At 42.1% G+C, this 144179-nt stretch overlaps 1 protein-coding gene, 1 long non-coding RNA gene and 1 pseudogene across 2 annotated transcripts; 2 read left to right on the forward strand and 1 right to left on the reverse strand.

Moving 5' to 3' along the window:
• Positions 1–12503: 12503 nt before the first annotated feature.
• On the reverse strand, positions 12504–26397 carry LOC132228499 (uncharacterized). Its single transcript, XR_009451358.1, has 3 exons — positions 25824–26397; positions 15725–16007; positions 12504–15077 (listed from the first exon to the last, which is right to left on the reverse strand). It is a non-coding gene; the product is annotated as an uncharacterized LOC132228499 (long non-coding RNA).
• Positions 26398–30263: 3866 nt separating this feature from the next.
• IPO5 (importin 5) lies at positions 30264–94575 on the forward strand. Its single transcript, XM_059684988.1, has 26 exons — positions 30264–30422; positions 38445–38525; positions 42343–42535; positions 47007–47109; positions 48603–48699; positions 49326–49430; positions 51605–51727; positions 51813–51933; positions 56657–56744; positions 58705–58811; positions 62387–62511; positions 62604–62693; positions 62778–62951; positions 65949–66167; positions 67391–67474; positions 71261–71393; positions 71478–71599; positions 76795–76891; positions 77978–78150; positions 79295–79406; positions 79493–79548; positions 80777–80899; positions 81784–82003; positions 90320–90548; positions 93060–93201; positions 93818–94575. Exons 1-26 carry the CDS (start codon positions 30333–30335, stop codon positions 93902–93904), a joined length of 3294 nt encoding a protein of 1097 aa, XP_059540971.1. The 5' UTR covers positions 30264–30332; the 3' UTR covers positions 93905–94575.
• Positions 94576–122453: 27878 nt separating this feature from the next.
• Positions 122454–123438, forward strand: LOC132226770 (E3 ubiquitin-protein ligase RING2-like; annotated as a pseudogene).
• Positions 123439–144179: the final 20741 nt, after the last annotated feature.

Genomic DNA, 144179 nt, shown 5'->3' on the forward strand with positions numbered 1-144179 from the left:
TTCTGCACATCCTTTCCAGCACTTGTCGCTTGTTGATTTGTTGATGATAGCCATTCTGACAGGTATGAGATGATACCTCATTGTTGTTTTGATTTGCATCTCTCAGATGATGAATGACTTTAGCATGTTTTCATATGTCTTTGGCTTTCTGAATGTCCTCTTTTGAAAAGTGTCTACTTAGGTCCTTTGCCCGTTTTTTGATTGGATTGTTTATCTTCCTTTTGTTAAGTTGTATGAGTTCCCTATAAATGTTGAAGATTATGAAAATGTTTCTCAAATATATCTTTAAATATTTTTCCAGTTCCATTATTTTAATTATCTTTTTTTATGTAATCAGTTATGCATATGTTAACTATCCTTTGTCTTCCATAGCTCTCAATTTCTCACTAATCCTTCTTAAATTTGTTCACTTATATTACACTAGAGCCCCAGGGCATGACATTTGCACCCTCTCGCAGTCCCGGACCCCTTGGGCGATGTCTGCCTGCCACAGGAGCCGCTGTACTCGCCAGCCATGAGCCTGGCTTCTGGCTGAGCGGCGCTCCCATAGGAGCACACTGACCACCAGGGGACAGTTCCTGCATTGAGCATCTGCCCCCTGGTGGTCAGTGCACATCATAGCGACCACTCATTCCCCTGTTCGGTCAATTTCCATATTACACTTTTATTATATAGGATTTTATTTGCTTTTCTCAATGTTATCCATATGCTCCTTTGAGCTACTTTTATTAAGACTTTTATTTCTATAATAGTAAATATTCAGTTTCCTCTTCTTCCCTAAAGTGTGTTAGTCTATGCTGCCTATTAGTTTACAAAAATTTATTTGAGCCAAACAGACGCTACACCTGTAAGTAAGATCTCAACAGATTGAGATAAATGCTTCAGAGACTAACAATTTGTATTTTCTTTTAAGCATCTGGAAATGAAACAGGACCACACGTGGGTCTGGGCTGCCTGTCACTACTTGAGCCAATTAAGCAGAGACAGGGTTGAATTGTGTATGAGCATTTATTCCAATACTGCTAGAAGGATTTTATGCCTGTGGTAAACTTGCACCAAGAGCTATGCATCATGCCCGGCCAGCGTTGCTCAGTGGTTGAACATCAACCTATGAACTAGGAGGTCATAGTTTGATTCCCAGTCAGGGCATATGCCCAGGCTGTGGGTTCCATCCCCAGTGTGGAGGGTGCAGGAGGCAGCCAATCAATGATTCTCTCTCATTATTTTGTTTCTATCTCTCTCTCTCTTTTCCTTCCTCTCTGAAATATAAACAAATATATATTGTGGAGAGTTGCTACAGTGTTTGGACAGGTTCAAGCCTCGGACTAATGAGAGGGCACAGTCCTCTCATGGCCACGTGCAAGTCCCAGCTTGGAGGACAAAGCCCTCCCAGCACAATTATAGCCAACAGCTATAGTTGTAAACTTAAACCTACGGTCCCAAAACGTGGCCCCACGTGCCTGAGTGATGTGGGCTTGATAGAGTTCAGGTGCATGTAATTGAGTAGATTCAAAACCCACAAGAACGTTGTAACCACGCCCTTACTTTGCCTTGTGGAATCTGGCTATAAAGACACGGCTTGAAGGCTGTGGCACTGTCTCTCTTCATCAGAGAGGGCAGTGTCCCACCCAGACCCAGCTTTCTTCTCTTGTCTGTCTTTTCTAAATCCTTCACCGGCCCCACTCAGGTTCATCTTTGGCCATGCTGGCGTGGCACAATATATTTTTTAAAGAGCTATGTATGTTATTTTTGGAGCCATAACAACCCATATGAAAACTGTTTAAAAACAACTATTTTGCTGTTGCTATTCATGATTCTGTAGGCGAATACTTTCGATGACTAAGCCAATCAGGTTTTCTGCTAGGGCCACTCAGGTGGCTGCAGTTACCTAGCAGCTCAAGTAGGGTCAAGTGGGGTAAATGTCCTCACTTATGTCTTGCCTGAAACACATGTCTCAGCAGGCCAATTTTGGCTTTCCACACAGGGCAGCTTTCGAAAAGGGATGAGAGCTGAAGCTGTAATAGTGCCTGAGTCTTAGGCCAAGCAAATCACAAGGCCAGTTTACATTCAAGAGGGGAACAATATACTCCACTTCTTTATGGGAAAGCCAGTAAAATATTATCCCCATTTTTTTTCACGCTACCATTCATTCATTAACTTCCACCTGCCCACAATTATTTATTTTCCTCTCACATGCAAAATATGGTCACGCCCATCGCAGAAACCCCACATGTCTCATCCATTTATGGCATCATGTTCAAAATCTAAGGTCTCATCATCTGTAGCAGGTCCAAATGAGGCTCTCCGGGTACCTGTCCTTAGGTGCAGTTCCTCTCAATCTGGACACCTACACAATAAAAGGCAACTTTTCCACCCCTTACACACCCGAAATACACTAGTAAGGCAGGTTAACCACAGTAGATACTCCTATTCCACAGGAGAGGTTGGGAGTGACATAGAGGTTGAGTGTTCCATGGCTATTGTGAAATGCAGTTGGGTTCATGTTGCCATGTCCCCCTAAACCAGAAGCAGGGAAGATTTCTTGATTGGGGTCCATTGCTGCTCCCTGGCTAAGCCAAATTAATTTCTCTAGGAGGCTCTTGGCTCTGCACTCAGGGTTCTTGGCTCAGGCCTCTGAGACAACCTTTCCTTTCCATCAGAAATGGCCCGTTGTGCAGCTGTGTAGTTTTCTCCTACCTATACAGAGCTGGCAATGCTTTTCCCAGCAACACTCTCTTTAAAATGTTATGGATTTCCTTTGACTCTGGTACTGGTCTACTCAATGGGACAAAAGTTACATTTACAATTCTTTTTTGAGAAAGGTCTCTTTCTATCTTGGGTCATAAGTGAGGCAGCAGTGGGCCAGTGCGATTTTGTCTACCGAGAGAGCCTAGGTGGCACTGCTTTAAATCTTTCAATGAACTTAGGCATAATGTGATAACCATACACTTAATGTGGACTGTGGCCCTTGGCCTCATTTCATTTTGAGAATCTTTTATTGGCTGTGGACACTGGGGATAATGAACAATTTTATTTTCCAGCCCAGCACATCTTTGATCCTTTATGTTTTCTCTAACTACTGCTTGCACATTAAACAGTTGAATTTTGACCTTATCTGTCTCTTCCTATACCTTATCATATGCATTTGGGACCAACAAACTGACACTTTGAACATTCTGCCTGGTGATTTCTTTAGCCAGATCCAAAAGTTTATTAGTAGCATTTCCTTCCTTCCTAGAAAACAGTTTTGCAAATTGTTATGCCAGTACTCAGTGCTGCTCACCATTTGCCCACATTTCCTCACTGCTTTTTCCGATCTCCACTCACAGCTGGTTTGACACTAATCCAGACTTTACGAAAAGTTTTCTCATCACTGTCTGCTCTTTTTCTGGGCCAGGGTTGTTTACTCAGCTGGTAACCTTGAGAGATGAGGTAATATCTCCTGGAGGACAAGGAGCAGGTTTGCTTACTGCTTGCTCTAAAAGAGGTGGAGTCCCCAAGCTCAGTGTTTCTCAGCTGCGTCTCAAACCTACTGCATGGATGGCAGTCAACTGGGCCACATCACATTATCCCAATAGGACTCCGGGCAAAGAAGACTGAAGCAAACATGCTGATGCTCATGCTGCTTGCTCTGCAGTGAATAACAGAGTCCTTTATCTCAGCCCAGGAATCGTTGCCTATTGCCAGCACTCATGAAACATTAACAGGCTCACTTATTAGTTTGTAAGTCGGGAAAAATTAAATCCCAGATCTGGCAGTCTCCATCTCCAGAAGGCAATCTCAGTGTAATTTTTAATAAAACATCAATTAAAATGAACAAAATCTTGCCATGAGCTGGAAAAAAAATCTCACTTTCAAAAGATTAATGGGAGGAGGGGCAAATTTTTTCCCCCCAAAATTCAAAACTATATCAGAAATTGAAGCAATTCTATTGACATTCCTATGCTCATATTACGGCAATCTCCAGAGTTGGTCTGCCCTCAGATCAAGTGAAATATTGCAATGTTGTTGAAAATTGTGTATTTTCTTTAAGAAAATTTTATCTTTGGGACATTTATCAATCTAGCAAGAGAAAAATTTCAACAACTGGCCAACTTCAATGGTTTACATAATTTCTAAACAAATACAGTAATCTTTAACTCTGTGATTCCCAAATATGTTTGTCTTGGAAAATAATAAGAACAGGAATGTTAAGAGGTTTTTTTAAAAAGGATAAATAACACTCATACAAGTAAGACAAATACTGTATGATCTCAATTATATGTGGAATCTAAAAAACTTGAATTCCTGGAAACAGAGTAAATTGATGGTGCCAAGAGCTTGGGAGGTTGGGGGTAAAGGGGAGATGTCGATCAAAGGCTACAAACTCTAGTTATAAGATGAATAAGTTCTGGGAATCTAATGTATAACTTGATGATTAAAGTTAACAATTCTGTATTGTCTACTTGAAAGCTGCTAAGAGAATAGATCTTAAGTGTTCTCACCAAAAGAAAAAGATGTTAACTATGTGAGGTGATGGACATGTTAACTAACCTCATTGTGATAATCATTTCTTACTATATACATATAGCAAGTCATCACATTGCACACCTTAAACTTATGCAATGTTGTCAATTATATATCAATAAAACTGGAAGTGGGGAGAATACATTCTTACAGCTGCTGCCATATGCCAAGGAACTGTAAAAAGTACTTTGCTGACATTTATGGGAAGCCTTATTATAACTGTTGTTGTTGTTTTAATTATCTAAGAAATAGTACCTAAGTGCTATTTAGTGCCTAAGAACATGGGCTCTGGAACCAGACCACCTGGATTCACAGCTTAGCTTGCTGGTAATTAGCTCTGAAACTGTGGTAGGCAGTTAGACCTAAGCAGAGCAAGGACGATGGGCCAGGTATAGAAAGTCTACAGGATGACCTTTCCTCCCTTAGCATATCACTGGTCATGCGGTTTGGACTGCCTGGCCTTTCCTCCCTAGAGATAACATCAAGGCCTCAGTTGTGTTTCAGCTCCAGGCCTAGAAAAGTAGCAAAATCAGATGTCACAGGTGACCACAGGACCATGTTCCTTGGATAATGACTCCCTGCCCTGGTGCTGGCCAGCCAATCAGTGGAGACCTAGACCCTGAAAGAACAACCCTGGAAAGTTACTAAGTATTATATTGAGATCTTCCCCTGGGACCCCCCCCCCCCCCAAACTCTCCACCTTTAAAACCCTTAGCACAGAGGACCCAGTGCCTCTCCCTCCAGGAACCCTCAACTTTCCCTTCCTTCTCCCTTCCTCTCACCATCCCCCCAGGTGTTTTACCATTACCTTCCTCACTTCTAAGCTCCAAGGGCCCCTCCTTTACCTCTACAACTTGTTTCCTAAACCCTTTTCTTCTACGAATTACTTCTTCTGCCTCTGTGATTTTTCAAATAAATGTTCTTTTATAGTTTGAGTCTTGGCTCTGAATTCTCCCCTAGCCCAGAACTCAAGTACTGAGGTTGCTGAACCCAGATGGGGTCTGGCCCCACCAGTCTAACACCTGGTGCTATTCTCACCGCCTACAGCAAAACGAGGGGTAAGTTACCCAGCCCCTCCATGCCTTGGTTCCTCACCTGTAAAATGGGAATATTGGCTCCCACTTCATTGGGCTGTTGTGTGATTTGAGTTAAAAGGGTTAACCCATGTAAAGTGCTTATGACCGTGCTGTTTAATTTCAATGGGTAGTATCTAGGTCAAAGACAGTAGGTGAGTGAAGAGGATAAAAGAAAAAACGGTTTAAAAAAACTACAGGAGAAAGAATGACCATGTTCAGTTCACTCTTAAAATTCGAGGAGACTGGAATGAGGAAGTAACATACCTTGAATGCCTGAGTTTGTGGGTAATTATAAATTGACTCCAAAAACATTTTGTTTGTTTGTTTTAACCTCTTTCTAAAATATAGGAATCTAATTTCTTTGATCTTGGACTTCTAGCCTACAGAACTGTGAGTCAATACATTTCCATTATGTCAGCTGCTCAGTCTGTGGTACGTTGTTACGGCAGCTCTAGAAAACGAATACGAGAGGCTATGCCAAATTTCCTCTCTTTCCTGTCCTTTCCTTTTCTGATCAAAGGAAGACATAGTACCAAAGAGCTTATAATGACAAATAACAACTTCCTGCCTCATCCCTCCCCTCTCCTAATCACACCCTAAAGAGCCTTTTAAAGGACATTAATTTCCACTTCAAAGCCCTTCCCAATTACCTGAAAACGAGGTGCTAGTCTCTCCTTTTTTACTCAAATTATTCTGATATGAATGTTCCTCTTTGCAGTACATGAAACTCCTAGGGCCTAGGATCTAGGCCATGCACATGCATAATAACATTTTTTCCTGTGTTTGAACGACTCCATGTCAGTCTGCTTTGGAAGGGAGTTTGTTTTTTGGAAGCCTGTTTAACACAGAGGTCAGTTGAAAATAGCACAGGATTTCCACTTGGGAACACCTGGTTCCCTATCTTGCCTACCACTGGTCAGGTTACCTCAGTGCCTTACTCTTGGTCGCCCTATTTTTAAAAAATGGGTGAAGGAAAATAATACCTTAAAATATTAAACTCAGCTCTTCCTTTCTTCTTTTTTTCTTAATTGTTGTCTTGTGAAATATGAAACAACCACAGAGCTGGGTATTAAGGATATATGCCATTCCAAAGTAACCACTCCCTAAGTCAGACGAAACAACATCTCCCGGTCAGTGATGTTCATTATCACTAGCCACTAAGGGTATGCAAATCAAGACCCTGGCAATCTAACATCGCACACCTGTGAGCACAGCTCATCTTAAAAATAGTGGCAATACCAAGCGCCAGCAAGGATGCAGAGAAACTGGATTCTCGCACATTGTTGGTGGGAATGTAAAATGGTATAGCCACTCTGGAAAATACTTGGTAGCTTCTCATGAACCTACAATTACCATGCAAGCCAGCAATCACACTCCTAGGCATTATCACAGAGAAGTGAAAACTTACGCACATGCGCGCGCGCGCACACACACACACACACACACACACACACACACAATGTCCTTGAATAGGTGAATGGTCAAACAAACTGTGGTACATCCTAAAGTAAAATACTACTAAGCAATAAAAAGGCACAAACTATATTTTTTTAATCCTCACCCGAAGATACTTTTTCCTTTGATTTGTAGAGAATGGAAGGGATGGGGTGGAGGGGGAAGGGAGAAAGAGAGAGATACATCCATTGGTCGCCTCCCTCACATGCCCCAACCGGGGCCAGGGATTGAGCCTGCAACCGAGGTACGTGCCCTTGACCAGAAATCTAACCCAAGACCCTTTGGTCCATGGGCCAATGCTCTAATCACAGCCTAGGGCAAACAAACTATTGATACGCAAACCTGAGTAGATCTCAAGGGCATTATTCTTGAATAAAGCTGATCTCAAAATGTCACATATTGCACAATTCCATTTATGTGAATTTTTTAAATGATGAAAGTATAGAGGTGGAAAATAAATTTATGGTTGCCAGGGGCTTTGATGGTAGAAGAGGATATAGGTGGTGACTACAAATGGGTACCACAAAGATCTTTGTAGTGATAGATTTCATTCTGTGTGAAGTTGTAAGTGATGGATATGCCAAACTACACATGTGATAAAATGACAGAGAACTATAGACATATGTGTACCAACTCAATATTTACTATAATTATGGAAGATGTAACTATTAAGAGAAACATGGTAGCCCGGCCATGGTGTCTCAGGGGTTGAGCATCAACCCATGCACCAAGAGGTCACCAGTTCCAATCCTGAACAGGACACATGCCTGGGTTTCGGGCTTGATCCCCGGCAGGAGGCAGCCTATCAATGTTTATGTTTCTCCCCCATCAATGTTTCTAGCTCTTTCTCTAAAAATCAATAAAAGCATTTTTTTAAAATAGAAACATAGTAAAGGGAATCCAGGACCTTCTGCATTCCATACTATCTTTGCATTTCCTGTGAATCTATAATTGTTTTGAAATAATCTTTTAAATTCTAAAGTATTCATCACCTATCATAAGATAGGACAGTGCTCCCACTCCAGAAGCCCCCAACCCTACACACTCTTCTCCACTCATAACATCCACATTGATCTTGTGGTAGGCAATTCTGGCTTTTGCTTATATATTTGCCATTTATACATGCTTCCTGAAAAATATAGTATATTTTTACCTAACTTATATGTTATGCAAATGGAAGCAATTATATGACATCTTTTGAATCTGGCTTTTTTCACTGAACATCAAGTTTTAAGTTTCATCCATAATGTGTGTGGCTGTACTCCTGTACTTCATCAAACAATGTGCCACATTTTATTTGCCCATTTTATTGCAGATGACTTTTGGGGGTTGTTTCTAGTTTGCGGCTATGTAAGCAAGGCTGTCATGAACATTACTGTACCCGGGAGCACATGGGCATGCATTGTTCTAGAGAATACACACAGGAAAGGAACTTCTAGATAATAGGTATGTTTATTTTCAACTTTGTAAGATAATGGTAAACTATTTTCCAAAGGGTTGTATCACTCTTCACTTTCATCAGCTGTATGAGTTCTTGTTGCTCTTTTTGAGTTTTAAAAGGTAGACTTTAGGAGCAAAGTCAGCCTCAGAACTGCCTGACCCCTGTCCAGGTGGACACCTTAGTGAGCCAAAGCTAGCAACCACCACTGCTGTTCGTGAGCAGTTCTAATTGTTGTGTTAAGAAAGAAGCTGTTGCTGTGTCCCCGGAGGGCCTCCCAGTAACAGCAAACAATGTGCCAAGTGATCCCCAGCAGGAGGAACACCTGTCAGCAGCTTCAGACTTTGCACAGCCCACTGGAACTTGTCCAGGGCCCAGGACACATGTATATGTTCCTGAATCAACAACCCTGATTCTTCAGCAAAGAACCACCTATCACTAAGGGCTGTTTTAAGGATGCAATAACACACTGAAAGCATCCAGAACAATGTCAGTCTCCGTTCAATGGATGTTCATTTTCCTTCTTAGGGAGGCCCATCTCTAACTCCAATTATTCAGTAATTGGCTCAGTACTGGAGTCACAAAACATCCTATGTGCTGATAATTCAATAGCTCCCAAGAGAGAAAAAAGAGACACCATTAGCCACATTGTGTGACTGTAAGTAATGAGGTTGATTCTCCTGAAAGATAACAGTTGGGCCTGGCCAACGTGGCTCAGTGGTTGAGCCTCAACCTATGAACCAGGAGGTCACAGTTTGATTCCTGGTCAGGGCACATGCCTGAGTTGCGGGTTCGATCCTCAGTGCAGGAGGCAGCCGATCAATGATTCTCTCTCATCACTGATGTTTCTATCTCTCTCTCCCTCTCCCTTCCTCTCTGAAATCAATAAAAAAATATTTTTAAAGAGAAAAGAAAAGAAAGGTGACAATCAGACTTTCCACAGAATTCCCAATACAGGAATTTCCATACCATTTTGAGCAGTGGTGTGGTGCTGTCATTGGAAAAAGCAGTCTCCCTACTTTAATGATCAGTACTCATTTACGTGTGTAAATTCTTATGTCTGTTGTTCAGTTTCCTATCTCCTTATTATGTATTTGACCTCATGAATATCATGTGATATTATGTAATTGACCTCATAAATATCATGAGATATTTGCCCAAGATGCTTTTAATTAGTTTCATGGTTCTCATGAATCATTAGGCCCATATAAAATATCTATCTGGATGGCAAAATTTTCACTGTCATGTTTACATTTAGCACTTTAACCTCTTCCATTACCAGGCAACAAGTAACATCAGTGTTTACAGAGTAATACCAGGTACATTCATTGTTATAGGCATTGAGGCATTACAAAGGAGAATTGGATATGGTCCCTTGACTTCTGGTTTCTGAGAGCTGACCAGAAAGATAAGACAAGTTAACAGTGAAATCAGTAAAAATGTAAGGGAAGGGTCAGATAGAAATATGCTTAACAGTTTTACAATTAACATAGGCTTTACAAGGCCAAATTTGAAAGGAATCTATTTTTTAATATATTTTTATTGATTTCAGAGAGGAAGAGAGCAGGATAGAGAGAAAGAAACATCAATGATGGGAGAATCGTTGATCAGCTGCCTCCTGCACGCCCCACACTGGGGATGGAGCCCGCAACCCAGGCATGTGCCCTTGACCATATCAAACCCGGGACCCTTCAGTCTGTAGGCCAACACTCTCTCCACTGAGCCAAACCAGCTAGGGCAGAAATCTGTTTTATTAATTTTTTTAAATATATTTTTTATTGATTTCAGAGAGGAAGGGAGAGGGAGAGAGAAATAGAAACATCAATGATGAGAGAGAATCATTGATCGGCTACCTCCTGCACACCCCCTACTGGGGATCAAGCCTGCAACCCAGGCATGTGCCCTTGACTGGAATTGAACCTGGGACCCTCAGTCCTCAGGCCAACGTTTCGTCAACTGAGCCAAACCAGCTGGGGCAGTTTTATTAATTTTTTTATGTTCTTAGCTTTGTTCACATTTATCATGATTTCATTAAGCTTTTCTTTTCATGTTTGCTTTAAATTTTACTGTCATATTCATTTTTTAAAAGAATATGTTTTTATTGATTTTAAAGAGGAAGGGAGGGGGAGAGAGAGAGATAGAAACATCAATGATGAGAGAGAATTATTGACCGGCTGCCTCCTGCATGACCCCTACTGGGGATTAAGCCTGCAACCCCAGGCATGTGCCCTTGACCAGAATCAAACCTGGGACCCTTCAGTCCGCAGGCTGATGTTCTATCCATTGAGCCAAACCGGCTAGGGCTCATATTCATTTTTAAAGAGATGATAAGATCAAAGTGAAATGGCTAAAAAAGAAATTAGGTGATTTGAGTTTTCTTCTCTAAGAAAAGAAGCCTTTCAACAACAGAGTTTTTATTTTGAATTATATGTAAACCATTGTTAAAATCTTTGCTTTACAATATTTTCTTCTCTAGTCATTTAATGGAAGCACTTCTTAGAGAAAGGTAGGCAGATTATATGATGTCCATTTTACATCAATGAAGATGTACACATGAGAGGTCATGTGACTTCTCCAAAATCTCACCTTGAGTCATAAAAGGAGAAATCAAGTCTCCTCAGCCTTTTGCTATGTCCACTTCATGCTGTGTTCACTGATTGGATTGGATTTTTTTAACGTTTTTATTGATTTTAGAGAGAGGGAGAAAGAGATAAAACACTGATGAGAAAAATATCAATCAGCTGCCTCCTGCATGCCCCTGACTGGGGAATGGCTGCCACCTCTTGATGCATGGATCAACACTCAACCACTGAGGCACACCAGCCAGGATCCATTCTTTTAATATGTTCTTCATACATCTTATAATCATTCAATCACTGATTCTTAACCTGCATAAGCAAAGAGCCACGAGGACACCTCACTGCCATCACCCCTGCCCATGAGCCAAAACATCAGAACAAACTACACCGAAGTGAGGATAAAGAAGCAAGGAATGGTGTTGAAGGAAGAGCTTTCAAGCTGATGCTGAAAGTGCTTAGACTAGGCATTTTACCAAGAAAAAAAAATGTAACCCATCCAAAGGGACCTGTACACGTCTTCTGAAACAATTCTTTTTTCTTTTCTTTTTTACTTTTTGGTTTGAAAATTTTCTTTTTTTTCAGCTTTTTTTATTTCAAGAAAAAAAATTTTAAATATCATAATGTTACATGCAACACCAATTATTCAAGAAAAATGATCTTACATATAATAATATTGCATGCAATATACATTAATATTTCAAGAATAAAAAGTATAATAATATTACCAAAACTGTACTAACATAGTATCATATCACAAAAGTTGTAGGAAATATTAAAAATCTGCAAATAACAGGACTGGCTCTATTAGTTTCTAGAATATTTTACCCCCCTCTGGCTCTATTTTTGTTCATCAGTTTATGTTGTTCATTATATTCCACAAATGCGTGAGATCATATGATATTTATCTTTCTCCCACCTACTTATTTCACTTAGCATGATGCTTTTAAAGTCTATTTTGTTGGCTATGAGTACAGTATTGCTACTCCAGCTTTCTTCTTTCTATTTGCATGGAAGATTTTCTCTAATCCCTTCACTTTCATCCTGTGTATGTCTTTTGTTTTGAGGTGGGTCTCTTGTAGACAGCATATAGTTGGGTCATGTTTTTGTATCCATTCAGATACCCTACACCAGTGGTCGGCAAACTCATTAGTCAACAGAGCCAAATATCAACAGTACAACGATTGAAATTTCATTTGAGAGCCAAATTTTTTAAACTTAAACTATATAGGTAGGTACATTGTTATTAACTTAATTAGCGTACTCCTAAGGCTTAGGAAGAGCCACACTCAAGGGGCCAAAGGGCCGCATGTGGCTTGCGAGCCGCTGTTTGCCAACCACAGCCCTACACCTTTTGATTGAAGCATTTAATCCATTTACATTTAGGGTTATTATTGAGAGGTACTTATTTATAGCCATTTTAATTCTGTATGGCTAGGTTTCTCTCTCTGTTTCATTTTCTCAGCAATCCCTGACAGCAATCTCTTTAGCATTTCTTGTAATGCTGGCTTGGTGGTGATGAACTCCTTTAGCCTTTTTTTGTCTGAAAAGCTCTTTATTTGACCATCTATTTTGAATGATAGCCTTGCTGGATATAGCAATCTTGGTCTCAGATCCTTGCTTTCCATTACCTTGAGTACTTTTTTTTTTTTTCATAGTCCAGGGTTCCTGTCATCAAAGAAATTCCTACAGAGAAACTCCCAGGACTGTTGACAGGCTTGGTAAAGGGAATGGACTGGGCAGATAGTTTGCAGGCTCCCTCGACACACTGGCATTGAGGGGAGCTGGTGCCTGGTGCCTTGGGCCAGTTAATTGTAGTTAGCCTGCACGCAGCTGTGCCCACCGTGGCATCAGTGTTAAAGACACGCTTCTGCCTGTCACACACCACTGCCAATCCCAAATACCTATGTTCATAAAGTTAACACATGTAGTGAAGTTTCCTTAGCCAGTCAAATGGTACTTGGTGGGGGTAAGTCAACACAATTCACCATCTTTCTTGTAAGTAATAAAATAAGTGTTGGGGTAAGTCAGTTTATTGATGTGCTGTAACCACCACAGACACATTAACCTTCTGGCCTGTAGAGTTTCTGATGTGAAATCAGGTGTCAGTCTTATGGGATTTCCTTTGTAGGTGACAGTTTTCTTTTCTCTTGCTGCCTTTAAGGTTCTCTCTTTGTCTTTAATTTTTGGCATTTTAATTATGGTGTATCTGGGCATGGATCTGTTTGGGTTCTTCTTGTTTGGGGTCCCCTGTGCCTCCTGAACTTGTGTGACTTTTTCCTTTACCAGGTTAGGGAAGTTTTCTACCATTATCTCTTCAAATACCTTCTCTACTCCTTTATCCCTTTCTGCCTCTTCTGGCACACCTACTATTCTAATATTGTTACATTTCACATTGTCCCACAGCTCCCTTAAGCTGTCCTCTGTTTTTTAATTGTTTTTTCTTTTTGGTTCTCTAATTGAGTGTTATTTTCAACTGGCTTCTAATTCACTGATTCGATCCTCAGCTTCCCCTAATCTGCTGTGTATTCCTTCCAATGTGTTCTTTATTTGTGTTATGTCATTCTTTATCTCATCCCTTTACTTTTTTCCATCCCTTCACTTTCATCCTGTATATGTCTTTTGTTTTGAGGTGGGTCTCTTGTAGACAGCATATAGTTGGGTCATGTTTTTGTATCCATTCAGATACTCAGACTGTTCTTTTTTCATAGTTACTATATCTTTTTTCATACTGTTGAGTATTTTTAACATCATTACTCTGAACTCTCTGTTTCATATAAATTTCTTATCTCTGCTTCATTTATCTCCTCTTCTGGAGAATTCTCTAGTTCTTTCATTTGGGAGTTGTTTCTTTGTTTCCTCATTTTGTTGTCTGTTTGGGTTTGTGACTATGTTTTAAGTAGATCCTCTATAGTATATACCTCTCAATCTCTAGTGCAGGACAGTGTTAAAGGCTGTTTCTGACTAATTGGATCAGGCAAAGAATCAAAGCCTCCAGAGTCCGCCTCTGTCTACAGCAGCGGTTCTCAACCTGTGGGTCGCGAACCCTTTGGGGGTAAAACGACCCTTTCACAGGGGTCGCCTAAGACCATCAGAAAACACAAATACAATTACATATTGTTTTTGTGATTAATCACTATGCTTTAATTATGTTCAATTTGTAACAATGAAATTGGGGGTCACCACAACATGAGGAACTGTATTAAAGGGTCACAGCATTAGGAAGGTTGAGAACCACTGGTCTACAGACTAATAGGATTCCCCCAGGCAATCGTCCTCAGGTGTGATGAGAGTTTTTTCAATAGGGTGGGGCAGTTGCTTCTGCCTGGAGGCTAATTGTTACCTTTAATCTCATCAGTGGCCTCAGGGCAAGGTATTTTTCAATAGGGTGTGTTGACTGTCTTCCCCCCCCCCCCCCCCCCAGGCAAGGCAGATGTCTATGTGGAAAAGATGTCCTCCACTGTGTGAGGGAATGACTCAGTGCAGGAAACTTGGGGTGTCTGCCTTCTGAGCTCTATCCTCCAAATCCCCAGTCCTGGGTTCTGCTCTCACAGCTCCAGTCTACTTCACCCTCCCTCTGCCAGAGCACAAGGTGGGTGGCTCCACAGGGAATTTCTGTGTGTTGACCCTGTAAGAGGGTGCCCAAACTTTCAGCTGCCCCTCCCTGGCAGACAGCACTCCTCTGCTTTTCACAGCTAGATGTTATGTGGCTACCCTCCTCAGTTTGGTGCTCTCTGCTGAGGAGCCCAGCTTCAGGATTAGATCCCAGAGTTCTCAGTGGCACCCCCCACAGCTGAGATATCTCTCCGGGACTTCAGTTGCTGTCTGTGGGTGCCTGGCCAGCCCTTTGGTGCCTCCGCCCCTCCTACCAGTCTCTATGTGGTCTCCATCTTCAGTCCTTGGGTATCAGGGTTCTCTCCTGTGAGTTTTCCATTGATTATTCAGGAAGCCTTTCCATATTTCAGTCATTATTCCATCTTGTGTCTGGGAGCATGTCCGTGCAGCATCCTCCTACTCTGCCACCATCTGAAAATTTTCAAGGCTATAGTTAGTTGAATTTGTGTCTGATCCTGTGTATTGACTTGTTAGTACACTTCTCCTGGTAGGTATAGGTAGGAAGTATTCTGAAATGATCCCCGAGTTTCTGAAATGATTCCTCTGAAACAATTTTAAAAACCAAGAAGTTTGGTTTTAATTCATTATCTACGAAAATTAATAAATAGAATGATGGAATTCTACATGTAGTGAAACTAGGTTATCGAGGACTAGGACAAACTAGGACAAATCTGCTAAGGTAATATGTCACATAAAAATTAAACTACAAAATGCCATAAACTCATTTAATAGGGAATTTTCTTTTGCTCCCATACAAATTTTTCTTTGTCTCTATGAGAGATCAGTTTCTCTTTTCAGTATTGAGTTGGAGAACAGAACTGAAATCCATAGGTAAAGAAACTACTGTTTCAAACTGATGTTGTTGATATATTTGTTTCCAATCTGAGCAGCCCTCAACATCATGAGGTTTGTTTTGAGTTCTCAAAGGCCAGAGCTCCCTTTCGCTCCCATGGCTTTGGGGACAGTTAGGTTAGCCCATACTATCTGAGTGCCTGAATGGCCCATACAAGTTGTCTGGTGGGCAAACTGAAATGAGCCAACAGTGCAGCACTGCTCACCTGCAGCGGGTCACAATTGCAGTCAGACGTCTCCATGGTGACGTCTCTGAGCCAGGAGGCCGGACAGTGGGCTTCATGACATGCCACGACTGGAGCGACCATAGTGCCAAGAACAGCTTTGACTACTGTAAGCCATCCCCAAACCTCAAATTCAGATGAAAAAGTTTAAGAACTTAATCCATACTGAGGGATCATTGAGGGTGATTCTGGAGGAAAGTCTCTCTGTGGGAGATCCAGGGGACCCTTTCAACCCTGTCACTCTCTGGAGTCCCCACAGTGGTACCTAAGAAGAAGGCAAGGCCAGAAAAAAGGATTCTGAGTACTTACTAGACAGAAACCAAGAATGAAAGAATGAGAATTTCACGATTGCTCATTATTATTGGATACTGTGTCTTAAAGGGCCTGGTGACTATCTCCATGTACTTAAGAACGTAGCACTTTTTATTAGAGTTGCCCAGAAGAATATAAACTATTGTCCTAATTACTTGTGTAACCATATTGAAACAGTAAAAATGAGTTTTTATTTCATTTAGGTGGTTCCGGGGAGAATCCTTTCCAGGACCCATGTATGGGCAGAGCTGTTTTCCCTGATCAGGATCCTTGCAGCACCCAAGTAAGACTGTAATTATCAAATGTATTTTTGTTCTGTCTCTGGCCACTACTAATTGTGTTCTTTATTTCCTTTCTAACAGAAAGCTCTTACTATTTTCTCCTACAATTGTGATATTTACTTCTTTTCATTTAATTTTTATATACTGATGGGGGAATGGGGGGATGGGGAAGAGAGTGAGAGAAAAACATCGATTTTTGTTGTTCTACTTATTTATGCATTAATTGGTTGATTCTCATATCTTCCCTGACGGAGGATCAAACCTGCAACCCAGCATATTGGGATGATGTTCTAATCAATTGAGCTACACAGCCAGAGCATGTTATTTATTTCTTGATCATTGTACCTTCTATTCACCAATTAAACAAAATCCAATACACCAGGATATTTTACCTAACTTTCCTATAGAAAAAAGTACTTACAAGCAGTCTGACACTTAGGGGCTTAAATTTCTCAAGTGTTTCAAAGTAAGTTCTGTTTAAAATGTTTGGAGAACCCATCTTGGGCCTCTATACATTATGGTTCTGTCCTCTCAGAGGCTGAGTACATTTTATCTTAATGTACTCGTAAATGAGAAAAAACATAATTCATTTTCATTGTAGAAATTAAATCAATCACTAAGATGTCAAAAGACTACTTACTTAACAGACTACTTTATTGTATGTATTTATGTATGTATGTATGTTAATCCTCACCTGAAGATATTTTTCCCATTGATTTTTAAAGACAGTGAAAAGGAGGGAGATAGGGAGGGAGGGAGGGAGAGAGGGAGGGAGAAAGAGAGAAAGTGCTCAAGTGAGACATCAGTTGATCAGTTGCCTTCCGCTTTGACCAGGCCAGGAATTGAACATGCAACCCAGGTACGTGCCCTCGACCAGGAATCAAATCTGTGACCCTTTAGTGCTCTAATCACTGAGACACACTGGCCAGGGCTGAACTACCTTATTTAACTGCTTCTCCTAGAATGTAATCACCTAACTAAGTATAACAAAGCCAAAATGTCATCTCACAAAGAAAATTAGATAGAGAGGACTTGTCAAATGGTAATATCTTTTTTGAAATAAATATTTTTTTATTGTTTTTTAAAGAGAGAGGAAGGGAGAGAGAGAGGGGAACACCAATGTGAGAGTGAAACATTGATCAGCTGCCTCCTGCAGGCCCCTAATGGGGATCAAGCCCCAACCCAGGCATTGTCCTGACTAGGAATTGAACAGGCAACCTTTCAGTGGATGGGAGGATGCCCAGGCACTGAGCCACTCTGGCCAGTGTGGCAATGTCTTTATTATATAACTAGAGGCCAAGTGCACAAAATTCGTGCACTAGGGGTCCCTCAGCCCAGCCTGCACCCTCTCGCAGTCTGGGAGCCCTCAGGGGATGTAAGCCATCAGTCAGGCATCCTTAACTCTGTTGCAGTGGTGGGAGAGGCTCCTGCCACTGCTGCTGCGTTCACCAGCAGTGAGCCCAACTCAGGGCTTCTGGCTGAGCAGTGCTCTCCCTGTGGGAGCACACTGACCACCAAGGGTCAGCTCCTGCATCGGCCCCCTGGTGGTCAGTGTGCATCATAGCGGCTGGTCATTCCGCCATTCAGTCGATTTGCATATTACCCTTTTATTATATAGGAAGTTTAATTTATACCTCCCTAAGCAGTTCTGCTCTCTTGTCCTGTCACTTTTGTGTTTGTGTGTATGAAATATATATATTCATAATACCAGTAGTGAGAGGTTTGTGTTAGCATTCTAGAAGAATTACACCTATACAACAAAGTTATGAACCCCAAAATAAAAAATACCTGAGTGGCCAAATAATTGTCAAGCTCATGCATGGTACTCTACGTGAAATAGACCCAACTCTCTACTTTGTGCCTGTTTCATATTCCATCTAATGCATTCAGGTACCTGGCTTCCAAGGCACGCAGCAAACCAGATGATAAGACCAGCTGACAAGGAGAGACAGCTGTCATTTTATGTTGTCAGCTACAGTACGTGGCAGCTGGCTGACAGGGAAAATGGGGGGAGAAAAATCTTCCAAAATGCAAGCAGAGATATAAGACCTCAGGTCCCAGAGATCCAGAGCAATTTGGTTTCTGGAAGAGCAGGGCTAAGTGGCCTCTGTAATCATCACTCTATTTCAACACAGTGAGATAATTGATTTAATGATGCTCAAATGTTGTAGCTGAAAAAAGATACCCTGGGGATCTAGTCCAGCTCTCCCAATTTACCGATGAGGAAATGGAGGCCTAGGGGAGCATTGAGAGCCCAGTTCAGGGTCAGAGTGAGTTAGTAGTGAAGCTGCGAATGGAGCCAGGATCTCCTGACCCCAATAAATGTTTTCATGACAAAATGGTTGAAGCCTTGTTGGTTAAATGTGAGGATTCATTGAGATAAAGTATAGAAAGTTAGCACTTACAGAAAATGATGAAAACTTGTTAGGTTTTATTATGAATTAAAACCTGCTATATAAAAAAAAGATTGAGTATTTTTAATATTAATTTATTAAATAACTTTGCTTTTCCACAAAATTAAGTTCCAAGAAGCAATCCATTCTCAGATGCTAAAATATCACCTCTTCAGAAAGGTTTCCCCTGACTACCCTATTAAAAACAGTACCTCTTAGCCCTGGCCCAGTACCTCAGTTGGCTAGAATAGTGTCCCCATACACACAGGTGGGGTTTTTTGTTTGTTTGTTTGTTTTCACAGATGGGGTTTCAATCCCAGGTCAGGGCACATAGAAGAATCAACCAATGAATGCATAAATAAATGGAACAACAATGGATGTTTCTCTTTCTCTCTCTCTTCTTTCTTTCTCCCTCTCTAAATTCAATACATTAAAAAAAAAGTACCTCTTTAACTTTCTCTACATTGATTTCATGCTTTGTAACCTATCAACAGATGAAATTGGATACATATATATTTTACCCATAAAGCTTCTTCTAAAGTTAATAGCTTAAGTATTATGACTTCCTTCTAGTTTTTAAATAGAATAGTCCTCTTCTCTCCTTAGAAAAGATTTAGCCCTTATTCTCAATCTCATAACCACGAAATGATCCATTCAGAAGGGCAGAGCCCTGGAAGAGCAGGAGTCTGAAAACTGAGTCTAACCAGCCTGATTAATAGTGTAACGAGATCCCTTTAAAATGATGGTACTTAGCTATAAGGATGCATATTCCATTTTTAAGCTGCATTCTGTCAATATTTTCTACATGTAGTTATGTTTTAAGAGAAAATATTTGGCCTGTGGTATAGCTGAATTCCTACAACGCAAGCATTTTTATAGCATGGCTCCAAGATTATTCTTATTTTACATACCAGACAGAACTTAAAACACATACCTTCCTTTCCCATCCCTTTTTTGCATTCTTTATAATATTAGGTATAGCCCAGCCAGGTGTGGCTCAGTGGATTAGAGTTGATGTATGTACCAGGAGGTCATGGCTCGATTCCCAGTCAGGGTACATGCCTGGGTTGTGGGCTCAATCCCCAGGAAGGGGTGTGCAGAAGGCAGCCCATCAATGATTCTCTCTCGTCATTAATGTTTCTATCTCTCTCCCTCTGCCTTCCTCTCTGAAATCAATAAAAAAATTTAAATAAATAAATAAAATTTTATATATATATATGGCAGGTATCTTGTGAGTATGTTGTTTAAAGCTGCGAACAGTGAAACAAGGAAGGGCGTAGGACAGAAGAAACTGGAGGAGAGAGCCTAGGTGGGAGCTTTGGCTTACTGAGAAATTAGTCACAGCAACAGAAATGAGCTTACTGAGAAGTCAGAGAAAAGGGAGCCTTGGAGATAGGTTCAGGGGGTCAGCCGAGGAGGAGCTATTGCTGCCACCGCTCCCCTGGCCACAAGTCTCCTGGGGCCCTTAGAGTTTAAGAGATGCACGCATGTGGAGGAAGAAGAAGGGGCAGGGAAAGCAGGCATGCTCCTGGGAGAGAGGGTGCACCTAAAATAGCAGGTATATTATTTCTGATAATCAAGCACAAACTTAAGCGTAAATAAAACTAATTAGCCATGTCTTAGATTGAGGTGGGAGGACAGCATTTGACATCTCAGTATTAGTTTGATCTAATTTCTTTGTAAAGCATTCTTTCTAAATAAGAGGTGGAGAAGTAGATTAGATGGTTGAAGAAAACTTAGAGGAGCACCAAGAAAATACCACTTCTCCCGAAGCATCAAACAATAAAAGTAATCCCTTAAAAGAAAGTGTTGTGTAATTTACTTTTCTTTAACATTTGTGCCGACTTGGCATTCCAACGATCTTTACATTTTAGTGGACTCTTAGGTGTTAAAGAAACCCTTGCAATCAGTGATCAAAAGGGAATTAGAATTTAAGGAGACATATTCAATGTACTGCCACTAGCTCCCTCTTATGATATCTGTATTATGAATTAAAAACCTCCTCTGCCTGACCTCTAAGTGTTGTGATGTCTGAGGGCTGAGTCCTTCATGCTCTTTTCTCTTCCCCAGGTGATGTCATCTACCTCCAGAGCTTTAGATGCCATAAATATGACACATTAAGTTGACATTTCCAACTCTGCCCTCTTCCGGAGCTCCTGGTTCCTCTGTCCAACTGCTTCCTGGACATCACCTCTTGTTTGTCTATGAGGCATCTCAAACTTCCCATGAAGGAAACCTGACTCTTATTTTCTCCTTTCTAGACCGTACCCCAAACACATTCTCATCTTAATGGCATCACCACTGCTAAGCCTCAAAACCTAGGCATCCTTGCTACATCCATCTCATCCCTGACAGAGGTGGAGCCCCCACGAAGCTCATGAAGTTTGAGCTGCAGGCCCTTCAACTTGCACAGAACCCTTCCAAGACACCTCATTTTGTGTTCAGTTTACTTTTCTTATAGAGGTCCCTCAAATTATATATGTTTCAGGTCCCACAAAACTTGGAGCTGCCTCTGCACCCTATATCCGGCTCTATTTCCAAAAGAAAAGTATCTAAATCTGACCACTTTGGACACGGTGGGTGGCTGTAGTCCAGGCCACTATCTTCTCTGACCTGGAGTCCTATAATGACCTCCCAATACTGTCTTAGCTTCCCCACTCCCTCCTACAGTGCATTTCCTATGTAGCAGCCAGAATGATCTTTTAAAGCTGATTTCCAGGTCATACCTCTTACTTAACCATCAAATAAATGGTTTCTCGTTCCACTTGGAAAGTCATAGAACTAAACTATCACAATGTCCTAGGTGATCTGGCCAATGCCTACCCCCCAGCCCCTTCCCTCAGTGCTTACTCCCCTCTCGCTATAGTCTTTCTTTGTTGGAATACACCAGACTCATTTTTGTCTTAGGGTTTTTGTACCCCTGTCTCCTTTGTTTGGGGGAATTTCCCTCATTTCTTGTCTCCCCGTCTTTCAAGTCTCAGCTCAAATATCACCTCCCCTCAAAAGACTATGTCCCTAAAGTAGTACCCAACTCTGTCCCAGTCATTCTTGACCTCATTTTCCTTTCCTTCAGTGGTCACTATATAAAATTATCTTTTCTACCCAATTTACTTGTTCATTGCCTGATATCTTTGAAAAGATTATGAGCTCCATGGAGGTGGGAACCCAGTCTACTTGCTCACTACTGAATCACAACAGCCTATGAGTGCCTACTGCAGAGAAGGTGCCCAATAAATATTTGCTAAAAAATTGTTTGTTGAATAAATACTAACAATAAAATGTGGCATGAAATACTACTACACAGAGTGGGTAGAACTGAAGAATATGAACTATTATAAAGTTCCTTTTGTTTCTTCCTCATGAACTTTAGACCATTAGAAAATCTATCCTGCCAGGGGATACTAATTTGAGATGTGGATTGATGTCACAATTAATATTCCACTATGTATGCCATCATAATGCATGAGGTAAAATATGTATGTCATTGTGTCTAAACTGTAAGATACTTGCTATAAATAGCAAATAGATGGAGAGGAAAATATCCTAAATCATATCCCCCCTCACCCCCAATACTGGTTTAGGAATGTCCAGAAGGTTTGAGGGTTATGAATGTTATCATCCATGTATTTTGAACTGAGTTAAAAATATTGTGAAAATAGAAAAACAGTAATTGAGATCTGGATCCATTTCCTTCAGATCTCTAAGGGAAAACATTCTTAAAAATAATAGCTTTCTTGAGATATAATTCACATTCCATAAAGTTCATCTTTTATTTTTTTTAGAGAAAGTTTATTTAGGAAGTCACAGAGGTAGAAGAAGTGAGCCATAGAAGAAATGGGTTCAGGAAACAAGTTACAGCTAAAAAGTTCCCTTGGATCTTAGGGGGGAGGGGGAGGGACAGGGAGGGAGGGAGGGAGGGAGGGATAGAGAGAGAGAGAGAGAGAGAGAGAGAGAGAGAGAGAGACTCCTTGAGAGACAAAAGAGGAAAGAGAGGTTCCAGCAGTGTGCTTGGGGTGGAATGTCCTGGGGAAAGAAGGAGGTGGGGAAAGGCACCTCGAGCTCCAAGCCACACGGTTCACCCTTTTAAAGTATACAATAGTGTTTCATATATTCAGAGTTGTGATCCATCACCACTATCAGATTCCAGAACATTTTTATCACCTCAAAAAGAATCTCCATATCCATTAGCAGTCACTCCACATTACCTCCTCTCTTGCTCCCTCCACTTCTCCCCACCCCCGCCCCCATCCCCTGGCTCCTGACAACCACTATTCTACTCTCTGTCTCTATGGATTTGCTGATTCTAGACATTTCATATAAATGGAACCATTTTTTATGTCTGGTTTCTTTAACTTACCATGTTTTGTTTTGTTTTTTGTTTTTTTCCAGTTGATCAGCATAGCCAGGTTCTGTCTTTATTGTCCTGTTACATCTGTATTTATACCATTTGATCCTATAAGCATGCCTCTATAATCACATCATGGCATGTTTTGGGTAACCTTCTACAGTTCCTTGTTTTATTTCCATAGTTTCTTATCAGACCTTTGCCAAAAATCCTCTCTCTATCTAGTTCTGTTGATTTTAATCTTGTCAAGGTTAATCTCTGTGTTCCATTATAAGGGCTATTCCAAGGTCACTGCTCTACTGATAAGCATAACTTACCATGTTTTTAAAGTTGATCCATGTTCTGGTATATATCAGTACTTCATTTCTTTTTATTGCCAAATAATATCCCATTGTATGGCTACACCACATTTTACCTGTTCATCAGTTGATGTACATTTGGCTTGTTACCACTTTGTGGCTATTATGAATAATGTTATGAACATTCATGTACAAGTTTTTTGTGTAGACATATGTTAGCATTTCTCTCGAGCATATACTTAGGAGTAGAATTGCTGCATCATATAGTAACTCTGTAACTTTTAAAGAATTACCAAATTGTTTTCTAAATTGAATACATCATTTTATATTCCCATAGGCAATGTATGAGGGTTTCAATTTCTCCACATCCTTACCAGACTTGCTATTGTCTTTTTTAGTATAGCCATTCTAATGGAAATGAAGTGATATTTCATTGTGGTTTTGATTTGCATGTCTGTAATGACTAATGATATTGATCATCTTTTATTGTACTTATTAGCCACTTGTATTCTTATATCTTCTTTGGGGAAATGTCTATTCAAATGTTTTACCCACTTTTGAATTGGTTTGTCTCTTTATTATTGGATATAACAGTTCTTTATATATTCTGGATAAAAGTCCCATAAAATATATGATTTGCAAATATTTTTGTCCATTCTATGGGTTGTCTTTTCACTTTCTTGATGAAAAGACAACCCATTAAAGCACAAAAGTTTTTAACTTCAATAAAGTTTAATTTATCTATTTTTTCCTTTTTTCTTTTGTGATTTTGGTGTTACATCTAAGAAATGACTGCTTAATCCAAGGCCATGAAGATTTGGTCTGCTACCCTCTAAGAATTTTATAGTTTTAGCTCCTACATTTAGGTCTAGGCTCTGTTTTGAGGTTCATATATGTGTGAAGTAGTAGTCTAGCTTCATTCTTGTGCATGTGGATATCCAGTTGTACCATAACATCTGTTGGAAAGTCTGTTCCAACACTAAATGGTCTTGGCACCTGTATCCATCAGTGTTCTCCAGAGAAATAAGGTCAATAGAATATAGATAGATTTATTTTAAGAAATTAGCTTACATTATTGTGGGGTTGGTATGACTGAAGTCTATAGGGGCAGACTAGCAAGTGAATTTTATGTAAAAGTTGATGTTCAATACTGAAATTTGCAGAGCAAGCCGGCAGGTGTTTGTGTTGCAGACTTGAAGCAGAATTGCTTCTTCTCCGGAAAACTCAGTCTGCTTTCCATCAAGGCCTTTACTATTTGGATGAGACCCACCCCCCCTGGTGGAGGTTAATCTGCTCTACTTAAAATCAACTGATTTTATTTATTTATTACTCATTCATTCATTCATTCATTCATTTAATCCTCACCTCAGGACACTTTTTCCACTGATTCCTCAGAGAGAGTGGAAGGGAGGGCAGAGACAGACAGAGACAGACAAACATTGAGGTGAGAGAAACATGCCAACTGGCTGCCTCCTGCATGTGTCCAACCAGAACCTGGGATCAAGCCCAAAACTGGGGCATGTGCCCCTGCCTGGAATAGAACCTTCGGCCCTTCAGTCTGAGGGTCGACACTCTAACCACTGAACAAAACCGGCCAAGGCTCAACTGATTTTAAATATTAATCATATCCATAAATCTAGTGTTTGACCCAACAACTGGTAATAGCCTAGCCAAGTTGAAACATTAACCATCACAGCATTCTTGTAAAAAATCAATTGACCACAAATATAAGGTTTACTTCTGGAGTCTCTATTTAATTCCATTGATCCATATTCTATCCTTAAGCCAGTACCACAGTGTCTTCATTATTGAAGTTTTGTAGTAAGCTTTAAAATCAAGGTGTAAGTCTTCCAACTTCTGTTGGGTTCAAGATTGTTTTGGTTATTTGTAGTCTCTTGCAATTAATATGAATTTTAGATCAACTTATCCATTTCTGGGGGAGGGGGAAAGCAGTTGAAATTTTAACAGTTATTACCTTAAATCTGTATGTCAACTTGGGGAGTATTGCCATCTTGATATTAAGTCTTTCAATCCATGCATATGCAATGAGTTTTCATTTGTTTAGATCTTCCTAAATTTCATAATAAAATGTCCTCCTTTGTCTCTGATAACAATTTTATCATAAAATCTATTTTGCCTGATACTAGTATAACCATTTCAGGTCTCTTTTGGATACATTTTTCATGGTATCTCTTTTTCCATCCTTTTTCTTTAAAACTATCTGTGTTCTAAAGAAAAATATTGAACTTAAATACTTAAATTCTTTTAAGTATATTTTTATTTCAGGTTGGTGTTAAAATGCAGCAAATAGGGTTTTTAAATTCATTTACCACATTTAAGGGAAAATAATCAACATAAAAAAATAAAAGGTATTCTTCCTTCTCCCAACTCTTCCTCAGTCCTTGATTTAAATTATATTTATTCTACAAGATCAAATCTGGAGTCACTTACCTTCTAAAGGTTCACAAATCTGTTTAATGTCAAACCAGCAGGGAAAAGAAATTCCTCAGCAAGGAATTGCTCAGAAAGTACTATACCATGTCTCCATATTCCTGAGAATCAAGTCGGAAAACTGGAAGCAACAGAAAGCACTATAAGGTGGGTGATGTTCACTTTGTGACAAGTCACTTCCTAAATCTAAATGAACAAAGTATGGGGGACACCTATGTACAGCTAGCTGGTTATTTTATTCTCCAGTAAAACACTGTCCAATAAAAATATAATGTGACTCACAAATGTAAACTACATATGTAATTTTAACGTTTCTAGTAGTTACATTTTAAAAAGTAAAAAATAGGCAAAATTGTTAATATAGTTAATAATTATAGTTTATTAATAAATATAATTAACATATTTTATTTAACCAGTATATTATCATTTCTACATGTGATCAATGTTAAGTTGTTAGTTATTCTTAATTTTCTAAGTCTTTGAAATGTAGTGTGTATTTTAATTTAAAGCACATTTAATTCGATGGAAAAGCACACATTTCAAGCGATCAAGAGCCACAATGGCTAGTAGTTACTATATTGGACAATGCAGCTATAGCATTTAATGTTGAAACTGGCTTTAAAATGCTCTATAATGATCATATCAAACTGAAATATTTTTCTTAACCACAATTATTATGCATTGCCATAACAAAGACTACTTATGTAATAGGATTATCAGAACGTAAGGCTGGCCGGTGTGGCTCACCAGTTTAGTGTGGACCTGTGAACCAGGAGATCATAGTTTGATCCCCAATCATGGCACATGCCTGGGTTTCGGGCTAGATCCCCAGGGGAGGGCATGCAAGGGGCAGCCAATCAACGATTCTCTCTCATCATTGATGTTTCTCTCTCTCCCCCTCTTCCTTCCTCTCTGAAATCGATAAAAATATTTTTAAAAACAAAAAAAAGTAATAATCTAACAGGTAAATGTGCAATCAGAATTAAATTTACAAGTTTTAGAGGTTTCAATCTGCATTAGTAATGATAGCTAACATTTAAGCATTTATTTACTCTGTACCAGGCACTATGCCAAGTATTTTAATTCATGATGAAAGGTACTTCTACCTCCACGTCACTGAAGAGAAACATTGATCAGTTGTACACCACACATACACACACATGCACCCCGACCAGGGATCAAACCCACAACTTGGGTATGTGCCCTGACCAGGGACGGAACCCACGAACCTTCTGTGCATGGGATGATACTCCAACAGAACCACACTGGCCAGGGCTGTAATAAATAGTTCATTTATGTATATTATCTAAACTGACCCTCATAATAAGTTGTGATATAGAGAGCACAGGTACTTACAACTATCAGGACAAGTAGTTGCAGTTCTTTTAGAGTCCTGGGGCAACTTTAAACAAATTATAGGTTGTTCATTTGATAGAATCTTCTTTTATTTACATTCAGCACCCAATAAACCAGAAATGTAAAGGTATGGTGTTATTAAGACAAGACCAAATTCTACCACAGTTGAAAGAAGCTTTCACAAAGGTTTTACAAACCTAACTTCTCCAGCCACCTCCCATGTCTAGAAACTCCCATCAACATGGAAGTCCATACAACCAAGAACAATAGCTGGAGAAGATTCTAATGTTCTCTCTCTAAGGATTTAGGACCAGACTGTCAGAGACTTTTGACAAACATCAAACATCCTAACTTACCTAGGTTTCATCAAACAGTTGAAAGAAACTTCCAGTCTTCCATTTTCCCAACCTCACCCTTTTTCACAAGGGGTTCTAAACGCTCTAAGCACATATGCTCCAAAACTTAACAGAGGTCATTAAGCTAACGGGAAAGGCATCAGGAGCCAGCCATTCACAGTTAATCAGCCCAAAGCAGTGGCAGCTAATCAGGAGTAAGCAAGACAAATTTTCTATCCCTCCATTTGATTTCCAAGTATAATGTAATGTTAGGACTTTTGTGATTAATAACACAATATCTTAACAGCCATTGTTATTACATTTTATAGGTGAGAAATTGAGGCTTAGAGACATTATGTGCTCACCCAAGTTCACATAACTACTTAGAAACTAAAGACCCAAGTTCACCCACCGTTCATTACCTTCGATCATCTATTCTTGGGAAATAAGCTCCCTATTTTGAAATCTGTAGACTTATGTTGGAATTTCTATTATTTAATAATTATTGAACAAATATATGTACTCTCCAGAGTCACTGCCAATAAAAACACTTACCACAGCAGATGTTAAAAAATAACTGAAGATCAGGCCTACTCTTGAGCAAGCCTCTAGACAATTTATCTTATTTCACTGGTAACCTTGTAATTAAAAATGGTTTATAGTATGTGATTCCCAAAATCTTAATAACCGTAGGTGAGGACAAAGCCTCCTTAGAATCCAGACTTTACCACTGCTGACAAAACACACACACACACTAAAAAAACTACCCCAAATTAATGTACATAATGATCTTTGAAGAAATAATGTATTATGACAAATTGTCACATCTAAGAAACATCAATTCTACAAAGATAGGTCTGTAAACCTTTCATAGAGAAGCCTATCATTGTCACAGCTAAAACTTTCTAAGGGAGTTTTCTCCGCAAATCAATTAGAATCCTTTAAAATACCTTGGCTGACAATCACAATTGCATGGGGACCCCAGGGCCTCTGCCCAGAGATTCTGGACACAGTGGCCCAGATTCTAATGTCAGCCAAGGTTTTAAATAATTCACCAAAAGGCAAATTTTTTTTTGTTTTGTTTTTTAAAAAATATATCTTTATTGATTTTAGAGAGGAAGGGAGATGGAGAGAGAGACATCAATGATAAGAGAGAATCATGGATTGGCTGCCTCCTTCAGGCCCTACTGGGGATGGAGCCCACAACCCGGGCATGTGCCCTGGACCAGAATGGAACCCGGGACCCTCTTCCGTCCGAAGGCCGATGCCAAACCACCGAGCCAAACCACCGAGCCAAACCGGTCAGGGCAAGGCACATGTTTTAAGTCGACTTCCAAGGAGAACTTCAGCAAAATAGTCAACAGGAAATTAAATTTCCTACATTAAATACTATGACCAGCCTGAGGTGGGGTACTCTCCACCTTGCCCAATGTGTAATCTCCTCATTAGAAAGGTGGTGTCCTTTTGAAGCAAAAACGACTAGTGTTCTGTTCTCCGGGCCACCTTAGCCCAATGCAGTGGGCAGAGGAGGGGCTCAATCAACAGCAATGTCTTTGATTGCACACTGCTCTTGGTCTGTGGCAGGTCCTGCAGTAGAGGAAGATGGGGTGTACTATCTATGCAGCGGTTCTCAACCTGTGGGTCGCGACCCCTTCGGCAGTCAAATGACCCTTTCAGAGGGGTCGCCTAAGACCATCCTGCAGATCAGATATTTACATGACGATTCATAACAGTAGCAACATTGCAGTTATGAAGTAGCAACGAAAATAATTCTTTGGTTGGGTCACAACATGAGGAACTGTATTTAAAGGGCCAGAAGGTTGAGAACCACTGGCTATGCATTAGTGTGCTCCACTTAAATACGGTCTCTGAGCCCCCCAGTACCAGTGGGAGTCAACCAACAGGAGAGATCAACCCTATAAACCAGTGCTGCTTTGGGGTGGGCGGGGGTCTCTCTCAACTGCTGGCAACCAAAGAACAGGAACCCGGAATTGAAGGAAATAGTCAGGATCCTGGGGTGGGGGGAGTGGAGGCGGGTGCGCTACACAGGCGGGCCGGGACCGAGGCGGGCGGGCCGAGGCCTGGCGGGAGCCCAGCGCTGAGTAACCCCTCTTCCGGGCCGGCCCAGGGCGTGAGTCACGAGGAGCGCGGCGTTGAGGGGCGGCCAGGCGGGTCTGACAGATGGAGGGGCGGGGGAGAGTGGATGTGCCATTTAGTGGGAAACGGGTTTCAAAGGAGCTCTCTCCCCAGGGAGTGGGGGTTTGGGATCGCAGGAGCTGGGGGCGCTCCTGGGGTTGCCGGGAGGGGGCCGGCCGGCCAGCGGCGCGGAATTCTCCCGCGCTCGGAGCTGGCCCCTCCTCCCCGGCCGGGCCCCTCGCCCCTCGCCGCAGCCAGGCCCGCCAGTGGCTCCTCCCTCCTCCCCCGCGACGCCGCCTGGCCCCAGGGAGGTTGCTAAGTCCCGACCAGCCTGACCCACTCCTAACCCAGCAGCACGCCACGCGCCGACAGTGACGGCACCGCAGGGTGCGTGGCCAATCCGCGCGGCTCCCGAGGAGGCGGCTTCGGCCCCGCCCCTCGCGCCCAGGGCCAATGAGGCGCCGACGCCGGCGGCCGCGGCGGGGTGAGGGGTCGCCAGGCCCCGCCCCATCCTCCCCTTTCTCCTTTGCCCCGCCCTTTCCCGCCCGGCCCAGCTAGTCCCGCGCGCACAGCTGGTGCCGGTCCCCGCGCTGGGCCCGCCCCCCGCCCCTCCCGCCGGCCCGCCAGCGCGCCTCACGGCTCCTGTCTCCCCTCCCTCCTTCTCTCTCTCACGCCTAGCGCAATGGCGGCGGCCGCGGCGGAGCAGCAACAGTTCTACCTGCTCCTGGGAAACCTGCTCAGCCCCGACAATGTGGTCCGGAAACAGGCAGAGGTAAGCGAGCCGATCGCCCAGACGCCTAGCCCCGGCCGGCGCGCCGATCCTCCCCGCGACACCGCCACACCGGGCCTCGGCCGCTCCGCCGCGGCGGCGCAGGCCGGGCCCGGCGGGCGGCGGCAGCTCAGCCCACGTGTGAGCCGGCGCACGGCTCCCGGCGGTGCCCGCGGCCCTTCCGACTCTTGCAGCCGCGGGGCCCGGCGCCGGTTTCCTCCCGCCGCCCTTCGCATACACGTGCGGCCGCTCCTGACATACTGCCCCCGCCCAGATGGGGAAGCCTGGCGGCGGGGAGGGATGTGGGGTGTGGGGTGTGGGGCGGGCCCCGGGGTTCCCCTCGCCCCTTTCCCGCTCTCTCCCAGTGGGAGCCTGCTCGCGCTTCTCCGCGGCATCCACCCAGCCCGACCTCCTCGGTCTCCCGAACCCTGGCGGCTCCCTGGTCCACCCCCTCCGCTGCTCTGATGCCCCCTCGCTCCCAGCTACCCTCTGCCCCTCGGCTCCCAACCTCCGCTGTTGGGATGTATGTCCAGCCCTTTCGCCTTCTTCCCACTTGTTTCCACGTAGCCCTCGCTCTCTTGTCTCGTCCCTCGTATCGGAGGCTGGATTTCGCACCTCTCCCAGGGTCTGGTGAAGTTACCTTTGGGGTTTCTTGCCCAGCAGCGTCCGCCTGCCTTTGCTCGGCCCTCGGAGAAATCTTTGATCTCTAGAGATTTGTGGTCTCATCACGCACATGGGGTGTCCTGGGGCTTCCGTTGTTCCCCTGGGTCGGTGCCATATGTTTAAGTCTTGCATTTTCATGAAATCGCACCTGAATCATTCTTTTTTTTTTTTTTTCTTTTTTTTAACCACCTCCGGCTCCTGGCCTCCAAAATGTGGAGCTGTGCTATAGTTTCAAAAGACAGTAGTATTGCCCGTTCATGTACACAGTAGCGGCGAGGCACCCCTGGTTCAGTGTGAGGCTGGGGGTGTCCTGTCAGTGTGGAGACCACAGTTGATTTGAGACGCCTCCAGGGAAGGGCAGAAACTTTCTTTGAAGCGCGTTATCGGGAGCGATCTCCAAACTTGGTTACAGACGGGGGTTCTTTGCCACCTTGTGATGGAAGATTTCGATGGTTCGGTGAAGGATGTTCAGCCAGATCTTTTTACAGAGCAAACAGACCTTTCTGTTACATCTAGCTAATGAAACCGGGGACAGGTCCTGTGGACTCACGAGATTTATAGTTGTCTCACAGTGTTGTTAATAGATTGTGAATAGATTTAAGAATGCTGGTTACACTTAGTGGTTTTTAAATGTGTGTGTTTTTTTTTAATTGATTTCAGAGAGAGAATCATGAATCAGTTGCCTCTTGCACACCCCCTACTGGGATCAAGCCTGCAACCCCGGCATATGCCCTGACGGCAGTCCTAACTTCACCCTCCTGGTTCCTAGGTCGGTGCTCAACCACTGAGCCACACCAGCCGGGCCACTTTGTGCTTTTATAATTAGCAAAGTAAATACACTGAAAGTTCAGTTCTTTAAAACTACTAACTTGATCCTAATGACTTTTTATTTATTTATTATACATTGAATACCTGTTCGGGGTAAAATTTCAAGGGGTGCAGATAGTTTCTTCTCATTCTCTAAAGCAGGGGTCCTCAAACTTTTTAAACAGGGGGCCAGTTCACTGTCCCTCAGACCGTTGGAGGGCCAGACTATAGTTTTAAAAAAAAACTATGAACAAATTCCTATGCACACTGCACATATCTTATTTTGAAGTAAAAAAAAAACAAAACGGGAACAAATACAACATTTGTATTTGCATGTGGCCCGCGGGCCGTAGTTTGAGGACCCCTGCAAAGGTAACCACTTTTAAGTGTCTTGTGAATCACCCCTGAAAAAGCTTACTAGTATGTATATATTCATTTTTGCATGAAAGCGCTTTTAATACACATTATTGTGCAGCTTGACTATTTCACTCAGTATTTTTCACATTGTCACATAAGAGATTTAAAGCAGCTATGTAGAATTCCATCCTATGGATGTATTATTTATGCAACCAGTCCTCTATCAATGAACATTGAGATTTCCAGTGTCCTGCTCTTGAAAACAGTGCTGTACATAGAAGTAAATGTATCCCTATCTTTTCAGACTTTGCCAGGTTTATTTGTAGAATACTTAAAAGTATTTGTCCTTAAAAGTAATATGCATTTATTAGTTGCGTCAATTTGTACTCCTGTCATTGGGATGTGACGATGCCTATTAAAACATTGTAATGCTTTCTGCTAACTCTAGAAGTAATTTTTCACAGAAATAAGTTCTTAATCCCAACCCATAATAGAAATTTCCATGTGTTGCAAAGCAGAACAGCATTGTAATTAGTGAGCTAATTTAATTCTGCCTCTTCCTTCTAGTTGCTTAAGTCTCTATTGTCAAGCCTAGCGGGGAATCTCTCTTCTGTAGAACAGAAATATGTGTCTGGTTCAGCTTGAATTCCAATTGGTGCCTGTTGTAAATTTTTTATCACTTCCATCACTTTGGGGATAGCAGCATTCAGTAAATTTTCTCATATAGAACAATTGAAAATAAGTACTGTTATTCTCTTAGTCTCTTTATTCCTAGTGAAAACAATCTAATATATTCTTACTTTTTTAGTATATCCTTGGAATATATTAATATGTGAAATATAATACAGGATTTTCTTAATTTGACACAGAAAAAAGTGTTAGAGGGAAAGCTCCTTGGCACCATATAATTTAGTAATATGCTAGTCTGTAATGAAAGCAAAATATTATTTGAAAAAAGAAATGGCTGCACATAATGATACCTAATACCCCTTTTTTTGCATTATGAAAATGAGCCTCTTATCACAGCCTGATATAACAAATACAGAATTTTTTTTTTACACTAAGGGTTTGGCCAGGGCTCAGGAAATATCTTTGTAATTTACTCAGTCTAAATAAAAATACTTAGTTGACACATAAATACCAAACTGTTGACTAAGGTGACTTTTTTTATATTCAAATAGGAAGTTAAGTACAATAAAAGATTCATTTATTGTAATTATTTAAATCATTGAAGAGCTTCAAAACTTTAAAAAGTTTTAAGTTTTTTCCATTGTATAAACCATTTGATAGGCTCTATATCTTCCATTTAAAAATCTTCAAGGATTTTTCTCTTTAACTTTTCAAAAATATGTTTACACTATTTGAAGAAATGATTTAAATGTCCTTGTTTCAAAGTATATTAACATGAATGAACAATTGAATAAATAATTGACATGTAATTCAGAGTTGACATTTTTTTGTTGTTATCAATCCTCACCCGATGACATTTTTTCCATTGATTTTTACAGAGAGTGGAGGGGAGTGAGTAGCAAGAGAGAGAAACATCGATGTGAGAAGAGATACATCGATTGGTTGCCTCTTACACTTGCCAGGGTGGGGATTGAGCCTACCACCAAGATATGTGCCCTTGACCAGAATTGAACCCAGGACCCTTCAGTCCACAGGCCAACACCATCCACTGAGCCAAACCAGCTAGGGCCATGATGACATTTCTTTATGAAATAAGTATTTTATCAATCATATGCATAGATTGTATATTTTTATTAAATTTTTTTAATCCTCACCTGAGGATATTTTTTTAATTGATTTTTGAGAGAGAGAGAGAGAGAGAGAGAGAAAGAGAGAGAGAGAGAGAAACTGATTGGTTTCCTCCCGTATGCACCCCAACTGGGATCGAACACATAACCTAGATATGTGCCCTGACTGGGAATTTAACCCACAACCTTTTGGTGTGCAGGACGATGCTCCAACAAACTGAGCTACCTGGCCAGGGCTAATTAACTTTTCCCATTGACTTTATACCTCATTGATTCTAATATAGAACTTTGAATTGAAGGAGGGCAATATTGTAATATTGATTTGAATTGAAGGAGGGTAACATTGAATACTACATCTGATTTTTGAGGAACCCAGGTGTTTACTGGGTAAAAGTTTTCTCTCTTGATGAGATAAGTCTGTTAGCATTTCTCCTTTGTGGGCAGGAAAGGTGGGAGGTGAAATTTCCTTATATTGTGCAATTGTGCATGTAGAACAAATGGAGTTGAAATTTCATTTGCCACAACACTGGTGACTTTGAATTTGCCTGGGCTAGTGCTAGGAATAGTCTTAGAAGTTTTCTTTATATTTGCTTAGACATATTCTTCATACTCTAATGTGCTAGATTCTAGGAATACAAGAGGAAAAGATACCATACCTGCCTTTGTGGGACTCAGCATGTTTAGACTAAGAAAAAGCTTGCTTGCTTGCTTGCTTTATTTATTTATTTATTTATTTATTTATTTATTTATTTGAGGCCTGTTGCACGAAATTTGTGCACTGGGGTGGCGGGGGGGGGGGGTGGTCCCTCAGCCCGGCCTGCAGTCCGGGGCTCTCTCAGTCTGGGACCCCTCACTTGCTCCTTACCGCCCGCCTGCAGCAGAGACAGGAGTGGCTCCCACCACCGCCACTGTGCTCACCAGCCGTGAGCCTGGCTTCTGGCTGAGCAGCACTCCCCCCTGTGGAAGCACACTGGACCACCAGGAGGCAGCTCCTGCATTGAGTGTCTGTCCCCTGGTGGTCAGTGCGCATCATAGTGACCAGTTGTTCTGCTGTTCGGTCGGTTTGCATATTAGCCTTTTATTATATAGGATTTTTACATAATTTTTAAACCCTCCCCTGAGGGCACTTTTTAAAAATTGTTTTTATTTGAGAGAGAGAGAGACAGACAGACAGACATTGAAGTGAGACAGAAATATCAATCAGTTGCCTCTTGAATGCACCCTGAACAGGGATCAAACCCGAAACTTGGGTACATGCCTTGACTGGGAATCAAGCCACCATATTTTGGTGTACGGGATGATGCTCCAACCAACTGAGACACCCGACCAAGGTGAAAAGTTACACCAGATTTTAAAGCTATTTTCTTTTTATCAAACTATTATCCTTTTCTTTTCAAATTATTATCCTTGACCCATGTTTTGTAATACTATATCTGAATTGCTACAGTGGAACAGATCAAATGGGAGAAACCTCTCTCAGGAGTCAGATGTCACTCATACTGAACTGTTCCTCCTTGATTTCTAATTTATAATAAAATAGAGTTTAATATTTGACTTAATCTTTGTAAGTCTCTATTAGAATTAACATAGGCTAACTCACACTAATAGTCTCAATGTGGCCAAGGTCAGAGATCATCAAAATTTATAACAGAATTTCTGAGAGTGATATACTAATAAAGACTTTTTTTTGCCAAAACTTGATTTAGCCATTGGAGATTTAAGGGTTAACATTTATAGCATCTACAGTACACCAGGGGCTAAGCCAAGGTACAAGGAATAAAAATACATTTTTAGTGTAAAAATGAAGACTATATTGTTTTTTGAGTTGCTTTGATAAAGATTAAGTGAAAAATCTCAAAGTGTATCTATTTTTGCAGTCTTTTGAATATTTTTACATAAATTATCTCATTTCTGGATAAATAAATTCAAGCCATCTCTCAGCTCTGACTACTTTGTGCTACAGTTTTCAGCATTGTTATGTTCTGTGTGCTTGTGTACTTGAGAGGAATGTGCAGTTATCAAAAGATTTTGAGTTCTTTCTACCAAATTTGTTCTTCCCTAGATTGAGATAATGTTTGAGAAATTTGAAAACTTTGTAGTGCTGTATAAATAGAACTGGTTGTTTGGTGGAGTCATCCCCTAAGGGTGAAACTCGGAGAGCATTTAGTGCCAAGGAGATTTTGAGTGCAGTTAGGCTCAGAAGATCAAGGTCTACCTTCGGCAAGTCATATAATTTCTGAGCCTTATTTCCTTACTAGAGGCCCAGTGCACAAGATTCGTGCATTCAGCCTGGCCTGCGCCCTCTCGCCTTCCGGGAGCCCTCGAGGGACATCCTTAGTGCTGCTGCAGAGTCCCGCTGCGCTCGCCCTCCATGAGCCTGGCTTCTGGCTGAGCGGCACTCTGACTACCAGGGGGCAGCTCCTGCATTGAGCGTCTGCCCCATGGTGGTCAGTGCACATCATAGCGACCAGTCATTCTACCATTCGGCCAATTTGCTTATTAGCCTTTTATTACATAGGACTAAAGGCCAGGGAGGGGGGAGTCCCTCTGCTTGGCCTGCACCCTCTCCAATCTGGGACCCCTCGGGGGATGTCCAACTACCGGTTGCAGGATTGGGCTTAAACTGGCCGTCAGACATCCCCTGAGGGCTCCAGAACTGCTGGCTCCTAACTGCTCGCCTGCCTGCCTGCTTGATCGCCCCTAACCACTCTGCCTGCCTGTCTGATCGCCCTTAACCACTCTGCCTGACTGATTGCCCCTCACGGCCTCTGCCTCAGCCTCCAGCCTAAGCCGCAGTCTGGCCTCCCTCTGCCAGAGGCTACCTGGCCAATGAAGGGAAGGTGCCACCCCCATCATCCCACTGCTGCTGCCACTGGCAGCCACCATGGCTGCCTGAGCCTCAGGCCGGCCCTGGGCAGCAGCAACCGCCATCCACGGCTTGCCTGCACCTCAGACAGCTGCTGAGGATTTGTCTGGAAGGACATCCGGATGGTCGTCTGAAAGACATCTGCCCTAATTAGCATATTACCCTTTTATTAGTATAGGATATGTCATTATCTCCAGGATGCCATGGAGCAAGCACTTAATAAAAAGTGTAACGTAGATGTGGATTCAGAGACACCCTGTTTTCCCATTTTTGTCCTTTTCACTTCTGTCCAGAGAAACCAGGCACATTTTGGGGGTGGTAGCTAGTAGACAGCAGGCAAGCTCTTTGAACTTAGACTGCTATAAAATTAGCATGTTATCTACATTATACCCTTGAAGTGGATAGATCAGAATGGACTGTCTATACTTACTTATTGCCAATTCTAGCCAATCAGTTTAAAGAGGTTTCTTGGGGAAAACAATTCAAAGTGTACTTAAATTAATGATTTCTTTTCCATTATAAAAGACTGCTATTGTTAGAATTTTTATACGTGCATATGGATAATACTTACAACTTAATTTTGTAGACATCATATACTTAGGTCCTGTATTTTGATCCACTCTGACCATCTGTCTTTTGGTGTCAGCTTAGTTTTTGTTAACCAATTTGCTCTCATTTGACATTATTAATGGAAAAGGAGAGAAATGTCCTGAGTCTCAAAACCTAGATTTCAAAATCTAATAAAGTTTCCTGCTCAAATTTTTTCTGACTGTGTGCATGTATTTTTGTGTATAATATGGTTTTAGTATAATCCTTTCTTGAAAAAAAAGGTAGCATAAAGAATTTGAACACTTTCCCTTTCTCTGACTTGCTTCATCTGATAGTTGTAAGTAGTGCTCATTTGAACCAGTCCCATATCTTCTGATCTAAAAATGTTGATGACAAGGTAACCAGTTTTCCATGATCTAAGGAGATAGTGAGTACTTTGCAACATGGTAGCTCAAGTCACACTTAATACCTTCATAGGCCTTGAGTTTTGTTAATCAGGGGATCAAAAGTTGGGGAAATGTGTACACGTCAAAAAAAATCTGAGAGATAATGGTAGGAAGGAATTTAATAAATAACTCCTTGAACATCTTTTTTCCCCTAACCTATCTGAAGTATATTTTATGGTACAGGAGGAAATTTTTTTTTTTAATATATTTTATTGATTTTTTTACAGAGAGGAAGGGAGAGAGAGAGAGAGAGAGAGAGAGAGAGAGAGAGAGAGAGTTAGAAACATCGATGAGAGAGAAACATCAATCAGCTGCCTCCTGCACATCTCCTATTGGGGATGTGCCCGCAACCCAGGTACATGCCCTTGACCGGAATCAACCTGGGACCTTTCAGTCCGCAGGCCGACGCTCTATCCACTGAGCCAAACCGGTTTCGGCACAGGAGGAAATTTTAACACTGGGCCTAGATTATATGACTTCCCATGCATGGATCTTTCCCAGCCTTCATTTCTTTTCACTGGTGTACTCATGATGTTTTCTAACTATATTCTAACCTTTCATGTTTTTCTTTTTCATGTAGGAAACCTATGAGAATATCCCAGGCCAGTCAAAGATCACATTCCTCTTACAGGCCATCAGAAATACTACAGCTGCTGAGGAGGTACTATAATATTTGAGAATATATTCTTTTATTATTATTATTATTATTATTATTATTATTATTAATTATTTCAGAGAAAAAGGGAGAGGGAGAGACAGAAACATCAATAATGAGAGAGAATCACTGATTGGCTGCCTCCTGCATGCCCCCTATTGGGGATTGAGCCTGCCAACCAAGCATGTGCCCTTGACCGGAATCAAATGTTCTAGCCACTGAGCCAAACCAGCCAGGGCGAGAATATATTCTTATAAGTTGGGTATTAGATGGTGGTCAAAGTGGATAGTGAAAACTACTGTTACTGTGCAGACATTACCAGAACTTTGAACTTATTTGCTAGAAACTGTTTTGGAGTTAAAATGTTTTTTAAGTGCTCGTATTAAAAATGACGATGATGTGTCCCTCATGTAGATGATGTGTCCAGGATATTTAAAAGTTAATATTTTTAAAATAATTACATTAAATTATTAAATATAAGTGATTTCCGTGGCTATACAAAATTTTCTAGCTCAAGACAGTTCATTCTAAAGGAAGGAATTTAATTCTTTCAGTATTTTAATGTGTTGCTAAATGATTCTGAAAAAAATACTTTTTATCTATCTTTTAAGATGTTATCCTTATAGCTATCTCTAAATGGAGAAGAATACTATAAAGATGTTTAGGAAATAAAGGACATTTTGTAGAGTCCTTTAAAATCATGGCTTTTACCAAATTACGTAGTTACCAAATCAAATTTATAGTTTCTTACTGCTTTTCTATGAATTTTTAGCTCATTTCTTTCTTCCCAAAAGTAATACCTGTGTATAACATTGAATGTGAATTGAATATACTGTTTATTTTGGACAAAGCGTCAAAATACCCAAATCTAGAAAACTTACTCTATCTGTGACATGCTCTTAGAATTTGTAACATAAGACTGCTTTATTAATGGTCACATTATATGTTGAATGCTTATATTAACACATGGTGAAAAGGAAGTCACACTAAAGTTGTATATAGTAATACACCTGACTTTAAATTGGCCATTTAATATTCTCTGATAACACTTAGAAAAGAGTATAAATATGCCCTGATTTCTTAAAGTAGATGACAAAAGACACTTCTTCACCTTTTTAAAATATATCTATTCTTTAATTCAAAATGAATGTCCAATATGAACAACAAACTTAAATCTCTAAAAAGTTGGCTAATTTAATGCTTGAAGATAGATGCAAGTTAGCTACAAGACATTTTTTTTTTTCAAATTATAAGAGAAGATTTATTTGAAAAGTTACAGAAGTAGCAGAAGTGACCCACGTGGGCTGTGTAGTCTCAGGGAACATTACAGAAACAAAAGGGCCCTTGAAGCTTAGGGGGAAGAAAGGCAAAGGTTAGGACACCTGGAAAGAAGAAGAAGGGGAGGGAAAAGGCCAGAGCATGCTTCCCACAGGGAGGGTGCACAGCTACAAAACAAATTTTAAAACAGGGATAATATAAAAATTATTGAATTTTACTTCTAAAAACCCATATTGAGTCTTGACCAGGTGGCACAGTTGATTGGAGCATCATTCCCTACACCATAAGGTTGTGGGTTTGATCCCCAGTCTGGGCACATATGGGAGCCAACTGATCTGTTTCTACATCCATGTTTCTCCCTTCCTCTTTCTCTAAAAATCAATAGAAACATAATCCTCAGGTGAAGATTTTTAAAAATACCTATATTGAACCCCATTTAAATCTTGATTTGGTTTAGGAATAAGATAATTGTGACTGGCCTCAGCATTTTTATTGTGGCTTCATAGTTTTCAGTGTATGTGAGAATGGAAATATTTTAGCCACTTTTATGGGAATTTTAACCACTTTGAATCTAGAGTTTAAATTTTTTGTTGTTGTTAATCCTTACCCAAGGCTATATTTCCATTGATTTTTAGAAAGTGTGTAAGGAAGAGAGAGAGACAGAGAGAGATGTGAGAGAGACACATCGAACAGGTGCTTCCTGCAGCGCCCCAACCAGGGCCAGGGATCGAGCCTGCAACCGAAGTATGTGCCCTTGACAAAACCGAAGTATGTGCCCTTGACAGAAATCGAACCCAGGACCCTTCAGTCTGAGGGCTGACTATCCACTGAGCCAAACCGACTAGAGCTAATATATGAAGTATTATAATTTTTTTCAAATCATGATCTAATGCGAGAGTGTAACAATTTTTTTCTTTTTAAATATTTTTATTGATTTCAGAGAGGAAGGGAGAGGGACAAAGAGAAGTAGAAACATCAGTGATGAGAGAGAATCATCAATTGGCTGCCTCCTGCACGCCCCCCCCCACTGGGGATCAAGCCTGCAACCTGGGCATGTGCCCTTGACTGGAATCGAACCCGGGAGCATTCAGTCCGTAGACCGACACTGTATCAACTGAGCCAAACCAGCCTAGGGCTAGAGTATAAATTTTTTAATAAGTTTGCTGTCTGATATAAATAGTTCAGATGAAAAGATTTCTCAGTGAAAAGTAAATGGAGAAAAAAATTGGCAAATTTTATTTGTATAACTTAACTCTTTTTGTTGATCATAGTCCCAAAGTAATTTGATAAAGAATAGCTATAGCCCCAAAAAAGAAAAAGAATATGTATAGTTTGGCTAATGGGTTTAATATGATCAAATTTTAGAATGGTGTTTGTGTCAACTTTTGATAATCTAAAGCAGTGCTTCTCAACCTTCTGGCCCTTTAAATACAGTTCCTCATGTTGTGACCCAACCATAAAATGATTTTCGTTGGTACTTCATAACTGTAATGTTGCTACTGTTATGAATTGTAATGTAAATATCTGATATGCAGGATGGTCTTAGGCGACCCCTGTGAAAGGGTCGTTTGACTGCCAAAGGGATCGCGACCCACAGGTTGAGAACCACTGATCTAAAGGAATATACAGAAAACACCAAACTTAAATAAATTCTTCAGGTTTGAAAATGGGATAAGAATATGCACATTGAGATTGATTATCATTTTTTTGGTGTTGGGAACTTAAAATATTTGTTTGCATGAATGAAGCATAAACATAAATAGATTTGATAGCATTTTATCTAAAGAGGTTAATGAAAAGTCAGTAATATAACAAGATAGACCAGGCTGGCAGTATGCAATTATGTGGAAAATGCACTTCGGATACTAGAGTGAGCACCAAATGGAGAAGTAGGAAACGGTCATTATAGGATTTACAGCTTTTATTAAGATCTGTTTTACTCCCCAAAGATTATATTAAAAATAGGAATTTTAAACAGGTTTATCACTGCTGTGATATGTGTTCCTATTTGAGATGTAATATGTTCAGGTCTTTTACTCAGCTATAAACAAAAATACTTTTGGATGGTATTTTCTTATATAGTAGGCTAATGTGATTAGAAATACTTTTATGTATTTTTTACAAAATCTGATAAAATGCTTTTGGAATGAATTGTAAAAAGAGTTGTGAGCCCTGGCCAGTTTTGCTTAGTGGTTCGAGCATCATCCCCAGGAACAAAGAGTCACGGGTTCGATTCCTGGTCAAGGGCACATTCTTGGTTGCACACACATCCCATCCCGACCCCAACCCCAACCCCAACCCCCTGAGGTAACCAATCAATGTGTCTCTCTCATAAGGATGTTTCTCTCTTCCCCTCCTTCCTTCCATCTCTCTCTCCCAGTCCTCCCTCCCTTCCACTCTACTTTAAATATCAATGGAAAAAATATCCTTGGGTGAGGATTAAAATAGAGTAGTGAAATACATAAATGGCAGAGGGAATCTAGTTGGTTGGAAATTTTTTTCTTTAGGAAGACACTAAGTTATTAACAATATTATCTATTTATAGGCTAGACAAATGGCTGCTGTTCTCCTAAGACGTCTTTTGTCCTCTGCATTTGATGAAGTCTACCCAACTCTTCCTTCTGATGTCCAGACTGCCATCAAGAGTGAACTACTAATGATTATTCAAATGGAAACACAGTCTAGCATGAGGAAGAAAATTTGTGATATTGCTGCAGAGTTGGCCAGAAATTTAATAGGTTTGTATGCAAATGCATTTATTATTATCAACACTAATAAAAGAGAAAAATGGTAATTGGCGTAAGAGCTACCCTTTTCATTTGCTAATCAGGGCTATATGCAAATTAACTGCCAACAAGATGGCGGTTAATTTGCATATGTAGGCACAATGCAGGGAGGCGAAAGGGAAAGCAGGAAGAAGCCCCCTGCCACTGACAGTGATCGGAAACCCAGGGGGGAGCTAAGAGCTGGGGGGCAGGGCAAAGGCGGCCCTGGGGCCGCCTTTGCCCTGCCCCCCAGCCATGATCGGAGAATCAGGTGCCTTTTCCGCCCTGGCCAGTGATAGCAGGAAGTAGGGGTGGAGCCAGCGATGGGAGCTGGGCACGGTCGAAGCTGGCAGTCCCAGGAGCTAGGGGTCCCTTGCCTGGGCCTAAAGCGAAGCCCACGATCGTGGGGCCGCTGCAGCTGCGGGTCCCCGCTGCCCGGGTCGGACGCCTAGGCCAGAGGCATCAGGCCTGGGCAAGGGGCCAATCCTGCGATTGGAGGGTGATGGGGGTCAACGCCTGAGGGCTCCCAGTATGTGAGAGGGGGCAGGCTGGGCTGAGGGACACTCCCCCCCCCCCACACACACACACCCAGTGCACGAATTTCGTGCACCGGGCCCCTAGTAATGTTATAAAAGAAAAAACACAGTTGACATTGAACAGCATGGGTCCACTTAATATGGGGATTTTCTTTTTTTTTTTTTTTTTTGCAATTCTCTGTTGGGAGTCTGGATACGGAGGGTTGACTGTATGCATTGTTCTACACCATCTTATGTAATGGACTTGAGCATCTGTGAATTTTGTTACCTGACACAGGTCCTAGGATCATTCCCCAGCGGATACTGAGACAAATTAGGGGAGTCAAAAGTTAATTGTGATTTTTCTATTATGTTTGGGGTCGGTACCCCTAAACCACCCCCACCACCACATTGTTCAAGGGTCAAGTGTATATTCTTTTTTTTAAAAAGTGGAATCTGTAGAGGAAACTCCACAAGTACCAGAGTATCACTTACTCTGTTCAAAATGAGAGTGATTGTGGATTCTGCATTTAGGGCCAAAATGATAGATGTTTATAAAATGCAGTCATACCATTGGTGTTTATCATGTGAGAATTAGTATTATAGTTTGCTTGAAAATTGTACAGTTTTGAAAGCATAGTCTTATTTATAGCCTACTTTATAGACTTGCCAATATAAGAAGATATTAGTGGAATGCAGGTGCTTTTGCTATTATATTTGTGTATTTCTAAATTATGTGCTATTGTACTATTTACATGTAAAATATCCAAAAATATTTTTAAAGGATAAGATAAAAGAAAAACTGCTAAAATTGCATTTTATCAATAGTCAAGACTTTTTGGTCATTCTAAAAATATGAATAAAGTAATAGAATATTCTTTGTTATTTTGACAGATTCATAAATGTAATTTTAAACTTAATTCATTTAAGTGACATTTTCAAAGGTGGAAAGGATACCTCACTAAGATAAGGGCTAAGTGGGAGAACATTGTTGGTTGTGCTAGTAAAAAAAAAACAATACATAACCAATTCTGTAATCTTAACTACCAAAATAATTCAAAACCCACTGAAACAATTTTTTTTTTAATTCTCACCCAAGGATATTTTTTCATTGATTTTTATAGAGAGGGAAAGACAGAACTATCAATGTGAGAGAAACACATTGATTGGTTGCCTCCTACATGTGCCTGGGCCAGGGAGGAGCCTGCAACCAAGGTATGTGCTCTTGACTAGAATTGAACCGAGGACCCTTCAGTATGCAGGCTGATGCTCTATCCACTGAGCCAAACCAACTGGGGCTGAAACAGTTTTTTTAATACGTATTTTTATTGATTTTAGAGAGAGAGGAAGGGAAAGAGAAAAACATCAGTCTGTTGCCTCCCATGTGTGCCCTACCAGAATTAAACTTGAAGCCTTTCAGTGCATGGGACAACGCTCCAACCCAACTGAGCCATGCTGATCAGGGTGAAACTCTTAATTTCGAATTTTTAAAAAAGCTTACAAAATCCCGAGACCCTTCAGTCTCGGGACGGACACTAACCACTGATCACAACTGGCTAGAGCGTATTTTTAAATTTTATTTTTTAATATATTTTATTGATTTCTTACAAAGAGGGAGAGGGATAGAGAGCCAGAAACATCCATGAGAGAGAAACATGGATCAGCTGCCTCCTGCACGCCCCCCACTGGGGATGTGCCCGCAACCAAGGTACATGCCCTTGACCGGAATCGAACCCGGGACCCCTTGGTCTGCAGGCCGACGCTCTATCCACTGAGCTAAACCGGTTCTGGCAGTTTTTTTGTTTTTTTTTAATATATTTTATTGATTTTTTACAGAGTGGAAGGAAGAGAGATAGAGAGCCAGAAACATCAACGAGAGAGAAACATCGATCAGCTGCCTCCTGCACATCTCCCACTGGGGATGTGCCCGCAACCAAGGTACGTGCCCTTGACCGGAATCGAACCTGGGACCTTTCAGTCCGCAGGTCGACGCTCTATCCACTGAGCCAAACCGGTTCCGGCTATTTTTAAATTTTTTAACTGTACAGATAAGAGTTTTTATAGGTGACATTTTTTTTTTAACTCAATCACTTGATAATAGAAACATTTTCAAAATGTTTCTAAGTGTACTCTTCATAGTATTTAAAAATTTTTTCATTTATTGCCAGGCCAGTGTGGTTCAGTGGTTGAGTGTCGACCTATGAACCAGGAGTTTACCATTTGATTCTAGGTCAGGGCACATGCCTGGGTTATTCGCTCGATCCCCAGTCTGGGGAATACAGGAGACAGCCAATCAATGATTCTCTGTCATTATTGATGTTTCTATTTCTCTCTCCCTCTCCCTTTCAAAAATCAATAAAAATATATTTTAAAGGTTTTTCTTTTATTAGTTTGAGAGAAAGAAATAAGTTTATTGTTCTACTTATTTATGCATTCATTGGTTGATTCTTGTATGTGCCTGACCAGTGACTGAACCTGCAACCTTGGTGTATCAGGATGACGCTCTACCAACTGAGCTATGCAGCCAGGGCCATAAATTTTTTCTTTAAAGTAGCTATTTTATTACCGCTCAAAGCAACATTTTTATGTTAAAAAGATAGGTGAAGGGTATTTTTCTTAATCTCACTAAGTAGCACTCATTTCAGAAAATCAAATAATGTAGGAAATTTTTAACAAGAAAAAGTGCAATTGCAATTTCTACAACTCTTTTTTACATTTTTTGTAAGGGTATAAATGGTGAGTTCACTAATGCAGTATATTTTTGTGGTTGCTTATTTTTATTACAAAGTAGCTAAAAAATTTTGTTTTGAAATCTTGTTTAAAAGTAAATACATTGAGAAAATCTGGTATCACTTAAAACTGGAAAGTGTGAGCACCCTGCTCTGGGTTCTGGGATTCCCAATCCTATTTCATCTACAGTTTGAAAGTAACAATTATTTTGGTTTCAAGACCTTGTTACCATATATTAGCTTTGCCTACTTTTTAAACTCTTTAATAGCAATAGTATGTATACAAAGATTCAACCAAATAGTCACAGTGATGCCTTTTCTCCAAATACCACTCCTTAGAAGTGACCCCCATTTAATACTTGTGCTATGTAACCTAAATATAAACAATTGCTTTTTATAAGATTACTAGAGGTCCAGTGCACGAAATTCATGCACGGGGGTGGGGTGGGGGGTTGTCCCTCAGCCCAGCCTGCACCCTCTCCAATCTAGGGTCCCTTGGGGGATGTCCGACTGCCTCTTGCAATCTGGGACCGCTGGCTCCTAACCACTCACCTGCCTGATCACCCCTAACCCCTCTGCCTGATTGCCCCTAACCACCTCTGTCTGCCTACTTGATCACTCCTAACTGCTCCCCTCCCAGCCTGATTGCCCTAACTGCTCCCTTGCTGGCCTGATCGCCCCTAACCACCTCTGCCTGCCTGATCGCCCCTAGCTGCTCCCCTGCTGGCCTGATCGCCCCTAACCGCCTCTGCCTCACCCCGCACCCGCGACCCAGAATTCCCTCTTCCAACCGGTCGCAGGCACCGGGGACCCAGGCTTCCCTCCCTCTGGCCGACCACAGGCACCCAGTACCTGGGCTGGCTTTGCCTGGGCTGCAGCTGCAGGTGCCGGGCCGCAGTCTGGCTTGTCCCCATTCCTCTCTCACGAGCTCATTTGTGCATGGCTGGTCCCCATTCCTCTCTCCCCATTGTTGAGTGTCTGAGCCGTTAAGGCATGAGAGTGACAACCATTAGCTCTTTATTATATAGGATTATGTCATTTTTAGGTTAAAGAACCTAATTGTGTTAGAAGTTTTTTTAATATAGAGCAAATGACATTTTCTGCTATATATTTTGAATGAGGCTTATAATGAAAGGATTCACCCTTAATGATTTGAAGTTTTGACTTACACACTTTATGCCTGGATTTCTTTACTTTTAGATGAGGATGGTAACAACCAATGGCCTGAAGGTTTGAAGTTCCTTTTTGATTCAGTCAGCTCTCAAAATATGGGACTGCGGGAAGCTGCCCTTCACATTTTCTGGTATATACCTTGATCTAATTTTTTGAAAATGTTAATGTCATGAATACGCAAAGCACATTTTTATTTTCTAGTTTAACAACTTTTTATTCTGAAAAAGCCTTCAGATAAGCTTTATATTTGTGTTGGAAGTAAAATTGAAAAAACAACAACAACGAAAGCTTTTTATTTCATATTATCTTCATTTGTATATGAAGGTTCTCTGGAGCTTTATTTTTTTAATATTTTTTTACAATAGATTTCAGAGAGGAACGGAGAGGGAGAGAGAGACAGAAACATCAGTGATGAGAGAGAATCATTGATTGGCTGCCTCCTGCACGCCCCACATTGGGGATCCAGCCCACAACCCAGGCATGTGCCCTTAGCGGAAATTGAACTGTGACCTCCTGGCTCATACATCAACGCTCAACATAGCCATGCCCGGCCGGGCTGGAGCTTTATTTTTTTCTTTTATTATTTGAAAAAATTCTGGAACGGTTTCTTCAGCTTTATTTGGAAATGTACACAGTACTAAATGTAGTTTTTAAAAAGCTGCTTTAGTAATGGCATCTTGAAGAGAAAGAAAGGGCTTGTGAATCCCATTGTTTTCTGGGTCTTCTGTGGTCAAGCTTTATAAAAATGTAATATTTTAATAAACTGCTGTGTATAAGCAGATGATCAAAGTTTAGAATGCAGTAAGTATCTGCATTAAGAAAAATTTTGCCCTGCCATGTTACACAGTTCATTGTATTTAAAATAAAATTGGATTTATAATTTTCAATAAAGTATACCCTGAGCATCTCAAGAGGATAAGGGTAGATATTAACACCATTTTCTCCTTAATTTGTCAGATGTGTTTTATTTATTTATGTCAATAATCCAGAGTAGAGAATTAAGTAAAAGTATTTAGTTTGTTTACCTAGTTTAAAGTAGAGCAGAACTTAAACTACCCTGGATCACCAAGACTAGGAGCAGATTGTGTGAGAACGCATGTTTACTGCAGCTACTATGTGCAACTGAGTGGTTTCTCTTGTCCCGTCCTGCACTTTAGGTTAGCTTCCCACTGAGACAGCATAAGAAGAAAGCACTGGGCTGGGATGGGTGGCTTAGTCATGTACACCTGGGTCTCCCCCTACTCCCAGACTAATCACCTCCACTATGTGTGTTTCCATTCACCCAACCCCAAAAGAAGATTGCTTGGAGGGATGGGTATTTTTCAACCTTAAGGATTGATACTTTGAATCAGGTAGACATTTAATTAAATATTCTAGTTATCACTTTACTAAGATGAAATGTAGTTTCTAATTGACTTTAGAAAGAGGAAAAGATAGAGAGAGAGAGAGAGAGAGAGAGAGAGAGAGAGAAGCATTGATTTGGTTTTGGTTGATTCTGACTGCAGGTCTAACCTGCAGCCTTGGGGTAATAAGACAACACTCCAAGCAACTAAGCTATCTGGCCGGGGCAGATGTAATGTAGTTTTTTTTTAAAAAAAAAACACGCTTTGAATCATTTTTTAGGAACTTCCCTGGAATTTTTGGGAACCAACAGCAGCACTATTTAGACGTCATCAAACGGATGTTAGTTCAATGTATGCAAGATCAGGAACATCCAGCGGTAAATCATTTCAATTTCCTTTACATTAACACCTAATTTAAGATAACATCTAACTTGTGAAAGAATTTATGTATATGGAGATTGTCTTTAATACTTTAAAATATAAATACTAGGCTGGCGCCATTTGGGAGCTCAGCCCATCTGGTTTTCCAGATGACGTAATTTATAATTCTTTACCCGCCCCACCCCCAAATCTGTATATATAAAAGACTAAGTGAGTGACTGTATGTATGTATGTGTGTATGTATGTATGTATGTATGTATGTCTGACCAACCGGCCAGTACATATGACACCCACTGGCAATTTAAAAATAAATGTTGACTTGCACATGCATGATACATATAAAGCTCTTGCTGGCGCCAATCACATGCATGTGTTTTGATCTGTCATTGTCGATCTTGAATTTGGTTGGCACTTCTGTTATAGAGAGAGGGCAAATAGCAATATTAAAATATTTCTTCTAATTAATTTTCTTTCAGTGTGCATGAAACTGTGCACCAGGCCACTAGTCTATATATAAATAGTTTTACTGATCAAGAGAAAACTTCATCCTTAGTAACAAAACTTGGACTTGCATCCATTAAAAATGTCTCATGTTTGATATCTTTTACTCTCATCACTTTAGATCCGAACACTATCTGCTAGAGCTACAGCTGCATTTATCCTTGCAAATGAGCATAATGTTGCTCTGTTCAAACATTTTGCAGACTTGTTACCTGGATTCTTACAGGTAAGTAGACCCTTTAAAGTAGTGATAATTATATCTTCATTGGTTTCTGTAGTTTAATAAATGCATATCAGAGTTAACATTCATTTATTCAGTAAATATACATTGTGTACTATGTGCTGGTACTAGGCACTGGGGATACAGCAGTGAACAAAACATGCAAATAATTGTCCGCTTTGAATTCACATCTATTAGCTTTGATAGGTTCTTAGTCTTTTAAAATATTTAGGTTAGAGTTTCAGAGTTTTTTTATAATACAGATGATATAACCAACTTATGCTTATTGAGTATGTAATCACATCGGTTATTTCTATTGAATCAACCAAATAATTTATGAAATTAAATGCCCATTTTACATAAGGAAAAACTAAGGTGGAGGGGATAAGAAAGTTGGCAAGGTCACAGTGTTGGAAAGTGGAGGCATCCTGCATGATTCAAACCCAAATCAGACTGCAGTTCTTAACCAGAGGGTTTATAGCAGTTTGTATTATAGTTTATGGTTAATTCCCATTATTGAATGTCAAGGATAAGTTACTATGTTAAGGACACCTTCTGCCTAAATGAGAAGGTAAAGTAAGATTGAGTAAATTGGAGCAGTTAATCTTGTTAGACCCTAAACCCATTTTTTAATAACATATTTTATAACTTCCCATATTCTGTCCTAAAATGAAATGAATAGGTAACAACTCACATACATGCTCTACCACTCACTATGACGGGCACTGGCCACCAGGGGGCAGACAGTCGACTAGTCGACCAGTTGCTATGATGTGCACTGACCACCAGGGGTAGACGCTCTGACCAATAGGTTAGCTTGCTACTGGGGTATAGCAGATCGGGGCTGAGCAAGATGGGCTGGACATGCCCTGGAGCCCTCCTGTGGTCCTTCTCCAGTTGGCCAACCTCCTGCATCCTTCCCCTGCCTCAATTGTGCACCAGTGAGGTCCCTTGGCCTGGCCTGCGCCCTCTCACAATCCGGGACCTCTCAGGGGATGTCAGAGAGCTCGTTTTGGCCCGACAGTGGAAAGACCGTTCCCTATGACGCACACTGACAACCAGGGGGCGGACACTCAACACAGGAGCTGCCCCCTTGTGGTGAGTGCACTCCTACAAGGGGAGCATCATTCAGCCAGAAAAGCCGAGCTTGTGGCTGGCGAGCACAGCAGTGGTGGCAGGAACCTCTCCCGCCTTCACGGCAGCACTAAGGATGTCCGACTGCCGACTTAGGCCTACACCATGCAGGGAGCAGGCCTAAGCCGTCAGTTGGACATCCCCCGAGGCCTCCCAGACTGTGAGAGGGCCCAGGCCGGACTGAGGGACCCCACCAAAATGCACAGATTTTTGTGCACCAGGCCTCTAGTTCGGTCCTAAAATGAAATGCATAGGTAACATGACTCACTACATGCACAAGTTTTTAAAATATCAATACATGGTTCTAAGTGAATATAAAAAGTAAAAAGAGAGTAACATATAATAAAAATGGCATGCTTTCTACATATAAATGGCAAGGCATGACTACCACAAAAGACATAGATTAGGTGATTTTTTTAAGAGACCTCTACAAATGCAATAGATTAAGAAATGGACAATACAGAGGTCTCATTGGCAAGTCAAACATCAGAATTGCTGTTACTGTTAATGATTTGATTTCCAGAAGTGGTAAAGTTCTGGACGAAACAAGTTATGTATTAATTCTTGACTTATACAATATTTACATTGGGGGGGCTCACAGTACAGTTATTTTTCACAGTACATTTTTAAAATGGTGCAAAATAATTTGTGAGTTGGGTTCCAGGTTCTAATAATTATAAGTAAGTTCATTTTGTTAGTGTCTTATATTTATGATCTTGTGAGATGCATGATAAGGTCTTGTTAATTCCTTGGAAGCATCTGTGTCACAAATGGAGGATATCTAATACTCCTGGTTTTTGCCCATCTTTAGTCGTGACATCCAAGAAAACACCTCCTAAGAGAAATAACTCTATTGCAAACTGGGTTAGACAGGAGTTAGAGGAGGTAAAACTGAAATATTCTGCATGGGTCAGAGGATTTAGTAGATATTTTTCTTTCATTGTCATCAAACTGAAGAGAGTTTAGGTCAATGAAAAAACACTAACTGTTCCATTCTATTTTAGTACTGTATTACCAAACTTTACATTCTGTTTCATCTTTTCTAGGCTGTAAATGATTCGTGCTATCAGAATGATGATTCGGTCCTAAAATCCCTTGTGGAGATTGCAGATACTGTTCCAAAGTATTTGCGTCCTCATTTGGAAGCTACTTTACAGCTAAGTCTAAAGGTAAATTAAATACTTCAGTAAATGTTGTGTTTATTATTTTCAGTGAATTATCTACTAAATGTATGCAAATATGTCTTCCTTGTAGTTATGTGGAGACACTAGCCTCAATAATATGCAACGCCAGCTTGCCCTTGAAGTAATTGTGACCCTCTCTGAGACTGCAGCTGCTATGTTAAGAAAACATACCAATATTGTTGCACAAACTAGTAAGTCAAAGATCTTTAAATGGTTTATGTTAATGTAGGAAAATTGTTGAATAAATGTGCTGAGAGTTGTATAAGTTCACAGGTTTGTTAATGTCTGGGGATGTGCATCTCTGTACATCCTCACATGTGTGTACCCAACTTGCTGGCTTTGCTGCAGCTCTCTGAAACCTAACTGATGGCAGGCATGACTGGTAATACCTAGAAATCACAAAAATTTATGGAGAAAATTGTGTAAGATATTGAAAGACCAAAAGAAACATTGAAAGAACTAAATATCAATTCTCCTCAAATTCAATATAATTTCACTCAGAATCCCAACTTATGTTGAAGATCATAGGTTCTGGAGTAAAATTTTGTTGAAGAGAATTTTGTTAAATCAAATAGAGGTCTTGCCCTTTCAGCTGTGAAGATTTAGAATTTGTTGATGGTGCAGGTGTAGACAAATAGATTGGGTGGAGCCAAAGGGTGTGGGAGCAGAACCACTCAGGTGGAAGCAAAACTGACTTCATCAGAAGTCATTTGGGGGATTGGTTATTTCTATTTTTAAAAGTACCACAATCTTAAATATTCTGTAACAACCTATTTGGGGTTGATTAAAAGCTAATACAGACACATTTTATTTTTTTAAATATGTTTTTATTGATTTCAGAGAGGAGGGGAGAGGGAGAGAGAGAAAAACATCAATGATGAGAGAGAATCATTGATTGACTGCCTCCACACACCACACACTAGGGATCAAGCCCACAACCTGGCCATGTGCCCTGATTAGGAATTGAACCATGACCTCCTGGTTCATAGGTCTACGCTCAACTACTGAGCCACGCCGGCTGGGCCATAGACACGTTTTACAAGGAAAGCTTGATAGATAGTAGAGAAGGATTTTTTTAAAGGCTGAATTAAAAACCATATATGTAAAAACATTGCTAAATTTGCAAAAAGGAAAATAATGTTTTGACCATCCAAGGACACCATAAGTGAAATTAAAAGAGACACTACAGACTAGAGAAAATAGTTGCAGTGCTCACCGTCAACAAAGTTTTATTATCCAGAAATTAGACAAAGGTTAGTAACAGGAAATTCACAAAAGAGGAATCTAAAATAGCTAAAGAACACTGCTCTGTCTCAATAAAAACAAGTGTAATTGTGGAATACAGCGTATTGGAAACTTTGACAACATCAAGTGTTGATGAAGCGTGTAGATAGGAGAAGACATTTTTACAGTTGCAGGGCACTTCACACATTGTGGTGAAATAAGAGGTCTTTTGGGGGCAGGAAGGGGGGGTAAGAGATAAACCAAAGGACTTGTATGCATGCATATAAGCATAACCAATGGACATAAGACACTGGGGGGTAGGGGAGGCCAGGGGATTGTCAAGGGCGGGGGGCAAAAGGAGACATATGTAATACTCTTTGTAAGACTTTAAGCAATAAAACACTTTTAAAAAAAAAAGAAATAAGAGGCCTTTTAAACTTCCCTTAGCAAGATTATAAAACCACTATGGAGAGCAGTTTAGTGCTGTTGAAAAAGATACTTGTAGGTACCTAAACTCACACTTGTCAAGGAGATCAAGCCTTGTATAAGATGTATAAGAATTTCATCAAAGTAAAATTAGTAATTGGAAGCAACCAAACTGTCCATCAACAGGATAGTATTTATATAATGGAATGCTATGAGAAAAAAGAAAATTGCCAAAGGATACATATAGTATGACTAGGGTCCCAGTGCACGAATTCATGCACCTTGAAAGGAACTGTGGGCTGAGAGGCTGCAGTGGGCACAGGGGTGGGTCTCGGCCCATCCTCCTGGCCCCTCCTACCGCGGCCCCCTGTCCCCTGTCTGCCAGCAGCCCTGCTGGCACAGGCCTCACTCGCACCCGCTGACAGCTGAGGCCCTGCTCGCACCCGCTTATGGCATGGAGCAATTGGGGCCCACACCAGAAGTGGATCTGAGTAGCAGCTGCTGCCCTGATCATCCCTGAGGAGCAGTGGGAGGCGGAGAAACCCTCAGGGGCAATCAGGGCTGGCAACCGCCACTTGCACCTGCTGAGGGTGCCGAGCAATTGGGACTGGCGCCGGGCACCTGCAGCGGGTGTGAGCGGCCGCTTCAGCAGCGGCTGTGAGAGGGGCTGGCGCCAGTAGCAGGTGTGAGCATAGGGCAGAACTGCAGCGCGTAGGAGCAAAGAATTTTTAGTAATCACCAGAGGCTCGCCACGATGATGACAACAACCAGCTCCCCGCCTTGGTCTGGCACCCCCACTCACCTGCTCCACTATCCCACCGCGGCCAATGCCCACCATATTCCACACTCTATACCGTCTTCTGCTAACACCTACCATGTTTCACACACGCTCCCTGGTGGGCAGAGCACATCATAATGACCAGTTGTTCTGCTGTTCAGTTTATTTACAATTAGGGTTTTATATAGAGAGACTAGAGGCCCGGTGCACAAAAATTTGTGCACTCGGGGGAAGGGGGTCCCTCAGCCTGGCCTGTGCCCTCTCGCAGTCTGGGACCTCTCGGGGGATGACCACCTGCTGGCTTAGGCCTGCTCCCTGGGGGGATTGGGCCTAAGCTGGCAGTCATCCCTCTGGCAGCCCGGCTGCCCTCGGGGATGTCCACTTGTTAGCAGGGAGCAGGCCTAAGCTGCAGTCGGACATCCTTAGCACTGCTGAGGAGGCGGGAGAGGCTCCCACCACCACCGCTGTACTGACAGCCATCAGCCTGGCTTGTGGCTGAGCAGAGCTATCCCTGTGGGAGCGCACTGACCACCAGGGGACAGCTCCTTCATTGAGCATCTGCCCCCTGATGGTCAGCGTGTGTCGTAGTGACCAGTCATTCCCAGTCGTTCTGCTGTTAAGGTCAATTTGCATATTACCCTTTTATCATATAGGAGTGCCTGGCCAGCCTGGGTGAGGGTCTGATGGCTGTTTGCAGGCTGGCCATACCTCCTTCAGGGTGCAGGATCCCCACTGGGGTGCCTGGGCGGTCCAGGTGAGTAGCTGATGGCAGTTTTCAGGCTGGCCAAGCCCCCCAGCGGGGACCCTCACCCCGTGAGGGTGTGTCCAGCCTGGGTGAGTGGCTGATGGCTGTTTACAGGCTGGCCACATCCCCTTCAGTGTGGGGGTTCCCACTGGGGTGCCTGGGTGAGGGGCTGAGGGCCGTTTTCAGGCTGGCTAAGCCCCCCAAGCGGGGACCCTCACCCCATGAGGGTGTGGCCTGCCTGGGTGAGGGGCTGATAGCTGTTTGCAGGCTGGCCACGGCCTCCAGCCACCCAAGCTCCCAGTGGAGGCTGGCTGGAAGCAGGTATCTGGGATTTATTTGTCTATACTTGAAACTTTGTTGCCATGAGCAGAGGCCACAGCCGGCTCAGGGCAGGTGGGAAGCTTGGCTTCCTCCATCGCCCGGGCAACCAAGCCTCCTGCTTGCTCCATCTCCATGGCTGCCGGCCGCCATCTTGGTTGGGTTAATTTGCATATAGCCGCTCTGATTGGCTGGTGGGCTTGGCTTGGGGCGTAGCAAAGGTACGGTCAGTTAGCATCTTTGTCTTTTATTAGTGTAGACTAGAGGCCCAGTGCATGCAATTTGTGCAATGGTAGGGTCCCTAGTGGCTACCAGCTGCCAGCCAGGGCCTCCCTCCCTTCCCCCGGCTGGCCCCGCCCCCTAGTTAAACTCCCGGATGACCTCCCAGTCAAGGGGACAATTTGCATACCACCTTATATAATAAAAGCCTAATATGCTAAGTGTCTGGTTGGCCGTTCAACCAATCAAAGCGTAATATGCTAATGATTTGCTACAGCTGCTCAACTGCTCACTATGACATGCACTGACCACCAGGTGGCAGATGCTCTAAACAGTAGGTTAGCTTGATGCTAGGGCCCACCCATCAGGACTGAGTGAGATGGGCCAGACATGCCCCGGAGCCCTCCTGTGGTCCCTCCCCAGCTGGCCAACCTCCTGCGTCTCTCTTGTGCACTGGTGGGCTCCCTCAGCCTGGCCTGCGCCCTCTCGCTATCCAGGAACCCTCGGAGGATGTTGGAGAGCCAATTTCGGCCCGATCCCACAAGGGGAGCACCGCTCACTCAGAAGCCGGGCTTACACTGACGAGCACAGCAGTGGTGGCAGGAGCCTCTCCCACCTCTGCAGCAGCCCTAAAGATATCCAGCTTAGGCCTGGGGAGCAGGCCTAAGCCACCAGTCAGACATCCCCCGAGGACTCCTGGACTGCGAGAGGGTGCAGGCTGGGCTGAGGGACACCACCCCCCCACCCCCCAACTCCACAGTGCATGAATTTCGTGCACCGGGCCTCTTGTGTATTATAAAAAAGTATAATCTTGACAGTGCTTTTTTGTGTGTAAATACAGAAGTCTATCTTTCAAGTGTAAAAACAGATTGGGAATAGAAACATTTGATTTTTTTATTATGGAGCTCACTTCTGGTGGTGAGGAAGGGAGAGAATGCAATAGGATTTGTGAAATTTGACTTTAATTCTTAATGTACTTCTTAAGAAGATGTAAAGCAAACGTGGCCCCCCCAAAACAACAAAACCCACAAATGGTTAAAATTAAAAACAGGTGTTAGGCGCACAGGCAATAATTTTTTGTCTCACTCTCTTAGATGCAAAGTAAATCCTTCATTTTTTACTTAGTGAGATTCTTGTTTGTAAATGATGATATTGACAAAATTTAAAAAGCCATGGTCTTCAGATATGAAATTATTTCCTTTAGTTCCTCAGATGTTAGCAATGATGGTTGATCTAGAAGAGGATGAGGACTGGGCAAATGCGGATGAACTAGAAGATGATGATTTTGACAGGTAATCATAATAAATACTGTATAAAGGTTCCTCCTTGACAGGATAGAGCAACATCAGTTGACAATGAGAGCTTTAGGCTTATGAGGCCCCCACCTTTCTACCACTGTATTCCATAATTTGAAGTTAAACTTTTAAGTTTGGAATATGGGACACTTAGGTTTCTTGTTGTATGCATTTCTGCATCCGATTTTGTAAATATTTTAAATAAAGTAGCTATCTTTTCAACCCCATCTTTAAAATTTCTTCAAGATTTTTTATTTTGCGTATGTTTTTAAAATATGTACAAAGAAACTTTATTGTGATAAATTTCTTTATAGGCATAGTCTTCATTTAGAATGGTTATTTCACCACAGTTCCCTGTGAAGCTCCATATTTTCCTAATCTACAATCTAACTTGAGGCTACAGAGGAGATGGTGGTGAAATCGGTACACTAGGTGACATAACACTGGAATTGCTGTTTACGTGCTGTGACTTAGGAGACCCCCATGAATACAGATTCCTATGGAAAAGTCAACCGAAATCTATATTCACTGTCCCAATATTGATGATGGCCTCTTGCATGTACATGAAACAGCACTTCAGAGATCTGTTAATTTGATTCTTTCAGTAGTCTTAAAGGTATATTATAGCTACAGAACGGAGAGAAAAGGTTGAGTGATTTGCTCAATATTGCATAGCCAGTTAGTAGACTGGGCTTTAATACCATTTCTCTTAGTCTTCCCAGGGTATCATACTATCTCTGATTCTTAAAAAGAACTGAAATTATTCCCAGAAAGGCTAGCAGTCGGTATAAGCTACTATAGCAATACTAGAAATGAAAGACATTTGCCTTATAGAATATATGGTGGTTTCTGAGGCTAACTCCCATTATTAAAAATGACTGACTTCTGACTTAAAGACTGTGTTGGAGTGTATGAAAGTAGTCCTTCACTGGAAATAACCTAACAGGGCTGAAGAAAAGATAGGGCTCAGATCAGGTTTTCTTTCCCTGGTTTAAGTTACTCTAATGTGCTGCTACCTGACCTGGAATTTGCCCTGTAAAAGGCCCTTGAATTTATATGGTTTATGAAGCTGTTTTTTTCTGGACTAGGTAAATAAGCTTTTCTTACCTGTGAATAAATGGCCATAATCAGTTTAAGTCTAAGAACCTGTTCTAAAGATAGTTTGTAGCCTTTTCTTTGTACACATGTGGGGACAAAAGTAGGTTTATAGTTTTGAGTATGCAAAAACAGTTTATTCTACATTATTACTTATTAATTACTGTATTTTCCATACAAACAACTGTAAAGCTACTTTTGCCCACCCCTATATGTCATATCTTCAGAACAGCTAAAGATTATGCACATGACAAACTCACTGCTGATCTTAGAGTTATAAGACAGTAAAAAGGCGTTTATGCCTGGTTTTCTTCAGTTTTAAGTGAAAACACTGGAATGGAGTTTCACTTACACATAATTTTTGGCAATGCAATTTACACCCCTTTAAAGGTAAATAAATAAGTTCACAGTGAGGAGAAAATCATGTACAGTCTCAGCCCCCTTTCAGTTTTCTATGTTCTGTTCACTGATTATTTTGAAGGATATATGTCCAGGAAATGAGAAATGCAAGGTTCTCCTAAATGCTCTGCACACACTTCTGCATCTTGAAAGTATCAGAAGCTAAGTGTTAGCCAGTGTGGGGTGTGTACGTGTAAAGAGAGAGAAAGGGGAAAGCCTTGAAAAATAAGATTTGGACATAGGACTTTATAAACTACAGTGAATCATAGTTTATTTGCCTCCCTCCCCTTTTTTAACTCTAGGACTTTTAACTCAAACTTACTATATACATTCAGAAGTCTGCTTGATTTATTCTTTTTCAATCCTAGTTTAATAACAATCCAAGTTTAGAAATATGTCTGTATAGTATACTATTCTTGTGTATTTTGAATATGTTGAGTACATTACATGCTGTTTTTTGCAGCAATGCAGTTGCTGGTGAGAGTGCTTTGGACCGAATGGCTTGTGGACTTGGAGGAAAGCTCGTTTTGCCCATGATCAAGGAACACATTATGCAGATGCTTCAAAATCGTAAGCTCTCTCTTTCAAATGCTAGAATAATGGAAAGTTGCTTTCTAAGTCAGAAACTATAACCAATGCTTAGACTGTGTCTAAAAATTAATCTTTGCCTTTTTATATTCTGTGTTTAACCTCATTTTTACATTATGTTGATAAAATTCTATTTAGTTGTCTTTGGGGCCATTCAGTCTTAAGGCAAAGAATATTTTTCCTCACAATTAAAAATACTCAATTCTCCTCAGAATTGGCCTAATTGTATAGGAAAAAAAATATAAATCCTAAGGAAAATTTAGTTTTCTCTTTAGCCAGAAACATCTAGATTTGAATTTAACTAAAATGATACTATTTGACTATTTATGAAACATTTGATTCATAAAATTTTATGAGACATATTTGATTTATATAATCTCCCTTCAGCCAATATCTTTTATTTTCAAGACTATCTAGTATTTGTGATTTGCAGTTAAAGAATTTGACCTTTAAATTCCTGCTACAACTTACTAGTTAGTAAAGAAGGCTTTATTTCTATGGCAATGGACACATAAAGATTTGTTACTGCTGAATGTATGACTTTGAGCAAGTCTTTTGCACTTTTATTGTGTATAAAACTGGAAAATGATGCTTGCCCTATACCCAGGATTACAGTTAGAATCCAAAGCTGTATTTAATTTATGTGAAAAGTGCTTTAACAATGGCAAATGGTATATATTTCTTAGTAACATATACTCCACTTTATTTTTCAAAAGTTTTGTTGTCTTTGCTTTAAATAATGAACTGCAAAATTTTTTAAATCTTAAAATTCAGAGAAGAAAACCATTTCCAAATCCCCATACCATGCCATCTCATTTGCTCAGCATTCTTCCAGACACTGCACATTGAGAATGTATGTGTCATCTCTGAATCAAGTATAGATATATTTCTATATCAGTATTTATTGCATTCCTTTAATTTTAATTAGTAAGTACAGAATGCAAAGATTAGTATACGATATTAATATATTGGTTTCCTAGGATTATTATTCCACAGTTGACTCATTTTTGGTTTACTGGTATATTGAGTAATTGAACACATTAAAAACATACAAATTTATAAGTGATAAAGTTTTAATACTTAACATAAACATTAGCATTTTTCAGAAAATTTTTATAGTAGAATTAGTTACAACAGAGTTCATTTTTACATAGGTTTCAGGCTCCCCAAAGTGAAAAATTTAGTATGAAATATTTTAGGATTTTTCTACAATGTGGTTTAACCCTTATGCCAGCAGTTCTTAAACTTTCTTTTCTCAGGATGCCTTCACACTCTTAAAAATTACTGAGATTTCCAGAGCCTCTTTATGTGGATTATATCCATTTGTATTAGAAATTAAAACAAATATTAAAAATCTTTATTTAAAAATAATAAACACATTATACATTACTAGAAATAACATTTTTGTGAAGAATGACTCCTCTAAAACAAAAAAATGTTAAAAGAATGTCTTTTTTGCTATTTTATAAATATTATTAGATGCCTTAGCTGAATTCATGGGCAAACTACAGTAATTAATAAATAATACAAGAATAAACTGTTATGCATATTCGCAATTGTAAACCTACTTTTGCTCTACCTTATATTTATGTGTATCTTGTTTTGTTCTTGAAGGAATTTTAGACATAAGAGGGAAATTACATGCTAGAAGAGGATGTGAAGTCTAGTAAAAAATAAATATTGCTTAGCACATATCTATACTAATAAAAGGGTAATATGATAATTAGACTGGGAGAACTTCTGGACAAAGCCATGGTGCCAGGGCCTAGGCAGTTAGGGGCGAGCAGGCTGGCAGTGAGGGGCGCAGTTGGGTTGAGCAGGCCAGCAGGCGGAGTGGTTAGGGGTGATCAGGCAGGCAGGCAGGTGAGTGGTTAGGAGCCAGCAGTCCTGGATTGTGAGAAGGATGTCCCAGATGGAGAGGGTGCAGGCCAGGCTGGGGGACTCCCCCACCCACCCGTGCATGAATTTCATGCACCAGGCCACTAGTTCTGTTAATAAAAAAGCAAATATACATTATTATGTTAGAATACAAATAAGACTCATCCATATTCATTTACCATCCTATACTAATAAAAGAGAAAAATGGTAATTGGCGTACGACCGATACCTTTTTCATTGGCTAATCAGTGAGATATGCAAATTAACTGCCAACTAAGATGGCAGTTAACTGCCAAAAAAGATGGCGGCTAATTTGCATATTGCAGGCAGGATGGTACAGCGCCATCAGAGAGCGGGTTGGGGGTGTGAGTGCCAGCAGTCGCCCGAGACCTGATCCCGCCGGTAGACCGGGACACAGGCCGGTGAGGCGGCTGCAGCGTCCACCCGCACTCACACCGCCAACCCGCGAGAGCGGGTAGGGGGCGTGAGTGCCAGCGGTCGCCCGGGACCCAATCACGCAGGCCTGCGGGGCGGCTGCAGTGGTCACCTGGGACCCGATCCGGCCGGCAGACTTGGACGCAAGCCGGCGGGGCGGCTGCGGCGTCCGCCCACACTCAAGCCGCCAACCCACAAGAGCGGGTTGGCGGCGTGAGTGCCAGTGGTCGCCCAGGACCCGATCCGGCCGGCAAACCCGGACGCGAGCTGGTGGGGCGGCTGCGGCGGTCGCCCGGGACCCGATCACGCGGGGCCGGCGGGGTGGCTGCAGCGTCCGCCCGCACTCACGCCGCCAACCCGCGAGAGTGGGTTGGGGGCGTGAGTGCCGGCGGTCGCCCGGGACCCGATCCGGCCGGCAAACCGGGACGCGAGCCGGCAGAGCGGCTGCGGCGACCACCGGCACTCACGCCCCCAACCCAGGCGGGTTGGGGACGTGAGTGCCAGTGGTCACCCGGAACCCAATCACGCGGGCCGGCAGGGCGACTCGCCCCCAACCCGCTCTCCCGCCCAGCAGGGTACCCTCATTTCCCCCCATCACTGGTTCTGCCCCCAGCCCACGCCTGACGCCTCTTTCAGAGGCGTCAGGCCTGGGCTGGGGTCAACGCCTGAGGGCTCCCAGTATGTGAGAGGGGGCAGGCTGGGCTGAGGGACACTCCCCCCGCGCGCGCGCACACACACACACACACACACACACACACACACACACTCACACACACCCACACACCCACACACCCAGTGCACGAATTTCGTGCACCAGGCCCCTAGTATTACTAAATAAAATTCTTTAAAAGTAGCACGTTTTTCTTTTTCAGTGTTTTTTTTCTTTTGGAAATCATCTAATCTGTATTAAGTAAGCAGCAGTGTGTGACAGAAGATCCAGACATTTATTGCTTATAATATCAGAGGAAAAGTCTCTTATTTTAAGTAGTTTATAAATACTGATAATCTCTTTGCTTCTATATTGCCTTCTAACTTTTGGCATGGAAATGCTTGTGTGACATAACCACTATTACAATGAAATAATCCAGTCAGGTACTTTTTCTATCCATTTTTTAAACTAATAAATGAATAAAAATATTTCATTACTCTTTTTCAGAGTAAGGAGAACTTTTAATACTTCTGCTAGAATGACATGTTTGTAGTGTCTCATTGCTGTTCTTTTATTTGCAATTCTTTCTCTGTAGCTGACTGGAAATATCGACATGCAGGATTAATGGCTTTATCCGCCATTGGTGAAGGATGCCACCAGCAAATGGAAGGAATTCTAAATGAAATTGTAAATTTTGTTTTGCTTTTTCTTCAGGATCCTGTAAGTACCAATAACTGTTTGGTTCATAATTATTACTGTAGTTTCAAATGGGAAATAGAAAGCCTTTACTAATACCAAGGAGTATATTGCAGCATCCAAGAGTGAGGTATGCAGCCTGTAATGCTGTTGGACAGATGGCTACAGATTTTGCTCCTGGCTTCCAAAAGAAATTCCATGAGAAGGTAAGCAACAAGTCCTCAAACACTCAAACTTTAAGAAGAAGGGTGGCATTTCAAAATATATGCTTACGTGATTTCCTTCCACAGGTGATTGCGGCTCTGCTACAGACCATGGAAGACCAAGGCAATCAACGAGTGCAGGCCCATGCCGCTGCCGCTCTCATTAACTTTACTGAGGACTGCCCCAAGTCACTGCTTATTCCATATTTGGATAATTTGGTGAAACATCTACATTCCATCATGGTACTTAAACTTCAGGAGGTAAATTTTAAGATGCTTAACTCCCCTATTTAGATGTTAATTTAGATTAATTTGAACAGGGGGACTCTTCAGCATGGCAATCAAGAATAGAAAGTGAGCCCTAACTGGTTTGGCTCTGTGGATAGAGCGTCGGCCTGCGGACTCAAGAGTCCCAGGTTCGATTCTAGTCAGGGGCATGTACCTTGGTTGCGGGCACATACCCAGTAGGGAGTGTGCAGGAGGCAGCTGATCAATGTTTGTCTCTCATCGATGTTTCTAACTCTCCATCCTTCTCCCTTCCTCTCTGTAAGAAATCAATAGAATATATTTAAAAAAAGAGAATAGAAAGGCCTGGCCAGTGTTGCTCAGTGGTTGGGCATTGACCCAGGAACCAAGAGGTCACATGCCTGGGTTGCAAGCTCAATTCCCAGTTAGGGGGAGTGCAGGAGGCAGTCAATGGATGATGTTTCTCTTTCATTGATTTTTCTATCCCTCTTTCTTCCCCTCTCTAAAAATCAATTTCAAAACATTTTTTTAAAGTTATTTTTAAAAAAAGAAGAAGAATAGAAAGTTAGAAGGACATTATAGGCCTGACCAGAAAATGATCCAGTTTTGGGACTAGGGAAGATACGCCCTAAAGGTTAGGTAAAATCATTGTCTTGAAAACAAGGCAGTTATTTTTTAACTCTAATTTAGGTAAATTTGGAGGAACCAATTTATGTTTCTAATTGCTCTAAGGAATCATGATAATATGATTTTATGAAATGAAAGTAGCATTGTGGGACTAAAAAGGGAGATGATTTAAGGCAAGAGCATCATGATCATTGTTCAGGGAGCTTGGATGGTAACAATGGAAATTGGAGGGCAGGGGGGGAGGTGACTAAAAAACATTTCTCGGGAAGCATGCACAGTTTCTTTTTGCCAGTTTGAATTTCAAAAGATGAAAGAGAAGGACGTAAAAAATTGATCTCCTAAACCAGGTCACAGAAATAGAGATGTGGAAAAGAAATTTTTTTTTTGCTTTAAGTATGTTGTTTTTCAAATAAGACCTGGCCATTCAAAAAGAAGATGGTTTATAGTTATAGGTTAAATAAGAGAGGCAGCCTACAAACAATTAAATGGTGTTAGTACAGCAGTGTGTGGGAGGAAAGATGCAAGTAAGAGAAGCAAAGATTGGCCTAGCCAGTTTGAGTCATTGGATAGAGCATCAGCCTGCGGACTGAAGGGTCCCAGGTTCAATTCCAGTCAAGGGCACGTACCTTGGTTGCAGGTTCCTCGGCCCTGGTCAGGGATTATGCAAGAGGCAACCAATGATGTTTCTCTCTGTCTCTCCCTCTCCCTTCCACTCTCTAAAAATCAGTGGAAATATATCCTCAGGTGAGAATTAACAAAAAGAGAGAGAAGCAAAGATTGAGTCTCAGTTTTCAAATATAGTGAAAATAAATTGCTACTATAAAAATGAAGTAAATAAAAAGGACATAAAAGCTTTTTTTACTGTTATATTTAACAAATATAAAGTTGCTGTCAGATTGCTGTAAAAGTTTCTAACACTCAATTCCTGTACTTTAATATGAACTAGTAACAGACAAGTTTGCAAACCACACTCCTGCATAGCACTGGTCTAAAGAAGAACTGGAGAATACACGCTAAAGAACAAGAACAAGATAAGCAAAAAACAAATAAACAAACAAAAAAAAAACCAAACCAACAACTCGTAGCCACAAACAACAGTATAGTGATTACCAGAGGGTAAGGGGGGGATAAATGGTGAAGGAAGGAGACTAGACTTGGGGTGGTAAATACACAATTAAAATATACAGATGATGTATTAGAGAATTGTATGCCTGAAGTCTACATGACTTGATTAACCAGTGTCACCACAATAAATTTAATTTTTAAAAGAGATACAATGTCTCACAAGGCAAAGAAATCAATTTGCAACAAAAAGGATATACCATATGATACATCCATTTGATAGCAGAGTAGGAACATGAGTGTATCTGAAGACAAAGATGTAGACCCAGGTTGAAGGCAGATTATTTGGCTGGTTAAGTCAGGAACAGATGAATCAAATGTGATTTTAGGCTGAAGTGTGAAGAGCAAGAGCGTCTGTATATTTTCCTCCCCTTCCTGCAGAGGGACAATGTGTGAGATACAGATTGAAGGAAGTCGTTGCTAAGATAGAAAGGAGAGGAGGATAAATTATGTGAGCAAGAGTTTTATGAAAAGAATACCCAAGGGAAAAGGATGTTCCTTCTTAAACATTAAATATGGAGCAGATGCTGAGATTCAGGAGGAGGGGGGAATAAATTAACCTCTTAAAGTTGTGCTGGAACTCAGTGCAAGCGAGGAACTCTTTTGAGAGTGTGGTTGTAGTAGATGGGGAGAAAGAAGAAAATCGGGGTGTAGTTACTAGGGCAAGTATTCATGTGAATCCACAAGGAAGTATAATATTACCAGGTGACGGCATGAGCCCAGCTACAAATACCCACTTAGTATTCATTACTGGCGAGGGCAGAGAATACCGTAGATCTCTGGTGCAGGAGAAAGGATGATCATCACGTCGAAGACAGAAGTGAAGTGAAAAAGAGGGCACCAGTAGCATCATTAATGTATCTTCTCAGAAGAATCCAATTAGAAGATAAAGGTATAGAACAAAAAGGGAATTTCCTCCTTGATGTAGTAGAACAACCCAAAATATATAGTAAGTGGGAATAAATGAAGAAAAATGAATAAGGAGGATAGGCATTTACTTGATGGCAAACTTGTGCTCAAGGACTTGCTGTGCTGTGAGATAAAGCAAAAATGATTAAGGAGGCCTATAGTAACTGAAGAGAGAGATATCCCACATAAGTAGTTCAACAGGGATTCTTAAATTTGCTCTAAAATCCATTACCTTCACTCTGGCTGCTGAAGAGTAGTTTCATCTTGCTATTTCAGAAAAGCATTTGGAAACTTGGAGTTTTTCTTCCAATTTCTCATTTACGTAATGTATTTTGTATATCTTCCTTCTCCTAGTTGATTCAAAAAGGCACCAAGCTAGTTTTGGAACAAGTTGTGACATCTATCGCATCAGTTGCAGATACTGCAGAGGAAAAGTTTGTCCCTTACTATGACTTATTTATGCCATCATTAAAGCACATTGTTGAGAATGCAGTTCAAAAGGAACTTAGACTTCTCAGAGGAAAAACTATTGAATGCATCAGTCTCATTGGTCTGGCTGTAGGGAAGGAAAAGGTAAGTAATTTGTAGTATGTTGAATTTACTATAATTTGTCTGTGGAGGCATTGAGGGTGCAAGAGGGTTTTTTCCTTCTGATAAGTGGTTTTCTGGGTGCTTTTTTTTTTCTCCCATCAGCTTACTCTCACATTATTCTCATTTTATATATAAATAAGTTGTTGCCTTCGTTTTTTCATTGTTACTATTTAAGGTTCTTAATTCAAGTTATGCTCTTGAGACCTCCCCCTTTCTTACCACATGTACAGGCTATGTCTTTGGAGCATATGGAGTTCAGATCCATGTTTAGTTTCACTCATTTAAATATTTGCTTGGAAACATTCCAGTTGCTTTCCTGTTCACTTAAAAACATCGGGTATCCCTAGCCTGTTTGGCTGTGTGGATAGAGCATCAGCCTGCAGACTGAAGGGTACTGGGTTGATTCCAGTCAAGGGCACATGCCCAGGTGGCAGGCTCTATCCCCAGTAGGGGGCTTGCAGGAGGCAGCCGATCGTGTGTGTGTATATCAGGTGTCCTAAAAGAGAAATCTTCGTATATATAGCTTTTCAGAATATAATTACCAAGGAGCATTGGCCATTGTGTTTTTTCTTCCCAGCCAGCAGCTCAGTTGTCAAAGCTAATCCAAAAGAAATTCTTCTGTCATTGACCCTTCGTGTTCTGATTCTCAGAACTACCAACATAGAACCCTTCACTGTGGTCTCTAAAACCAGCATCAGTATTAACTTACCTTATAAATTGTTTTCTGTAGGATACCGAGAAGCTAACCAGTAAAACATTTTTATGTTACATACTCTATATATCTGGCTTTCAAGTATTTTCGAAACACTGCCTCTTTATACAGTAGATTGCCAGAACCACAGTTAAATGAAAATCATAGAGGTCTATGGAGCAATCCAAAATATTCTTTCTGGATTTGGATTATCATTTTAATGCTGGAAATGCATAAGCCACAGACCAAAATTTGATGACATTAGAAATATTTGTATACTCCGGTTTACTTTGACTTTAGCAGAATATATTTTTCTAGAAAGAACACTAAGTCTTGCTTGCAATATGGTGAAAAATTTTCAACATAATACTTTTATCTGAGGGGTTATAACTGATATGGGAAATGTAATAGATCTTTTGGGCAAGTTTTGTTATTATACAAGAAACATTAATTGCCTCTCTGATTTGATATACGAGTCATATTGTTGTTGTTTTTCTTACATATTTTTTTCTAGTTCATGCAAGATGCATCGGATGTGATGCAGCTGTTGCTGAAGACCCAGACAGACTTCAGTGATATGGAAGATGATGATCCTCAGGTAAAGCAGCCTCAATATGTTCCATCCTAATCCATCTAGGAGTTTCAGCTAGTGCAAGGTTAAATGTACTTTTTTTAAAAAAAATAATGGAATAATAGGTTTCCTGAGCAATATTAACCACAGGTTTCAGAGCCATTCTTCACTGGTTTGACTTCAGTTTCTCATAATAGTATTCACAATGCCTAACATAAAATAGGCACTTAGTTTGAATTGACTTTTTTACTTTTTCTCAATTTGCTGTAGCTGCTCCTCCTCCTTGACTCTCAATATTTTGATGCTCTTGAGGGTCTGTCCTAGGCCCTCTTTTCTCCTCACTCCCCTTGAGCAGTGTCATTCACAATCATGGCCTCAATTCTCCTATATATACTTGTGACCTCCATATCTTTCTTTGAATTTGGGCTTCATTTATCCAAACACTTACTAGATATCTCTATTTGGATGTCTCCTAGTCCTTTGAATGCCACATGAATTCCCCTCCCTTGTCAAAAGAAATGCAGAAACCTAAAAATATTAGAACATGCCATGCCCTCTTCTCTCTGCCTATGAATAAACAAACATTTCTTTAACTTAGAAAGAACCCTTCCCCCACTCAACCTGGCTAACTCCTGCTTATATTGCACATCCAGTACCAGTTTCAATGGTGGATACTTATGACACTGTTGTAATAATTGTAATTGTCCATCCTAATCTTAATGGTACTCTGAATGCCTAACACAGGGGTCGCCTAAGACCATCGGAAAACACATATATAAGTTTTGTTTTTGTGATTAATCACTATGCTTTAACTATGTTCAATTTATAACAATGAAATTGGGAGTCACCACAACATGAGGAACTGTATTAAAGGGTCACAGCATTAGGAAGGTTGAGAACCACTGGCCTAACATATCACAGGCACTCAATAAATAGTTGGATTAAATTTTGGCTTTACACAGCCACATTATAATTATTTCCCTTACACTCAAAATTATGTTTTTGTTTTGTTTGTATAAATTAGGAATGGGAAACAATTTGTGAGATAGATACATAGATAGACATAAGGGAGTAAAAAAAATCACTTTCTGGGTTACAGGGATGGTGAATTAAAACTATAGGTAAGTAAGTCTATGTAAATACAGTAGTAGAAGAGGTGTCAAAGAGACCAGCCACTTACACAGAAAATTACAACATCTAGGTCAGTGATGGCGAACCTTTTGAGCTCGACGTGTCAGCATTTTGAAAAACCCTAACTTAACTCTGGTGCCGTGTCACATATAGAAATTTTTTGATATTTGCAACCATAGTAAAACAAAGACTTATATTTTTGATATTTATTTTATATATTTAAATGCCATTTGACAAAGAAAAATCAACCAAAAAAATGAGTTCGAGTGTCACCTCTGACACGTGTGTCATAGGTTCGCTATCACTGATCTTGGAGAAAGGGATGTTTGTTTCTTGAGTGTTAATGTTTAATGGATGGGATACTAGGCAGTAGGGATATAAAGTCAAATAAAATGTGTCTGCCTTCAAAAAAAAATAGTGCCTAGGAGTTTAAGTAGGTTTTATGTGATTCAGACAATAGTAGAGAAAACTGTATGTTGCTTCTTGAAAGTAGAAAAATAGATATGATCCTGGTCTTTCTGTATTGCTTCACTTGCTGTGACTATATTCCAGTGTAGAGGTTCACAGTGATTTTGTTACTATTTCTGAGCATTTTAAGTTTATGACCTTAGAAAATGCTTATTTTTTTTTTCTTATTAAATCTTTATTGTTCAGATCATTACATTTGTTCCTCTTCCCCCCCCCCCCATAACTCCCCTCCTTCCAGTTCCCACCCTACCCTCCACCCTCACTCCCCACCCAACTGTCCTCATCCATAGGTGCACGATTTTTATCCAGTCTCTTCCCGCCTCTCCCATACACCTTTCCCCCACAAGAATAGTCAGTCCATTCCCTTTCTATGTCCCTGATTCTATTATAATCAACAGTTCATTCTGTTCATCAGATTATTTATTCACTTGATTCTTAGATTCACTTGTTGATAGATGCATATTTGTTGTTCATAATTTGTATCTTTACCTTTTTCTTCCTCTTCCTCTTCTTAAAGGATACCTTTCAGCATTTCATATAATCCTGGTTTGGTGGTGATGAACTCCTTTAGCTTTTCCTTATCTGTGAAGCTCTTTATCTGACCTTCAATTCTGAATGATAGCTTTGCTGGATAAAGTAATCTTGATTGTAGGTTCTTGCTATTCATCACTTTGAATATTTCTTGCCACTCCCTTCTGGCCTGCAAAGTTTCTGTTGAGAAATCAGCTGACAGTCGTATGGGTATTCCCTTGTAGGTAACTGAGTTTCTTTCTCTTGCTGCTTTTAAGATTTTCTCTTTGTCTTTTTGCTCTTGGCATTTTAATTATGATGTGTCTTGGTGTGGTCCTCTTTGGATTCCTTTTGTTTGGGGTTCTCTGTGCTTCCTGGACTTGTAAGTCTATTTCTTTCACCAGGTAGGGGAAGTTTTCTGTCATTATTTCTTCAAATAGATTTTTAATATCTTGGTCTCTCTCATCTTCTGGCACCACTATAATTCTGATGTTGGTACGCTTGAAGCTGTCCCAGAGGCTCCTTACACTATCTTCGTATTTTCGGATTCTTTTTTCATTTTGCTTTTCTGGTTGGGTGTTTTTTGCTTCTTCGCATTTCAAATCTTTGAATTGATTCTTGCGCTACTCTGGTCTGCTGTTGGGAGTCTGTATAGTATTCTTTATTTCAGTCAGTGTATGCTTAATTTCTAGTTGGTTCTTTATCATAACATCGAGGGTCTCATTAGATTTCTTGTAGATCTCATTAAGTTTATCGGCGGCTTCTAGACAGTTTTTGAGAGACCTTAAAAGTGTGGTTCTGAACTCTATATCTTCCATTGACAATTTTGTCCTGTTTCTTTGTCTCCGCATTTTTTTTTTTATGCTTTCTTGGTGCACCCCCTAGTGGTCTTTGTGCACAGTCTTGTTGTAGTTAAGCCTTGATTGTTGTAGTTAATACTAGGGGGATTTGACCTCCAGGCCAACTGGCTGTGAGTGTCAGCTGTGTCTGCAGTGGGAAAATTTCTATCCTCTGGGGAGGTGCTAATCTAGCAGTTGCCTGAGGTTATCCGGCAAATGGCTCTGTGCAGGGCTTGGGCGGGGCGGGGCGGGCGGGTCGCACGGGATCAACAGGGAGGGCAGAGGGAGCAGTTATGGCTGCTCTCAGTCCTGTCCTCAGAGACTCTGCCTCTCAGAGTCCCGGCAATCCCTGCAAACCTCGGAGAGAAAGCTGCCTTCGCATTCCGACCGATGCCAGACAGTCCCATTTCTCCCGTTTGAGTCTGGGTCCCTAGAGACTCGCCCAGAACTGGAGCTCAGTGCCTGAGCCTCCCTCCCGATTGAAAATGACAACCACGCCCTCAGCCACCAGCCCGCTCCGCGCGCACCTCCGCACCTTTGCATTTTCCGCACTACGCCCCCTCTGAGTCTCGGTGTGCTGTTCTCTTTCCTTCTAGTTGAAGAATTTCCCCTCAGCCAGCTTTCCTGTGGTTCTGGGTGATGTCCGTTCCATCTTTTAGTTGTATTTTTGAAGTGGTTGTGTGAGGCAGCATTCTCCGGTGTTTATCTATGCCGCCATCTTGGTTCTCTCCCGGAAATTAAAAACTTTCAAAAAATGCTTAAAGAGCCTTGAATATAAAATATTATTTCTATGAAATCGGAAATTACTTTGTCTTACTTACCTATTGTTTTTTTAAATTAATTTAATTTTTCACTTTCTCCCCAGATCTCTTACATGATCTCAGCATGGGCCAGAATGTGCAAAATCCTTGGAAAAGAATTTCAGCAATACCTTCCAGTGGTTATGGGACCTTTAATGAAGACAGCTTCAATTAAACCTGAAGTAGCCCTTTTAGATAGTAGGTGTCTTCATGAAGACAGCAATTTTAAAATTTCTCTTTGTTACTAATTTTAACATGAATTTGTTTTTTTCTCTGTAATAGCCCAAGACATGGAGAATATGAGTGATGATGATGGTTGGGAGTTTGTGAACCTTGGAGACCAGCAAAGTTTTGGTATTAAAACTGCAGGACTGGAAGAAAAATCAACTGCTTGTCAGATGCTGGTAAGTGATAATGTTTAAACATTATTTAACAACTTCCCATAAAAACATACATATATATACTAGAGGCCCGGTGCACAAAAATTAGTGCACTCGGGGGGGAGGACAAGGTCGCTCAGCCTGGCCTGTGCCCTCTCATAGTCTGGGACCCCTTGGGAATGACCACCTGCTGGCTTAGGCCCGCTCCCCAGGGGGATTGGGCCTAAGATGGCAATCAGACATCCCTCTGGCAGCCCGGCAGCCCTCGGGGGATGTCCACTTGCCAGCAGGGAGCGGGCCTAAACTGCAGTTGGACATCCTTAGCGCTGCTGAGGAGGCAGGAGAGGCTCCGACCACCACCACTGTACTGGCAGCCATCAGCCTGGCTTGTGGCTGAGCAGAGCTCCTCCCATGTGAGAGCGACCTGACCACCAGAGGGCAGCTCCTGCATTGAGAGTCTGCCCCCTGGTGGTCAGTGTTTGTCATAGTGACCAGTCATTCCCAGTCTTTCTGCTGTTAGGGTCAGTTTGCATATTACCCTTTTACTATATAGAGGCCTGGTGCATGGGTGGGGGCCGGCTGGTTTGCCCTGAAGGGTGTCCCGGATCAGGGTGGGGGTCCCGCTTGGGTGCCTGGCCAGCCTGGATGAGGGGATGATGGCTGTTTGCAGCTGGTCACACCCCCTTCAGGGTGGGGGTCCCCACTGGGTTGCCTGGCCAGTCTGGGTGAGGGGCTGAGGGCCGTTTTCAGGCTGGCGGGTGACTGAAGCTCCCAGCCTCTCCTTTTTTTCTTTTTTTTTTTTTTTATTCTGGTATTTATTTACCTTCTATGGCTGTCACTGGAGCTGAGAGCCGGCTTTAACTCTGAGGCTCGGCTCCAGCTCTGAGACCTCGACTACTGAAAGCAGGTATCTGGGTTTGTTTGGGTTCTATAATTGTAACACTGTTGCAGTCCTGCTGCTCCAGCTCTGCCGGCTGAAAGTAGGTTTCTGGGTTTTGTTTAACTTCTATAATTGCAACATAGTTGCTTAGAGTGCAAGCTCAGAGGCCGGCAGCGGCAGGCGGGGAACCTTGGCTTCCTCTATCACTGGAGCAAGCAAGCCTCCTGTTCGCTTCAGCTGCCTGGCTGCCGGTCACCATCTTGGTTGGCAATTAATTTGCATATCTTGCTGATTAGCCCATGGGAAGGGTAGCGAAGTTACGGTTAATTACCATGTTTCTCTATTATAAGATAGGATACACACACACACACACACACACACACATATATATACACACACACACACACACACACACACTGAGTGGCCAAATTATTATGACCACCCCATCAGTACTTCGTTGGACCACCTTTTTCCTTCAATACTGCAGTGATTCTTCTTGGCATTGACTCCACGGGATGTTGAAAGGTGATGCGAGGAATCTGACACCATGCCTGATGAATAGCACTGTCCAGTTCTGTGAGATTTGATGGTTGTGGAACCAGCTGCCTGATGGCTCTTTAGATAGATAGATAGATAGATAGATAGATAGAGAGATAGATATGTATATATATATATGTGTATATATACGTATATATATACACATATACATATACATATATATTTGATTTTTTACAGAGAGGAACTGAGAGGGATAGTGAGAAATATTTATGGGAGAGAAACATCAATCAGCTGCCTCCTGCACACCTCCTACTAGGATGTGCGCCCAACCAAGGTACATGCCCTCGACCAGAATCGAACCTGGGACCTTTCAGTTCGCAGGCCTACACTCTGTCCACTGAGCCAAAGCCAAATCAGTTAGGGCCTGATGGTTCTTTTAACTTCGTCCCACAAATGCTCAATTGGATTGAGATCTGGTGATTGTGGGGTCACCTAAGCAAGGTAAATTCTCCCTCATGTTCTTGAAACCACTCCTGCACGATACAAGCACCGTGGCATGGTGCATTGTCTTGTTGGAAGAAGTCATCTCCATTGGGATATACCATCAACATGATAGGATGAATTTCATCAGCAATGATACTTGGGTGTGTTGTGCTATTCAGATGTTTATAATGGTCTGGCCCTCTAGCAACTTCAGTGCGAAATTATAGCTAATTTGCCTACAAATGTCAGGTGGTCATAATAATCTGGCCACTCAGTGTGTGAGTGTGTGTGTGTATATATGATAGGAGTGCTTCCCATAGATGCTAACAAAACTATTTTGAAGAGCAAGAATATATTCTCTGAAAAATGTAGAAACCTTTTGACCCGACATTTCTTCTTCTGGATTTTCATCCTGAAGAAATCATGTGGATTCAACTTTTCATTATCAGTGCTTTTGCTAGTAACAAAAAACCAAATAGCCTGAATGCCTGTTATTAGGAAGGTGATCTATAATTACACTACTTTGGAGTATTACAAAGCCATGGAAGGCAAGGATTTTTTTTTTTTCCTTATTGTATATTCTTGGCTCTTTTTGTTTTTTGTCTTTTAATAAATCTTTATTGTTCAGATTATTACAGTTGTTCCTCTTTTTTCCCCCCCATAGCTCCCTTCTGCCTGGTTCCCACCCCGCCCTCTGTCCTTACCCCCCCCCCCCCCCGCCACTGTCCTCATCTATAAATGTACAATTTTTGTCCAGTCTCTTCCCACACCCCTTTCTCCCAGAGAATTGTCAGTCCACTCCCTTTCTATGCCCCCGATTCTATTATATTCACCAGTCTACTCTGTTCATCAGATTTTTTATTCGCTTGATTTTTAGATTCACTTGTTGATAGATACATATTTGTTGTTCATATTTTTATCTTTACCCTTTTCTGCTTCTTCTTCCTCTTCTTAAAGAATACCTTTCTGCATTTCATATAATACTGGTTTGGTGGTGAATTCTGAATGATAGCTTTGCTGGGCAAAGTAATCTTGGTTGTAGGTTCTTGCTTTTCATCACTTTGAATATGTCTTGCCACTCCCTTCTGGCCTGCATAGTTTCTGTTGAGAAATCAGCTGACAATTGTATGGGTACTCCCTTGTAGGTAACTAACTGTTTCTCTCTTGCTGCTTTTAAGATTCTCTCTTTGTTTTTTGCTCTTGGCATTTTAATTATGATGTGTCTTGGTGTGGTCCTCTTTGGATTCCTTTTGTTTGGGGTTCTTTGCGCTTCCTGGACTTGTAAGTCTATTTCTTTCACCCGGTAGGGGAAGTTTTCTGTCATTATTTCTTCAAATAGGTTTTCAATATCTTGCTCACTCTCTTCTTCTGGCACCCCTATAATTCGGATGTTGGTATGCTTGAAGTTGTCCCAGAGGCTCCTTACACTATTTTCATATTTTTGGATTCTTTTTGCTTTTCCAGTTGGGTGTTTTTTTTGTGTGCTTCTTCGTATTTCAAATCTTTGACTTGATTCTTGGGATCCTCTTGTCTGCTTTTGGATCTCTGTATATTATTATTTATTTCAGTCAGTGTATGCTTAATTTCTAGTTGGTCCTTTTTCATATCCTCAAGGGTCTCACTAAATTTATCGGTGTTTTCTAGAAAATTCTTGAAAAACCTTATAACCATGGTTTTGAACTCTATCTCCAGTAGTTTGCTTTCCTCCATTTCTGTCATTTGTGACCTGTTTCTTTGTCTCCGCATTTTGGCTGCTTCCCTGTGTTGATAGAGTGGCTTTGTGTGCTAGGTGTCCTATAGGGCCCAGTGGCTCAGCCTCCCCAGTCACCTGAGGTGAACACTCTTGGTGCACCCCTTTGTGGGCTGTGTGCAGTCTTGTTGTAGTTAAGCCTTGATTGTGTAGGTATCACTGGGAGGAATTGACCTCCAGGCCAGTTGGCTTTGAGAATCAGCTGTGTCTATGGTTGGAGAAGTTCTGTGCTGGAGACACCCTTCTGGGGCAAGACTTGCTTCAGTGGGGCTTTGGTGCTTACTGAGTCTGCCCCCTGAGTGTGTCCCTTATGGATCTGAGGAGTTGTAATCTGGATGGTCCCACTCTGACCACTGAGTACACTGGCTCTTTGATCTCTAAGGAGGTGCTAATTTAGTCTCTGCCTGAGACTACCCAGAAGGAGCTATGGAGAGATCTGCAAATTCCTCTTCCTTGTTTGGGGTTTAAAGGTGCCCAGATGAGGCCCATCTCTGCACTTTACTTCCGCACCCCTCCCCCCCCTCTGAGTCTCAGTGTGCTTTTCTCTTTCCTTCTAGTTGTAGAATTTCCACTCAGCCAGCCTTCCTGTGTTTCTGGGTGATGTCCGGTTTGACTTTTAGTTGTAGTTTTGAAGTGATTGTACGAGACAGCAATTTTAGGAGTTTACCTATGCTTCCATCTTGGTTTCTCGGAAGGCAAGGATTTTTGTGTTTTGTGCTTAGGGTATAGGAGGTAGCCAAGGAATATTTTTTTTTTTTTTTTTTTTTTTAATATATTTTATTGATGTTTTACAGAGAGGAAGGGAGAGAGATAGAGAGTCAGAAACATCGATGAGAGAGAAACATCGATCAGCCGCCTCCTGCACATCTCCCACTGGGGATGTGCCCACAACCCAGGTACATGCCCCTGACCGGAATCGAACCTGGGACCTTTCAGTCCGCAGGCCGACACTCTATCCACTGAGCCAAACCGGTTTCGGCAAGGAATATTTTTTGAATGAACAGAAATGTACTCATGATGTTAAAAATAAAACTGGTATATTTTCAGTTGTATAAACAAACATGGTAGCTAAATTAAAATGTTTACAATGATTATCTTTTGGTATTATGGAGTGTGTGTTTAAGTAATCTTTGGGTTCTTCTGTTTTATTTATGAGCATGTTATAGACAGTGACGTTTAATATATTTCACTATTAAATGAATTTTTACAAAATAGCATGGGCCTGTTGCTACAGATTTACAAAGTAAGTGATATGCTACAATTAAGTTTTCGGGTTTATATCTTTTTAAATTATTTTTTTTAAGTGATATATTTTGTTGGGAGTATTTTCATTAAGAGTGCTGAAACTTGATAAATTTACACGAGAAGTAGAAAAAAGGAGTATTCCCAACTTTGAATGACAATACACTGTATATACAATAATCATTCCATGGCACATTCCATTTTACCTTTTTTATGTTATAAGACTAATTTGATAGTCATGCATGCATTAAATGTAATTCTAGTCAGGATACAACATTCTCTGGTCCTTATGTTTTGCTGTTTGTGAATAAAAATACCTGTAAACTAATGTGGATCTTGATTTCTTTTCCAATACTTTGGTTTCAGGTTTGCTATGCTAAGGAGTTAAAGGAAGGCTTTGTGGAATATACCGAACAGGTTGTCAAACTGATGGTCCCTTTACTGAAATTTTATTTCCACGATGATATCCTACAATATTTGAATGCAAAACATGTCTAGATTTAGTTAAATTGTAGCTTTTTCAGATATTATTAAATTTTGTGTTAACTAAAGGGCACATCACCATTATTGTTTGTGTTTGTACTAACTGTACTTTCAGTTATAAACTTGGTTCTTTGTTTCACTTGTGCCAAAAACACGAAAAGAAAATGTTACTATTCTCTAGTTGCCAGTTTTCTATGGCCACTGAAGGATTTTAAGGATTGGTATTTTCTTATTAGCAAATGTTTACATTGTATATAATTGCTACTTTTCCTAAATGTCCTTTGGTATTGTTAAAAAAGTAAGACCTTTCTTAATAAGTTAGAAACCCACTCATCCTTAACTTACTGCAGCACAGAATCCTACATTTCAGGTGAAGATAGCACCTTTGGGGAGAAACATCTCTTGGTAAATCTGCATATTAAATGTTTCATTCCTCAACCTAATGATAGTAATTAATATGTATTAGTACATTTCTGTGCTTTTACACACAAAAAAAATTTCATAGATGGGTAAAAAAAAAAAAAGGACAACTGAACAGGGATAGATAGAGCCCAGATCCCAACATAGATCTGTCTGCCTCTGGAGTCCTTTTGTTGTGGTTCCTCATGTAGTATTCTATGTAGTGTCCTTTACAGAAGAGGCTTTTGCTCAGCAGACACTTCCCATGATGCAAAAGGACAAAACATTGTTTTTAAGAGGAGGTCTTGAGACCGCATTTTACAAGTGGTGTTAAATAGGGAGAGGCCACTTAATCATTATTGAAAACTGAAAAGGCTAGTACAGGAAGAGATCCAAGGGTCCCACTGGTATGTTTTTGGTTTACATTTGAGATTCATTCTTGCTATATTGTAGGTGACAGAAAAGACAGGAGGTATGCCTTATGAGCAGGGAGACTTCTATTTTTATGCACATGTTATATTTAACACAAGCTCTTGGATGGCAGTCTTAGATAAATAGAAGTTGCCAAGCATTCCAGTTAACTCAGTGAGCACTTAAACATTTAAGTAAGCAAAAATGATAGAGCAGGCTTTTGAGGACAGTGGTCACATTTCCTTAACAATGAAACGTGTTCGAGTGGCGGCGGCAGAGTCCATGCCTTTGCTACTAGAATGTGCACGAGTGCGGGGTCCTGAGTATCTCACGCAGATGTGGCATTTCATGTGCGATGCTCTGATCAAGGCGATTGGTACAGAACCAGATTCAGATGTCCTCTCAGAAATCATGCATTCTTTCGCAAAGGTAAGTGTTCTCTTAAAAATATGTGTAAGGTTGGGTGTTCAGTTATTAGTCTTGCTAAATAGATTGGGGGATTTTAAGTAAAAAATGTTCAGTTCTTTTAATATTTTAGTGTCGTGTGTGTGTGTGTGTGTGTGTGTGTGTGTGTGTGTGTGTATTTTCATTTTTTTAAAGAGTAGCTCCTCTGGTGTTCCAGGCTTGAGTATCATCTCTAACTCCCATGTAGTTTCTGTCCTAATCTCCCATATTCCTCTTTTTTTCTCCCCTTGTTGCTTTCTCTCTCCTTTGTGCTGTTTTTATAGCCTCAGTTGGCTCCAGAAGTCGCTTTTTCTTTTCTCAAGAATTAACTTTCCCTTTGAGTCTCATTCACTTTCCTGTATTCTTGGTCATTGCCATAGCTCACAGATCCATAACTTGCTCCACAGTTTGTTTTAAAAGTTCTTCAGCATCTTTATTTGTCCCCATTTACACTCCTGCAGTTTAAAATTTATTTTATTTTTCCAAAGAGGGCCAGATTTTTCTGTAACATCCAGGTCTGCCCATATTATTCCCTCTGCCTGTAATGCCCTTTCATGTCAGACTTACCATTTCTCCACTGCTATCTTTTAAAACGTATATGTGTAATTGAGCTCCTAGAACAGGGTGGGCAAACTTTTTGACTCGAGGGCCACAATGGGTTCTTAAACTGGACTGGAGGGCCGGAACAAAAGCATGGATGGAGTGTTTGTGTGAACTAATATAAATTCAAAGTAAATATCATTACATAAAAGGGTACGGTCTTTTTTTTTTAGTTTTATTCATTTCAAACGGGCCGCGGGCCGTAGTTTGCCCCCGGCTGTCCTAGAATCTAGTTGGTCTGTTCCATCTTTGAACCCTCAGCAACTAGCATAATTCTGGCACTTAAGATAATGCCAAGGACAAGTTTTAAAAAGATATATTTAAAAAAAAATTTTTTTTAAATACTGGCATGTTGACCAAAAAAAAAAAGCTCAGACAAGTGTATCTACTCACTTAATCATTCATTTCCAGGGTCCTGAGTTATGCTGACTTTTCTCAGATTCCCTGTGATTCTTAATGAAATTTAACTTTTGACCCTTATAAACACATAAATCTCATGGGTTGCTTTCTTTGCTCAACCTCATTTTAGTGCATTGAAGTAATGGGAGATGGATGCCTTAATAATGAACACTTTGAAGAATTGGGAGGTATACTGAAAGCTAAACTCGAAGAACATTTTAAAAATCAAGAATTGCGGCAAGGTAAGTTTTTTATGCTTTTAATAATTTAATGTAATACTTGACCATTTTGATGACCATTTAAAGACATTTATTTGGGTGTGTTTTAGTTAAAAGACAAGATGAAGACTATGATGAACAGGTGGAAGAGTCACTACAAGATGAGGTAAAATGTTAAGAAATTTATTTACATGACCATTTGCATCTGGAAGATTTTTAAATGCTTAAGCTTCTAATTTATCTGACTTGTCATGCTGATGTAATTACCAGTAATCTTTAGCAGAAGACTCTGACGTGTGTAGAGAATAAGTAATTTGAAATTAGCTGATTTGTGTTTTGAATGCTGTGTGTGCATTTTGTTGCAATACTTCATAAAAGTACTTTGGAGTGCCCTGACTGGTTTGGCTCAGTGGATAGAGCGTCGGCCTGCGGACTGAAGGGTCCCAGGTTCGATTCTGGTCAAGGGCATGTACTTTGGTTGCGGGCACATCCCCAGTAGGAGGTGTGCAGGAGGCAGCAGATTGATGTTTCTCTCTTATCGATGTTTCTAACTCTCTATCCCTCTCCCTTCCTCTCTGTAAAAAAATCAATAAAATAGTTTTTTTTTTAAAGTACTTGGGAATTCATCTAGTATTTTAAATACTCCTTATCAAAACTGTTCGTATTTGGTAGTGCTTTCACTATCTTAAAGATACTTGAATGCAATTCAGATGATAAATAACTGCCTAAATCTACACACTGTTGAAGACCTAGGGCTTAAGGCCAGATTTTTTTGTTACATTAGCTGTCTTTCTAATAGACCACAGGATAATGCAGATTTCCTTCTAGTAAATAATGTACATGCACTGGTAATAGAATTCTTCACCTTGTGACTCAGTTCTCTCCTCATCAAACCAATTGATACCATTAAACATATTTCAGCTGTGTATTTCAAATCCAGAATATGTGGCATGTTGTCATCCTGGTGGACCAGATCTTCCCAATTCTCTGCAGGGTGCTCACATGCTGCTGTACACAAGTCAATGAGATGTTACAAGTAACTGACCCACCATCCCACTCCAAAATTAGAAACATTCTTGGGGGGGGGGGGGGAGGACTAAAAACACGTTTGTTTCAGAGCTTTGAAATTTTGGATAATTTTCCATCACATATATTTTACTGTGTACCAAGAAAAATCTGCAGTAAGTGCAGTACAATACTTGCCAAACATTTGTCTTTCCATAGATAAGAAGTATAACACCCAGTCATTGAGGTAATCTCAGATTCTTGCTATGCTTTTAAGAAAGTGCTAAGAAATTTAATTTTCTACATTTCTTAGATTTAAAAAAAAAAGAATGTTACTGTTAATAATAGTGGGGATACTTTTTAATACATATGGGTGTGTTTTGTTTTAGGATGATAATGATGTTTATATTCTGACCAAAGTGTCAGACATTTTACACTCAATATTCAGTAGCTACAAGGAAAAGGTGTTACCATGGTTTGAACAGCTGCTTCCATTAATTGTCAACCTAATTGTAAGTATTGCCTCTCCTTGACAGTTATTTTAGATAGCTGATTTAGAATTCTTTCATTGCAGCTTTTGGAAACTTATACTTTGAAATTAAAATGGGTCTTAGAAATCACAGTTTTCCATTGTGCATCTTTAATTTTATCAAAATTATTGCATTCCCCTAGGTATTTTCTCACTCATTGTGTACTTGAAGTTTGCTAATTGGTCTTTTCATAGTTCAATTAAATTATAATCTAAAGACATACATATGCTTTATATTTCAGATTATCTATGCCAGCGGTTCTCAACCTATGGGTCGCAACCCCTTTGGTGGTCAAATGACCCTTTCACAGGGGTCGCCTAAAACCATCCTGCATATCAGATATTTACATTACAATTCATAACTAGCAACATTACAGTTATGAAGTAGCAACAGAAATAATTTTATGGTTGGGTCACAACATGAGGAACTGTTTTTAAAGGGCCAGAAGGTTGAGAACCACTGATCTATGCCTTACTAAATTAATAAATGAAAACAAAATGATAACATTTTTTGCAATGGACCCTACAGAATTCAGTTATGACACCACTAATCAGATTCTGGGTGATAACCTCATATATTTCATTTTTTTTAATATAAAGTAAATGTATGTACATTGTTGCCACTGTTGGTTCTTCCTGGTATATGGTAGTGTCACATTGTGGAATCCCATAACAAATTATACAAGGCTTTTAAACCTTTACATATTTAAATCTGTCTAATACTTTGAGGATTTTTACTCACAAGAAGTGATTTTTGTTTTTTCTTGCCTGTATCAGGAATATTTGTGGAAGCCAATAGTCTATAGTGACTATTTATATTTGTATGTACTTCAATATTCAAAGCTTAAAAGAGTATCTCTTTTGTAGTGTCCACATAGACCATGGCCAGACAGACAATGGGGATTATGCATCTTTGACGATGTTATAGAACACTGTAGTCCTGCCTCATTTAAATATGCAGAATATTTCTTAAGGCCAATGCTCCAATATGTATGTGACAGCAGCCCAGAAGTCAGGCAAGCAGCTGCGTATGGCCTGGGAGTCATGGCACAGTATGGTGGAGATAACTATCGTCCTTTTTGTACAGGTACTGATGTTTATTTGGTTACATGCATGTCCTTCCAGGCATCCCTTTTGTTTTTACCTCATGCTCCCTCTCTACCCCCAAACATTCTCTACCTATTTCTGTTTTATTCTCTTTTCCTTTTTCAAAAACTTCATCTGTAGCCCTTAAGAATTTACAGTCTTTATTTTCATAGAAATGGAAATGAAATGTGAGTGAAATCAGAGCCTCTCCACCTTGATTTTATTTTGAGTTTGGGGGGTATATCACAACCCTAACATGGGATTTTTTAAAATGTTTTTATTAAATTTATTGGAGTGACATTGGTTAATAGCATCATACAGGTGTCAAGTGTACATTTCTTTTTTTGTTTGTTTCTTTCTGTTAATCCTCACCCGAGGATTCCATTGATTTTTAGGGAGAGTGGAAGAGAGAGGGAAAGACAGAGAGAAACATCAGTGTGAGAGAAACACATCAATTGGTTGCCTCCTGCACAAGCCCTGACCAGGGCCCAGGCCGGGGAGGAGCCTGCAACCAAGGTACGTGCCCTTGACTGGAATCGAACCCACTACCCTTTGATCTGCAGGCCAACACTCCTATCCACTGAGCCAAACCAGCTAGCGCAAGTGTATATTTCTGTGACATAAGATCTATATATTGCACTGTGTGCCCACTACCCAAAGCCAATCTTTTTCACCATATATTATTAGACTCCCTTCAACAGCCCCCGCTCCCCCCACCACACACACACACACACACACCTCCTATCCTTTTCCCTCTGGCGACCACCACACTGCTGTTTTTGTCTATGCGTTTCAGTTTTATATCCCACATTTGAATGAAATCATATGGTTCTTAGCTTTTTCTGACTGACTTACTTCATTTAGCATAATATCCTTAAAGTCCATCCACGGCAAGTATTTCATCTTTTCTTAATGGCCGAATAGTATTCCATTACATATGTACTAGAGGTCCGGTGCACGACAATCGTGCCTCGGCTGGGGGGGTGGCGGTGGGGGGTCCCTCAACCTGGCCTGCGCCCTTTAGCAATCCGGAAGCCCTCGGGGAATGGCCTGAGCCACAGTCGGACATCCCTGGTGCTGCCCCAGAGGCCCTGTGAGAGCACACTGACCACCAGGGGGCAGCTCCTGCATTGAACATCTGCCCCCTGGTGGTCAGTGCGTCTCATAGTGACCAGTCATTCCACCATTCGGTTGATTTGCATATAACCCTTTTATTATATAGGACTAGAGGCCTGATGCACTAATTCATGCACAGATGGGGTCCAGCCAGTCCGTCCCAATGGGGACCATTGGGGCCGGGCCGGCAGTGGGGAGGGGATGCAGGAGGTTAGCCATCGCCCTTGATCAGCCCGGGGGAGGGGTCGTAAGCGGTTGGCTAACCGGCTCCACTCCAGGGTAGGGAGGGCCGGGCCAGCCAGGGGAGAGGCCACAGGAGGTTGGGGGTGCCGATCGGGCCAGTGGGGGGCGCCAATCGGGCCAGTTGGCCGCCGCAGTGCTTTTATATACATATATATATATAAATATACCACATCTTCTTTATACAATCCTCTATCACAGGACACTTTGGTGGCTCCATGTCTTAGCCACCGTGAATAAAGCTGCAGTGAACATAGGGTTGCATATATATTCACAAATACATGTTTTCAAGTTTTTCTGATATATAGTGGGGCCTTGACTTACGACTTTAATTCATTCCAAGACCAAGCTCGTTAACTCCAATTACTCTATCAACTCAATGCAAAAAATTGGCCAAGAGACAGCTGGTATCTCAAAAAACTTGTTAGTCGGGACACTCGTAAGTCCAGGCCCCACTGTATACCCAGGAGAGTGATTGCCGGGTCATATGTAACTCTATTCTTAATATTTTAAGGAATCCCCAGATTGTTTTCCATAGTGACTGTACCCATCTATATTCCCACCAGCAGCAAATGAGGGTTCCCTTTGCTCCACAGCCTCTCCAACACTTGTTATTGCTTCTCTTACTGAATTAGCCATTCTAACAGGTGTGAGATAGTATCTCATTGTAGTTTTGATTTGCATTTTCCTAATTTCTAGTGGGGTTAAACATCTTTTCATATTATCTGTGGGCCATTTGTATGTCTTTTGAGGAGGAGGTGTCTGTTCAGGTCCTCTGCCCATTTTTTAATTGGGTTATTTGTTTGGTACTGAGTTTTATGAGTTCTGTATATATTTTGGGTATTGAACCTTTGTTAGAGCTATTGTTTGCAAATATCATAACCCCTTTGGTCTGCTTCCTCTTTGTCTGTTTCTTCTGCTGTGCAAAGTAAGTTTGATACAGTCCCATTTATTTTTGCCTTCCCTTGCCTTTGAGGTCATTTCATAAAATGTTCTCACAACCAAAGTCCTTAAGTTTAGTACCTATGTTTTCTTCTGTGTTACTTACTGTTTCAGATCTTATATTCAGGTCTTTGATTCATTTGAAGTAATGTTTCTACATGGGGACAAACTAATCTAATTTCAGTCTTTTGCATGTGGCTTTCCAATTTTCCCAGTACCATATATTGAAGAGGCTTTCTTTTCTCCATTGTGTATTTATGGCTCCTTTTTCAAAAATTAGCTGCCCATTTACATTGATCTGTGTATCTGTTTTTTCTGCCATTATCATGCTGCTTTGATTATCATAGCTCTGTAGTATAATTTGGAGTCTGGTAATGTGATACCTCCGGTTTTGTTCTTTTTTTCTCAGGGTTGCTTTGGCTATTCGGGGTCTTTTGTCATTCCATGTTGTTGTTGTTTGCTTTCTTTAAAAAATGACATTGGGATTTTGATGGGTATTGCATTAAATCTGTATATTGCTGTGGTTAATATGGCCATTTTAATTTTTTTGATTCTTCCAATCCATGAACATGGAATATTGTTCCATTTTGTTGTGTCTTTTTCAATCTCTTTTAATAATGCTTTGTAATTTTCACTATATAGGTCTTTCACATTCTTTGTTAAGTTTATTCCTAGGTATTTCATTCTTTTGGTCACAATTGCAAAAGGAATTTTTTTCTATTTACTTTCCTGAAGGTCTCATTGTTAGCATACTGGAAGGCAATGGATTTTTGCACATTGATTTTGTATCCTGTCACTTGACTGTATTTGTTTATTGTTTCAAATAGTTTTTGGTGGAGTCTTTAGGGTTTTCTATATACAGAATTTTGTCATCTGTAAAAAGTGACAGTTCCTTCCCTGTTTGGATGCCTTTTCTTTCTTTCTCTTGCCTTTATTACTCTGGCTAGTACTATGTTGAATAAGAGTGGGCATCCTTGTAATGTTCCTGATATTAAGTTGTTTATTTCAGATTTCTGTTGTTTCTTGAGTTAGGTCCATCCTATATAATAAAAGTCTAATATGCAAATCAGCTGAACAGTGGAACAACCATTCGCTATGACATGCACTGACCACCAGGGGCAGACGCTCAATGCGGGAGCTGCCCGCAGGCCCCAGGCCAGCCAAGGCAGGTGCCAGCAGGGGGTGGGAGGGGGACTGATCACCCTGCCAGTCGCTCCACAGATTGACCCTGATCACTGGCCAGGCCTAGGGACCCTACCCTTGCACCAGTTTTGCGCACCAGGCCTCTAGTAATGATATAAACTTCTCTCTTATTACTGCTTTTGCTGCATCCCAGAAGTTTTGTTATATCAGATTGAAATTCTCATTTGACTCTATATATCTTTTGATCTCACCTTTTATTTCTTCTTTGACCCAGTCATTTTGTAGTAGTATGTTATTTAATCTCCACATATTTGTGGGTTTCTTTACTTCCATTTTGCAATTCATTTCTAATTTCAAGGCATTGTGGTCAGAAATTTTACTTGGTATAATTTCAGTGTTCTTGCATTTGTTGAAGCTAGTTTTATGACCCAATATATGGTCTATCCTTGAGAATGTTCCATGCACACTGGAGAAGAATGGTATAATCTGATGTTCTGGGATGAAGGGGTCTGTAAATGTCAAGTATGTCCATTTGGTCTAGTATGTCATTTAAAGGCCAGTATTTCTTTATTGATTTTCTGTTTGGATGATCTATGTAGCACTGTCAATAGAGTATTAAGGTCCCTAACTAAGATTGTGTTTTGATCTTCCTTTTTTTCTGTTAGTAGCTGCTTTATGTATTTCAGTGCTTCCTGATATTTTTCAAGAAGAGTTAAGTAACTTCTTGATGTAGTGTCCCCTTTAGCATTATAAAATGTCCATTAAGGTCTCTTGCTACCTTGAAATCTATTTTGTTAGATGTAAGTATGGCTGTTCTTTTTGTTGTTGTTAATTCTCATCCGAGAATATTTTTTCATTGATTTTTAGAGAGAGTGGAAGGGAGGGGAAGATAGAAACATCAATGTGAGAGAGACACATTGGTTGCCTCCCACATGTGCCCCTACCAGTGCCAGGGATCAAGCCTGCAAACACAGTACATGCCCTTTACCGGAATCAACCCATGGCCCTTAGATCTGAAGACCGATGCTCTATCCACTGAGGCAAACTGGCCAGAGGTTCACCTGTTTTTCTGTGGATGTTATTTGCTTGAAGAATCATCTTTTTTTTTTTTTTAACTATGTTTTTACTGATTTTGTAGAGAGAGATAGAAACATTGATGAGATGGGAGAAACATCAATCAGCTGCCATCTGCACACCCCCTACTGGGGATCATGCCTGCAACCAGGGCATGTGCCCTGACTGGCAGTCAAACCAGGACCTCTTAGTGCATGGGACAACACTCAGTCCACTGAACCACACTGGCCAGGCTTCACCCTTTGAGTTTATTTTTGCCTTTGCAGCTTAGATATGTCTTTGGAAGGCAGCATATGGTTGGGTTTTGTTTGTTTCTTTAAAGGCTACTCTGTGCCTTTTTATTGGTGAATTCAATCCATTTACATTTAGGGTAATTATTGATGTATGAGGATTTCTTATAGCCATTTTATTCTTTATTTTCTGGTAGCTCTGTGACTCCATGTGTTTTTTTCCTTTGTGTTTCTGTCGTTTATGTTTGGAGGTATTTTATACTTCTTTTCTGTTTCCTTATTTAAAGCTATGTGTCTGTTTTGGAGATTGTGTGTGGTTACCATTAGGTTTATGAAAAAGAAAGTTGCATATATACAGCAGTATATATGCATCTGATCTCCATCCTCCTTTGCCAGTTCAGACCTTTACCCCCTCCCCTTTTATGTTTTTGTTGTTACAAATTACCCCTGTTTATGCTATAAGGTGATCTTACTCATACATAGTGTTGTGACCTTATGCTCTTTGTTTCAGGTGGAATAACCCCCTTGAGTATTTCCTGCAATGGAAGTTTTCTGGTGATAAATTCCCTCAGCGTCTGTATGTCTGGAAAAGTCTTTATCTCTCCTTCATATTTAAAAGATAACTCTGCTGGATATATTATCCTATATAATAAAAGGGTAATATGCAAATTGACCCTAACAGCGGAACAACCGGTCGCTATGACACGCACTGACCACCAGGGGGCAGGCGCTCAATGCAGGAGCTGCCCCCCAGTGGTCAGTGCACTCCCACAGGGGAGCTCCTCTTGGCCACAAGCCAGGCTGACAGCTGCGAGTGCATAGGTGGTGGCGGGAGCCTTTCCTGCCTCAGCAGCACTAAGGATGTTTGACTGAAGCTTAGGCCCACTCCCCATTGGGTGCGGGCCTAAGCCATCAGTTGGACATCCTCCGAGGGCTCCCGGGCTGCCAGAGGGATGTCTGACTGCCAGCTTAGGCCCATTCCCCCGGGGAGTGGGCCTAAGCTGGCAGATAGACATCCCCCCAAGGGGTCCCAGACTGCGAGTGTGTGCAGGCCAAGCTGAGGGAACCCCTCCCCCGCCCCCCCGCGCACGCCCCCCCCCCCCCCCCCCCCCCGTACACGAATCTTTATGCACTGGGCCTCTAGTTATAGTATGTTATTCTTGACTGTATTTTCTTTTAGTCATTTGTATATTTGGTTCCACTTTCTTCTGGCTTGTAGAGTTTCTGCTGAAAAGTCTGATGATACCCTGATGAGTTTCCTTTGTAGTTCACTTCCTTCTTTTCACTGGCTGCTTTGAGAATTTATTCTTTGTTATTAATTTTTGACAGTTTTAATACAATATGCCTTGTAGAGGACGTCTTCGGATTGAGGTAACTAGGAGTTCTGTTTGTTTCTTGGATTCAAGGATCTAGTTCTTTCCATAGGTTTGGGAAGTTCTCATCCACTATTTGTTTGAATAGGCCCTTTGATCCTTTCCCCTCTCTTCTGATATGCCTCTTATTCTTATATTAGTGTCCTGGTGCACAAAATCCATGCACTGAAGCAGAGGGGGGGTCCCTCAGCCCGGATTGAAAGAAGGCGCAGGTCAGGCCAAGGGACCCCACCAATGCACATTTGGGGCTGGGGTGGAGACACAGGAGGGCTCCAGGGCATGTCTGGCCCATCTTACTCAGTCCCTATCGGCCAGATCCTAGCAGCAAGCTAATCTACCAGTCGGAGCGTCTGCCCCCTGATGGTCAGTGCACATCACAGCAACTGGTCGACTGGTCAATTGTCTGCCCCCTGGTGGTCAGTGCATGTCATAGCGAGCAGTTGAGCAGCCTTAGCATATCATTAGCATATTACACTTTGATTGGTTGAATGGACAACCAGACAATTTAGCATATTAGGCTTCTATTATATAGGATTGCTTTTTATGATGGAGTCAGTTTTTATAGTGCTCTTTTTTTAAAATATATTTTTATTGATTTCAGAGAGGGAGAGGGAGATAGAAACATCAATGATGAGAGAGAATCATTGAGCAGCTGCCTGCTACATACCCCACACTGGGGATTGAACCCACAACCTGGGCATTTGCCCTGACTGGGAATCGAACCATGATATCCTGGTTTTTGGGTTGACGATCACTGAGCCACACCTACTAGCCTCTTTCTTCCTTTCTTCCTGTCCCTTTCCTTCTTATGTTCAGGTCTCGTTTTTCTTCCCTCTGCATCATTTCTAGATTCCTACTTTAACATCGCTAATTTTTTTCTCCATCTGGTCTGCTCTGTTTCCTGTGCTCACTAGTTTACTCCTAATCTCCTTAATTGAATGCTTCATTTCCAGGATTTTTGTTTGGTTCCTTTTTTAAAGTTTTAGTCTCTTTAGTAAAGTACATAACACTAACTAATTTGTTTTCTGATTGCATTGAATTGCCTGTCAGTATTTTCTTATATTTTATCACATATTTCCATGTATTCCAGTTTGCTTTCTGGGGATTTTCATTTTTATTTCTGAGCTTACTCACTACCATGGTTATTCATGGTATTTGCTGGTCTCTTCTGTCTAGGCATCTATGTATTATTGACCTTTCTCTAGCAGCTTTCTCGCAAGAGGTCTTCTACTATTTTCTAGTAGGTGGTGCTGAATCATAAGATTTTTCCCTATGTGAAATCCTTCAGCTGACCTCCACAGCTGTTGTCAGACAGTACAGCCCTGCTGCTTGGGGGTGTGGGGGGGTTTTTTTGCCTCTTGGTAATGGTGATTCCAGACCTCCTTACAGAGGGAAAAGGGAGCCAGCGATTCTGCTGCAATAGCTCTCCGTTTGCAGATAATATGCTCCACCCAAAACATGGGTGATGGGAGGCAAGTTTTGGGAGTCCAGCGGGTGTGGCATGGCTTTGTGGATCTGTTCTTTGTCTGAAATACCTATTGCTCAGCAGCAGCAGAACCCCTGTACAGTGTCCTTGCCGCAGTCTCAGCTGGTTCAGCCACTGTTCTCACTGCTCATGGAGTGCCCGCTGAGACTCTGTTACTCCCGGCCAAAGGAAGTGCCTGCTACCACCATCTTCCTGCCATCTCCAGGATGAGCTTTCCTTCTCACCTCCCATTCATATTTGCCCACCATTGGATGCTTCAATGCACAGCTCTCAGGCATGCCTCTCTATTGAGCAGAGAATCCTTTATTATAGTCGATCAACTTGCTAAAGTTTCAGGGGGAGACGCCAAGAGAACCTTTCACGCTACCATTCCTCTGACATCACTTTTAGGACTGGGTCCCTGTACGTTTAACATGAGTACAGCTGGGCAGCTTTTTAAAACTTAAGAACACTGAGGTGACCAGGGGAATAATAAACCTGGGGGGACTACTAACTTCTTGGTGTGTCTAGTTAACAGAATGCTAATGTTCCTGATTCCTTTAGGGCGATCTTCCTTTCATTACTATGTTTGTAGCCAAGATAACAAAACATTCCTTACATTTAAACATTTCTTCAGTATAACCAATAACTGGACCAAAGATAAAAGAAATATTTATGTTCATTTGCAAGAAAATGTGAGATTTTAACTGGCATTTTTCAAATGCTTATTTTAGAAGCACTTCCACTGCTGGTAAGAGTTATTCAATCTGTTGATTCTAAGACCAAAGAAAATGTCAATGCTACAGAGAACTGCATCTCAGCAGTAGGGAAAATTATGAAGTTCAAACCTGACTGTGTGAACGTTGAAGAAGTCCTACCACACTGGTTGTCTTGGCTTCCACTACATGAAGATAAAGAAGAAGCTGTTCAAACTTTCAGTTATCTGTGCGATCTGATTGAAAGGTAAGAAGGACAGATAGACCTAATTTATTTGCCCTTCACATAAAACAGTGCTTCTTGTGCACAGCCCTCAGGTCTGTAGGTTTGTAATAATGCTTGCTGTCAAAAATACTAGTGCCCCAGTGCATGAATTTGTGCACATTGAAAGGAAATTAATTAGAAGGTGGCTGGCGGGGCAGGACTGGGCCAGACAGGCCAGACACACCCTGGAGCCAACCTCCCACAGTCCCCCGCCCCGGCTGACACACCTGGGGTGGCACTGTGGCTCGAAGGGCATCTGCGGAGTGAGCAGAGTCCCTTTGGCAGGTGGGGTCCCTTGGGCTGGCCTGCAGGGATCAGGCTGAAACTGGCTTGCTGACATCCCCTAAGGCAGTGGTTATCAACCTGTGGGGTCTCGACCCCTTTGGGGTCGAACGACCCTTTCACAGGGGTCGCCCTAAGACCATCGAAAAACACATATATAATTACATACTGTTTTTGTGATTAATCACTATACTTTAATTATGTTCAATTTGTAACAATGAAATTGAAGGTCACCACAACATGAGGAACTATATTAAAGGGTCACAGCATTAGGCAGGTTGAGAACCACTGCCCTAAGGGGTCCCGCATTGCAAGAGGGTAGCTCTCAGGTGACTCACCCTGGAATCAGGCTCCCTCCTCTTCTCTGGTTCCAAGGTGTATCACCCAAGAACCGCCGCTGCCAAGTCAGCACAGCTCAGGAGCTCCTGCATTGAGCGTCTGCCCCTTGGTGGTCAGTGCGTATCATACCTACCGGATGGTCGGATGATCACTTAGATTTTTATATATATAAATATTAACAAAGTATATTACAGTTAAGATGGCCTCATGATCTGATTTGGGTTATTTATGGAATTAATTTCAACAGATGAGGCATTATAGAATGTTGATGTTTTAAGGTTTCCTTCTAAAGTTTTCTCTCACCCCACCCTATCTATTTACTTGGCTTTAGATTTTTTTTAAAATTTCCTTTTTATTGGGGTATAATTGACATATAATTTATTAGTAGAATGAGATTGAGGTACATTGTTAGTACCATTATTTTGCCCTCTGAAATTCAGGTGTTTTTTTTTTGGATTCAAGAATCAGTGATATGAGCAGGTACACCAGACTGGCAATCAAGATCTGGTTCTGGGTCTTGGCATTATTAATATTATTTTGTGCCCATGAGTAAATATAAGAGTTACAACAACCTGGAGGCTACAGAGGCTATTAAATCAAAGGCGTGTTCTCTGGTGGTCTGTTTTGTAAGTCCAAGTTCTCCTGAATGTCAGATCTGGGCTCTGTCTCAATTAATTACTGCTTTTAGCTCATGAATAAATTCAAGGACTATAACCACTTATCTTGGAAGTTTGTAGAATTGAGCCAATAGGCATATTCTTCCTTGCCTATAAGCTCACATTCACACAAATAATTGTGTTTGAGTCTTCCTGCTGAGAACATCATTAAAGAATGTAACAGCCATTCTGGAGACCACACACTTCTTACCTACGTCTGCCTCTGAAGTGACCAGTTCTCCACTATACTATTTGATCATCTCCCTTGGAAATGACTACTCAGGAATTCTAGTTCGGTTCACTGTTGTATTTCTTTGCAGTAAGCCTGCCTGCAGTTTATTTCCTGGTTTATTCTCGATATGCCTATCTAGGATTTGAACTGTAAATTTAGTTTAGAAACCATTTTGTAGTACGTAAATAAAATTTGTGTTAAGATGCTGTTATTCTTGCCCTGGCTGGTTTTGCTCAGTGGATAGAGTGCCAGTCTGCAGACCAAAGGGTCTCAGGTTTGATTCCAGTCAAGGGTGTGTATCTCAGTTTCTGGGCTCAATCTCTGGAGGCAACCAAATGATGTGTGTCTCTCACATGGATGTTTCTTTCTCTGTGTCTCTCCCCCTCCCTTCCACTCTCTCTGAATATCATTGGGAAATATATCCTTGGGTGAGGATTAACAAAAACAAAAAGAACATGGTTAGCTTGATTGGCTGGAGCATTATTCTGATGCGCCATGGTTGTGAATGTGATCACTGGTCAGGGCACATATAGTAATCAACCAGTGAATGCATAAACAAGTGAAACAACAAATCAGGGTTTCTCTTTCACACGCTCCCCTCTCTCTAAAATCAATCAGTAAAAATTAATTTAAGGAAGAAAAAAAGCTGTTATTCTTGTTATTATCTGGTTTTTGGATGTTGTTGTTTTTTTTTTTAATGTCACATTTTTGAAGTACTTAGAGCAGTCCATTTTTGGCCCTTAAAACAGCCCTGAGAGATAAGCCAATATTTTTTCTAATTTACATGGAAAGAAACTGAAGAGCTAGTAAGTAAAATTAGCTGGCTTTTCTCCTACTGGATTTTAAAAGGTAGTTGACTTTAGTAAATGCATAATCATTCTATAAAAAAATTACTAAATTTATTATTGGAGGGAAGTTATGCTCAAATATGAGTGATTTCTCCTTGTAGTTTTTATTTATAATGATTTTCTTCTCTTTTGTCAGTAATCATCCAATTGTTCTTGGCCCAAACAATACCAATCTGCCCAAAATATTCAGTATAATTGCAGAAGGAGAAATGCATGAGGCAATTAAACATGAAGATCCTTGTGCCAAACGTCTGGCTAATGTAGTTCGCCAAGTACAGGTAAGTTGATTTGATTAAATTGGGGGAGGGAGGAAATTTTTTGGGTTTTGTGGGTAGGGATCCATGTTCTTACAAGAAGCAAATAATCTAATAAATTAAGAAAATTTTGTTTTTATATTCTCTTGTCTCCAAGCCTCAGATAGATTATATGTTTTCATTGTATATTTCAACTAAAATGTCTTACATTTGAGACATCTTGAACCTTTCAGTTGGTGCTTAGCACTTTCTCATTATATATAGACTTGTCTGCATATCTGTGAGGAAAATAAGATGCACCTGATCTCCTAATAAATCAGCGGGTGTATATTTACAGTGCTTAAAGCATTATATTTTTAAATCATTTTTAATCCATAAATTCATGTGTGTTGGTTACTTACTAGGTCACCTACCTAGCATAGCTTTCCCCATGCAAAAATGAAGAAAATTTACTGTGGGAACAATGAACTTTGAAGAAATGAACCGATTTCTTGCTTTTATAATGATATTCATCAAACTAATCTATTTGTAAAGAAAGAACATTGTGATTATTGCCATCTACCAGATGGTGATTATTAAAGTATTTCTGAATGATCATTGATTGCACTTGATCTAAATCTGTGAAAATTTTTTCCCCTAGACTTCTGGAGGATTGTGGACTGAATGCATAGCACACCTCAGTCCTGAGCATCAGGCGGCCATACAGGAGCTCCTGAATTCTGCTTGAAGGGCCTTAAGATCACCACCAGAAAACTGACTCTGAATAAACGTTTACCCTTTTGTTTAGGTTTCTTTGTTTTGTTTTTGAGCAAAAGAGAGCAGTAGAGTTGTGTGTTGGCCATTCTTCTGCAAAGCCACAACAGCAGGAAGAGAAGCACTGGGTTTCAGAATGGTGTTCAGATGGCTTTCTATCATACCACTGAAGAAGTCCCCGTAAGCCCTACAGTAGCACTGAAGAATATTTTTCTATTGGTATAGCCCACCCATCTGAAGGTGGGAGGGAAATTAAATTCATTTCCTCATTAGACATAAGGAAATTTAAGACCATCAGCTTTAAGATCCGTTATTCAGCATAGATGTGTATTAAAACAAATTGCTATACACCTAGTGTTAATTCTATTAATTGAGTGTGAGTCTTTTTGTAGGGTAGAAAGAAGCCTACCCGGCAAACTAGTAGATCCAAAAATTGAGGGAAAAGCTGAAGACCACAAGCACGAAGATGTCATATTTAATGTCACTGGGTTCTTTTTCCCAAAAGGCTGATGTGACTCAGTTCCAAAAGCTTTTCAGCTTCCAGCCCTTGAATGTGAAGTGTCGTTGGCATGTCTTGGCAGTAGTCTCTCGTTCACTCCTCAATAAACAACATTGAAATACAAAGAAGTTTGTGTAAAAATTCCATACGGTCTGGCTTTGATTCATTTGTTTTTATTAAGAATAATATTTTTTTAAAGTAGTAACTGTGGCTCTGAATGTTTATTTTCCCCCTTATATTTTCCTTGTGCCATTCAAACTTGAAAACATTTAGTTTTTATCAACTTCCACTTTAAGCTAAGTTATGCTACATCTGCTCTGTTCACAATTAGTGACTTTTAAAAACTAGGATTGTTCTGGTTAGATAAAAGATTTGGCTTAGTATTTTCATTGCAAATTGTAATTGCTATAGAGCCACACACAACTTTTTAAATTTAATTTTATAAGAAATATGACAAATTATTTTCTGATAAATTCAGTAAAATGTGTGAATGTTTTTTTCCCTTTATGTATTAACCTCACAGCAGTAAATGACTTGTTTCTTTAGTTTTTCTAAAGGATCTTAATAGATTTCTGTTGAAACATCAGTGTTAACATTTTTATAGTTTGTACTAAATTTAACCGTGATATATAAATGCATTTTATGCTTAGATCAGAATTAAAGGTTTTTTCTTTAAATGATTTGCATTACTTTATTAAAACTAAATCTAAAATGGAATAGAAAGTACAGCTGATTTTATATTAAGATGGTTCACTTGGTAGCAGATAACCTTCCAAATGTATTTTCAGTTTTCAGCACACTATTAGCCCAGAAGCTTCAGTGTCTGGCAGAATAACATGTTGAATGATTTCACCATCACAGTCATTGCTTTTAGTGTGTACCTATTTGACATTTATAATGTGTGTGGGGTAATATTTGGAGCTACTTTATACCCCATACTAGAGGCCCAGTGCACGACATTCATGTACTGGGGTGGTCCCTCAGCCCAGCCTGCGCCCTCGCAGTCTGGGACCCCTCAGGGAGCAGGCCTAATCTGGCAGGTGGACATCCCCTGAGCGGTTCTTAGCGCTGCCACAGAGGTGGGAGAGGCTTCCGCCACCACCGCTGCACTCACCAGCCATGAGCCCAGCTTCTGGCTGAGTGGCATGCCCCCTGTGGGAGCACACTGACCACCAAGGGCAGTCCTATGTTGAGCATCTGCCCCTTGGTGGTCAGTGTGCATCATAGCAACCGGTTCTGCTGTTGAGTCAATTTTCATATTAGCATTTTATTATATAGAATTATTTTATGTTTAAAAAAATTTTATTGAATTTATTGGGGTGATTGGTTAATAAAAATATATAGGTTTCAGATGAACAAGTCTATATAATCGTATTGTGTGTTCACTACCCAAGCTAAGTCTTCCATTATCATTTATCCCCCCTATACCCCCTTTTTCCCTGTGGCAATCACCATACTGTTGTCTATATACCCTGTATTCTTATTGGAGTAAATGTGTCAAGACAACCCGTTTCTGCTTTCTTACATAGAGTTTAAAAAGCCAATCAGCTGGAGCAATTTGGGTTTGTTTTTAATTATTGCTACACTTAAAACATGTTAGAAATGTGGCATGCCTGCCTAAGTTCAGATGGAAGCATGATCTGAAGATGGCTACATTGTTTTGGAGAATCTAGTGTTTGCAAAGCACTTGTGGCTAAGAACCTCTTAGCAGCTAGTTTAAATATTAATGGGAAAGTCAGAAGATGGACCACTAAACGGTGTAAGGAATAAATGGGCATAAGTCAGTTGCAGACTGACAATCCTTAATAGAAAAAATTGGAGCCAAGCCAGCGTGGCTCAGTGCTTGAGAATCAACCTATGAACTAGAAGGTCATGGTTCGATTCCTGGTCAAGGTATATGCCCAGTTTGTAGGCTCCGTCCCCGGTGTGGGGTGTGCAGGAGGCAGCCAATCTAATTCTCATCATTGATGTTTCTATCCCACTCTGAAATCAATAAAAATGTATTTTAAAAAAGCAATTGGAGATGAATCAAGATTATTCAGGGAAGGTTGGTATTTAAGTTGTTACTGGGACAAGAACCTGCAATCTAGGGCTCATAAGTTAATTGTAAAGTGTTATTCCATTATATATCTGGGGAAACTTAATGCCTCATTTTGTCTACACAAGATGAAAATTTTATTTTACCTTTTGTACCAAATTTAGTGGCTTTGCATGTCAGCCAGAAATGATATATTTATGATCCTGAGCTATTTCTGGAGGGGAAAAGACGTGTGTGGCTCTTATATTTTCTGGGTATTTTGTAACGGGATTTAAGTAAATTCTGTGCACAAATATTAGAAATTTTTAGCATAACTCATTTGGTGTATTTTAATGCTGTACATTTGAAAATGAAATCATCAAAACTAACTTGACAGTGTTGTAATAGGCAACTTTTTTTATAATTCTGGAGTTTAAGAATAAAGGCTCGAAAACCACTTATGCGCATGGGACACGAAGGTTCAATTGCACTGTACGTGTGCTCGCGCTCACGCACGCACGTGGTATTTTGTGGAAGAGCCACACTCAAGAAGCCAAAGACCCGCATGTGGCTCACCAGCCACAGTTTGCCGATCACGGGGATAGGGTTATGGCTCTACCCGGGAGGGTTAGGGTTAGGGTAAGGGTTAGGTTAGAGTTATGGCTCTGCCCAGGATAGTGTGGTTACCGTTAGGGTTAGGGTTAGGGCTCTGTCCAGGATAGGGTTAGAGTTGGGGGCTAGGGTTATGATTCTGCCTAGGATAGGGTTAGGGTTAGGGTTCGGATTAGGGTTATGGCTCTGCCCAGGATAGTGTTAGGGTTAGGGTTAGGGTTAGGGTTATGGCTCTGCCCAGGATAGGGTTAGGGTTAGGGTTAGGGTTAGGGTTAGGGTTAGGGTTAGGGTTAGGGTTAGGGTTATGGCTCTGCCTAGGATAGTGTTAGCGTTAGGGTTAGGGTTAGGGTTAGAGTTAGGGTTATGTCTCCGCCTAGGATAGTGTTAGGGTCAGGGTTAGGGTTAGTGTTATGGCTCTGCCCAGGAGAGTGTTAGGTTTAGGGTTTGGGTTAGGGTTAGGGTTATGGCTCTTCTCAGGATAGTGTTAGGGTTAGAGTTAGGGTTAGGGCTAGGTTTAGGCTTAGGGTTAGGTTTATGGCTCTGTCCAGGATAATGTTAGGGTTAGGGTTAGGGTTATGGCTCTGGCTGGGATAGTGTTTGTGTTTGTGTTTGTGTTAGGGTTAGGGTTAGGGTTAGGGTTAGGGTTATGGCTTTGCCTTGGATAGTGTTAGGGTTAGAGTTAGGGTTAGGTTTAGGTTTATGGCTCTGCCTAGGATATTTTTAGGGTTAGGGTTAGGGTTAGGTTAAGGTTAGGGTTAGGTTTAGGGTTATGTCTCCACCTAGGATAGTGTTAGGGTTAGGGTTAGGGCTAGGGTTAGGCTTAGGGTTAGGTTTATGGCTCTGTCCAGGATAATGTTAGGGTTAGAATTAGCGTTAGGGTTATGGCTCTGCCCAGGATAGTGTTAGGGTTAGGGTTAGGTTTAGAGTTAGGGTTATGGCTCTGCCCAAGGTAGTGTTAGCGTTAGGGTTCGGGTTAGGATTAGAGTTAGGGTTAGGGTTATGTCTCTGCCCAAGATAGTGTTAGGGTTAAGGTTAGGGTTAGTGTTATGGCTCTGTCCAGGATAGTGTTAGGGTAGGTTAGGGTTAGGATTAGGGTTAGGTTAGGGTTAGGGTTATGGCTCTGCCTAGGATGGTGTTAGCGTTGGGGTTAGGATTAGGGTTAGGGTTAGGGTTAGGGTTAGGGTTATGGCTCTGCCCAGGGTAGTGTTAGGGTTAGGGTTAGGGATTCGGTTAGGTTTAGGTTATGGCTCTGCCCAGAATAGTGTTAGGGTTAGGGTTAGGGATAGGGTTAGGGTTAGGGTTAGGGTTAGGGTTAGGGTTAGGGATAGGGTTAGGGTTAGGGTTAGGGTTAGGGTTAGGGTTAGGGATAGGGTTAGGGTTAGGGTTAGGGATAGGGTTAAGTTTAGGTCATGGCTCTGCCTAGGATCGTGTTAGGGTTAGGGTTAGGTTAGCATTAGGGTTATGACTCTGCTCAGGATTGGTTTAGGGGTAGGGTTAGGGTTTGGGTTAGGATTATGGCTCTGCCCATAATAAGCTTAGGGCCATGGCTGGCTTACTGCAATTTGTGAACCACATGTGTCTCTTTGACCCCTTCTGTGTGGCTCTTCCCCAATACCACTTGTGTGTGTGCACATACAGTGCAATTGAAACTTTGTGGCCTGTGTGCCGAAGTTGATTTTTGGCCTGGGTGAGTCCATTTTGAAGAAGTACTGATAACATTTTGCTCTGTTGACTAATGAGTTTGCCAACCACTGGATTAGGGTAAGGGTTAGGTTTAGGTTTAGTATTATGGCTCTGCCTAGGACAGGGTTTGGGTTAGGGTTAGGGTTAGGGTTAGGGTTAGGGGTATGTTTATGGCTCTGCCCAGGATGGTGTTACGGTTAGGGTTAGGGTTCAGGTTAGCGTTATGACTCTGCCCATACTTGTTTATGATTAACTCGAATGATTGCTTATTTGGCATTATAGCAATTTGAAAGGCTAAGGAGCTAGCTAAATGTTTTTTGTGTGCTTTTTTTAAATATAGTTTTTATTTCAAAGAGAAAGGAAGAGGGAGCGGGAGATAGAAACATCAATGATGAGAGAGAATCATTGATCAGCTGCCTCCTGCACCACCCCTACTGAGGATTGAGCTTGCAACCCAGGCATGTGCCCTGACCAGAAGTCGAACTGTAACCTGGTTCATAAGTTGACACGCAATCACAGCTACCGTGGCCAGGCGCTAGCCTAATGTTTTACTTAAATTAGAACTGCTTTATTCTATCTGTGAACATTGCATCAGATGATCTGGTTCTTGCCTTGTTCAATAGACATCACTGCTCTCTCTCTCTGCCTACAACGAGTAATAGCCAAAACCTGCCGTCTTTCATTTTCTCAGCCCTAAAAGCATGAGTATCACTATTTTTTAGAAAAAGTTTTTTATCTGCAAGGAAACCAAAAGCAGTGCAATATTGTTTGTAGGTTAAAAAATAAAATCACAAAAATGGTTTTAAAATCCCAGTTGAGGCAACACAGTAGAATTGTGAACGTTCCTTGATAATTCTGGATCTTACCTCTTGATTGATTTAGACATTTTTGTCTTCTTGACTAGCATTCAAAATCTAATGGAAATCAAGCTAGTGCCATTTGCTATTTAGAAATTAGTTCCCCTACTTCCCTGTAAGTTTTGTGACAGATGGGTAGAAAATGTAAGTTTTGAATCATAGCCTGACAATGTTCCCAGTTTTAAGGTGCATCTTGAAAGATTATGGTGTAAATGGTTAAGATTAGGAATCAATAAAGTCACTAAAGGACTAAATAGTAAATATTTTTTCTTGTATAGATATTGCGGGCCCTAAGGCAGTGATGACGAACCTTTTGAGCTCAGCGTGTCAGCATTTTGAAAAACCCTAACTTAGCTCTGGTGCCATGTCACATATAGAAATTTTTTGATATTTGCAACCATAGTAAAACAAAGATTTATATTTTTAATATTTATTTTATGTATTTAAATGCCATTTAACAAAGAAAAATCAGCCAAAAAAATGAGTTCGCGTGTCACCTCTGACACACGTGTCATAGGTTCGCCATCACTGCCCTAAGGTCTCTGTCAAAACTACTTCGCTGCCATCCTAGCACAATGCTAAACAAATGGGTATAGCTATTTCTCATTAAACTCCAAAAACAGGCCATAGTTTGCCTGATAACCTGATTAAAAACCATTGACTGGGTTCAAAAATCTCACTGTACATGTATTGACACTTCGGACAGATTCACCTGTGCCTTAGTTCCTATTCACATATCCCTAACTGCATTTTCCCCCATTGATTTTTTAGAGAGAGAGAGAGAGGCAGGAGCGGGGGAGGGGAGAGAGAAACATCGATGTAAGAGAGACACATAGATTGGTTACCTGCCACTTGCATCCCAACTGGGGCCAGGGATTGAACCTCAACTGAGCTATGTGCCCTTGACCGGGATTTGAACCCTGGACTCTTCGGTCCATGGGCCGATGCTCTCACCACTGAGCCAAACCAGCCAGGGCCCTAATTGCTTATTAAGCTCGCTGTGTATCACTGCTAAAACAATTCAACTGCATCACCCATGGGTTGGTTGGGAGGCTTGAGGAATATGTATACACTAGAGGCCTGGTGCATGAAAATTCATGCACTGGGCAGGGGTTCCTCAGCTTGACCTGCACCCTTTCACAGTCCAGGAGCCCTCAGGGGAGGTCCTACGGGGAACAGGCCTAAGCCGCAGTCTGGCCTTCCTCTGTGGGAGGTGACCGGGCTTGCCTATCAGGAGACGGCACCACCCCCATCACCCTGCTGCCGCCACCCAGCCTCCCTATGCAGGAGACGACGAGATGGGCTGATCAGGGGATGGTGCCGCGCCCCCCCCATCACCCCTCCACACCACTGGTCACTGTCCTCCCTCCTCCCCCACCCCCATCACCATTCCCTCCCTCTGCCCTCTGGCATGTGCCTTGGCTGGCCTGGCATCGCCTCTCACCAGCCCCACCCCCCACCAACTGGTTGTTCTGCTGTTCAGTCGATTTGCATATTACACTTTCATTATATACGAATAATCTATAGAAACACCTAAGAGTGTCTGACAGTACAGGTCTGCTGTTACGAGTACACATGTTTGAAGAGAGTTAAATTAGATAGCATGTGTTTTTACAACTAGTTAACTTGTCATATTTATTCCATGGGAAATGCAGGACTTATGAACCATCAAGAATCCAGTCAAGAACTTTATTGTCATGTAACAAAGAACTACAATGGCTTTAGTGAAAGTGCTGAGGAAAGCACATGGTTTGACGTCAGGGAACACATAATCATGTAGTAAGGAAAAGTCCAGGGGGCAGAGTATGGTAGGAAGAAATCAGGGAAATAAGATACATTAAATAATGAAATAGGGTGAGCACCCAGCGGCTTCAGGGTAGGCTTTCTAGCAGAGCACCAGAGACAACATGTCCACTCCTTGTCATTGGAAAATCCCTCCCTAGGTAAGACTTGCTATCCAGCCTTGCCAAGCAGTTGGGATTGTCCTGGGCTGTGTGACAGATGGCCTAGAATGGGGCTCTTGGGACCAGTGGGTAACAGGAGGGAATACTGCTATTAAGTCACAATTAAGTTGACAGTGAAGAAGAAATGTGCCAAGTCATGTGTAGCCCATTTAGAAGCTTGGCCCCAACCCCTAAAGGTTTACCTGGAAACCTCCTAGTGGGGCAGGTAGCCTTTGTTGATGTTTGTCCCGGCTGCTGCTTAACCACTTAAATTCTGGCCCCCATATTTTTTCACACATCTCCTCCTGGCCTCAGCTGACACCTCTCAGGTAGGTTTAAACATTCAGCCATCGCAAGAAAGCCCCCTTTGGGCAGAAGATAATGAAAGAATAGAGGGTTATGGCCTTGTTGCATTTTGATTTAAAAAAGATTTAAAGTTTATTAAAGGGTCAGAAAAGATAGTTCTATGTTTCAGAAAAATAAGCTCCATCAATGTTTTTAGGCTCCTGAGTTGGGTCTCATGGAAGAAGTTACTACTGTAAATGATCACTAAGCTCATATGGTAGCTGGTGTTTCAGGAAGAAAGTAGTTATAAAATAGAACACAAATGTGGAGACATTATAATGGGTTGAATAAGTAATTGTTTCTCTGGAGAACTATGACTAGCCTGGATGGTGAAGGACTCTGAGGAGGAACAGAGGTTGTATTTGAAAACACTAATTTCTGATTCACAATAGGGACCGCCTCTTTCCCCCCGCCTGCAAAAGAAGCCCCCAGGTCTCTGTCACCAGAGATACTGAGTCAGAGGCTCTGTGCTGGCCTTCAGGGACCCCCTCACCCCAAAGTGAAGTGCTTCCCTGGACCGCCCAATGCCAATGCAATGAGCACCTCCAACGAGTCACCCAAGGCCTGCGACGCCCGAGGAATGCCAGCAGCGCCTGTTCCCTCCTGGCATTTGATGCCAATCGCCATCCCTTACAGCCCCAACTCACTCCCCACCTGATGAGATCCTGGACCCCCAGGCTTTCTGCTGTTTTGAAAACTGTTGCCTCAACTCGCAGGTAAGGGACTGCTTTTCTTTGTCTCTGCTTCTGCTGTATTGTGCTAGGAGAGTTTGCTCCACACCTGGACCTGTTTTCATTGCAAACACCCTATTTTGGCCTTTATCTGAGCTATTGAGAGTGGATTACATTTTTTCTAAGCAGTGACTTTTGCATGTTCCAAAGGCTTCCTCTGACTGGTATGTGCTAGAGAGTACTAGCTCAATGAATAATTTAACCAGAGTGCTGTGGAGGGGGACCTACGGGGGGATGGGGGACATGGGTGGTAGGTGTTACTGTGGCAGCTCATCCAGGCCCTGGGGACCAACCCCAATCACTCAAACATTCCAAAACCCACCAAGATTGAGAACCTACTGATAACCTGAGCTTCCTGTTTCCAAACACATCTGAACATTTTGCTGGAAATATTTTAATTATTTATTAAAAGACTGTGACATATTTTCCCCAAGTCAGATGGCAGAGGTAAGCAGATAAGGAAGGAATGCTCTGTTCCTTTAGTTTCCATATGTTACAAAATAGGAGGGCATTTTGAGGAGAGGCCAAATTTCTGGAGAGTTTTAATTTTTAATTATTTAACTTACTTTTTATACCTGTACCTGGTTCAAAATTCAAAATTTATCAAACTCAGTGAAAAAATTATCAAACCCTTTCCACACCTGTCCCACAGCCACCTTCAGTTCCCCTTGTGAAAGAAAAATTTACAGACTCGCTCCCAACAGAAGCTTTTTGCCAGATGTAATTCATAACCCCCTTCTGGAAGGAAGTTAGCGTTCCTGATGAAATACCTGCGCATCCTTCTGGTAGATATGAGTCAGGTTAAAAACAGCTGAGAAACTACCTATCCACCTCGTTAAACCGGCCTGGATTCTTTAGCCAGGTATTTGGGTTATTCTTAAAAAAAAAAAAAAATTGATTTCAGAGAGGAAGGGAGAGGGAGAGGGAGAGGGAGAGGGAGAGGAATAGAAACATCAATGATGAGAGAGAATTATTGACCGGCTGCCTCCTGCACGCCCCCTACTGGGGACCCAGTCTGCAACCTCGGGCATGTGCCCTGACTGGGAATTGAACCATGACCTCTTGGTTCATAAGTCGTTGCTCAACCACTGAGCCACACTGGCTGGGCAGTTATTCTTTTTTAAAAAACAAAAACAAAAAACTAAGTCAATGATTACTTACTGTAATTTTACTTTTTGCCTCTAAATGCCTCTTCTATCAAATACATCGTTGAAATTGGCCTGCTTACGGCCTATATTTTTACAGTACATTGATAATAAGATTCCAACATAACTAAATTGTCTGAAAAGGATTTTTTTTAAACATTCTTTCCAGAGGAAAGATTATCTACTCTTATGTATTCTTCCAGGATTATAAATATTTTAAATGACTTTTTGGAATAAAAATTACTTCATTTTGGCTAGGAATTAATTCTCAATATTCAACTTCTGTTAAAGATAGAGGTTGAACATCTTTTGCCCTTTAAATGACAATATGTAAATTGATATGCTCAGTACTGGTTACCATCAAAATGTTAAAACTAGGTCATTACATTGGTTTAGAACCTCATTTCATCTTAAACTAAGTGGCACCAGGATAACTATCCTTTTATTACTTAGTCAGCCTAAAAAATTCCACTCTTGTAATTTCCAATTTACAACAAAGTATGTGTTTTCATATAATAATTATATTTACTAGCATTTATTTCGTATTATTTTTTTTAAATCAACGTTCTGGTTTTAGTATTTATTTTTGTGATTGCCTACTGGTATTTCATTTGTGGTAATGATTTGAAATTCCTTTTAAAACACTTTTTTTTAAAAAAGCCAGTGAAGTGATTTTTAAAAATACAATGTAAACAGGCACCATTGCTTTGGGGGTGTGGCAAAAATCATGCAGATGGTACTCATGATCGAAGTGCTTTCCTTGGCCCAGGTTGGCAATGCCATCATATAGCTTCAAGGAGTTTGTTTGACCTCGTTACAAGAAATACAATGCAATGAATGCTCTGTCTGGTTAGCTGAACAAAGTCAGCACTTGGAGGCACAGACACTGTACAGGTTTGTGGGGATTTTAACTTTTTTACTTTAAAATAATTTCCAATTTACAAGGAAGTTTAAAAACAGTAGCAAGAACTCCCATAAATCCTTTACTCAGAGTCATCACCTTGAATATATTGCGATGCTTCCCATATCTTCTAAATCACTCGAGGGTGACAAAGATTCTCTCCTTGACCAAGTTCTGATGAGGATCCCCTGAGCTTTTTTTCACTTTGAATTTCAGGTTTCCAACTTTGTCTCTGCATTTCCAATTTTAGCAAGAATCTTGCTAGGTAGTTTAGCCACCCTGGGTATCTGATCAGACTCCTCATCCCCCACCGTCTCCCAGGTGATGATGTCTGATCACCCTGGCCTGCCTTCAGCAAGAGTCCCCCGCACTCCTGATGTTACCTTTAGTCATTTCCCATGCAGACCCACCCTGCTCCTTGGCTAGGAATTCCCACTTGTCCTTCTCTCTCCCTCCCGGAAAAGCCCCATTGTGGCATTCCCCTACTTACCACAATAGTCCCTTAAATAGAGTCTGCCCTACCTGCTTCTTTAGCAAGTGTTGTGAATAATGATTTCTTTAACAAGTTGCAGGATATCTCCTAAGAATAGAGACATTTCCTTATACATCTACAGTATAATCACTGTTGGGAAATTTAACATTCATTATTACATTATCATGTCCATATTGAAACTTAACCAGTTGTGCTGGTTATTTCCTTATTGTCTCAGCTCCGAGCTCACCTTTCTATGCTCTGCTCTGTGACTGGGGTTGGGAATTATTAGGTACAGTTTTAGGACTTTCTTGCCAGTTGGCTTCTGTGTGGATCCCGCCTATAGGAGGCCCTGGTGGGAGATATGAAGGGGAGAGAAGGGACATCTTTGTTTCTTGCTCCTGGTAGCAGAAGAAAGTTACACCTTTAAACTCCAGCGTCTTTAGGTCTCACCCGAGGATATTTTTTCCATTGATTTTTTTTTTCAGAGAAAGAGAAACATCAATGTGAGAGAGAGACATCAATTGGTTGCCTTCTGCATGTGTCCAACCAGGCCGGGGATCGAACCTCCAACCCTGGTACCTGTCCTTGACTGGGAATCGAACCCGAGACCATTTGGTGCAAGGGCCAACACTCTAACCTTTGAGCATACCGCCTAGGACTTAAGTATTTCGTTTTTTACTCTTTCAGCCTTCCAACATCTATACAACCTTTTTTTCTTTCTCTGTGTCCTATTTTATTTATTGAATTTTTAAAATTGTGGTAAATACACATTACATAAGTTACCATCTTGCCCCATCAGTGTAGCTCAGTGGTTGAGCGTCGACCCATGCACAAAGAGGTCATCAGTTCTATTCCGAGTCAGGACACCTGCCAGGGTTTTGGGCTCAATCCCCAGCAGGGGCCGTGCAAGGGGCAGCCAATCCATGTTGATGTTTCTCTCTCTCATCAGTGTTTCTTCCACCCCCCTTCCTATCTCTCTAAAATCAATTTTTTTAAAACTTACCATCTTGCCTTAGCCGGTTTGGCTCAGTGGATAGAGTGTTAGGCCTGTGGACTGAAAGGTCCCAGGTTCAAGTCCAGTCAAGGGCACATGCCCAGGTTTCAAACTCAATCCTCAGTAGGGGGCGTGCAGGAGGCAGCTGATCAATGATTCTCTCTCATCACTGTTTCTATCTCCTTTTCCCCTCTCACTTCTGCTCTGAAATCAATAAGAATATATTTTTTTAAAAAACTTACCATCTTAACCATAAGGTCACAGTTTGGCAGTGTGAAGTACATTCACATCGTTGTGCAGCAACATCTAAGCCTGGGGTACTTGGATTAGAGCTGCCTTCCACACGAGGGTTTTCAACTCTATCTTCAGGGCGTATGTGGAGCAGGTGCTCGGTAAGTTGACTGAGTGGAAGGAAGAGTGGAAAACAGAAGGCTGAATTAAAAAAAAAATGAATAAGTGCATGTTTTTTTCATATGGAGAGAAGCATGTATTAGAAAAAGCATAGACTTTGAAGTCAGACCCACCTGGGTTTGAGCTGCACATGTGCTCTTTGTTAAGTGTGTGCATTGGAAAATGTACTTGGCATTGTGGTTTTCGTGCCTCGGTGGGAAATGGGAAACGCCTACTTTGCAGGGTTGCTCAGAATTCAGTGAGGTCAGGAATGCGAAGGCCTGGGAAACAGCGGGTGCACAGCAAGGCTGGCCTTTCCCAGAGGCAGCTCATTCCTTATGGAACCACGCAAACCTGCTTACAATACTGTTTACAAATAGTTTACAAGACCTGAGAGTTGACATTCAACAATGGCTAGTAAATTACTTTATTGTTACGAAGGTATGCTGCGGATATCTTAAAGTCTAAGAACATTAGACAGCTGAAAAAAGGTTTTGCTCTTTTACCTTAAAATGTATGCAAAATGTCATTTAATTATACATTTTAAAGATTCGTCACCCCAAGCTTTGCTAATCCTATATAATAAAAGGCTAATATGCAACTAGACCAAACAGCAGAACAACCAGACAACTGAACAACCGAACAACCGATGCTATGACATGTGCTGACCACCAGTGGGCATGTGAGGAACATGGCAGGCGTTGGCCTATGGTGGGATGGTGGAGCAGGTGAGTGGGGGTGCCAGATCAAGGCCGGGCGCCAGTTGCTGTCATTGGTGCGAGCCTCTGGAGGTTACTGAAAATTCTTTGCTTCCGCACACCGTGGTCTCACCTGGTGCTTGCACCTGCTGCTGGCATTGGAGCCGCTGCTTGCACCCACTGCCACCACCAGCTCCGCTTTCACCTGCAGCTGGCACCAGAGCCACTACTCGCACCCGCTGCCGGTGCCCGGTGCCGGTCCCGATCACTCAGAGCCATCAGCAGGTGCAAGTGGCGGCTGCCGGCCCCAATCACCCCTGAGGGCTTCTCCACCTCCCCCTGCTCCTGAGGGTTGATCGGGGCAGCAGCTGCTGCTCACACCTGTTGACGGCGCCAGCCCCGCTCACACTCACTGCTGGTGTGGGCCCCAATCACTCCACACCATCAGCAGGTGTGAGTGGTGCCGGCGCCATCAGCATGTGGGAGCAAAGGTGGCGGGAGCAGGGCTGCTGGCAGACAGGGGGCCGGGGGCCACGGCAGGAGGGGTCGGGCAGGGGCGTGGAGGATGGGCAGAGACCTGCCCCTGTGCCTACTGCAGCCTCGCGGCCCACAGTTCCTTTTAAGGTGCACAAATTCGTGCCCTGGGCTCCTAGTAGGAGTAATAGCCATCCCACAAAAAGCGGATGTGAAAGATAATATTACCATTTTTTACTAATTGAGCCTACCAGACATTTGTTTGCATTATGAGCACCTTGTGTAAGGTTTTTAATGCTTATTTGGAGTGGTATTTTCGGTTATTTAAAATGTTGTCTCTGGAGAAAAGTGTGAGAACCTTGAGGGGGCAGTAGAGGAACGTCACAGCTTAAAAAGTTAAAAGGACAGTGGCTGAGCCTCATTTGGGGGCCTTACTTATACTGAAAGTGCTTCTAAAGAATATACCAATTATTTAGAAATACCTCAACACTGAGGCCTTCTCTATGGCCGCCAGGTGTATCATGTGGCGGCCATTCCCTGGTGCTTGTCAGGATTATACTTTCATCCTCCTGTGGTCAACTTTCAGAGCATAAATAGGCAAGAAATGCAGGTTATAATGAATAATTAGAAACCTTGGGGTAAAAAGATAGAAAATGATTCCCAAGTGGAATGATTCTCTCCTGGGTTAATTATTAATGTGTTTGCATTTTCTTTACTGGCATGCCTCCATTGTTGGGACAAATAATCTAATTAACAACATAAATTTAGTAAGGCTTGAGGCCTGAGCTATTGTTTATGTAGAATTACTTTGAAAATTTTTCACTTTGGAAGATTTTCTTAAAAACCCATCCTTTCTATACACAGCAAAGGAAACCATCCACAAAATGAAAAGACAACCTACTGAATGGAAGAAGATATTCACCAATGATACATTTAATAAGAGGTAATATCCAAAATGTGTAAGGAACTCATAAAACTCAACACACACACAAATAAACAATCCAATTTAAAAATGGGCAGAGGACCTTTATAGATATTTCTCCAAAGAGGACATACAGGTGGCCAATAGACGTATGAAAAGATGCTCAATGTCACTAACCAAAAATACAAACAACAAGTGTTGGCAAAAATGTGGAGAAAAGGAAACCTTCGTGTACTCTTGGTGGGAGTGCAGCCACTGTGGAGAACAGTATGGAGGTTCCTCAAAAAATTAAAAATTGCCCTGCCTGGTTTGGCTCAGTGGATAGAGCATCAGCCTGCAGACTGAAGGGTCCCGGGTTTGATTCTGGTCAAGGGCACATGCCTGGGTTGCGGGCTTGATCCCCGGTGGGGGGTATGCAGGAGGCAGCCTATCGATGATTTTCTCTCATCATTGCTGTTTCTATCTCTCTCTCCCTCTCCCTTTCTCTCTCAAATCAATAAAAATCTATTTTTTAAAAAATTAAAAATGAGACTGCCTTATGACCCAACACTTCCACTTTATGGGTATATATATGAAGAAACCCAAACCACTAATATGAAAGAATATATGTGCCCCTATGTTCATTGCAGCATTACTTACAATAGCCAAGATATGGATGCAACCCAGGTGCCCATCAATAAACAAGTGGAGGAGAACTAAGATGGCGGCATAGGTTAACGCCGGAGTTTGCTGCTTTGAACAACTACTTCAAAAGTGAAACCAAAAAACGGAAGGGACATCACCCAGAACCACAGGGGCGCTGGCTGAGTGGAAGTCCTACAACTAGGAGGAAAGAGAAACGCACACGGACACTCAGAGGAGGCGCAGTGCTGAAGTCAAATTCTGAGGTGCGGAGTGCGCGGAGCGGGCTGGCGGCGGAGGGCGCGGTTGTTGTTTTCAATCGGGAGGGAGTCGCAGACTCTGAGCTCCAGATCCGGGCGAGTCTTTAGGGACCCAGACTCAAACGGGAGAAGCGGGACTGTCTGGCTTCGGTCAGAGCGAGTGCAGCTTTCTCTCCGAGCTTTGCAGCGGGTGCTGGAACTCAGAGAGGCAGAGCCCCTGGGGACAGGACTGAGAGCCGCCATAACTGCTCTCTCCGGCCCACCCCGTTGATCCTGTGCGACCCACCCCGCCCAAGCCCTGCACAGAGGCATTTGCCGGATAGCCTCAGGCAAAGGCTAGATTAGCACCTCCCTAGAGGACAGAAGTTCTCTCACTGCTGACACAGCTGATTCTCATAGCCACTTGGCCTGGAGGTCAAACCCTCCCTGGAATTAGCTACAACAATCAAGATTTAACTATAAGGCTTCGAACAAAGACCACTAGGGGGTGCACCAAGGAAGCATAACAAAATGCGGAGACAAAGAAACAGGACAAAATTGTCAATGGAAGATATAGAGTTCAGAACCACACTTTTAAGGTCTCTCAAGAACTGTTTAGAAGCTGCCGATAAACTTAATGAGATCTACACGAAAACTAATAAGACCCTCGATCTTATATTGGGGAACCAACTAGAAATTAAGCATACACGGACTGAAATAACGAATATTATACAGACGCCCAACAGCAGACCAGAGGAGCACAAGAATCAAGTCAATGATTTGAAATGCGAGAAAGCAAAAAACATCCAACCGGAAAAGCAAAATGAAAAAAGAATCCAAAAATGCGAGGATAGTGTAAGGAGCCTCTGGGACAGCTTCAAGCGTACCAACATCAGAATTATAGGGGTGCCAGAAGATGAGAGAGAGCAAGATATTGAAAACCTATTTGAAGAAATAATGACAGAAAACTTCCCCCACCTGGTGAAAGAAATGGACTTACAGGTCCAAGAAGCGCGGAGAACCCCAAACAAAAGGAATCCAAAGAGGACCACACCAAGACACATCATGATTAAAATGCCAAGAGCAAAAGATAAAGAGAGAATCTTAAAAACAGCAAGAGAAAGAAACTCAGTTACCTACAAGGGAATACCCATACGACTGTCAGCTGATTTCTCAACAGAAACTTTGCAGGCCAGAAGGGAGTGGCAAGAAATATTCAAAGTGATGAATGCCAAGAACCTACAACCAAGATTACTTTATCCAGCAAAGCTATCATTCAGAATTGAAGGTCAGATAAAGAGCTTCACAGATAAGGAAAAGCTAAAGGAGTTCATCACCACCAAACCAGGATTATATGAAATGCTGAAAGGTATCCTTTAAGAAGAGGAAGAGGAAGAAAAAGGTAAAGATACAAATTATGAACAACAAATATGCATCTATCAACAAGTGAATCTAAGAATCAAGTGAATAAATAATCTGATGAACAGAATGAACTGGTGATTATAATAGAATCAGGGACATAGAAAGGGAATGGACTGACTATTCTTGGGGGGGGGGAAGGGGTGTGGGAGATGTGGGAAGAGACTGGACAAAAATCGTGCACCTATGGATGAGGACAGTGGGTGGGGAGTGAGGGTGGAGGGTGGGGCGGGAACTGGGAGGAGGGGAGTTATGGGGGGGAAAAAAAGAGGAACAAATGTAATAATCTGAACAATAAAGATTTAATTAAAAAAAATAAATAAACAAGTGGATAAAGAAGATGTGGAACATATATATGATGGAATATTACTTAGCCATAAAATAAAAAAAGATTGAAATTTACCATTGAGACAGCACAAATGGACCTAGAGAGTATGATGCTAAGTGAGAAGTAAGTCAGTCAGAGAAAGACATATACCATATGATTTAACTTATATGTGGAATCTAAAGAACAAAATAAATAAAGTTGAAACAGACTTATAGATGCAGAGAATAGACTGATGGTTGCCAGAGGGCTTAGGGGACTGGGTGAAAAGGGTGAAGGGATTAAGAAGTACAAATTGGTGGTTACAAACTAGCCACAGAGATGTGAAGTGCAGCATAGGGAAAGTAGTGAATAATATTGTAATAACTATGTATGGGGCCAGGTTATGGGGGGAGGGGAAACACTTTGCAAGGCATTTTATTTTCTAATCTTTATGCTGTACACCTGAAACTAATACAAAATAATATTGAATGTAAATTATAATTGAAAAAATAAAAAATATTCTAAAAATATTTTCTATACATCCAGTATCTAATAATTATTTGACCTTCAATAAATGTGGGAAAGAATTCATTGCTATTTTATATCTAGCATTATTTTTAAGGCTATGTTTAGATCCCAAGTAAGCAAATGACTAAGAAGAATGTGGAGAAACCATGAGAGTTTTGTGATCAAAATAAGAACATAGTAAGAATAAGAGAATAAGTGAGGATAAATATTAGAAAATATGAAAAACAACTTGTTACCCTAAAATACAGGTTAAGCTATCTCTATGTACTTACATTTCTGAAAGGAAATATGTGTACCATATGGTGAATACTTTTTACAGTGTTATAAAGTTGGCATATGCCTGTGAAGAAAATGACAGCCTTTATATATGATACAAAGATATGATTTGGGCAAAACACTGGATTTTTAAATGGTCTTAATCCTCCCACACTAAGCAGTCAACATGAACACTCAATTTCTTTCTTTTTTTTTTTTAACACTCAATTTCTTAATGTCTGTGTATGATCAGAGTTTGTGTGTACTATAGTATGATATGGCTAATGATGTTGAACATGTTGTCATGTGCTATTTGCCATGTGTATCTCCTGCTTGGTGAAATATTTGGTTATATCTTTGACCTATTTTACAACTGGATTGTTGCTAATCTGTTTGGGGATTTTTGCTATCAAGTTTGGAAAGTTCTTTATATATTACTAGGTGCCCAGTGCACGAAATTCATACACTTCAGGGGGCGGTCCCTCAGCCCAGCCTGCACCCTCTCGCAGTCCGGGAGCCCTCAGGGGATGTCCAACTGATGACTTAGGCCCACTCTCTGTGGGGAGCGGGACTAAGCCGGAAGTCCGACATCCTTAGCACTGCCACAGAGGTGGGAGAGGCTCCCACCACTGCCTCTGCGCTCGCCAGCTGTGTGCCTGGCTTCTGGCTGAGCAGTACTCCCCCCGTGAGAGCGCACTGACCACCAGGGGGAAGCTCCTCTGTTGAGCATCTGCCCCCTGGTGGTCAGTGCACATCATAGCGACCGGTCGTTCCGCCATTCAGTCGATTTGCATATTAGCCTTTTATTATATAGGATAGGTATAAGATCTTTGTCAGATGAATGATTTGCTAATATTGTTCCCAGTCAGTAACTTATCTTTTCATCCTAATAGGAGTATCTTCTGCAGCACAAAATAGGACAGGATCTGTATGCTAAAAATCACAACATGTTGAATAAATAAATCAGATAATATCTAAATAAATAGAGAGATATACTGGAATTATGGATTGGAAGACTCAATATAGTGAAATGTCAATTTTCTCCAAATTGGTATGTAGAGTCAATACAGGTCCTATCAAAATCTCAGCAAGTTTTTTTTTGTAGATATAGACAATCTGATTCAAAAATGTACAATCTAATTCTAAAATGTTGGGTTCCTATCACTTGCAGTAGAATTGCAAACTAGAACAGCCAAAACAATTTTGACAAAGAAGATTTAAATGGAAGGAAATACTCTGCCTGATGTTAAGACTTACTATCTAGCTATAGCAATCAAGACAGCTGGTACTGGAAGAGGAACAGACACATAGATTAATGGAAGAAAAAAGAGAGCCCAGAAATAGATCAGTGCAAAAATCATTCAAAATGGATATGAATTTAAATACAAAAAGTAAAACTATAACCCTTGTAGAAGAAAACATAGGAAAAACTCTTTAGGATTAGGGCTAGGCAAAGAGTTCTTAGACATGACATCAAAAGCATAAACCATAAAAAAAATTATAATAAGTTGGATGTCATCAAAATATTTGTGTCCTTCTCCTTTTGAGGAGCCATTCTTTCTTGAACCTCACTCTCTAGATAAGGGAGCTGCCATTTTCTTAAATGATCCCATCTCTGTGGATAGAAGGGATGGGACACCTGACCCAACCCTGGCCAACTGCACTAACCTAGTCATCTGGTCATGAGAATTGGTGGAGCATGACACATGTTGCAAGCCGGCCAATCAGAATACCTGTGGGCTTTTCCTACCTGTGCCCTGGAGGAAGCCAGTCCCTTTTTTTCTCTAAATATGGGATGAAGAGTAGGAGCCCAAGAGGCTACATGATACAGCAGGTGTGCAATGGACAAACATGCAAGGAAACTATGCAAAGGAGAGGAGTCACTCATCAGTCTTACATGTTCTTACTTCGAGGTGCTAGCCCTGGCTGATCCCATCCCTTCCCCAGAGCCCAACAGGGAATATCCCACACACCTGTAACCCATGCACAGTACACAGTTTGGGAATCTCTGCCATAGCCAGCAAGTCCCCCTTCCTTCTATAGCAGTTTGGGTTGGGTGCCTATTGCTTTCAATGAAAGGAAGTCTGACTACTTCAGTTTGTGGACTCAGGACTATTTGATTCGAAAGGCTGTATTTTTTACACCATGAGACACACTGCCTCCTGCACAGGGTGCCCTCAGCTTGATGAAGTATCCTAGAGAAACTTTTTCCTTGTCTTGGAAATTCACTCTTTTGGGGAGGCTCATCATCTACACGTCTAACTTGGTTTCCACCACCTTTTCAACTACAATGGATGGTCCTGTCGGTAAAGACTAGAGATTTAGCTAACATATGCCAGCGAGTATGCTTTCTCATGTTTTTTCATATAATGCTCAAGTATTTCATGATGTCATGATTTCTGTATTTCCCAATGAGGACACTGAGGAAAGTAAGGCATTGGCCCAAGGCCAAAGGTAATTTTCATCCCACTGATACTCCTGTGTTCCCTGTCAGCACTGCCCTTGAGGAGCTCCAAGTGCCTTTTATTTTTTTAATGGAAAAAAAACCTATTGGAACATTCGTATTACTGGTGGGAATGCAAAATGGTTCTACCACTGTGGAAAAACAGTTTGCTGGTTCCTCAAAAATTTAATGTAGACCCAGTCTCCAGAACTGTGAAAAATAAATCTTTGTTGTTTATAAACAAAAAGTAAAACATAAAATTACTATATGACCCAGAAATTCCACTCCTGGGTATGTACCCAAAAGAATTGAAAGCAAGGTACTCAAACAAATACAAGTATGTGGATGGTCATAGAAACATCCCAACTGTCCCTCAATAGATGAATGGATAAACCAATTTGGTGTATCTATACAATGGAATATTATTCAGCCATGATAAGGAATGAAGTATTGATACATGCTACAATATGGATGAACCTCAAAAACATGCTAAGAACTCAGACACAAAAGCTCACATGTTGTATGATTCCATTTATAAGAAATATCTAGAATAGGTAAATCCATAGAGACAGAATGCAGAATGGTGTTTTCCAGGGGTTGCAGGGAGAGGAAGAATATCCAGAGTTTTATTTTCGAATGATGGAGATATTTGGGAAATAGGTAGAGGTATGGTTGCATAGCACTGTCAATGCACTAAATACCACCAAATTTTCTCTTTAATTTTATGTTATGTGAACTTCACCTGAATAAAAATTTTAAAAGTCTCATGAACACATACATATCATCGTACTGAAATGTATGAAATGGATAAAGTCATTGTGTACTGTGATGGTTAATTTTATGTATCTACTTGACTGGGCTAAGGGATGCCCAGACAGCTAGTAAAACATTACTTCTGGGTGTTTCTGTGAGGGTGTTTCTGGAAAAGATTAGCATTTGAATCCATAGGCTGAGTGAACAAGATTGCCCTCAGCCATTAGGATGGGCATCATCCAATTTCCTGAGGGCCTGAATAGAACAAAAAAACAAAGGAAGACAAATTTGCTTCCTGCTTGAGCTGGGACATCCATCTTCTCCTTCCCTGAGACATTGGTGCTCCTAGTTCTGAGCCTTAGGACTCAGATTGAATTCCATTACCAGCTTTCCTGGTTCTCCAGTTCACAGATGGTAGATTGTGGCCCCAGTCTCCATAATCCTGTGTTTTTCTCGTGTGTGTGTGTGTGTGTGTGTGTGTGTGTGTGTGTCCTGATATGCACACACATATACACTATTGATTGTTTCCCTAGAGAACCATTTTAGCTTGGCTTCTCTTCTTTTCTCTCTCCTCCTGTATCTTCATATCATGTCTTCCCCAGGGAAACTCATGTTAACACTGTGTTTCCCTACAAATATATGTCATTTATACATAGATATATACAAGGGTTTTTAGTTGTCTTATAAAATGGGATCATACTATACATGCCTTCTAGATCTTGCTTTTTTTTCCCCACCAGAAATTCCTACTGAAATAGATCCAAGTACTGGTATAACTCTAATTTATTTATTTTTAATGGCTCTGTTTTGGTCTTCTAGCAAAAACTGAAAGAAGACCCTAGTTCAGTCTCAATGTTTGCTATATATTATTTTGTTCTCCCTTCTCATTTCCTTAAAAGTCCTCTAATTCTGTCCTTCATCTACTGATAATCCCCGACCAATGAGTCAGGTACTTTTAAATTGTCTTTCCAAATGTGCTGATGGACATAACCATACTATTTCACCCAGGCGGTCTTGGGACCAGTGACATGCATTTTTAAGAAGGTCGAGGAGCAGTTTGTAACTGTTAGGAGCAAAGTTAACTTGTCCACATTGGTACTGAGCCCAAAGCCTAGGCCTCATTACTGCCATGCGTGAACTATGGAGACAGCCAGTGATGAAGATAATTAGCTGTGTAGACAGACTCTCTTCCCATGAGTCTTTAATGACCTGAACAATCTTTTGAAGCAAATAAAACAAGCTCAGATTGTTTTTCTGCATTAAAATGGAATCGTTTTTCTCAGCTTCCTCCAAAATAAGATTTCTTTTTTTTTTTTTTAATATATTTTATTGATTTTTTACAGAGAGGAAGGGAGAGAGATAGAGAGTTAGAAACATCGATGAGAGAGAAACATCGATCAGCTGCCTCCTGCACATCTCCTACTGGGGATATGCCCGCAACCCAGGTACATGCCCTTGACCGGAATCGAACCTGGGACCTTTCAGTCTGCAGGCCGACGCTCTATCCACTGAGCCAAACCAGTTTCGGCAAAGATTTCTTAAAATATTTTTTTTATTGCCGAAACTGGTTTGGCTCAGTGGATAGAGCGTCGGCCTGCAGACTGAAAGGTCCCAGGTTCGATTCCGGTCAAGGGCATGTACCTGGGTTGCGGGCACATCCCCAGTAGGGGGTGTGCAGGAGGCAGCTGATCGATGTTTCTAACTCTCTATTCCTCTCCCTTCCTCTCTGTAAAAAATCAATAAAATATATTTAAAAAATATATTTTTTTATTGATTACAGAAAAGAAGGGAGAGGGAGAACGATATAGAAACATCAATGGTGCAAGAGAATCATTGATTAGCTGCCTTCTGCATGCTCCACACTGGGGATCAAGCCCACAACTGGGCATGTGCCCTGACCTGGAATAGAACCATGACCTCCTGGTTCATAAAATCGACACTTGACCGCTGCGCCACACCGGCCAGGCCAAAATAAGATTTAATAATAAGAGTTAGTAGTTTCACTTTTGAACAATAATAGATACAGAGGCAGAGCTGCCTCAAACAGATTGTCAAACTGCAGCGGGAAGGCCGGGGAGGGTTGGGGGGCAGGAGGTAGGGGGGTAAAAGATCAACTAAAGGACTTGTATGCATGCATATAAGCATAACCAATGGACATAAGACACTGGGGGATAGGGGAGGCTAGGGGACTGTCTAGGGCGGGGAGAAAAAATGGACACATATGTAATACCCTTTGTAATACTTTAAGCAATAAAAAAAAAGAGTTAGTAGTTTCAGAGGTTAATTGCACAGGTGATAAAAGGGAAGAAATAATCCCTTATTTTGTTCATCCAACTTGCTGACATCTGAAGCAATTTTCAATTGTTGTTTGTAGGCAAGGGAGAAAGCACGTAAATTTATGGAGCGTATCCAGCATAGCAGGTTGCCAATGCAATGTTCTTCCCAATGTTCTTCATCCCAGGAAAGTGCCAGCCATTGTTATTGCTCCGCAGAATGAATGAGTGGTCTTCACTAATGAAGATTGAACCATGGGCTGGGTAAGTCTGTAATCCTTGTGGGTGAGATAAAAATGAGAGATGTTGTAGGCTGAGCCTTGCAAAGTCAAAGTGGCCTCAGATAGTCCCACATGCCTCTCATAGTAGATGCAAAACATGATCTTGCTGTTTATCAAAGGAAGGAAAGCAATTACAATTTTATAGTAGAAACGTTCCAGATTTGGTGGCACTTGAAAGTTATACAATTCAAGTGGGGCTCTTAAGAAAAAGAATACACAGATATATTACTTTTGCACCTTTTACAAAAATTGATGGCCATTGCTAGTGGCCTCAGAAGGAGCTTGCACTAATAAGAAAACCTGAAGCTTATACTCCATTTGCTCCAGTAAGTCCACCCCCGCTTTTGAGGACCTACTATGTGCTAGAAATTTTCACATGTGTTCTCTCATGTAACCCTCCCAACAATTACATGAGGTTGGTCTTCTTACATCCATGCTTTCAGCATAGTAAGAAAAGTAACCACTTTTTTATTGTTTATATCTTTTTGTATTATTTGCATTTTCTATATATTACATATTTTCTTATCATAAACAACAGTGAAAAATATGAGAAAGAAAGAAATATAACCACAGGTTTGTGTAGGTTTTAATGCCATTTTACTATCATGAGACTGAAAGCCTGGCACACAGTAGGTCCTCAGTAATATTTGTCATCTATTTAAACAGATCAATCCTGCTTAGAAGGCTACATTCTTTACGTACCTACGTTGTCTGTAAAGGGCTTAATGTCAGGCTAAGGGAAAGGAAAGACCACCTTATCGATGACAAGTCTCTATCGAGCAAAGGCTACGATTCCAGAACAATCAGGATGGCTCTTTGCTCCCAAATTATCAACAGCCTCTCCTTCCCCGTTATCATCTCTGCAAAAACAAGCTGTGTCCTTATGCCTGTTGAGACTTGATATTTTTGTTAATAGGAGGTAACATTATTTTATCTCTCAATTGGAATTAAGGTTTTACCATTCCTCTGGGATTTTAGCATGAATCCTTCCCTCTTACTGCAGCTGATTCTTGAGAAACATTTGTGGAGGAGGTGGTGTTCTGAGGGTGCAGTAGGCTCTCAGAGAACTGACCTCTGGGCAAAAGTAGGGACCACCTCCACCAGAATCAATCAAATCGGGCGGTGCCATGCCGAGGAAAGATGCAATAAGTTCCGGGGAGGGGAGTCCCTGTGTGCACCACAGGGACTGGGCTTGTTTTAACTAGTTCTTGATGGCAAGGCTCAAGCCAGTGGGTGAAAGCTGTACAAGCCCAGGTGGGGTCTATCAAAGGAAAAGGTTACCAGTAAATAGAATGATCCACAGGGGAACAGGTACTGTATGGAGAACTGAGCTTTTCATCGCCATTTGCCGGGAGCCGGTCCATCCTTGCTGTTTCAAGGGACCTGGCATATATGGCATACGGCTCTTAATATGTTTGCTCACCTTCTTGGCGCTGTGTTTTAACCAAGGTCACCTCTCCGAGAAAGGTTGAATCCCCAGATAGGGATTTTCCCCTGAAGTTAGGGAGGGAATAAAACCCCTCAACTAAGTGCCAGGCGGGTAATTAATACCTTTAACTACGAACAATCATGCTTAAACTACATAATCTTTTCTCCCTGGAATGGAGGTAAGAAACGCCCTAACCTTTGTAATAGAGATTGATAGGATTGAATCAACTGGTATAAATACAGTTGTAACAAGAGAGAGACACAGAACTCAGAACACAGAACTCAGGAGACAGAACTCAGACAGGGCTTGGAAGACAGGACCAAGAGAGACAGAACTTAAGAAGAGAGCCAAGAAGACAGAACCTACACAGAGCCTACAGACAGAGGAACTTCGCTGGAGAGAACATGGCAGAGGATCCTGGACTGAACCTGACTACAGAGATATGGCAGGGGAGCCTGGCTGGAGCCTGGTGACTGAGCCTGGCTGGAGGTCTCGGACGGAATCTGGCTGGAGAGCCTACCAGGAGAGCATGGACACAGAACTTGGCTGGAGATTGTGGCTAGAGATCCTGGCAAGGCTGCTGATCAACTGAACACTGCCTCCGTGTCCTTCCTTCTTCGCCGACTCCGTCCACACCTTTGGGGACCCCTGGACCCGCTGGGGTTGGACCCCGGCATATGGCGCCCGAACAGGGACCCCTAGGTAAGCGCCCCGCACTCGGGACGGATCGGACTCCACCGTAGGAAGAAGGTGGATAGTCTTCGCCGACTCCGTCCACACCTTTGGGAACCCCTGGAACAGGATTCCCCTAGGTAAGCCCCCCTCCCCCATTGAGAACCCCCACACTCGGGACGGATCAGACTCCACCGTAGGAAGAGGGTGGATAGTCTTCGCCGAATCCGTCCACACCTTTGGGAACCCCTGGAACAGGATTCCCTTAGGTAAGCCCCCCCCATTGAGAACCCCACACTCGGGACGGATAGGACTCCACCAGGGTGCTACAGACCCCCCTATAGAGGATAAGTAGGGTAAGAAGGTGGATAGTACAGAACTTAGATTGAGAAGATGTGCCTTACTGAGTCCAAAGAAAGAAGACTCTGTATTGATTCTTAGATTGAGAAGATGTGCCATACTGAGTCCAAAGAAAGAAGACTCTGTATTGATCTTTAGATTAAGAAGATGTGCCATACTGAGTCTAAAGAAAAAAGACTCCGTATTGATCTTTTAACATATATGCTTGTTAGCAGAGGAATTAAGGTTACTCCCAGTCAGACAGAACGTTTTATACAAGAAGTATGTCCATGCTTTTCTGAGGAAGGAAAGGTAAATGTAATGGCATGGGAGAAGGTAGGCCCAAGGAGCCTTATCCTTAACCCCACTGCAGCCTTTCTACCCTGGGAAAGTGCAGGATTGGCAAGCTCTTCCTGGGATGATAGATCAGGACTCAGGTAATAGCGGAAAGCACTAATCCTACTCTTAAAATGGATATAAGAGAGCATTTGAGGTTTTTCTTTTTAATGCTTGCTTTTAAAAAATAAAAAAGGGGGAATTTGCCGGGAGCCGGTCCATCCTTGCTGTTTCAAGGGACCTGGCATATATGGCATACGGCTCTTAATATGTTTGCTCACCTTCTTGGCGCTGTGTTTTAACCAAGGTCACCTCTCCGAGAAAGGTTGAATCCCCAGATAGGGATTTTCCCCTGAAGTTAGGGAGGGAATAAAACCCCTCAACTAAGTGCCAGGCGGGTAATTAATACCTTTAACTACGAACAATCATGCTTAAACTACATAATCTTTTCTCCCTGGAATGGAGGTAAGAAACGCCCTAACCTTTGTAATAGAGATTGATAGGATTGAATCAACTGGTATAAATACAGTTGTAACAAGAGAGAGACACAGAACTCAGAACACAGAACTCAGGAGACAGAACTCAGACAGGGCTTGGAAGACAGGACCAAGAGAGACAGAACTTAAGAAGAGAGCCAAGAAGACAGAACCTACACAGAGCCTACAGACAGAGGAACTTCGCTGGAGAGAACATGGCAGAGGATCCTGGACTGAACCTGACTACAGAGATATGGCAGGGGAGCCTGGCTGGAGCCTGGTGACTGAGCCTGGCTGGAGGTCTCGGACGGAATCTGGCTGGAGAGCCTACCAGGAGAGCATGGACACAGAACTTGGCTGGAGATTGTGGCTAGAGATCCTGGCAAGGCTGCTGATCAACTGAACACTGCCTCCGTGTCCTTCCTTCTTCGCCGACTCTGTCCACACCTTTGGGGACCCCTGGACCCGCTGGGGTTGGACCCCGGCAGCCATTAATGTTCAACCTAAGGCTGACGAAGTGATATCGTAGGGGCTTGAACAAGGCATTCACATTTTAAGGCTCTCAGTTCTTAAGAATTAATGATTAATCCTGCGGGGCTGAGAATTTGGGCTAGCTAGAAGAGTGTTTACACACTACATTCTTCATTCTGCAAAATGTTTTGGTTGTCCTGTCACATAACCCATATGTTCTTACCAATACAAAGATCATCATTTTTCTCCTAGAAACTTTTACATTTGTCATGGGGAGGGCTTTATTTAGGGTAGCCTAGAAAATAAGATACTTCATTTTCTTTCTTTCTTTTTTTTAAAATATATTTTTTATTGATTTCAGAGAGAGGAAGGGAGAGGGAGAGAGATAGAAACATCAATGCTGAAGAGAGAATCATTGATCAGTTGACTCCTGCATATACCCCTGCTGGGGATCGAGCCCACATCCCAGGCATGTGCCCTGACCAGAATCGAACTGTGACCTCCTGGTTCATAGGTCGATACTCAGCCACTGAGTCATGCAGGCCGGGCTACACTTCATTTTCAATTTGTGAATACAAGAGGGAGTTGAGAGAAGCTATCTGCTTGAATGCATTTTGTTTGTATAGTCTTACTCCCACACAGAAGACTATAGTTGTAGATAACCAAAGATAAATTAGAAAATCTAGGTAAGAGGGAGGCTGCTGGGGGTGGGGCCAGGTGGCCAGAACTGGGCTGCAGCTGGGGGATCTCCAGGCCAGCACCTGGCTGAGGTCATGCACCCAGAAGGTCCCTGTCCCACGGTTCCACCCTCTCCTCACTCTGCTTGCTCCTTCCTCCCCCCCTCCACCCCCCATCCCCCACGGTCTGTCATGAATATTGAGCATCCCCTGTTGTATTTCCTGAGCTCCATTGCCAAAGGTGGGAAGGTGGGGTGCTTGTATCTGAGTCTGGTTCCAGCCCTGCCAGCTGAGTCCTCGGCTGGGGCGGGAGCCACGATGTCTCAGGCTGTGCAGAAGAATGGAACTAAACCATTAAGCAAAACGTGGGAACTCAGTTTATATGAATTACAAGGAACACCTCAGGAAGCAGTAACGGATGGCTTGGAAATTGTGGCTTCACCTGGAAGTTTACGCGGTGAATTAATGAGCCCAGCTTGTTGGGGTATGTGGAAGAACACCATGACTACAAAGGAGTGTTTGCGCCGTTTCTGCCAGACTGCATCACTGCTCTCCGCAGTGGCAATGAAGAATGCCCTACCTGTCGGAAAAAGCGAGTTTCCGAAAGATCACTAAGGCCCCAACATCGGTGCACTCATCACCAAAATGTATCCAGGATGAGTGTGACGCTCCTCAAGAGAGAGTGTGAACCAGGAGAAACAAGCACAACAGAGAGCCAATGCCGGGTCACAGCATCAGGAAGGACTGAAGTGCAGGCATGAGCAGATGGCAGGGGGCCAGGAAGCGACAGATTGAAGACGGTGGTGGAGCCGAAGACAACGGCGGCAGTTCTCACCCGTAGCAATGCATCCACACACAGCCAGCAAGAAGCAGGACCTGGTAACAAATGGACCAAAACACCAGGCTCTGGGCTTGAGCTTGATAACAATGCAACAGCGGCAACTGATCCAGTAACGGATGGTGCTGGGGAAATTGAGTTAGTATTTAGGCCTCATCCCACACTGAGGGGAGAAGATGACAGTACACAGGCAAGGTACATAAAGACTTCAGGTAATGCTACTGTTGATCATTTTCCAAGTATCTGGCTGTGAGGTTAGCTTTAGAACTTCAAAGTAAAGAAGAACAAAGCCAGGCGAGCCTTGATACAGCCAGTGAGAAGCACCACACCCTCTACGCAGCAACAGCCGGTGGGCAGTTCCCTGTATTAAATGGCCCCTTTTCTTTGGAATTGGTCAGTGAGAAATGCTGGAAAGTGAACAAACCCATGGATCTTTTTATGTACCCACAAAAGAGCTTTTACTAAAGCCATTTCAGAGAATGAACTGTTTTTATAGCCTTTTTTTTATTGTTAAAAATGTATCATAACTTTTGTGGACAGAATCTTGGGTATGTTGGTCAGTTTTCTCACTGAGCCAGACTTGTTTACACTATTAGAATCTTTTCCCCTTAATTTAAGATTTCCTTTTTGGAAGGGATTACAGTTGTTCAGAACTTTTTCTTTCCTTTTAAAAAATATATCTAAGTTGTACATCTTTGATCCAGGAATTTTACAGAGTTCTATATTCTTAAGGTTTAGTTGGTCATCTTTTCCCCTCCCCTCAATAGTTTAGGGCTTACAAAGTGTTAAATGTGTATTTTGACTTTATTTTCTTGGAATCTTACTAGGGGCCCAGTGCACAAATTTGTGCACCTTGAAAGGAACTGTGGGCCCCAAGGTTGCAGTGGGCACAGGGGTGGGTCTCGCCCATCCTCCACGCCCCCACCTGGCACCTCCCACCACAGCCCCCAGTCCCCTGTCTGCCGGCAGCCCTGCTCCCGCCACCTCTGTTCCCACACGCTGATGGGATCGGCCCCACTTACACCTGATGATGGCACGGAGCAATTGGGGCCAATGCCAGCAGTGGGTGCGAGTGGAACTGGCGCTGTTAGCGGGTGTGAGTGGCGGCTGCTGCCCCAATTGCCCCTCAGGAGCAAGGGGAGGTGGAGAAGCCTCAGGGGTGATCGGGGCCAGCAGCTGCCGCTCACACCAGCTGACAGCGCCAAGCGATCGGGACCAGCACCGGGCACCAGCAGCGGCTGTGAGCGGCACTCCAGCACCGGCTGCAGTTGAGAACGGAGCTGGCACTGGCAGTGGGTGCGAGCGACGGCTGACAGCCCCAATCGCCTCTCAGGAGCAGGGGGAGGTGGAGAAGCCCTGGGGGGCAATCAGGGCTGGCAGCTGCTGCTCACACCCGCTGACAGTGCCAAGCAATTGGGGCCAGTGCTGGGCGTCAGCAGCGGGTGCAAGTGGGGCTAGCAATGGCAGCAGGTGTGGGCACTGGCAGCAGGTGTGAGTGCCCAGCAGGACCACAGCGTGTGGGAGCAAAGAATTTTCAGTAACCACCAGAGGCTCACCCCGATGACAGCAACCCCGATGACCTTGATCTGGCACCCCCACTTACCTGTTCCACCATCCCGCTGTGCCCGATGCCCGCATAGTCCGTGCTCTGTGCTTGCTGCCAATGCCCACCATGTTCCATGTGTGACCCCTGGTGGTCAGCGCACATCATAGCGACCGGTTCTTTGGTTGTTTGGTTGTTCTGCTGTTCAGTCTATTTGCATATTAGGGTTTTCTATATATAGATGGGGGTTTCTATATAAGCTATAGTATCTTCATAAAGACCAAGGCTCAAATTTACTATGCTTAAAAATAAATTCTCATAGAATTACTCTTTTCATGGTATTTTCTTCCATAATATCTTGATTTTTTTTTTTTAAAAAAATGGTTCTTTAAGGACTTACTGTCCATTGTCATGCAATGTTATTTTTCCCCCCCTCTAATTTTGGAATTTCTGATTTGGGGAAAGAGAATCACACAAAATCTCAAGTTCTAGGAGAACTTGGTTCATTTACAGATTTTACTGAAGAAAACAATATTATATTGGTGAGAGGAAGACCTATTTCTTAAAACTCTTAAAGCAGCATTCTCAGAGTAACGCATAAAACATAGATAGGTACAGATCAATGTATTGTATAAAAGTGAACACCCATGAGCCCACGTTTCTGTTGAACTCCCTCGAGGCCCCTTCATGGAGACCTTCCTTCCTCCTCCTCAGTGGTGCTCACTGTCTGGACTTCTCACACTGCCGTTTTCTTTTGCCTGTTTGTCTTTATGCAAATGGAATAATAGCATATAGTTGCTTTGTGCCTAGCTTTCCCCTCTTCACTTCACATTATGTTTGTGAAATCCATCCATGTTGTTGCATGTGAGAGTAATTCATTCTTTTTATTGTCATATAGTATTCTATTGAATGAATGTACCAAAATGTGTTTATCTCTTCAACTGTTAACGAACATTTAGGTTCTTTATTAAGAACAATGCAGCATTATTCACAGTAGCTAGGAGGTGGAAATAACCCAGGTGTCCATCAGGGAATGAATGGATAAACAAAATATGGTTTCTACATACAATGGAATATTATTCATTTTTTACAAGGAAGGAAATTACAACACCTGCTACAACATGGATAAACATTGAAAACATTATGCTAAGTGAAAAAACCAGTCACAAAAGAATAAATACTGTATGATTCTACTTATATGAGGTGCCAAAGTAGTAAAATTCATAGCGATAGAACAGAGAATGATGGTTGCCAGGGGCTGGGGATAGAAAGGAATGGGGAGTTATTGTTTAATGACTACACAGTTTTAGTTTAGGAAGAAAAAGACAATTCTGGAGATGAATGGTCATGATGGTTGTACAATAGTATAAATGTACTAAATGCCACTAAACAGATTTTGTCATGTATGTTTTGCCACAATAAATAAGGAATGAAAAAGAACAACGCTTCATTGCACATTCCTTTTTTTTTTTTAGCTTCATTTCCCCCATTCTCCCAGCTTTATTGAGATGTAACTGACGTATAACATTGTGTAAATTTAAGATGTACAACATGATGATCTGGTATCTATACTAATAAAAGGGTAATAGTGCCGAAACCGGTTTGGCTCAGTGGATGGAGCGTCGGCCTGCGGACTGAAGGGTCCCAGGTTCGATTCCGGTCAAGGGCATGTACCTGGGTTGCGGGCACATCCCCAGTGGGAGATGTGCAGGAGGCGGCTGATCGATGTTTCTCTCCCATCGATGTTTCTAACTCTCTATCTCTCTCTCCCTTCCTCTCTGTACAAAATCAATAAAATGTATTTAAAAAAAAAAAAAAAGGGTAATAGGCTAAATTAGACCGGGTCGACTAGACATCTTCCGGTTGTCCAGTCCTCCTTCCGGACAAAGCCACAGTGGCGGGGGCCAAGGCAGAGGCGGTTAGGGGTGATCAGGACAGCAGGGGAGGGCGGTTAGGAGCCATCAGGCCAGCAGGCACAGTTGTTAGGGGCGATCAGGCAGGCAGGCAGGTGAGCAGTTAGGGGCCAGTGGTCCTGGATTGTGAGAGGGTGCAGGCCGGGCTGAGGGACCCTTCCCCCATGCACAAATTTCATGCATATATGTATATATTGCAAATTGATTACCACAGTAAGGTTATTTTACACCTCCACACCCACCACTTCACACGATTACAATCTTTTTGGTATGTGGTGAGACCATTTAAGATCTACTCTCTTAGCAGTTTTTAAGTATGCAATACAGTATTGTTAACTATAGGCACCATGCGGTACATGACATCCCCAGGACTTATTCATCTTATAACTGGAGGGTTGTGCTCTTTGACCAACATCTCCTCATTACCCTCCTGTCTTCCCCCAGACCCAGAAACCACAATTGTACCCTCTGTTTCTATAAGTTTGTCTTTTCTATTTTATTTCAGATTTCATATGTGAGTGTGATCGTACAGTATTCGTCTTTCCCTGTCTGACTTATTTTACTTAGCATAATGCCCCCAAAGTCTGTCCATGTTGTCACAAAAGGCAGGATTCCCTTCTTTTTTATCGCTGAAAACTTCCTTTGTAAAACACACCACGATTTCTTTATTTGTCCATCTATTGGTGGACACTTAGATTGTTTCCACATCTTGGCTATTGTGAATAATGTTGCAATGAACAAGGAGGTGCAGCTATAGCTTCAAGATAGTGATTTCATTTTTTTTTTTTTTTTTAGGATATGTACCCAGAAGTAGGATTGCTGAATTATATGGTGGTCCTATTTTTGGTTTCCACAGTGGCTGCACCAATGGACATTCCCACAAACAATGCATGGGCGTTCCCTTTTCTCCACACCCTCCCCAACACTTATCTTGTCTTTTTTAGATAACAGCTATTTCAACAGGTCTGATACATTGCACACTCTTGTACATGGCTTTTGGTGAACATACTAATTTTCCTTGGAATTGCTGAATCATAGGACAGGTGTATGTTTAACTTTAGTAGCTACTTAGACCAGGTTTTTAAGCTTTGAAGGACCAGTCACATTTCTATGAGATGGTTATCTTCATTTCTATTGTCATGTAACAAATGAGCACAAACTTAGAGGCTTAAAATAGCACCCATTGGTTATTTCGCAGTTTCTTTGGGTCAGGAGTCTGGGCCCAGCTGAGCTGAGTCCTTTCTCAGGGCAATTTGGGAAAATCTCCCGAGGTGTTCTGGAACTAACCGACCAAGAGACCAAAGAAAGAGGGTGACAACTCCAGAATGAAACAGAGTTTATTCAGAGAAATTCCAGACAGCTTCAGGCTTAGGCGGCAGCAAGAGTGGATCTCCAAGCTGAAAGGGGGTAGGGGCTGGATATACAGAGCCTGTGGGAACACAGGTGGCTCACAGCCAAGTAGCACCTGCTGTTAAGAGCTTTATACTCCAAAGCAGTAAACAACTTAACGAGCCTACTTGTCTATGTAAGAAAATTCCTTTCAGGTGACACAGGCCTTCCCCTCCCGGGTAAACCAGTGGTCACGGAGACACATGCTTCCTAAGATGGTGTCTGTCACGTCAAGCCCAGGAACCACTAGCCTAACGTCGGGGTCTCCAGAGGCTGTTACAAAGGTGTCAGAGGTTGCTGGGGCCTCATTTAAGGCCCAGCTTCCTCTTCAGGTTCATGTGGTTGCTGGCAGAATCGGATTCCTCGCAGTGTGGGTCGTTCCTGCTTCCCGCAGAGGCTCTGTGAACAGAGATTTCAACCTCTTTCCAGTGATGCCCGTGGTTCTGGCATCGCAGCCCTCAACACCTCTGGTCTTTCTGCAGCATGCCGGTGTATTCCTCTCAAGTAAGTGTCGCCTGGTGTTGCCAGTGTCCTATCTCAGGCTCTGTCTACGTTCTGCCTGTGAGTCGTTTTCAATGCTGGAGAGGCAAAGGGTGAATAAAAATAACTTGGCTGGCTTGCCAGCACCAGTTTGGCTCAGTGGATGGAGCGTCGGCCTGCAGACTGAAGGGTCCTGGGTTCGATTCCAGTCAAGGGCATGTACCTTGGCTGCGGGCACATCCCTAGTGGGGGGTGTGCAGGAGGCAGCTGATCCATGTTTCTCTCTCATCAATGTTTCTAACTCTCTATTCCTCTCCCTTCCTCTCTGTAAAAAATCAATAAAATAAAAAACTTGGCTGAAGCACAGGATAGCCCAGAACTAGGGGAACTGTGAATTCCCCTCCGTCTTAGCCGGTGGAGGACAAGAGCCAAAAGCTACATGCTCCTGTCTCCTGTCACTCAGGTGGACACTCTGAAAGATAATCTGTACCCTTCTGAGGGCCTTTGCTATTTCTCCATTGCAACTGTTCATTTCTTCAAATTATTTTTTTTAAATCTCTAGCATTTCAGCATCAAGATCTAGAGAATGCAATTTATACTCAGCAATATAAGGACCCTCAAGTAAAGTTGTGTGTGTCTATCTATCTAGTTCCTAAATATTTTTAAGCTTTTAATTTTGTTTTGTTCAAATATGTTTTTAATGATTTCAGAGAGAGGAAGGGAGAGGGAGAGATAGACACATCAATGATAAGAAAGAATCATCTATTGGCTGCCTCTGCATGCTCCCCACTGGGGACTGAGCACGAAACCCAGGCATGTGTCCTGACCAGGAATCCAACCGTGACCTCCTGGTTCCTGGGTCAATGCTTAACCACTGAGCAACACCAGCTGGGCTAAGCTTTTAATTTTGAACTAATTTTAGACTAACACAAAAGTTGGAAAAATAGTTCAGAATTCCTATATACTACTCACACAACTTCCCCTAATAGTAACATCTTGCATAACCATGGTACAATGATCAAAACCAGGCCGTTTGGAACAATATGATTATATAAACTGTGGACCTCATTCAAATGTCACCAGTTTTCCCATGAATATCCTTTCTCTGCTCCCGCACCCTATCCAGGATTACACATGTGCATTGATTGTTATTTTTCATAGTCTCCTCCAGTCTGTGATAGTTCCTCAGTCTTTCCCTGTCTTTCATGCTCTTGACACATTTAAAGAGAACCGGCCAATTATTTGGTAGAATATCCCTCAAGTTGGGTTTGTGTAATGTTTTCTCATGATTAGAATGATGTTATGGTTTTGGCAAGAATATCACAGAAAAGCTGTCTTGTCCTTTTCAATACAGTAGACACAATGGTGCCTGATGTCAAAATACCTTATCATTGGTGATGTTAATTTCCCTTGATTGCTTGGTTGTGGTGGCGTCTGTTGGCTTTCTCTACTGTAAAGTTACTTTCTTTTTCCGTGGGAGATACTTTCAGATTAGGCCAACATCCTGTTACCTCTCAAAGCGTCACCGCTAATTTTAGCATCTATTAGGTCAGTGGATCTTGTCTGTCACAATTATGTGTTAGCCTAGTGGCAACTTTTAATTCTCTCTTTTCTTCTACTTAATTAATTGGAATTCTTCTATAAGGAAGAGCTGCACCTTCTCCCACATATTTGATCATTTCTCTCAGTGTGGAATCATGGATATTATTTTATTCTATGGGCTGAAATCCAATACTGTCATTATTTATTATTCAAATTGTTCCAGCGACTCATGGAGCCCCTTCAGCTTGAGTCCTGTGTTCTTTCAACAAGCTCCCCCCAGCTTTTTTGAGCACTTTCTTACTCTGGCACCACAAGACGTTTCAAGATCATCTTGTGTTTTCCCTATCAGCCCTGGAACGGAGCAACCACTTCTCCCGGAGCCCTGGTTCCTTTTGTTGGAGAAAGGTGTTGAGAACCCATGATTGGGGTGCCAGGTGTCCTCACTGTTGTGGAAGGGTCACTGCTTCTAGGCCCTTTCAATAGACAAAGCCAGGAAGGAGATGTATACATATAAACCAACCCACACATTCACACACATACATACACAATATTTACACACAGCTACACAAATATTTCTACATCTGTCCGTGTCTTTATTTAAAGCCATGAATTTATACTGATATCTCTGATTCTAATCCAATATCACAGGGTCCATTTTAGCCTTTCTTTGGAACTTCTTTTTCCAGTGATGAAAAATCTGGCTTTCATTATCTACTAGAGGCCCAGTGCACGAATTTGTGCACGGGTGGGGTCCCCAGGAGGGTGGGGAGGCCGGGATGGGTGGCGGGACACCCTTTCCAGCCCGGAATTCGTATCAGTCCCACTGACATTCACACTGGTTGTAGGGAGCCACCTGGCGGCTGCTTTTATATTGTTTCTTCCTTGCAGAGCATCTAGGGAGGGGAAGCAGCTGTAGTGTCCAACTTCCAGGAGGCCTGTGGCACTGTTGGGATCAGGCCAGCAGCTCTGGTCTGTGGGTGCCTGCCCCGTTCTCCGGAGATTGGACCTGCAGGACTACTGAGGGAGTGAGCGTCTGCCAGTGGGCTGGTGAGCCGCAGGGATGGGTCTCAGCTTAGCAGCACTTCCGCTGTGAGAGTGCTCTGATCACCAGGAGCAGCTTCTGCGTTGAGCAACTGCCCCCTGGTGGTCAGACGTGAGCATCATAGCGGCCAGTTGTTCCAGTTGTTCTGGTCATTTGGCCACTTAGGCTTTTATATATATAGACTCATATATATATATAGACTAGAGACCCAGTGCACAAAATTCGTATATGGGTAGGGTCCTCGCAGCTTCCCTTCCCTTGGCTGCCTGCCGCTGCCACCGCTGGCCGGGGCTTCCCTTCGCACCTGCCTCGGCCTGGCACCGCCCGCTCACCTGCTCCACCATCCTGCTGCGGTCCCACTCTCATCAGGGCCCACTGGGGCCAGCAGCACCTCCACTGCCACCCACTGCCAGCACCGTGTTGCCGACACCCATCATGTTTTGCGCCACCCCCTGGTGGTCAGCGCACGTCTAACTCCCGGTTGGTCGAGCTCCCGCCCGTAGGGACAATTTACATATTAGTCTTTTATTAAATAGGATAGTGTATTTACTTATTTGCTCAATTCTAGTACATCTATAGTAATTTTGGAATCATTAGGCCATACCACTGTGAGAAACACACTAACAAGTGCACAAATTCATGTACATTAAAAGGAAATTAATTAGAATGAATATTTTAATATCGCTATTCACCCTTTCTCTATAATACTAGTAGAAATGTCAACCAAATTCACGATCAACAATGACAGATTGACACATGCATGTGCGATTGGAGCCAGCTAGAGCTTTATATGTACTGCACATGCATGAGTCAATTTAGCCTTTTATAGACATAGAATAAACTTGCTTAATTAGACCTGCTTTCTAATTTAGCTAAACTTTTTCCAGCCCAGTGAAGCACCCCACTTCTCTTTCCGGTAATTGTCAGCAACACAACAGTAAATATCAACACGAAGCAGATTATTATTGTATATCACTCAGGGAGAACAAAGGGTAAAATATTTAACTGCAGCAGTGTTTGACTATATTCTGTGCAGTGAGAAAACCTGAAGTCATTTTCAAGGTCCACCATTTCTTACTTCTTTTCAGTCGGGTCAAGTTTCTAAACTTTCTAAATCTCCGTTTTCCAGCTAATGAAAAGAAAATAGGATTCCACTGAGTCTCCTATCTACCTACTCCAGGACTTCTGTGTGGATCAAATGAGATGAGGCACGGGAAAATACTTCACAGATTTTTGGTTACAGTGTAAAGTGTTTCCACCTGGCTATAAAGCAAGTCGTGTTCCTGGGCTGAAGAAACTGCAAGGGCCCTGGCCGGTTTGGCTCAGTGGATAGAGCATCAGCCTGTGGACTGAGGGGTCCCGGGTTCGATTCCGGTCAAGGGCATGTACCTTGGTTGTGGGCACATCCCCAGTAGGGGGTGTTCAGGAGGCAGCTGATCGATGTTTCTCTCCCATCGATGTTTCTTTTTTTTTTTTTTTTTCCATCGATGTTTCTAACTCTATCTCTCTCCCTTCCTCTCTGTAAAAAACCAATAAAATATATTTTTTTTTAAAAAAAAGAAAGAAACTGCAAGGAAGCTAGTTGTCACTAGGGAGAGAAAGTTGGGTGTTGTTATGTGATGTCATTACCCAGACACAGGGAAAGACACCTAGCATATTAGCCTTTTATATATATAGATGTTCTGTTCTGTTGGTGTCCGGTAAAGGTATCATTTACCAAAGCTACCTACATTAGTACTTTTCTTGAACATCCCCTTCAGTGCTGTTGGTGATTTGTTTGTGATACAGTTAAGGATGATCTGTTGGCATTTATATTTTATTTTTGTGTTTGAAGGGTGCATGAACCATTACTGTAGTTCTAAGGGTCAGAGCTATACCAAAGATATACTCAGAGAAATGTCAGTCCCTCCATAGCCATCATACCTTGATTTCATTCACCCCCTTTTCTTATTCCTTTCTCATCCCTCCCACTATAGATAATTGGTATCTCCTTAGTTCCTGATTTATCCCTCCTCTATTTCTTTTGGACGAATAAGCAGGTACAGATGTGTATCCTTAGAATCTCTTCTTTCTTACAAGAAGCTTAGCTTACTATACATAAGCTCCTGCTCTTTGCTTTTTTACTTCACAGTCACTCCATACCACTTCATACAGATATTCCTTTCTTTTTCTACAGCTGTGTATCACTCCATTACTTGGATTACTACAGCTTATTCAGCTACTCTACTACTTGTGAGCACTGGGGTTATTTCTGATGTTTTACAATTACAGCCAATGCTGCCATGCATAATCTTATGCATTGTTGGAGGCATATCCACAGTGTCGATTCCTAGAAGTCAAATTGCTGAATTGCTGGGTCAAAAAGTGAGAGTGCATATAGTATAGCTTTGTTAGATTCTGCTAAGTTTCTCTCCAGAAAGATTATGCTGATGTGCATGCCCACCAGCAATATATGAATTTCCGTTTCCCCACAACCCTGACAAGAGAATATGTTGTCATACTTTTAAATCTTTGCCTGTCAGATAGGAGAGAAATGGTATCGTAGTGTTATTTACTTTGAGTGAGCTTGGACATTATTTTATAGGTTTGAGAACAATTTTTATATCATTTTTTTGTGAATTGTTTGTACATATTTTATTCCCATTTTTCTATTGTACTTTTAGAAGTTTTTTTTTTTAGATATTAGTAGCCCTTTCCTGTATAATATTTTGCAACTCTTCTTCATATAATCTTTGCACATACCTGTTCTGATCACCTCCTATCTATTCCACCTTAAGGAGGGCTTTCCCCACCCTAAATAGTGTGCAACAGCTGAACACACAGCACCAACACTGGACACGTGAAATGGACAGCAGTGTGTTAGTCACACACGCTCACATCCCAGGACACCACAGGCCGTGTGGCCGCCCAAGGCTTGCACTCAGGCCCCGAGTGAACCAGCGGGAGCTGAGGGAGGCAGACACTGTGGTACCAAGAGGGTGAGGAGCCCCCTGATTCCCGCAGGAGAACGTGATTGGCTTGTTTGAATAAACACAGGGCTCCTTTCCCACGGGGAGGTCGGCATATCTGACAAGAGCAGGAGAACGACGGCTAAGTGTTTGGGACCCTGTGAGGCTCAGAGATATCAAGGCAGCATGTGGGATTTCAAGCCTTACAATGCGCTATCTTGTTAAACTCATTCCTGAGTGGTTTATCTTATTTGGTGCCGTTGTAAATAGGGTTTTCTCTACCATTGTCTGTAGCTACACAATATTTTTGAAAAGTTAACCCAGGCAGCAGGAGAAGGCATCTCCCATTTGGAGATGGGAAGACAAGAAAGCCTCCATTTTACAACTGAAAAACCAGGGAAGACATTTACGGAACAATTGGGGACCAGGCATTGCCAGCCTGGGTCATTGATGCTATCAAACTGTTCTGCTTTGAAAGTAGAAGAGCTGAATTTGTAAATCCTCCAGAACAGAACAGGCCACCATTAAAAACCATCCATTTCAAGGATCATTAAAAATGGACAATTTAATTTGCATTTCAAAGGTAGACTCAGAGAAAAGAAAAAGTTGTCAGTAGGACTAGTAGGGGAAGTTTAATGATGCAAATTATTATCTTTGGTCTTAATGGAAAATACAATATATAACAACAAGGTATTAAAAAGGAACTAAAATGATATAAAAGCAACCATATTCATGATTCAACAAAAGAAAACAATGAAACCAACTATCCCTCAAAAGAAATTGCAAACCATGTTTAAAGATCCATAGTGAGATTAATGTCCCGTTCATTTATTTATTCAACAGTCATTTACTGAGTGCCTACCATGAGTCAAGATCCATTCTAAGAGCAGACATTCAGAGGTCAAGTTTCCAGTCCTGGCCCTCAAGTTGCTTCCAGGGAACATGGACGAGCAAACAGGTTGTTCCAGGTGTCACAGGCCTCCACTCAGCTGTATGAGGAGGCATGGAAGGGGCACCTACCCCAGACTAAGAAAGACAATGCTTCTCAGGGGAGGGGCACCTAAGCCTAAATTCCAGGGGTGGAGAGGAGTTTTCCAGGCAAAGGAAGAGGGGAAGGGAGTTCCTGGCAGAGGGAAGAGAGTCTGCATTCAGGGACGTAGGAAAGGAGGCCTGGGTGGCTGCAGCTTAGGGCAGAGGAAGGTGTGGCTCACAGGTAGGCTGGGTTTGGATAAGAAGGTCCTTGCATTCCGTGTGAAGAATTTGGACCTGATTCTAAAGGCAGTGGGGAGTGTTGAAGAATTTTAAGGGGAGTGATAGGATCAGCTATGCAGCTTTAAAAAACTACTCTGGCTCCTTGAGAAGGACAAGCTGCAGGTTTGGGAGGACAAGGAGGAAGATGATGCAGTAATTCAGAAAGAACAATCCGCGGACCTGGAGACAGCGGATGGGAGAAGGAAAAGCGGGACGGATATGGGTTATATTAAGGAAAGAGAGGCAACAGGTCATGTTTATGGACTGGGCTTGACAGGTGGGGTGGGGGTGGAGGCAAGGCTGTCCCCACGCTTTTGACTTGGATGACTGGGGTTTCAAGGAGCAAAGAAGATGGTAAGTTCAGTTTGATATGTGCTGAGCTTATTGAAGTCAGCAGTGCTAACATGTTCATTAGACCAGTGGTCTCAGCCTTTTAAGTGCGTGAGAATCACCTGGCCGTCTTGTTCAGCTGCAGATTCTGTGAGTCTGGGATGGGCTCTGAGAGTCTGACAGGCTCCCAGGTGATGCTGCTACTCGATGATGAACCCCGCTTTGAGGAGTAAGGCTTCCAGCGGTTCTCAACCTGTGGGTCGCGACCCCTTTGGCGGTCGAACGACCCTTTCACAGGGGTCGCCTAAGACCATCCTGCATATCAGATACTTACATGACGATTCATAACAGTAGCAACCTTACAGTTATGAAGTAGCAAGGAAAATAATTTTATTTTTGGGTCACAACATGAGGCACTGTGTTTAAAGGACCAGAAGGTTGAGAACCACTGCTTTAGACTTAGGAGGTCAATTAATTCTTTTTAAAAAATGTTTTTATTGATTTTAGAGAGAGAGGAAGGGAGAGGGAGAGAGAGAAATAGAAACATCAATGAGAGAGAAACATCGATCAGCTGCCTCCTTCACACACACACAACACACACCCCACAACCAGGGATCCAGCCTGCAACCTGGGCATGTGCCCCTCCCTCTCTCTGCCTCCCAAATCCTTCTCCAGCTTGTGCATCTCCTCTCAAAGCCGAGGGCTTTCTCAACCAAAAAAGGGGGTGGGATTCTCTGTGGCAATGTCTGGACTTTCTGCTTGGGCTCAGCATCCCCCAAACCATTAATGAATCCCTGAAGCAATGAAAGACAGAATCATGTTTCTTGGAACAGAGAGGAGAAAAAATGCCCAGAGCAGCAAGAGACAGACGCAAATTAAAATGTGGGGTGACAGGCTCCCTGCGGGTTGCTCAGAGATTCCTCAGCACCATGGCCTTGAGTGAGAACTGCCGGCTGGCTGGAGCCTGTGGCTTCAGGAAGAAGGGGTGTGAAGGAAGGGGCGAGAGCCCGCCACAGAGAGAGGCGCTGGAATCCTTGACAGCATGGCTACAATCTTATGTTCTCTGTAGGAAAGAGAATATAGTTTTTAAGTGGCTAAGAAATATTATCGTACCAGTAGAAAGAGAAATCTATTTTTTTCTATTTTCTGAAGAGAATGAGTATATTTCAAAGATAAGTCAGTGTAACAGCCAGCTAACTGTAACTAGAGACCTTAGCTTTGTGGGTTTTCTTCTGAAATTATTATTGTTTTAAGATGTTAAGAATAAATTATTGCAAGAAATTACTATACTACAGTCATTCATAAGTCTTATGACTGAAGATCTGCCCAGTGTTTAGATCTTTGTTATAAAACAACCATTACTGTGATTCATCAGATTAGTAATACAAGATAGTCAGATTTCATGTCTTTTGGAATTGGGAAATAAAACACTTTAAGAGCTGAACCTCAAAATGTATCCCAAAAGGCACCATTACAAAGAACCAAGCAAATTGTGCTACTTTAGGTAGATTAAGAAAATATCTGGAAGGAATAACACTAGCTTGCTAATATATTAATATTTATTAATAATAATTTATAATTATTATAATATGATCATTTATAAATTACTAGAGGCCTGGTACACAAAAATTCGTGCACTGGGTCGGGGGGGTCCCTCAGCCATTCCTGCACCCTCTCGCAGTCCGGGAGCCCTCAGGGGATGTCTGGCTGATGGCTTAGGCCCGCCCCCTGATTGCTCCTCTGCTGCTGCTGGTTGCTGCTGCCCTCCCCCCGCCCCCATCACCGTCCCTTCCATTTGCTCTCTGGCACGCACCTTGACTGGCCTGGCGCCACTTGCTCACTGGCCCCACTCCCCACCCACCGGTCATTCCCCCTGTTCAGTCAATTTGCATATTATGCTTTTATTATATAGGATAATAATAATTTATAATGAAATAGAATATATTAATTATAATTATCAATATAATTGTGATAATTATTTTCTTTTTTATTTGTTAAACTTTTTTACTTTTCAACTACAGTTGACATACAATATTATAATACTAGAGAACTGGTGCACGAATTCATGCATGGGTGGGGTCTGGCTGGCCTGCCCTAATGTGGGCCCATCAGGCCAGGCCAGGCCAGCGAGGGGGAGAAGCCGCAGGCAGTTGGCCAGCCGGCCCCGCCCCCGATCGGGGTGTTGGGGGCTGAGCAGAGGCTGGGCTGGCTGGGGTTGGGGGGCGATCGGGGCCCAGATCAGGCTGGTTGGCTGCCACAGTGTGTGTCATAGTCACCAGTCATCTGGCCTTTCTGGTCATTCTGCTGTTCTGGTCCCTGGGCTTTTATATATAGAGATTAATTAATCTCAGGTGTACAACATAATGATTAGACATCTATATAGCTTACTACGTGATCCCTCATTAAGTCTAGTACCCATCTGACACCTTATGTAGTTATAATATTATGCACTATATTCCCAATGCTGTACTTCACCTCCCAATGACTACTTTGTAACTACTGATTTTTTAAAAAATATATTTTTATTGATTTCAGAGAGGTAGAGAGAGGGAAAGAAAGATAGAAACATGCCAGGTTGGAGAATCAGATTCAGGGCTCAGCAGAAAATGTCTGGGGAAGTGGAAACATTTCACATGTGATCCTCTGTTTATAATCTGGCAACTCTATCTTCAACTCTGTCTGGTATTCCACAGCCCAGAGGCAAACAGAGAAGGGAACTGGGAATTTCACTGCTTCCGAAGCAGTCTTCTAATAATCCTGTACTCAGCTCCTCCTTCACCTCTTCCAGATGAAACCGATACTTTGGTGGCAGCGCCCCGGAGGGTATTTTGGTTTGTTCTCAGCTTTCTCCACTACTGGTCTGTAATTCAAAATTCTTGGTTCCAGCAAGTCAATTTGCTTTATCTAATCCTTTCTAGCTTCCAAAATTTGGTTTGTTTGTTTCCTTTTTTCATCTTTTTTGTCCTAATTATTTATGCCTTTGTTAAAAAAACAATTTCTTTACTGAAGATTTAGGAAGTTGGGGAGACTAATGGGTATCTTATTTGATACCAACCTGCCATCTTATTTGAAAGTCAGAAATCATTCAATTCTCTGCCCAATGTGTGAGATAAAAACAATCAGAAAAAAAAAATACAGCAGCCATCCATTTCACGACCCTTCCCTATTCTTCCCCTCCTCCTTCCCCTCAGGTAATACTTTGTTCTTATTGCACTGAAGATCCGAGCAAAGATGCTGGCCCTGGAGACAAACCAGAAATATTGCACCATATTCAGGCAAGAGCACGTTGCCGTGTCCTCGGCACATTTAGAAGATGCCAAGCAGTCAGGAATGGTCTTATCATTTACAGAAAACAGCTAAGGGTAGTAACAAATGCCCAGTATCATTAGAAATGAACAATCAATTGTGTGCCTTCTCCGTGTGCTTATAAAAGGCCTAATGCCCTCATAGCTGTGGGCAGGATTGCTCCTGAAGTGATAATATTTTTGCAGCAGATTCAGTTCTTACACATCAGCATTGTGTTTACTTTAGTTAAGGCAACAACAAAACGCCCAAAGGACCTGACGCAGCAGGAATCAACTGGAACAGCTAGAGAGGGCAGAGCCCCTCAAAAGTAGGCCTGGGAATGTCTTATGAAGCTTCATCCAACAGATGAAGTAGGAGTGTTTGAGCATTAGTAAGTTAGATGGGTGACTGGTGTAGAACAGTTTATTAAGCAGTTTCCCTACTTCACAGAGGCTTAACATTTTTGATAGTAAAAAAAAAAAAAAATCAAGGGAGGGAAATAAGAATGCCTCATCCGGTGTCCTGCCTCATGAACAGCTGCCTGGAATTATTTAGGTAGTTGCTCTGCACACTGACCAAAAAATAGTGAGTCATTCCAAGGTATGTTTTCTGCATGGCAAGGCTCACTTCACTGTCACTTTCTACTGCACACGTGGGCACACACACATACAGACAGACACACACACCTCCCCAGCTACAGTACTTCACTCAGGGGTGTCCTTTAAGACAAGGTGGGAGCACGGGGGCAGGGCAGAAACATCACTAGAACAGCAAGCAGGAAACGTGTTCCAAGGCATTTAGCAAATCACCTACTCCCTGAAATCTGACAAACGAAGGAAGCAATTTTCATGATCACTAAGGTTTCTCCCAGGAGCAACCACCCATGACCCTATCTGTGGCTAAATGGCCCGCCGCTGATGTGACCTGGGCTTGTTAACATCTTGCTCTTCACACCTGGCCCCAGACTGAAACACACCTTTTGACATGAGCCTGATTAATGTGCCAGATGCAGTGACGGGCTGGGGCAGAGAGGGAGTGGGGGGCTTGTGGTTGCCTGTGAGGCAGTGAAAACACTATCACAAGGAATCAAGAAAGCTTCCTAAATAGTATTTTGAAGTCCCCCTTTCATCACAGGTCTACTTGTACTGTCTGCACACCATCTTTTCAGTGATTCTTTTTCATAGAAAGAAAGTTGTGATCATGAGTCTTACCGTCATTTCCAGGGAGCACTTGACAAGTATTGCCCAGTGTGTAGCCCCGTTTAATGTTGATTTGAGTGGTGGGTGCCATACCCAGCAACTCTCCTTTGAGAATATGCCTTCTGGATACACTGGCACATGTAGTGAAAGCCCCACGTGCAGGAAGGTTTGGTGAAGGGCTGTTAGTAAAAGCAGAACCTCAGCTACGGAACAGACGTCTACCATCGGGAATGGTGAATAACACGGGCCCATCCGTGCCAAGGGGCATTGTGCCACCGTGAAGACGGGAGGCAGGTCTGTAAGACTCGCAGTGAGGCAAGCTGAAATGTGTTCTTACTGATATCAGCACAGCGACTCATGCATAATGATAAAAATAGATAGCGTTTACAATTATTTGTAGTATGCCCACTCAGTTCCAAGCACTGTGTATGCATTAGCTTACTTAATCCTCTAGCAGCACCGTGAGGTAGATTATATTATTATCCCCCCTATTTAATATGTTTTTATTGATTTTAGAGAAGAAGGGAGAGGGAAAGAGAGAGAAACACCGATTGGCTGCCTCCCACACGCATCCAGGTGGGGGACTGAACCTGAAATCTGGCCATGTGCCCTGACTGGGAATCAAACCAGTGACCTTTGGTGCATGGGACAATGCTCAACCAACTGGGCCACACAGGCCAAGGCTTTTATCCTCTTTTTTACAACTGAGAAAACTGAGCCTGGTCCATGTTGCACAGTTAATGGCTGAGCCAGGGTTCAAACCCAGAACCTTGCAATTTACCAAGGAGGGGTGCCCACACACGTGTGCGCACGCGCGCACACACACACACACACACACACACACACACACACACACTCATATGTGCATAGAAGATAAGTATCAGTGGTTGCCTCTGGGGGGGAAAGATTGTAAGGGCTAAGTTTCTCAGGTGAAAACAACATATTTTTTATTGAATACCTTGTGTGCTATTTGCTATTTATCATACTCGCTTTCTCAAATAACAAAAATATTAGTACATTTTAAAAAGTCACAGGTATGAAAAATGACAAAAAAGAGCAGTAAATATCACATCTATGACTTTATTACCTATACTAACAATAGCCTAGGTGGTCATTATGCCCTGACGCTGTGATGCCCTCACGCCGTCACAAGATGGCTGCGCATGCAGAGGAGGTGGGGCTCAACAGCTGCTCCGCGCAGCGAGGCCTGGGGATCCTGCAGCTCCGTGTGGCACAGAGGAAGCGGGTCCCGGAGTCTCCACCACCTAGTGCGGAAGAGGCGGGTCCCAGCGGAGAGTCCCTGCTATCTTGCGTGGAGGGGGTGGTTTGCAGCAGCTGCTCTGTGCGGCTTCCGCCGGGGTTCCCGCAGCCCTGTGCCCGCCGTGGAGGCAGAACCCCTGGCTCCAGCCTACCTCCTTGGGGCAATCCATTGAGGAGCCCCAGATGGGTGGGCGGTGCCACTAGTCCTTTCTAATAAAAGAGAAACATGGTAATTAGTGTATGACCGCTACCCTTCCCATTGGCTAATCAGGGTGATATGCAAATTAACTGCCAGCCAAGATGGCCGCCGACAGCCAGGCAGCTTGAAACTAACATGAGGCTTGCTTGCTTCAGTGACGGAGGAAACCAACATTCCCCGCCTGCCTTGCCGGCCTCTGAGCCTGCAGTTTGAAACATTGTAACAAATATAGAAGCTAAACAAAACCCCAGAAACCTGCTTTCAGCCTGCTGGGATCTCAGAGCTGGAGTTACACATTGTTTCGATTATAGAACCCAAACAAACCAGATACCTGCTTTCAGCAGCAGAGGCCTCAGAGCTGGAGCCAGAGCTAAAGCTGGCCCAGAATAAAGAAAAAAATGAGCAGTTGGGAGCTTCAGCCCTCAGCCCCTCACCCAGACTGGCCAGGCACCCCAGTGGGGACCCCCACCCTGATCCAGGACACCCTTCAGGGCAAACCAGCCAGCCCCACCCATGCACCAGGCCTCTATCCTATGTAGTAAAAGGGTAATATGCCTCCCAGCACCGGGATCAGAGGAGCCGAGAGGCCTCCTGGCACTGGGATCAGCGTGACAGGGGGGAGCTCCCCAACCCCCTGATCGCCCTGTGACTCTGTGTGTGACAGGGTGCGGCGCCCCAACCCCTCCCCCCGCAACGGGCCCTGCTCTGTGTGTGATGGGGTAGAGCTATAACCTCTCCATCGGCCCTGACCTGAGTGTGACAGTGGCGGTGCCCCAACCCCCTGATGGGCCCTGCTCTGTGGGTGATAGAAGGCGGCGCCCCAACCCCCTGATCCGCCCTGCTCTGTGTGTGACAGGGGGGAGCTCCCCAACCCCCTGATGGGCCCTGCTCTGTGCGTGACAGGGGACAGCACCCCAACCCCCTGATTGGCCCTGCTCTGTGCGTGACAGGGGGTGGCGCTGCAACCTCCCCATCAACCCTGCCTTGAGTGTGACAGGGGGCGGTGCCCCAACTCCCCAATCGGCCCTGTTCTGAGCCCGACCAGGGGCTGCACCTAGGGATTGGGCCTGCCCTCTGCCACCTGGGAGCAGGCTAAGCCAGCAGGGCGTTATCTCCCGAGGGGTCCCAGACTGGGAGAGGGCACAGGCTAGGCTGAGGGACCCCCCCTTCCCCCCGAGTGCACAAATTTTTGTCCACCAGGTCTCTAGTTTATATATATAAAAGCCTAAGCGACCATTATGGCGGACGACCAGTTGCTATGACACGCACTGAGCAGGCAGGCAGGTGAGCAGTTAGGGGTGAGCAGTCCCCAATTGCAAGAGGGATGTCCAACTGCTGGTTTAGGCCCAATCCCCAGTGATTCCCTGAGGGGTCCCGGATTGCGAGAGGGCACAGGCTGGGCTACAAGGGCCTCCCCCCCATGCATGAATTTCATGCACCAGGCCCCTAATGTGGAATATTTTTCTTGTCCCTCATTTTTACCCCAGACTCCTAGTCAGCCAGCCATTGACTTTAAGTCCCTAGTGAAAAAAACAAGAATTCTTGTAAAAACAGTTTCTTATATTAATATAGCTGCATTTAGTGACACATTTTTAAAACTACTGCGTTGGAATAGCTTTTGTAACATTTATATGATAAATAAAATAATTCTTCTCTAATAGTGATTATACTTCTGTAAGCCAGTTATTAACCCAGCTTATAATTGTAGAAAAGAGTTTTGCTATTTACTTGTACATGGCATTGCACATCGTAAGTGTACAGATTGCTTTTTTTTTCCTGTGATGTGACCCAGTGGAAAGTTCAAAATTCATTCACAGGGCTGTGGTTGTGACAAATCACAATGAGTCAGTCCTGCCTCCAGTATTTCTAGGGAAATTCATTATGTGGCTTACCTAGTCCCTAGAGAATGTCCAGTTATTCATGAAGTGAGTTGAGTACATATGTGACAAGCCAGGCAGTAGGAAATTGTTTCAAATTGACCGCCGAGCCGAAAAGTTTCTTGGGGATTCATGGAATCACACTGTAGTAAGGGATCTCAAGATGTCCGCCAGTGTGGTCATCCCCAGACCTGGCTGGTCACCAGAATCATCTGGGGGTCTGCTGTTGTTGTTGTTATTCTTTCTACAGATTGCTGGTCACCCCCCCCCCCCCGAAAATTCAGTAGCTCTGGGGTGGGACCCAAGTGCTTACAATCCATCATAGTGGATTTCTGATGCTTGGCCAAGGTTGGGAGTCACTGGTTTGGCTGACTTTGCTCTATTTCCCATGTCATTTTGACTCATCTAATTGTTCTTCAGTGAAGTAGCTGGTAAGTCAATGAATAATGAAATGCCCTATGACGTATTTAAAGATTCATGCTGCTGCATTTGCGTGGACAATATCAGTTATAATACATAGAACAAGATGTATGTGTATGCTGGGCACGTTATAGTTAAAAAAGCATTTGCAGAGACTGTGACAGAGGTGTTGTGGTCAAACAATAGGTTTTGAACTCAGGCTTCTTCGCTTCTGAAGGAGCTCAGAAAGTGTCACCCCCAAATAGGCCACTTTGGCATGAGGGCTATCTTGAGCTGAAGGCAACTGAGAGTCAACAGATGCAGGAAGAGTTCTCTGTCCCCTCTTCTCTGCCTAAAAGCAGGGCATGAGTATGCTTTTGTGAAGATGTGTCCCCCATGCCAGCAAAAGAAGAGCAGCTTCCATCACTGGAGACAGGGACTCGACACTGAGATGCCTTTGCATAAACAGGCCTCACTAAAAATAACCCTTGTTTCCTTTCCATTAGTTCTCCCATGTATGTCCTAGTCACTTCCCCATGATTTATGATT

This window comes from Myotis daubentonii, chromosome 2, assembly GCF_963259705.1.
Source record: "Myotis daubentonii chromosome 2, mMyoDau2.1, whole genome shotgun sequence".
NCBI lineage: Eukaryota > Metazoa > Chordata > Mammalia > Chiroptera > Vespertilionidae > Myotis > Myotis daubentonii.

What these genes read in the sequence shown, in the direction of transcription:
- IPO5 (XM_059684988.1), top strand. Translation starts at nt 30,333, where the DNA reads ATGGCGGCGGCCGCGGCGGAGCAGCAACAGTTCTACCTGCTCCTGGGA. An exon ending in ATACTACAGCTGCTGAGGAG is followed by an intron (nt 38,526 to 42,342) that starts GTACTATAATAT and finishes ATCTATTTATAG; the next exon opens with GCTAGACAAATGGCTGCTGT. An exon ending in GAAGATGATGATTTTGACAG is followed by an intron (nt 56,745 to 58,704) that starts GTAATCATAATA and finishes TGTTTTTTGCAG; the next exon opens with CAATGCAGTTGCTGGTGAGA.